Source organism: Nannobrachium achirus, assembly GCF_963921795.1.
Source record: "Nannobrachium achirus genome assembly, chromosome: 17".
Lineage (NCBI taxonomy): Eukaryota > Metazoa > Chordata > Actinopteri > Myctophiformes > Myctophidae > Nannobrachium > Nannobrachium achirus.
In genome coordinates, this window is record NC_137824.1 from 55,787,054 (window position 1) to 55,908,949 (window position 121,896).

The following is a 121,896-nucleotide window of genomic DNA, read 5'->3' on the forward strand; positions in this document are numbered from 1 at the left end:
AATAACTAGAAATACTGTTCCTAAGCAACTGTGTGGGCTCTAACAACATACTGGTCTCACCTTTCAGCGAGCCCACAATCGGCGTCACAAGGGGGGGAGGAGTGGGATTGAGTTACTAGTAGGGCCCAAGGTGGTGGAGGGGCCTTAATTATTTTATACTTAGCTATTGAAAAATAGCAGATCTACAAGCTCGCAGCGCGGCACCGAGTGCCGCGCTGCAAGCTTGTAGATCTGCTATTTTTGAAAAGTCTTGAAAATGTGTGCAAACCTTTTAACTCATTTTGTGCCCGCGATTTTCGGTCGCAATGATGTCCAGAGTGCCTCACGCAGGCTCCATCCGCTTGCACTCTCTTATTTTGAAGGCCAGAAGTGCCACAGCGTGATCACTTCCGGTCTGACGTCATCGGGTCGTGCGCCGGAATCGACCGTTGTTTACGTGGTGCCATGCTGGATTGCATCAGAGCGTTTATACATGTGTTATATAAGCGAGCATCTGCCTCCATCTTCGCTTCTAAAGTGTAGTTTTGAGATAATGGACATTAAAGATGAGATCCCCCGTCCACCTCAATGTTATGGGATGACTATTGTGTGCTCGTGGAGCCGTGATGATGACAAATCAGCGCGGATTTTCGTCTCCGGACATCCGGCCATTCTACTCGGTAATGTACTCAACGTTACAGTAATTTATTACTTTTTGCGCGACATCACGCATTCGGCACTGTAAGTACTCTAGTACTTATTGCGTGACATCACGCAAATGGCACTAGATGAGTTAATATATGTATTTTTTAAGCGAACATTTGTAACTCAAATTTTGCTTCTGGGGGGGTCCCTGGAACTAAATATTTTGAGATGGGGGTCCGTGGCCAAATACATATCATTTTGGGGGTCCTTCACATGAAAAGGTTTGAGCTCCACTGACATCGAAACATAGATTTTTCAAAAAACCTCAGAAGGATTTGAAATATTCAAAGATTTTCATGATTTTTCAAAAATAGCAGATCTACAAGCTCGCAGCGCGGCACTCGGTGCCGCGCTGTGAGCTTGTATATCTGCTATTTTTCAATAGTTAAAGCACAGGGGCCCCGCAGTGAATCCTTGTACCCAGGGCCCAGAATTTGGTGCGACACCCCTGAGCCCACGTGTTGTTGTTGATATTTATATCAGGTCGCACTTGTTGGTGGGGATGTCACCAAGAACGCTGCTCCTCATTGGCTAAGGCAGTGGTTCTCAACCTGTGGGTCGGGAACCCCAAGGGGGTCCCCAAATGATTTTGGGAGGGTCCCCAGATGATTTAACTTAATGCGCAACGTTGTTTTCTCACTCAACAGTAAACAAACCAACATAAAGTTTAAGTGTATAGAGGGTATCTGCACATTTCTAAAGTGACAATTTAAGGACTTTTTAATAATAACTCTAAAATGACAAATTAAACATTGGCCAAACTGTCAAATATTAAAGGCAGAAATTGTGAAAATAGCTGATCTACATGCTCACATGCGTTGCGAGGCCTTGTGAGCATGTAGATCTGCTATTTTCACAATAGAACCGTGTTATACAAAATGTAATGTCTCAACTCGTAGTGCTCGTCTGGGTGGGGGGGGGGGTCCCAAATTAAAATATGATTATTTTGGGGGTCCCGGCCTGAAAAGGTTGAGAACCACTGGCCTAAGGGTCGGTCATTTGTTTGAGGAGAATAAACTTGACCTATACAGTTTTGGTATAACATACTGGTCTCGTCTTTCAGCGAGCCCACAATAACTAGAACTGCACTCTGTCAAGGTGCCAACTTGCGCCTCACGCTCAAGCGGGCCACACATGGCCTACTTGTGCGCAAGCGGAGCGCGCCACGAGGTGTGCCCTGCTGGCCTCAAGTCCTTAATGTCTTCACCCGTTAATGAAGACATTACCAAGAGCGCTCTTATATACCAAACTCTGCTGACATCATCACCAGGAATGCTGGTACCTCATTGGCTGTAGGTGTCACCTACATACATACACTCCCAGAATCCCAGCCGTTTCAGGGCTTCAAAATACCCCAGTCACCTACTGTACATACCTACCCAGCTGATTACAGTACTTGCACAGTCTGCTTGTGCAAGTAATTACCTATTACATCAGTTTCAGCTTAACCCAGCTGAGTGCTGCCCACAACAAGGAGCACTCATGGACACAACGATGCTGGAGCTGGGATCGTACCTGGGACCTCCGGAGTCCTAGGCAGGCTCAGTAGAGTGCATCTCTCCACTCCGACATGTCTCCTTTCCGACATGTCTCCATTCCGACACTAACCCTATCTCTAACCCTAACCCTAAACCACTCCGACAATAAGAAGTCAATTTCGGAGTGGCGACATGTCGGAATGGAGAGAGCCTCCCGGCTCAGTAACCATTCAGCTATGGCCGCCCCATACAGCATGAAGAAACATACTGTAAGTAATTCCCAAAAGCCAGAAATCTTATCCACTAGCCTAAAGGGGAATCCCGGCCAGGGCAGATATTAGGTTTTTTGTTGGTCTTCAGGCAGAGGCTCTGAGCTACTCTGCTCTTAGAGCCTTCCATCCACTGGGAAACCTGATCGGGTCACAGCACCAGGGGCGTCACACCAAATTCTGGGCCCTGGGTACAAGGATTCACTGCGGGCCCCCCATGAATGTTAACTATTGAAAAATAGCAGATATACAAGCTCACAGCGCGGCACCGAGTGCCGCGCTGTGAGCTTGTAGATCTGCTATTTTTTGAAAAATCGTGGAAATGTGTGCAAGAAACCTATGTCAAGGACCCCCAAGATGATGTGTATTTGGCCACGGACCCCGATCTCAAAATAATTAGTTCCAGGGACCCCCAGAAGCAAAATTTTAGCTAGAAATGTTCGCTTAAAAAATACTTATATTCAAAGATTTTCACACATTTTCACAACTTTTCAAAAATAGCAGATCTACAAGCTCGCAGCGCGGCACTCGGTGCCGCGCTGTGAGCTTGTATATCTGCTATTTTTCAATAGATAAAGTTATTAGGGCCCCTCCACCTTGGGCCCCAGTAACTCGGTCCCACTTTCCTACCCCTTGTGACGCCCCTGCACAGCACCAATGTGACCTCTGTCTCCTCTCTGCGGAATAACATAACACTCTTGGAGCTCAGGGTGGTGGTAACAGGGAGCAGGTTTATGCTGCATTAATATTAATAGAAATCACACCTAGTGTGAAGTGAGCTGTGCTATTTATGAGTTAATTGCTGGCTCACATTAGTTGTCCCATGACACTTTTTGGCACCCTATTTCTTCCACATTTTTTAGAGCTACAGATTTTGTTCAAACTTCAACTTGTTCAGCTTTACACATTTATGTGTGCTTGTATTTTTCTCGATACAAACTTTTTGAGATTTTTTGAAAAAACAGTGGTGGTGCGAGCTTGAGGATTGGTTAAGCTTTCCCCCCCATACAGTATACTGACCATGTCCAACAAAAACAGTCACACATACTGCCTCCAAAATCATTGGTCATGCAAACTCTGACATGAACGACAAAGCCATGCACTGATCACCCTGTATGTTGAGTTGTATGCTGCTGTTCCTGTTTCTGTGTTGAACCAGCTGTGAAACAAAATATCCCGCTGGGACAAAACATTCTAATGAGTGGGGTTTTCTTTTTAGTCTAAAAACATTTAAAACACGCTTCAACCCAGTAAACACCAGACGTCATTTAGACCTATGGTTATGATTAGCCCTCATTTGAACCGTCTATCGTCAGTCTGTCTATAGACCGATTGTAGCTGATTACATTTAATCCATTATTCCATACTTGTTGATTAAAAAAACAGCTTTAATATCCACACCTGGTTTTCAAATATTGGACTAAAGTAATTTTAAGAGCCAATTTCACTATATAGTCTAGTATAGTTGTAGCCGTCATCTGAACGCTTCCATTTAAACGATATATCACCGTTTGGGACAAACGTGTGTTAGACCATCTTTTTTTTTTTAATACATTTTTATCAAGTTGTTCATTATCGGATGCTAACAGTATCTCCCGGTTCTACCTTAATAGTTGTAGTTTAACTTTTTCTCTGCCATTTTAAACATAGCTGTAGTAAGCAGCTGCCAAATTGTCCTTACCTTTTAACGTGGGCACGCGCACGCATCGTGCACAATCTGTGCGCGACTCATCTAGTAGACGTGTAGACTCGGTGACAAGCTTTCGAATACAAAAAACCCCATTGAAAAAGACATATCCATTGCCACGCTGTATCTCTGCTTATCAGCCAGTGTTTACATGAAAAAGCATTGAAAAAAGCCAACTGTGCGCTATGGTAACACGTGGACACGTTCGCGCACAAAACGCACGATATGTGCGGGGATCATAATCCAGGCGTGTAGAGACTGGATCAAAGTTTCCAAACGCAAGAATCCGATTGAAAAACGAGCGTTCCATCGCCCAGTAGCTTCCACTTCTGTTACACAGTAAACCAATGGAGGCGGGACTATGGCCCAGGCTCAGACTGGATACGGAAAGCTGGATCCGGTCCAGACCGGAAATGACCGGATACAGTTAGGGGGGCGGGCCTAAAGAGCCAGAATCAGCGAAAATCTGCGCTAATACTTTTAATCCTTTCATAATGATTAAAGCTAATTAAACTTTGCGGGCTCTACGGGCATGGCAGCGTGGTACAGCGGGAAATCTACGGTCTCTACGGGGATCGCGAGGTATGAGTTAATTGCATCCACTGAGCAGTTTTCTGGCCATATTTGCACATCTTTTAGCCGATTAAAAGACGTGCTGGGCAATACCTTTGAAAAATTCTAAAAGTGTAATAAATAATGGCATAATGCCGTGGTGCTGCTCATGACAGCATACTATTACTTCTCTGAGTTACATAATTCATTCTGACACCAACAGACACAAACACACAATACTGCATGTCTCCCTGGCCACATCCCCACCCCACCATACGATAATGATTAAATAAAATCGTTATATAGCTATGCATCAATATAAAGTTAGTTTGTGTTGTCAAAATGCACCGACCTAAAAGGAACAGCGGGAGGCGATATGTCAACTACTAATAGCTGCTGGAACACAAAGAAGTTATACGTTGTTGCCGTGGTCCAGCGGTAACGCACAGGTCTCGTGTACAGAAGTTCCCGAGTACGAACCCCGTCAACTCCCTGTGTCAAATAATAGCATGCAAGAATGCAAGACAAATACGGTCAGCTGCGGGTGGTTCAGGAAGCATACGGCTCTCAGAACCATAGAATAGTAATTTTAAACCCTGCTGGCTGCCATCATTTTCACTACTTTCGGCGGCCGCCAACGGTGAAATGTAGCCGTTTATATGACGGTGATACAATGTCTCGTCTATGTATAGCCGTTGAAAAAACTTTAAAATTTAAACTCGTCACAGACCGGATCTAGCTAGACGTCCGGTTACGTCGAAGACGTGATTTGAACGTTCAAATCACCCCAAATTGCTTAGTGGGAAGGACCTTTAATACAATGTTCTTTGAATAAATCACACCCAGTGTGAAGTGAGTGGTGCTATTTATGAGTCAATGTCATTTAGCATCCCGCAAAGCTTGGCCAATGTGACCCTGTGTGTACAACAAACTTTGGACAAACAGACAAAGTCAGATGTTGGAGTTTAAAACACTCCAAACACCGCTCAAAAAAACAAAAAAAACAAAACAAAAAAACAACATCATAAAATATGTCCTTTCAGAAACAACTACCTACAGTGTAGGCCTAGCCTACATTACTATTATTATTATGGCATGTCTCCTCGCAGAGATTTGCAATTGTTATTGACTTCCATTATAAAATCTATGTAAAAAAATGATAAGATAGGCCTATGGAAAAAAGAAATCTACTTACTTGGCCTATTATTACAATATAATAACAACAGAATTATACTTTACAAATAAATAGTAAATGAGTAATAACACTGGATTTAATGAAGTAAAGAAAAAGAGCGTAGATTAGAAATAAGTTAAAGTAGAGCTAGAACCACAAACATTAGTGGTTAGATGTACTTCTGAGTTGGGCACTGATCAGTCTAGCAGTTTGTGAGATTTAGTCTGGACACATACAACACAAACTCTCTCTCTCTCTCTCTCTCTCTCTCTCTCTCTCTCTCTCTCTCTCTCTCTCTCTCTCTCTCCTATAGAAGGCAGGACCTCTTGGAGAGCCATGCCACAAAAATGAGGTAACATTTTCCAAAAGGTATAATGATTATTACAACATAATGCGAACAAAAATGTGTTCCAGACAGATACACAGACGGACTCACAGACCCTGTTATAGGCAGCTTAGCCTCTTTCAGAGCCAAGATATAAAGATACACACCCTTTTAGAGCGATGCTAACCACTCCTATTTCTGGCTGTGTGTGTGGGTCCCTATGTCCGTATGAGCACGGAACTCCATGTATGGAGATAACTATTGTCACGGACAGAACGGTCCATACAAGGAGATATGCACGTGTGTCGTGTAGCAATTTTTTCGTATCTATTGGTAACTATGTCCCCATTTTGACTTCAGATATGCTCTAAAAGTATGAAGATGTATTTCAATTCATCTATGAAGGTCTCTTTAGTTTGTAAGCACTGTCATGTCACTGAGCATTTGGACAGAATAGTGGCATGGCTTCATTGCGACCGTCAGGTCGCAGTTACTATCAAAACCTCCACCGGCTGTCAGTCAGTCTGTCTGTCAGTCTGTCCGTCACGTCACACTTTTGCCCTACTCATATCTCCGCCACCGTTGCCCCTATCCATGCCAAACTTTGCACACACACTCGTTGGCTGTCAAACCACAACTTCCACCCATCATTTCTCACCATGAGGCCGATCTTTGCAAAACACATTTTGGGACACTGCTCCTACAGATTTTGGCCTAAAATCACACTAAAATCTAAAATCATGTCATCAACATGGATCTGTCCCATTTCACATATTCCCTCCTGATTGGCTAAGATTGCCTTCTAAAGTTTGTGTATGCGACCTGAAGGTCGCTTATCTCCCGATTTAGGGAGTCTGAAGATGTATTTCAATTCATCTATGAAGGTCCCTTTAGTTTTTAAGCGCTGTCATGTCACTGAGCATTTGGACAGAATGGTGGCATGGCTTCATAAATATAGATATATCATGATGTCCTATTAACTTTCCTCTTTAGTATCCAGATTTCCTCAGATCGTCGATCATTTCAAACGTCTTCTTGTTGAAATTCCCTCCATGGACACCTTCGTTCCCCATGACCATGACCAAAACTCTCTTTCCTTTGCCTATGGAAATGTTGTATGTCGGCTCTCCATGTTCACTCTTTGTCCTGAGGTCCATTGTCCAGTCGGCGTCTGTGCAGAGGCTGTCCCTGATGACGGAGCATCTCTTACATCCTAAGGTCAGCCCGTTGGTCAAGAAACGCGTCCGATCGCTTCCCACTATGATGGCAATCTCTTCAGGTGTTATCCTGGAAAAGATGCCGCCCTCATGCGACGCCCAGACATATCTGGCATCCGTGTACCCAACAATGGCAGCGTCCTGGCAGCAGCCATCCTCCATCAGGACGTCCACATAGGCTTTCCAGGAGGACATACTTATTTGTGAATTTGGCTAAAAGGCGAAGGTTCGCTGAATAAGTCACAGGTGTTTGCAAGCAACTGAGAGTTGTCGGCGAGCTGTTGTATTGACGTTAGGAACTCCAGCAGATCAACAGATTTTCATTCAGAAGTGGTTTTAACGTGAAGGTGGGACATATATGCTCACATGACACATGACATATGACATCATATGACATACGCACAAAGGGGCTTTCATTGAGGCATCTCGGCAGCAACACTGAATTAAAAGGTCTTAACGTGAATGTGTAACATAAATGCGCAGATGAGATATTAGTCATTTTTGAGCGGTACTCCTGGACGGAGATAAGCTCCAACATCTGGCTTTGTCTGTCTGTATGCACGCCCCGGGTCACATTCGCCAAGCTTCGCGGGACGCTTAATGAAACTAGAAATGCAGTTCCTGCAGAAACTGCGTGGGCTCGCTGAAGACACGCACAAAGTATATTATGTACTGAAAATGTACACATCCCCAACAGACCTTTGATTCGGCTCAAAGGAAAAGGTCCATTGAACTCAAAGGACTTTTGGGGTTACAGAAAAAACACACTGAATGAACTGCTAATATGTGCTGCAAAAATGTGACCATTAACTCATTTCCTGCGATCCCCGTCGAAACCGGAGATTTCCCGCTGTACCACTCTGCGATGCCCGAGGAGCCCGAAGATTTAATTAGCTTTAATCATTATGAAACGATTAAAAGTATGGTCGCTGATTATAGCCGATTCTGTATCCGGTCGTATTTCCCGTTTGGACCGGATCTAGGTTTCCATATCCGGTCTGACGTCCAATCGCAGCTCCGAACGCATAGCTTTTCATTGTAAACAAGTGAGCTGACTGCACGGCCATAGAATGGTATTTTTTCACGAAGGTTTTTTTTATTTTGTAGCCGTTTGATTCTTTTACCCGCCTGGCATATGATCTGCGCACATATCGTCTGCTATGTGCGCGAACGTGTCCACGTGTTACCATAGCGCACAGCTGGCTGTCTCCAATGTTTTTTCATGTAAACACTGGCGGATAAGCAGGGATACAGCCTCGCAACGGATATGTCTATTTCAATGGGGGGTTTTTTTATTCGAAAGCTGTCACCAAGTCTACACGTCTACTAGATGAGTCGCGCACAGATCGTGCACGATGCGTGCCGCGTGCCCACGTTAAAAGGTAAGGACAATTTGGCAGGAAAACAGTTCAGCCTATGTTTAAAATAGCAGCAAATGAGTTAATATGGGGCTAGAAATAAACTAGACTGTACTCTGTAACTTGCAACTTGCATCTTGTGCACTTGTGGCCATACAGTATGACCTACTTGTGGCCATACAGTATGACCTACTTGTGGCCATACAGTATGACCTACTTGTGGCCATACAGTATGACCTACTTGTGGCCATACAGTATGACCTACTTGTGGCCATACAGTATGACCTACTTGTGGCCATACAGTATGACCTACTTGTGGCCATACAGTATGACCTACTTGTGGCCATACAGTATGGCCTACTTGTGGCCATACAGTATGACCTACTTGTGGCCATACAGTATGACCTACTTGTGGCCATACAGTATGACCTACTTGTGGCCATAAAGTATGACCTACTTGTGGCCATACAGTATGACCTACTTGTGCGCCAGCAGAGGTGCCAACCTGCGCTGTGTTATTTATATCAGTTCGCACTTGTTGGTGGTGATGTCACAGCAAGCTTAATCAATCCTCAAGCTCGCACCACTCGTCCACTGATCTCAATCGACTATGGGGGTTTACAGAAAAGGTTACAGAAATAGTCCAGTAATTTTAGGCCAAAATTAGGCTAAACCTAAAACAAATAGCAATAGTAGCAAACTCAACTGATTTTGTATCCTCAATATGTCCTTAGTGAGAGAAAAAAAGTCCCAAGGAATCCCATCAGGGGAAAGTTTTGAAAACGACCTACCTACCTTCACTTACTATACACTACACTAGTATAAAGGAAAAAATGACTCCCAAAAAATCTGCTTTAAGTGGGATGTGAGGGGTCAAACTAGGGGTTTTTAATTATTCTGAATTCATTGCAAGCATTTGTTTTGCACGAAAAACATTCCTTGGGCAAGAAATGGCCCCTCAAAACGATGGTTTAGTGATGAGTCATCAATTTTCACAGTCTTTTGGGGTCCGTTTTTAGCCCAAGGAATGTTTTTCATGCAAAACAAATGCTTGCAATGGATTCAGAATAATTAAAAAACCCTAGTTTGACCCCTCACATCCCACTTAAAGCAGATTTTTTGGGAGTAATTTTTTCCTTTATAGTGTGTAGTGTATAGTAAGTGAAGGTAGGTAGGTCGTTTTCAAAACTTTCCCCTGATGGTATTCCTTGGGACTTTTTTTCCCTCACTAAGGACATAATGAGGATACAGAATCAGTTGAGTTTGCTACTATTGCAATTCTTTTTAGTTTTTTTCATATAATGACTGGACTAAAAAGGTCCATTGAACTCAATGGACTTTGGGGGGTTTGGGTTTACAAAAAGGATTACAGGAAAAGGCCCAGGGCCATTAAACTTATGCAAAACTTTATGGTATTGTTACTACTATTTATATTAAAATATCGAAAATAGCAGAGGTTGTCTATTTTCGGTGCGTGATACCACACTGAACTAAGCATAATCAAGTCAATACTGGAGATTTGGTGTTAACGGCATGGATTCCTACACAGAGAGGGCAATTCTTTCAACATAAGATGCTGCATTCAAGTTCAGGAGAGTTCGGACAAGGCAATTCTCTTGAATGCTGCCTTCAGGCATGGCATGGAAAGAGGACATTTGCATTTCTTTTACCGTAGTGAAAACTGCATTCATGGTCTGGAGAGGGCACTTTTTTTTACAGACGAGTAAAATGGCAGGGGCTCAAGCCCCCTTTGATATCTGTGTGTGCACGTGCCTGGCCCCTAGCTCAGTCCTCGTTGACCCAAATCAAACACCCCCTACACTAGGCACAGCTGGCTCCTGACCTAAACCAACAAAAATGGCATCAAGTGCAAACTCCAACAGCCCCACAGACTGGCATGAACAGAAGGAGGGCAGAAGGACGGTGGCCCATTAGAACCAGCCAGGGTCATCACCCTGCTGGAAGAAGTGCATAAAGCCAGCTATGCAGTAATGACTCATTCCTTATGTGTATATGCATCTGCTGTCACTGAGAAATAGCGTGGGATCAGTAGCATTTCGGGTTCATGATCCGGTCGGGAATGGAAACCATGGACATAGAAAGGTAGACGCCTCCTACGGCTCTGGGCTGGGCATATGCATCGGGAGACCAAGGGGATCCGTGTGCATCGCTTCCATGTGCGTCACACATACGGACATTGGTAGGCCAATCAGAGGCAGGTGGGGGCTAGGGCTGTCACAATTATTACATAATCGTCTAATCGTGATTTTTTTTTACATAATCGTGATTATTTTTCATAATCGTCATAATCGTTTCCATGTTGAAAAATGTTCATATATTTAAAAAAAGGTCAAACATAGTGGAAAAAGCAGATCTACAAGACGCGTTGTGAGCTTGTAGATCGGCTATTTCCACTATCAATGTACTTTTTTAAGTATAAAGTTGTCAAATATGTCAGTAATTTCTTTGTATATTTAGGTTATGTGTCATATCTGCCATGTGCAACTTAAAAGCCTAAAAGCCAAACAGAAATGTAATTGTCAACGACAAAAACACAATTAAATCGTTAATCGCAATTATTTGAGTGACAAATAATCGTCATGTGAAATGTCATAATCGTGACAGCCCTAGTGGGGGCGGGTCTTTACGTACGCAGCCTGTAAGAACCGCTGAGCCGCGCATCGGAACTGGCTCTGTGGAATTGAATTGTAGTCCTTGGATAAGTCCGAGAAATCACGCGCTGTGATTGGCCAGTAGTCACTTTGACTGGCAGCTATCCCTTGGTTTTTCCAGGAAGTCCGGACTACAATTGTTGCACGTCACGCCAATGAACTGCAGAGGCGAACGAGGCATCTAGCTTTTTATATCTGTGATGGAAACAACCCACGTCATGTTGAAGTCCTCTGACGGACTACATTTTGGCCGGAACTATCAAACCGGAAACAGAACTCTGAAATGTTAAAAGATTGTTTAAATTGGTAAAATGGTTTCGTTTCTTTTGGTATAATAATCGTTTTGCATGTAGATCTTCTATTTGACAAGCGAGAATAAACGAATTGATTCGCATTATTACGGACATAACCTTACGTCATGTTGTAGTTTGTTGTAGTCTGCAGGTGGCCGGTCTTCCTGTTTCTGGTTTAGGTCACTGCCTGGACCATTACTGGGCTTTCCTCCAAGGTGGAAAGTCTGGTGAGGCGAGGTTAGTGATAAAGGAGAGGAGTGGAGGTGAGGTGAGGAGAATGGAGCAGAACATGCATGTACAGAACAGAACGTGGCACTAATTAGCATGGAGGGCACACTGACAAAGAGTGAGAAGTTAGAAAAGCAAAACAGCCAATTCCACCTTGGTAGCACGGTTGGTAGCAATGCAAAGGCAGAGGAAAGAGGCCTTGACCAGGTACGTGCACATATAGACATCAAAGGGGGCTTGAGCCCCTGCCCTTTTATCCGTCTGTAAAAAGTGCCCTCTCCAGACCATGAATGCAGTTTTTACAATGGTGAAAGAAATGCAAATGCCCCCTTTTCCATGCCATACCTGAAGGCAGCATTCAAGAGAATTGCCTTGTCCAAACTCTCCTGAACTTGAATGCAGCATCTTATGTTGAAAGAATTGCCCTCTCTGTGAAGAAATCCATGCCGTTACGCCACATCTCCAGTATTGACTTGATTGTGCTGATTATTCAGTGTGGTACCGAAAATAGCCGACGCGTTGTGAGCTTGGAGGCCTGCTATTTTCGATATTTTCACTAAAGGGCCCTTTAAAATTTCAGCCCCTGCCTCTCTAATATTCTCTGCACGTCCCTGGCCTTGACTATTATAACAATGATGCATGTCACATCCGTAATGAAACACAGTACACTGGGCTCAATCTTGCCCAGATAACAGCAACAGATATGAACAAGAGCAGTCCTTGGACACAGGAAGCATCAGGAAATGATGTGACTGTGAGAAACCCAAAGGGGTACAGATAGGGACGTGCTGGGCACCTGATTCAGCCCGGGAAAAAGAGTTGGAGAGGCCCTCATTTTTTTATTTGAGTTATATTTCGTCGTTGTCGGGTGGAAACCTTGTATGTTCAAAACTGTTTGTTTTGTATTTATCATTTTAAAAATGATTTAAGCTAGTGAAAACAGCCGATCTACAAGCACACAACGCCTCGCACCTCGAGGCGTTGTGTGCTTGTAGATCGGCTGTTTTCACTACTTTTGTGCAACGGGCTTGTCTGATGAAGCAGGGCTTTGCTTTGCGAAAAAATGTATACATTTGAAACTTGGAGATACAAGATTTCTGCCCGACAGTGACGATTTACTTTGTTGGCCGCCCAGCCCCCGAAATGGAACGACATTTTTTTATTTTTTTATTTTTTCTAATGGCCGGCCTGGACCGGCCGGGAATGAACCGGCCGTTCGGGAGTTGTCCCGCTTTTCCCAATGGCCAGCACGTCCCTGGGTACAGAGTATACCGAGGCAGAGAGGATGAGCAATGACTGCCGCGGGGGCACAACACAACACAGCTAACAACTCCTCAATTTTTTTAGATATGGACCCTTGGGAAGACAGAGAGAAGGGGAACAAACGCCTTAAGATTTTAGGCTAGAACAAGGGGCGGATAAAACTAAAAGACCTTTGTCAGATATGATATAAGTGGTCTCATGGTGATGTAAAGGGCTCAACAACGAAGAGCTATGGGCAGCCACTAAGCAGCTCTAGCTTTTAAGGCCAGTGTAACGTTAGGGGGCTTTTATAAAGTAACTCCAAAAGATAACCCCGAAAAGTCAGTGATGACACATGCATTTCTATTATTGACAGCAGGAATTACTTTCACAGAACTACTGGGGCGCGTAGCGTTGTTCCGACACGTATTACTCCGACACTGCATTTGTCCGACTCTCCCCATTACTGACTTTTCTCTAACCCTAAACGCACGCGTAAGAAACTAGCCAGGTAGTTGAAGTAATGAGATGTCAAGACTGACGTATTCCTCTCAGACTACTGCTTTGTGCAACGTGTTCTGAGCTTGTAGATCTGCTATTTTTGACCAAGAGATTTTGTGCAAACAAAAAAAGACCGCACAAAGTACGTACAGGGAAACTCAGGTCAAGTATAGAGGGTCTACATGGTTAGACTAGAAGCAGTGCTCTTCCGAGCACAGGTCTCCACCAGGCCGTGCGTCCTGGTGGTGCTACTGTATAATAGGCCAATGTAAAAAGGGTGGCATATGTTCTTCACCTTAGATCTTTCATGGCAATCGGACGCTGCATGCATGATTTCAAGCATTGTGTTCCAAAAATACAAACGTTGTAATATTACAACCGTGGGCCTTAGAGGGTTAAAAAGGTAGCATTTGTTCCTTGACCTAGTGGGAATATGTGTGGCAAATGTCACGGTAATCGCAAGCTGCGTTGATGATTTGAGGCATTTTGTTCAAAAACGGAGCAATCCTGCAAACTTTGGAAGCTAATATTAGCCAATCAGGATGGAATATGAAATATCAGACGGATCGGACTTGATCACATGACTATAGAGATACTGTGTACCGATTTGCATGATTTTTGGATAAAATCTCAAGGAGTAATATCCAAAAATGTGTTTTACATAAGTCGGCCCAAAGGTGGCGCTATAAAAGGCTGATGTGAAAAATGCAGGGCAAAGGTTTATCCTTAGCCTCTAGGGAGTGCGCTTACAAAGTTTGAAACTGATCGGTGGAGTTATAGGTAAAACCACAAATCGGGCTGTTATAGCGCCACCATGAGGCTGATTAAAAAAAATTAAGTGGCATTTCTTCCTCGGCCTAGTGGGAACGTGTGTGCGCGATTTCATGATAATTGCACTTTGCGTTTGTGATTTGAGGCATTTTGTTCAAAACGTCTCAATCCCACAAACTTTGGAAGCCAATCTTAGCCAATCAGGATGGAATATGCAAAATCGGACAGATCCGTGTCGATCACATGACTGTCGAGATATTGCCTACCGATTTGTAGGATTTTTGGACAAAATCTGTAAGAGTAGTGCACAGAAATGTGTTTAGCAAACATCGGCCACTAGTTGGCGCTAGAAAAGGCCCATTTGAAAAATTTAGGGCAGAGGTTCTAGATTGGCATCCAGGGAATGTGTGTGCTCACTTTGGCAGCGACCGGGCCAACGGCGACTGAGATCTGGCGCTCACAAACTGCGAGGACGCACGGACGCAAGGACGGACGGACGGACGCACGGACGGAGAGGAAAACATACTCTCCCCCATGCCTTCGGCTGGTGGAGACAACTAGAAGCAGTGCTCTTCCGAGCACAGGTCTCCACCAGGCCACACAAATCGGCCTGTTATAGCGCCACCATGAGGCTGATTTAAAAAATGTGGGGCAGAGGTTCTGAATTAGCATCCAGGGAGTGTGTGTGCTCAGTTTGGCAGCGATCGGGCCAACGGCGCCGGAGATTAGCTGGTAACAACCAGGCCACACAAATCGGCCTGTTATAGCGCCACCATGAGGCTGATTTGAAAAATGTGGGGCAGAGGTTCTAGATTGGCATCCAGGGAGTGTGTGTGCTCAGTTTGGCAGCGATCGGGCCAACGGTGACTGAGATTAGCTGCTCACAAACTGCGAGGACGCACAGACGCACGCACGGACGGACGGACGGACGCACGCACGGCCGGACGGACGGACGGACGGACGGACGGAGGGGAAAACATACTCTCCCTCAGCCTTCGGCTGGTGGAGACAATAAAGACAATATAGATATAGGGCAGGCACAGAGTAGCACCATGAGGACCAGGTCCACCAACTAGGGGGCAGTGGGCACTGACAGGACTACGTTCCTGATAAGATCTAGGTATTTTTGGTGTGGGAGGAAACAGGAGTACTCACACACACACAGAGAACATGCAAACTGTACAGAGAAAGGACCCAGTGGGATTTGAACCGAGGACCTTCTTCCTGTCCTGTGAGACAACAGTACCAACCCTTCCACCCAGTGGAGTAGCACTTGGTATGCCCAGGCAGTCACTCATCCAAATAAAAATGACTCCGACCCTGCTAAGCCTACAAGATCAAATTAGATTGGGCGTGTTCAGGTTAGGGGTCATTTCCACATTTTGAGTACTACTCACGTTAAATTATTGTATTGAATATTCAAGTACTCACAAAAAGAAAATCTAACACAAGAATAGGATCCGAAATGAACACCCACGATATAATGTAAATTATATTGCTGCCAAAGTTCATATTGCCTGCTGTGCAATCACCAAAACGTTGCTGTTTTGGTGTAAATAAGTATTCTTTTTAGGTGTAGCCTACTTGATAGATATGAATTATGATACATAATTGTATGATTTGTGTATGAGGCTCATATGACCATATAAGGTTATATTATGACCTACTGTTTGAACTTACAGTATAGGAGACCATGTTTTGGCCGTACTGTAAATTCAGGCTAGTGGATTACAGGTCATGGCAACTTTGGTTGCCCTGACTACGAAATCATGTTTTGGTTATACTGTATGTCACTAGTGGAAAGTTACCAACGCTACGTGTCTCTGTCTTCTTGTTATGATCTGGGAACGAATCAATGAGTCCCACGATCTTACTGTCATATACTGTATTCTTTATATACTGTATGTTAACTTCCATCTTGGGAAGAGAGAATTACCAAGCTGCCACTAGGATGGTATGCTCACTGTTTTGTCTCCTTGTCTGCTCTCTCCAAAATACAGCAATTTATTGATAGTCCTTTGGCTTGACTCTGTCTTATTTTGGTTATGGATTTATCCATATTTATTTAAGTTATTAATTATGTTTATTCCATTCATTTGATTACACACTGAACGAATAATGACATCCAAATGGACTATACTCTAGTACCCACCATGCCCATCCCGCATTCAGTATGGCCGTATTCTCAGCTCACTAGCATAGCTCATAAAAAATATATTGAGCCGTGTTCCACAATACTCAGCACAATATTAAGCATTTATTTTCTCAGAAGTACAAGGTTTCCTTTTCTTTATTTTTTCTGGGGCAGTGGAGCCTTTCTCAGTCCTCTGTCTTGGTTGATGAATTATTGACCTTTCCTTAATCCAGCAGCCTCTCTGGCGTGCAAAGTACAGAGCTTCAATATCCTGGAACAACAAAATTGCCAAACCCATAAAGATGGAAAATAAATTAAAATAAGGAAAATGAAACTTACAAAGAGCCACAGAAGAGGTCTATACTTTTCGCAATAAGTGAAGCTATAGTTCGACTAAAGTTGTACTGCAAAGCATATTGCAGTTTTGGTCTCAACAAATGAAAACACAATCTCTCTCTTGGACAATCAGTTACACCAAGGGTCTTCAACAGGGGGTCCTCAGAGTTACTACAGGGGGTCCTCCAAATATTAGTGTGATAGAATCTTTTTTTTCCTCCTTTTTTCTTTTAACCACTTGAACCCTAGCGTCCACATTGTGAGAACTTTAGCCAAAAATAGCCGATCTACAAGCTCACAACGCCTCGCACTGCAAGGCGTTGTGAGCTTGTAGATCGGCTATTTTCGGCAAAGAGGTTTGGTCAGTGGCGGTCCCAGGCTATATGGCACCCTGGGCGAACCAGCAGTGACGAGAGGAGTCAAGCATATACTGTATACATAGGAAGTAGAATAGGAGAAAAAAGAAGCAGTATAGGATATTATGAATGGGTGAAGTATGAACATGATTAGCCTACATGCAAAAATGAGTCTGCATGCAATCAGAACTTTGGCTAGTTAGCTAAAGTATGGAAAACAAGGGTTGGCTATAATTATCTGAGAATATATCTACTGTATAACAGGCAAGATCATATAGGCTATATGAGAATGGCATAACAGGTCATGTCACTAGTTTGTGCTTGAACAGAACGTGAGAGTTTATGAAAAGAGCAGACCAAGTACAGAGTAAAAGTACAAATGTATTTCAGGAGACGATCACTTGGGTTAAGATATACTTTATTGACCAGAATGAAGGCAGAAAGCAAGCATCACACAGCATGGCATATTGAGCACCCTACTATAGAGACAGCATAGAATCTAAGCCTATATCTAAGCGCATAGTATTGGCAGCCTACCTTAGCTCTACTATAAGACAGCATAGAATCTATAGCCTAAGTTAGCATGGTTTGGCATGGGGTTCTGCCTCGGGCCATGGCTCGCTGAACCCACGATCCTCATGTTACCATGAGCATCGAGGGCATAATTTAATTACAGCGAGCCCTGGCCCGATACCCCCCGAGGGGGATCTAAGGCAGAACCTGAAGGTGGCGCTGGGGTGGTGGCGGGGCAGTGCTATGCAACAAGACTGAGTCCCACCATCTGACTTCCCTAAGAACTATGGGTAAGGGGGAGGGGCAGGACCTAGTGACCCACCCCCCTCCGCGCGCGCGCTCCCTTGGGACCGCCCCCTGAACTAGCTTTGATCCTTACGAATCGTCGCACTATTAGGTAATGACGGCTCAAGTGGTTAAATATCTGAAAACACAAATTGACATGAATCCAAAATACACTGATGATTGGACTGTCAAACGATGAAACTATATAGAATCTATGAAAAGGTTGTGGGGGTCCCTAGCTTCATCCCTCTCTCAACTAAGGGAACGTTGAAGACCCTGGCCTGAGTTACACTCAAGGCTCAAACAAAACCCAGTTGTGATGCATAAGTGAAATGCCAACGTTACACAGAACTGTTAAAGCTGCCAGTACCAGATACAAGACACTTAACAGTCTTGTCAGCCTGCATGGCTGGTCTCGGCGACCCCAAGATGATTATCCGCAGCTCTTCAACTGCTTTGCTGTTAAGGCTGAGGTAACTGATGACCCAGTTTCTCACGCTCTTGAAACTGATAGGATTATAGCACCAATCCAACAAGCCCCACCCGCCCAGAGTACAAAACTTGCCAAAACTTTTTGTACAGCTTTCAAAACTATCTCACTCACCTGGAGAATCAGTTGGAGAGGAAACTAATGACTGTCATGATGATGAATAATTAATTCACTTCTCTTTCAACTGTCACACAGATGTCTGTTAGCAGGGGAGAGAGAGAGCCCACCATGGTGCCATGCCTGCTTCTATGCTAGGGACTCAGGGAGCGAAAATAACCTACATTCTAGGAAGTGCCTGACACAACAACAACAATTATGAAGAAACTAAGAGAAATACTTATAGAAAGTTTATTCTAGGAAACAAAGAAATGATTTCAAGTAAAATGAGAGGACATATATATCGTCGTTGTTGGGTGGAAACCTTGTATGTCCAAGGCCATTGGTTTTGTATTTATAATGATAATGATAAATAAAGTAACACATCACACTAATAGGCAAGTCAATGGAACTGTAGGTCTGGCTAATTCTTAGATACCTATTTCCTCTCACTAGGGAAAGTCAGTATTTTCAGCCCAACCCAGCTGATTCGCTGCCCACAAGTGCCACAAGGAGCACGTGAGCAATTAGGGGTTAAGAGTCTTGCTCAGGGATACACATCGACATTGTTACCCTGGCCTGGAATCAAACCAGGGACAACCAGGGGCTCTGGTTCACCAGGCGGGCTCCCTAACCATTCAGCTATGCCGCCCCTAATTAATTTCAACATGCTGTGAGATAGCAGTGACTTTGTTTCAACAGGATATATTTGCTGTGTTACATAATATTAAGTGCCTATATGCACACTATATGTATATAGGATAGATCTAGACCCCAAATTGATATATATTTGCCCGTGGACACCCATCAGAAATTATAGAAAAACGTCCAAACATTTTATATTTTTCAGACAATTTAAAAAATAGCAGATGTACACGCTTTTGAGCTTGAAGATCTGATATTTTGGGGCGGATACAGCACGGATACGTGCACTCGCCCATGTGCGCGACCTCGTGAGGTTGCTTCTCGCCCTTAGGGCGTCTTACTTGTTTCTTTAGGCCTATGCTTCTGTTACTTGTTTTCATTCCTTGAACCGGGTTCCTTAAACTGCGATTGATGCATTGCTTTGATAGTTGTTTTGTTGCTGTTGTTTTTCAGGTTTTCTTTTGTTTTTCTTTCTTTTTTCTCAACATGTTTTGATGTAGTCCTGTTTAGTAAAGATTTGGATATCGTTCCTGAGCACACAGCACAGGAGGACTGAAGATGCCAAATGTTTTCTTGTCGCGATTGGGTCGGTTAGGCAAATTAGCCCATTGTGACACAGTTAATGGTGTGTTCCTTCTTGTTTCACACGTCTGACTACTTAATATACAGATGCTGATGCTGTGATTTAATAGCCCCGAGAAGACAGTGTGTTCCGATGTGACCCCAAAAAAGTGTTTTTTTTCCCCTCCCTTCAAAGTAACAAGCTAAATAACGATGATAATTCTACTGTCCAGGAAGGATGACAAATAATAATGCAAAATGAATGCTTTTGTTATTTTCGACAGCTTTTCTGATAAGCTGTCACTAGAGACATGGAGACATGTTTTTAGTTAGCCTTAAAAGAAAAAAGGTAATACATTCCCAGAAAGAGATCACATATTGTCACTTTCGGGCAGAAACCTTGTATCTCCAAGTTTCAAATTTGTACTTTTGTTCACCAAGTAGGCCTAATACAAGGCTGTCGCACAAAAGTAGTGAAAACAGCCGATCTACAAGCACACACGTTTGTAGATCTGCTATTTTCACTAGATTAGTTCATTTTTAAAATTATAAATACAAAACGAACGGCCTTGGACATACAAGGTTTCCACCCAACAACGACGATATATATGTCCTCGGCTTCCAATCACTTTACCACCAAGTATAATTTCCTCCTTCCTGGATAAATAGATCTGCGGTGACATTGATGCATGTGCATGATGTAGACAACTTAATATATTCACATTACACACTGTCACATTGTATAAGGACAACAGGGGCTCAGAGATACGGTGAATGCAGAGGGACAGTAGACATGGCCAAGGGACATACATAACTCTGGTACTTAGGCACAGTTGATGATTATGTCTTCAGAACTGTATGGAACTGTATGGAACAGACAGCCAAGTGGAGGAGGTGGGGATGCATTGCTTGGGGTCTGTAGGCTAGTAATAAGAGACAAAGATTAGGGCTACTCAATTATCATCAATCATCACATGGCCTATAAACATGATCACATATATATATACTCTGTGTGTGTGTGTGTGTGTGTGTGTGTGTGTGTGTGTGTGTGTGTGTGTGTACAGTACTGTGTGTGTGGATATATATATATATATTAGGGGTGTAACGATACATTTTAACAACATTACGATACACATCACGATACATGGTTGACGATAAGATACATGGACAATATTGGTTCATTCATGGCGATACGATTCAATGATTTAAAATCGATATAGTAACTATTTAGCAAAGAATTTAAATCTGTGTGAAACGTGTCAATGTTTTTAAGGGAAAATCGATTATTATGGATGTAAATAAGTAAACACTGTGATTATAGACATTATATTTCAACACATATGAACAAACCTGCACCTTGACATGAACATAGAGATTAAACACATTTATCGATAGACCAAGAGTAGCTATATGGAATGGAAAGTAATTAAACCACTCTTAAATTTTTCCTCTTAAAATTTGCTAAATACAAGGCACAAATACTTAGTTTCAATACAATCAATTATTTGCACTACAAAACAATTCGATACCGATCATCTGCATTATAAAACGATACCGATACGATACAATGCCAAAACGGTACGATATTTGCTTTTGCATATCGATATAGTAGATCATTGCAAATTAAAACAGATTTTTCGATTCAGTTACTATATCGTTACACCCCTAATATATATATATATATATATATATATATATATATATATATATATATATATTGTGAAACCAAACAAGCCAGAGACACTTTTAAAGGCATTTATTGATGAAATACACACTTAAGTTTTGACAAAAGCTTCCGTAGTATTGTATGTAAGAAATTCCAGCCCCCCGTTCTTAGACCCAAACTCCTTGACTTAAAATGTGGCAATGGAAACCATTTTGTATCACGTGTGCAATAAATAATAATACGATAAAAAAGAGGCATGGAGAAGGAAACCTGCATAAGTGTTAACCCAAACAATAGTAAATTATGTCACAGGAATAAAAATAAAAAAAAAGAGAGAGAGATAGAGACAAACAAGACCAAAATAAAAATCCAGTCATTTGATATTTCGGGTGCATTAGTGTGTGTTCTGAGTTTTCCTGGACGACCTCAGGACCAGAAGGCATTTGGTGACCTGAGGAATAGACTGGAAACAAAAAAAGACTAATAAAAAGATCACTGGAGTTCAACCTGGAACCATCTGAGAAATGTATATTGCACATTTTCTTTGCAAATACAATGAACCACATTGCCAGATTTACAAGTATTTACTTTTTGCCAGACTGTGACCAAAAAACAAAAAAAAAAAAAAAAAACATACCTATTTTGGATTGGTTATTCGTATAGACTGAGCATTGTTACTCGCAGTAACAAAACAAAGAGAAAAGAAAAACAAATCCAACTCTCAAATTCATAATTTAAGCCTTAAAGTGATCCCTGACTAATACGACAAATATGCCTTAATACATTATAATTGTCCTTAATAATTTTATTTCTTCTAGAAATAGCTAATCTTTCACTCAATAGGGGAAATGCCCGTCGCAAGTTGATGATGTCATAAATGTCAAGTGTGATCTATCCCTATGGAATTTATGGCATGCATGTGAAAATAAAAACAAACTTAATACTTCCTATGGTTAATATGAGCATCAAATCAATATTTCAAATGTGTTTGTGTTTTGTTTTTTTGCACATGCATGCCATAAAAATGACACATGACATTTATGACATCATCAACTTGCGACAGGCATTTCCCCTACTGAGTGAAAGATTAGCTATTTCTAGAAGAAATAAAATATTTAGGGTGTTACAATTTTACATTGTAGTTATAGAGGACAATTATAATGTATTAAGACATATTTGTCGTATTAGTCAGGGATCACTTTAACAGTTAAAGCATGACTCCGGTATGTATTCACCAAAGAAACAGGAGAAGGGGACAAAATGTTTTCTGAAGAGAAATTATACAAATTCATGAGCACAGGAGAGCAAAATCTCTTAAGAAAAATGCATCAACAAATAAGCTACTGCAGGAGTCATTATTTACAGCATAAATAAATAACAATAATACAAAATTGGACAGATTTACTGATGACATCTGCTATGGCTCATGAGGGCATGCCACGGTGAAGAGTTGGTGGCTGTGGGCTGATTCCACCATATCATAAGGAAATTACTAGAATCAGCAATCTCCGCTATTTTGATCACACATCAATGGGGAAAATCACAAGAGACTAACTGAAAGGGCTTTGGTGATAGTTACAAGGTCATGAAAGTTTGACTCAGAACATGAAAACACAGTCCAAAGTATCGTTTCTTTTTTTTTCTTTTTGCATTTCTGCTGTATGCTGTGGTGTTAGCCCCCAACGTGTGCGCGCGCGCACGCACGCACGCACGCACGCACGCACGCACGCGCGCGCGCGCGCGCGCGCACGCACACACACACACACACACACACACACACACACACACACACACACACACACAAACTACTTTCAGACAGCATTTAAGCCAGTCTGCACTGGGTGTGTGTGTCTGACTGACCCAGCAGCCATTCACATTCACTCCATCTCATTCATTTTGACTGGCTGTGAGATTACTAAGCTTTACTGAGGACCTGGAAAGGAGGGAGGAGGGAGAGAATGAGGGAGGCAAATGAGGAGGAACAGGAGAGCTGAACAGCAAAAAAAAAAGAAAAGAAAAAAGCTATCACATTCTCACATTCTCAGAACGGTAACATTACCACCAATAGCAAAGCCATTTTAAGTTCCTGCGAGTCGTTTCGCTGCCATCTTGAACGAGCAATAAAACAAACATCGCTGCCTTCAGAGGATAGCCTTTCCAAATGACTCACAGAGAAAATAGATGGTTTTCCCTGTCTTCACAATACGTGTGCTCAGTCCACTTAAACCCTGTGCAACCATCTAGAACCAAAATCTCACATGGTTCACCAATTCCAGCTCCTGTCCGCCTGCCAGGGATGTTAGTGGGCGATAACAAACGGCTCTGACAGGTGTTCCTAGGTCAGGTCAGTGAAAGCGAGGTGTACAAAGAGGCGAGGCTTTTTGACAGGCGCTGTGGTCTGCATCTGTGACTGGAAATCTTTTTTTTTTTTTTTTTTTAAGCCTAGACATCGAAACCCTGTCTGGAGCCAGGCAGAATCAGGGGCTTGCCATAAGCCTCTTACAGCTTCGGCTGCCGAGCGCATCAGGCACTGATGTCTCAATGTCAGGTCTGATAAAAGCATGAACAATCGACCCCTTCTCCTGAACCATCAGGTGGAATATAATTTAGTTGGCCGCGTTTCGCTTAATTATACACACACACAGTCACCCACACACTTCACTCAGAGGAGGTTATGTGAAAGTCTAGCATCCCTTTCGGGTTGGTGGAGGAAATGGGGATGGGGTTTAACTGTGGAAAACATTTGAAACATCACCACTACCGGCCCCAATTCTGGGCCCACCACTTTGCCAAGCCAATCGATTGCCAGAGAGGAGCCGGAATCCAGTTTTGGGAATTGCAAACATTCTGCTGAAGGACATTGTGGGTCAAATAAGAGAAGTCTGGAATAAGCGGGCGTCTTTGAGGTGGGGCATCGTGAATAGCACACACGATTTCTCTACACCATTACTTTTTCTTTTGGTTTTCAGTTCAACCACATCATGGTCCATCGTACATTATTTGACATTCCCTCTGTTGTCCCTGCTGGAGCACGCATTCAATTTCTGGGAAATTCAAAAACAGACAAATCAAAAAAAGAGCAAAAAAAAAAAGTAAAGTAAAACAGCAAGAATTAAATTAACAAACAAGAGGTATAGCATATCGTCGTTGTCGGGTGGAAACCTTGTATGTCCAAAACCGTTTGTTTTGTATTTATCATTTTTAAAATGATTTAAACTAGTGAAAACAGCCAATCTACAAGCACACAACGCCCCGCACTGCAAGGTGTTTTGTGCTTGCAGATCGGCTGTTTTCACTACTTTCGTGCAACGGCCTTTTGTGATGAAGCAGTGCTTCACTTTGCGAAATAATTTACAAATTTGAAACTTGGAGATACAAGGTTTCTGCCCGACAGTGACGATATGACCAAGAGGCCATGCTGAATTTAAATGCTGTGATCTCCAATATTTTCAAGAAGTCAGAGGAACGACAGGTTAGCACCATAAAAAGCACCGTAGGTAGAAGGTACTAGGGAGACAAAAAAAAACAACCTCCAACTTTCACTGTGGCAAAGCCCCCCAAAAACATCCTGCCCCTTTTTCCTCGTGCCCCGAGTTTGTTTTAAGAAATCACAGGGTTCTTTGAACAGGACTCACAGAATACAAAAAACGGTTAAAGTGAAAGAAAATAAAAGAAATGGAGATGAAAATAATCTACCCTTTGTTCCAATGGCAGCCCCTCTCTTACAGCACAAAGCAGAATGCACTGCATAGAACAGAAAGTATTTGCAGTTTTTTTCTTCTTTTTGTTTTCTTGATTATGTGTAGTAGCACCTTTGGGACATTATTCAGCTAAAATCAAAAAGATCATGTACATGTACATAAGGCTTGTATTGAAATATGTATGCTTACATAGGAACTGAGAGGTGACAACACTTAAAATGACAAGGATTTTGGGTGTCCTAAGCTAAGGTCAAAAGGCATGTTTAGGTAGATTTGGAGTGGTTGAGTGACAGGATTTTATTTTATCGTCTAAATCAGGCTTTTGTGACCTACCCCGGACAGATTTTAAGTTGCTTGATTCGGTATTTAGATATTTAATATTCACGCCCCCTTCCTATACAAACCCATTGTAACTTCTAACTCCATTTTAACCACGAGAGATTAATTGAAAACACCCGTTCTTTTTTCTGCTGACTCCGAGTCCTGACATCCTCCTAATACGTGAGCTGGCCGTGTTTCTTTTTATACATTTTTTCATTTATTTTTAATAATCTTTTATTGTATTTTTTTTTTTTACTTTTTCCCCAAAAAATATTAAAATAAATTAATGAAAAAGGTTATTGAAAAAAACACGGCCAGCTCACGTATTAGGAGGGTAGTATGATTCACCAGAAAAAAAGAACAAAAAGAACGGGTGATTTCAATGAATCTATCATGGTTAAAATAGAGTTTGAAGTTACAGTGGGGTTTGTGGAAGTGTCTGATAAAATGAAATATTAAATATCTAAATACTGAATCAAGCAACTTATAATCTGTCCAGGGTGTTCACAAAAGCCTCATTAGACGATAAAATTACCAAAAGTTATTTTGAAAGTGAAATATCCCTTTAAAACACAACTCAGACTTGGGCCAGTTGGACATTTTAAATACTTGTGTTTTGTTTTACTTGGATGTCGGTGGGTATACATTAATACACTGGACCACACAATACCTGCAAAGATGTATGCATGATCACACACTTGTGACACAATGTTCTGTCCTGATCCAGCAAACCCTGCCCCATCTGACACTCAGAGTAGCCTACACCCAGTAAGACTCCCTAATCGGGAGATAAGCGACCGTCAGGTCGCAGTGTGATTTGAGAGCAAAATGTGTAGGAGTAGTGTCCAAAGAAGTGTTAGAAAAAAATCGTCCTGATGGTGGCGCTATATGGGAGAGATCCATGTTGACATGAGTGTAGACATACTGTGTACCGATATGCGTGATTTTAGGGCAAAATCTGTAGGAGAAGTGTCCAAAATGTGTTTGAAAAAAATCTTCCTGATGGTGGCGCTATATGGGAGAGATGCATGTTGAAGACATGAGTGTAGACCAAGTGTGTACTGATTTGCGTGATTTTAGGTCAAAATGTGTAGGAGCAGTGTCCAAAAATGTGTTTTGCAAGAATCGGCCTCATGGTGGCGCTAGAAAAGGGTCATGTGAGAATTGAAAATTTGGCATGGATCGGGGCAACGGTTGCGGAGATATGAGCAGGGCAAAAGTGTGACGTGTGACAGACTGACTGACAGACGGACAGCTGGTCGAGGTTTTGATAGTAACTGCGACCTGACGGTCGCAATAAAACACTAATAAAACCCAAAGGACCATTTGCAAATACAGTCTGACCAAAAATATAATTTGTTTTGGTTGAGCTGTATGAAACAGGACATTTAATATGCAGATCATAGGACCGTCATTGCAGGGTTCCTACTTCTTAATTTCAAAATCATATTCCTTTTCAAAAGCCTTTCGATTGGTGAACAAAATGAATATTCATGCTTACAATGGCTGGGTATATGACTGTCAAGGAGCCAAACAAGCACAAGATTATGCTTCATAATCAATGTCATGAAAATATGTAAAATTGTGGTTTACAAAAGAAATTCAAATAAAAAGGCATCCATGTGTATGAGAACTCGACAGCAAGACATTTCATACTTTTTATGTGCAATTTTTAAACTTTTCATAATCTGGAGAGCTTCAAATCCCATTTTTTTTTGTTTTATATACTTTTCCCACCCTTTCAAAATCTGTGTAGGAACCCTGTATTTGGACACTGCATACGCCTTGTGTGTGTAGTAGATACAAGGAACAATGCAAAGGGTGAAAAAAAGAAACCAACTCTTAGAAGTCAAACTCTTTAGAGGATAAGTCAGTGAGGTAATGCTCCTTGAGGTCTGAAATGGCGTTCTGGGGTCCAGTCGTGAGTAAGATAAAACAAATCAGTGGTTTGCACTGAACACTAAGGTGACCCATTAAGAATTAAGACTATGTTGTCCCACAACCCATCGGTTGCACAGTAAAAGACAGGATGCTGCTAAAGAACATTCTGCACCAAGATTAATAAACATACATTTATAAGCACCAGAATGACCAAACAGTAGTCATCGATTTTTGTCAAAATGCTCAGAAGAAAGAATAAAGTATATCCCTGTGTGGTACCTGAATTTGCGACTAATTCTCAAGACTTGTCAATCAGTGTCTCGAAAAGGTGAACCGTATTGTAGGCTACACTTGCTCTTCGGCTTTTATGGCGAGTCGGTTGCTGCCTTATAAAAAAAAAGATAATTATACCTTGCATACAGGTACAGTAAGTCAAGATGTTTTTTAAAACATCCAAACCTTTTAAAAAGCCAGACTGGAGGAGCTGCATTTTATCGAAGGAGCATGATAACATCTGTTGCTGGGTGTACTATGCCCTACTTGGAGCTGTGAGCACACATCATGGGTGTAATTACTGGCTTAACGATGCACCAGGGCAGGTGCTGTAAAAACTGAAGAAACTCAAGGACGGATATTAAGGACTGGATGGTGCAAATCTTAATTAGATTAAAATCAATATGCAAATGACCGTTCCCTCTCTCTGCCCTCTGTTGCTGCTGCATATTTCATTGTACGTCTCGCCATCGTATTTTGGAGTTCTGTGTTGCGCAATAGGCTCTATGCATATACGCCATTTTGTTCTAGTTCCGGGCCTCTTTCGACTTCCTTCACAGGTGTTACCGATGATACTAATGAAGGGTCTGTTCCATTCTGGTCAAACAGAGTCGGGGTGCTGATATTGTGCATGTTGGCTCACTGGAAACAACTCTGCTACACCAATGGTTTTCAAAGTGTCTTTGAGTGGATTCCAAATGTCCCCATACAGGTGTGTAACTCTGAGAGTGTACAAATGGAAGCAAATGGACCCGCAAGGGACCATTTGATTCCATTTGTTGATTCCATTTGTATAGAGTTATGGGGGTCCTTGAAATTAAAGAACCACTGTACAATAAATCAAACAGTGCCTTAATTGGTATCAGTAACACCTGTGAAGGAAGTCGAAAGAGGCCCAGAAGTAGAACAAAATGGCGTATATGCATAGAGCCTATTCTTGAGATTCTGCTCGACTGCTAGACAATCATAACAAAAATATATATATAATAATGGTAAACGATATTCCACGGAAGGCAGGTGAGATGAGCAACATGGGTGGGAAACAGGGACGTGCTGGGCCCCTGATTCAGCCCGGGAAAAAGAGTTGGAGAGGCCCTCATTGCACGCTATAGAGAGAGATATCTCTCTATAGCGCTGCTGCTACTCAAAGATTTGCCATTTCAGATCATGACAAGTGACAAGCCAGTGGGCCAATTACATGAGTTATATTTCGTCGTTGTCGGGTGGAAACCTTGTATGTCCAAAACCATTTTAAAAATGATTTAAACTAGTGAAAACAGCCGATCTACAAGCACACAACGCCTCGCACCGCGAGGCGTTGTGTGCTTGTAGATCTGCTGTTTTCACTACTTTTGTGCAACGGCCTTGTATGATGAAGCAGGGCTTTGCTTTGCAAAAAAAAATATAAATTTGAAACTTCGAGCCCGACAGTGACGATTTACTTTGTTGGCCGCCCAGCCCCAAAAATGGAACGAAGGCCGACATTTTATTTTTATTTCTTTCCTAATGGCCGGCCTGGACCAGGCCGGGAATGAACCGGCCGTTCGGGAGTTGTCCCGCTTTTCCCAATGGCCAGCACGTCCCTGGATGAGCAACATGGGTGGGAAAGGTTTGACGTATTCGGTTTCCCTCGACTGTCATAACGTCTTGTTATAATGCTGACACAGCAATGCAACATACTTAGCCTCCACATATATTTATACCTATAAGTGGCAGAGGATATGATATATTTGCTTTTGTGTCTTTCTCTGACAACATAAAGATGCATTTATACATTTTGATACCGTTAGCGAGTCTGTCTTTAAAATCCTAATTATACTGTATCACCTCCGTGACAATACATGTTAGCCATACCTATAGATATTTAGCACTTCTGGGATCCATCTTTTTTTTAACAGTCTAAAGTCTCTCTCTCTCTTTCTTCAATCTCTCGTAATGACATTTTATGTACAATATTGATAATATAGAACATAAATTACTACACATTTTTTTTAGGCTATTCACAATCAACAATCATCAGGAAACCCAATAATAGCAAAGGGGAACAAAAAAAAAGAAAAAACAGCACAGTTTGATAAACAGCTTAAAAAAACAATATCTTGTTTTAGAACATTTTATATACTTTCTGTGCTCCTGAAATGACTTTAAAATCCCTCCCCCCTCCCAAAAAAATAAAAATGAATGTTTATTAAAAAAAAAATTCGTCAGGAGGTTGGAGTCTGTCAAAAAAATTAAAAAATAAGTGATGGAAAAAGAAAAGATGGTCACATAACCCCCCTCCCCCGACATCTTGTTCGCGTGTAAACAGAGCACCAGTAGTGTCTTGATTCCAAGGGTCTCTTCTGTACAAAAGTATAAATATATGCTCTCTCTCTCCATTTTGTGTTCTTTTTTTCACATATCTAGGATGTAGTTCCAAAAACCCACCAGTGTGTTGCAGTATCTGTGCTGGAGGTTGCTGTTTTGTTGTTTGTTTCTTTGTGTTTAGTTGTACGCATGTCTCTCTCATTGCTGGCTTGTGTGGACTTTTGCGGTGAGTGTTTGCTTGGTGTACGTTGGCTGGTTGGGTGGGTTGATCGTCTCTGCATAAATTAGAAAAAGGCTTTCTGCACGGTCCACAGAGCAACAGGGCCACTGAACCAACCATCGCCTGTCCCTTCAGACTACAGCAGATCCATCTTCGGTCTGTAGTGGAGCAGGAGGGGAGATTTCTGAAACAAGACGCCAAACAGGAACTCAATGCCAGAGCCAACGTCAGCAAGTTCTTAATAATGTTGGTCATTATATTTAGTTTAAAGGAGTAGTTCACCCCCAAAATGACTTTTTTTCTATTGATTACTCATGACATGGAGACTAGAGTTCAATAATATTTTTTGTTTTTTGTCGCATTCCTAAGACAAAATTGTGATAACAATAAATTTACCCCCATCCGGAATCAATGGGGGTAAATTTACTCGAATCAAATTTTTGTCTTAGGAATGTGACAAAAACCAAAAAATATTATTGAACTCTACTCTCCATGGCATGAGTAATCAATAGAAAAAAAAAGTCTTTAAATTGCAGGTATCCATCTGAACTATGGTTTTGGAAAATGTATCTAATAAAAAAAAAAAAAAAGAAAGTCTTGGATTACACAGAATAAAACCAGCAGTACTCTGTATCACCAAGACGTGTGTTCACCGATGTTCAAACGATCATGAAACAAAAGAGGAAGAATTTCTGCAATTAAACCCGCCTCATTATGTGCATACAGGGGCCCTGATTGGTGCCCCACAACTTCGGGGGCAGGGAAATCCAATAACAACTGAGTTAGTAAATGTTGTACTACCTGTGTAAGAAGGTGGACCCCGGTTTGAATCTCGGTTAGGACAAGGAAAGTTACAAGGTGACATTTAAGTCAAAGTTCTTAAAGTGATAGTTCACCTATTTTTTACATAAAGCTGTGTGAAATACTTGCCATTAAAATAGTGGTTACACATGTATTAATTCATTACCAGAGTCCCGTGGTCAGAGTTCTGGTCAGTTTTAGATGAATATAAAGTAGTTCCGGTGATTTGGCAGGGGCTCATGGCCCAATCATTAAAAATAGATGAATCCACAAAACTAGCATCATTTGTATGATGTTGACCTATTTCTACCAAATAGACCAACTTTCGTTCAACTTTGACCCCTCTGTCACATGGTACTATTTTTTGTGTCCAGTATCACTACGCCGCTGCAACGTATTTCCCCAAAACAAGGTGCTTTGCAGTCAGCTGATCAGAACGAAACCTCGCTCTATATGGTAGAAATAGGCCAACAATAAAAATGACGCTAGTTTTGTGGATTAATCTATTTTCAATGATTGGGCCACGCCAAATGGCCCCCACCCCATTGGAACTACTTAATATTCATCTAAAACTGACCAGAACTCTGACCACGGGACTCTGGTAATCAATTAATACATTTTTTACCACTGTTTTAATGGCAAGTATTTCACACAGCTTTATGTAAAAAATAGGTGAACTATCACTTTAATGTTACTCTCGCACACCAACTTTAATTCCTGAACTGCTAGCACAACAAGCAAAGTCTTAGACATGCTGAAATCGCAATGTGATGAAGACAAAATGAGGGTATAAGTTATTCTTATTTTGGTGTCAATCAATCAATCAGAAATGTAACAAAGGAGGTAAATGATGAATTCTCTTGGAATATGTTTGACCACACTGGACAGTACAGAGAATGAGAAGACAGATGACATGCAACACAAACTATGAGACATATTAATCACTTAAACTGTCCCATAGCAGTGAGGGACTCCGGTCAAACAGTAAAGGGTTTAAGTGGTTAACATAAGTCTTCACATTGTGGGCCTTTGTAAGCCAAAGCTAACAGGTATCTATCTCCTGGTGTTACCAATTTTATGACATGCCCAAAATAGGGCCACCGGTTGAAAGTAGTGAAACTGTCTCAATAAAGTCATGAATTGAAATCACATTTGTTATTTTGTATGAATTTCTATTTCGTATTCAATTGGCCCACCTGGTGCCCCCCCCATGGCCCTAGGGCTGTCACAATTATTACATAATCGTCTAATCGTGATTATTTGACATCACAATTATTTTGTCATAAACGTCATAATCGTGAATGTTGAAAAATGTCAGAAATAGTGGAAATAGCAGATCTACAAGCTCACAACGCGTCGCATCGCGACGCGTTGTGAGCTTGTAGATCGGCTATTTCCACTATCAATGTTCTTTTTTAAGTATAAAGTTGTCAAATATGTCAGTAATTTCTTTGTATATTTAGGTTATGTGTCATATCTACCATGTGCAACTTCAAAGCCTAAAAGCCAAACAGAAATGTAATTGTCAATGACAAAAACACAATTAAATCGTTAATCGCAATTATTTGAGAGAAAATTAATCGTCATGTAAAATGTCATAATCGTGACAGCCCTACATGGCCCCCAGTTCAAAAACCTGTGTCCTACAGTTAAGTTACCTTAAATCTCCATCTCGTGACAACGACAAATTTCAAAGTGTGGTCCTTTCCTAGGATTTCCTCGTTGCATAAAATGTCCAGCTGTGAAGAGAAGACGGTTGGGATGGTGATTTCAAAGCAGCTTAATGTGAAGGGGGTCTCAGCTGTATGAAGGAGGACATAGAAACCCTCCTGTTCCTCTGTGAGGTTTGCTGAGCAGCAGCGTGAGGTGAGGTAACGGTGGTTCTCAAATTGTTTCACACCGGGACCACAAACTCCACCAAGCATTCCCAATCATTTTAGTTACGGTGACGCAACGCTCTGCTATGTGCAAATGGGAGCAGGGAATCCATGTCATGAGTGTGTTGGAGGGGCAACAGTCTGGGGATATCTTCAGAAATAAGTGTCAAATCCTGGAATAAATTTCCTTACCAAAAAATGTCTTCACCAATGTGTTTGTTAAAGGTGTCTAGTAACACACCTCACAAAGACTGAAATTCAGTTTCCCTAGGAGAATCCAAGACATCTGCTGAAAGTTGGGGTCCCATTAAATTAACTATACAGGATAAAACATAGTATAAGTTAGTGGGACCCCAACTTTCAGCATCTGTAACGGATTCTCCTAGGGAAACTGAATTTCAGTCTTTGTGAGATAAAAGGTCTACCTACGTTTTTGGATTTCTACATTAGTTCTATGCATTTGATGTATTGATGTTGATGTACTACCTTGTGCTGTCATTCCGTATTTGTAAATCGCTCTGGATTAATAAGAACATCTACTAAATGCCTAAATTGTAAAATTGTGGTTCTTGTGCATGGATATGGCTCAGGAGCTTGACAAATGATTATCTATTCTAGACACAGAGTCTTCATTCTTCTGAATATTATGGTGGTTGCTGTGCAGGTCCCTGCACTACAATACATAGTTTTTCGCTGAGACTGACAAATATCTAAAGAGCCGCCTCACAAAAGCAATGCTGTGGTGTTTGTGGTGGATTTGGCCATGACCCCAAATACCTGTATGTGAGTCTCAAAGAACAAAGTTGAGACCCAGTATACACAAAGCAAATGACCCAATATGCCAGTGTTAAAGCTACAATCCGGGAGTTATTTGAATTAATGAAACGTTTGAACCATGTTAAAACCCATTTAGTGCCCTTTACTTTGAAGGGATGAAGGGGCACAGAGTGCTTGTACTTCCTCCCATAGGCGTACGCTCTTATTTTGAAAAGCCGGGGTGAAAATGCATAGATTTTTGGTCACTTTACTTTTTTCAACCTTAACCCATATGTAGTTTAGAAACTGTCCGTAATGGTGGCCGGGCCGATAGCGGAAAACCATCTTTGGTGCGCTATTTTGCCATGAAAAATGCCAGCCTTGGGATCAAAATGTATTTTTTGGAGATAATTTGGCTTCTTTGTTGCAAGATCATGGGATTTTCACTTTGCGTGCACGTCAACGTGCGTTGTAAACAGACCGCCGCCATTACCGATGCGCAAAAGGACAGCCCAGACCCCACGGTAGGGAGAAAGAACTTTACTGTATTTATAGTATATATATCCTGGGTATACACGGGATAGGCACTTTATGCAGCCTTTTATTTTGCCCGAGTATACCCGGGATAGGCACTGAGTTAATATCAATATAAAGAGCATGCAGTGGGTGGTGGTAGTTTCCCTAATCTTCCATCGAGAAATGTTGACTCTGGCGTCGGGCAGGACACAATACTTAGTCGACAATGTCAATAAAGTTATATGAAGCAGACAGCGCACCCTAGGAGACGATTCACAGATTGTAGCTTTAACCCATTTCAGGCCTGGAAAGCATCTGTGTCACTTTAGATTGTCATTTTACCATTATTTTATACTTTAGCTATTCAGAAATATTAGATATACAAGCTCATAGCGGGGCACCGAGTGCCACGCTATGAGCTTGTAGCTCTGCCATTTTGGAAAAATCATTAAAATGTGTGCAAATCTTAGTTTGAATATATACAAACTTGTGTAACTCAAATCTTTGCTTCTGGGGGGTCCCTGGAACAACGTATTTGTGTTTGTCGCGGCCAAAACACATATCATTTTGGGGGTCCTTGACATGTAAAAGTTTGAGAACCACTGATCATAGAAGGATACGTTTTTCCAAAACCTTCGAAGGATTTAGAAGACATTTGTAGAATTGGCCTCTGGAGCTCCGTCTATGGGATCTAAACATTATCAATGCCACACTTCGTTTGTCATCCCGGTCCTTTAGCTGTGATCCACATGGGTTTACAATGAGCATGTAGGAGCTCAATGTCTGGCACAAGGTCACCTGGCTGCTGAGCAACACTGGCTTTGGCAAGGATTAAATGATAGGGACTGAAAGAGACAGGCAGAGAGACGGACCGGGAGGAAAACATCCACAGCAGCACCTGCTGGTGAGTTGTGGTCACAGCACCCAGCCTCTCAGTACTGACACAGCATGGAGCAGTCAAGGGTTGTATGAAAAAAAAACTTTAGATAGTACTCTCCAATTACATGATTACCATCAGCTTGATATAAGATTTTGGGTCTCACTACTCTCTCTCTCATTGTAATGAGTAGTCACATGAAATCAGTCATGTCAATGTGATACCCACTATGGGTTAGGGCATTCACGAATAGTAATTTTTAGTATTCGAAGTATTCAACCTCAAAGTATTCGAATAGTCGAATATTCAACAGGACTGGCCAAACTGCGGCCGGGGTTTTGGTGGTTGGTCTGGGTTGGTAGGCATTTCAAACCTAGAGGGTGTCCCATCTGTGGGACGTTCACACAGCAATCATTTCCGAACATTGCATTTCTTTTCTTTGTCTCTCTTTCTCCAGCTTTTGACTTAATCTGTTAAGACGGGGCCACATGAACGTGCAGCTTCTGTCAGCCTGGCCGAGATCACAAGTGTCTGCAGCAGGGAGAAAATGGCACCACGGTATTTGACAAAGAATGCAGCGTTTTGTTGGGAGCCGACGACTGTGATGGAGACCACCCACTCATCTTCGTGACAGATGGCAAAAATGAGAGCGTGAGATAAAATAGAACGACGAGCGATTAGTCAGGCAGTACTAAAAATGAATCCATCAAACGATCCCCCGTGGCCACCCGCCTCGACCGATGTGAAAAGCTCGACAAAGGCGTGACAGAAGGAATGGGAAAAAAAGGACTTATAGGGAGTACAGACTAATAACGAATGTGTCCGCGACCCGCAGATGGGTCCCGAACCAGTGTTTGGGAACCAGTGAAACTGTACCTCGTTAAACGATGTCAGGTTGAGCTTTTTGGCGATGAACTTCTTGAGGTGGAGGACGGTGGCCTGTGCCGAGCAGCGGATCCACTTGCGCTTCAGACCTCGGAGTTTACTGCTGTTGCACTCCAAACAGATGCTGACCTGTTGAAGAGGAACACACACACAGAACGCAGACGGTGAATATCATTTTGTGTCAAACATTCAGCCTAGAAACTTATCCACTTACTGTTTCACCCAGTGTCAATTATCTAATGTAATCCTGGGCGCTACACTCCCTCTGCCAACCTGGCGAGACAACGGACTGACCTCATGCTTCCTTCAATGCATGAGGAGTCCAAGTCGCTTCTTGTCACCTGACAGGGGCGAGTTTCTCCGGTTGGACGTTGCGCGTGGAAGGAACACATTATTCCAACCAGTTCCTTTCCCCTCAATCAGGCGCCCCGGCTGGCCAGGGGGAGTCATCATAGAGATCAGGATTACGGCATGTTTTTTGTGAGGGTATCAACCCTAGGGGACACAGGGAGAACATGGAATCCCCACACAATGTGCTATTTCTAAGCGTAAAAGTAAAGGATAGGAGGCTTTCATGTTGAATGCATGGTGCCATCAACCCCATGGCAATAGATGGGAATACAGTAGCAGCTATTGTCAAAGCCTCCCGGGATGCATTTAATGCAGCATTTCCGAATCAATTCTTCTTCAATATTCCTCCTAATACTGTACATTAATCTAGATATGCACCAGCAGTGCCAAAAAGGCTTTGCGTGAATGAACGGATGTATCCACATATTTTTCAAGCATTCCAGAACTCAGTTGTACCAAAAGAACAGGCCCAATCTACACCTCATTCATTCCCAAAGGACTGCCATTTGCCCTACCAAAAGCCTATCTCCCTCCGACAACAAAACACATTCTGCTGTGTGCCGTATCATGCAATGCACCTCTTACTGAGCCTCTGGCTGTATTTGGCTGTATTGTTATTCTCAAAGAATAGAGTATGGCTCTCTTTCAGGAGACCGACCGCAACACCCGTGACTGTGTCACTGCATGCAGAGGGTACCGTGCCGCTACATGCGTTTGTTTATCCCCAAGAGTATATGGTCTCGGCAGGCCATTGTTGCAGGAGCCAGAATGCATAAAGGCTTCTTGCTGCCCGACCCCCCCCCCCCCCCCCCCCCACACACACACACACACACACACACACACACACACACACACACACAAGAGATGGTCACCCAGGTAAAGTGGCTCATCACTGTGTTTTGGAGGGACATTTGGATTAGAACGCGATGGGTTGTTTCCCCTTTCCTTTCCTGCCCACCCCCACGGCTAGGGATGGAGCCCTAAACAAGGGTAGCTCGATAACCCGATAACAGATTTATTGAGTACCCGGTATCAATAAGCTTTGGGCTTATCAAGCTTGTTATTGAGCATAGCGGCCCATGATGTCATGTTTAAACAATCAAGACAAGAGGCGATCAAGAAATGATTACAGTACTATCCATAATATAAAGCCATTTAACACTTATTGCTCACTAATGAATGATTGTTTTAATGATTTAATGATATTTGTTACTTTTGTCAATTATCATCTTCATAGATGGTGGTCAGCAACAAACTCGCAACAACTGGCCAATAAAATAACATGTCAGTTATGTTCTGAATTTGTCGTCTCACATCTTTCCACAAAATATTAGAAAACGCTCAATAGTGGGCTCGATAAAAGCCTGGCTCAATAAGCAGAATCGATAAGGTGCTCATTATCAATAAAAATTAACGAGCTCCATCCCACCTGCCATTAATCAAAGTGTATAGTATAGTCCTATAAAATCATAATGTGAACTTAAAGCCAGGGTGGCGAGCAGTGTGAGCTCACAGCAGTTCCGACAGACAGCACACGTTGGGGTATTCCCATTACGTTGTGAGCTTCTAGTTCTGCCATTTTCACTAGTTTGGGTCCCGGGCAAACATCTAATTTCTCTTTTGGGTCTTGAGTTAAAAGGTTTGGGAACCACTGCCGGAGAGGATATGTACCCTAGACATTGAACTGTGGACCCATTATAAAAGTCGCTCGCTCACGCTCAACTAAAAAACTGCTCGCGCTCCACTCCGCTCGTATGCTCTGTATTTTAATCAGAAAAGAGACATACAGATAGGGATGTACATATAAACATGGAAAGTTATTTATACGTATATATGTAACACCAGGGATTCGAACTCGGGTCTCCCACGTGAAAGTCCAACATCTTAACCATTGATCCAAAGGGATATCCCCATGGACCGAGGGAGATAATAGCAGCAGCTTTAAACAACTTTCATGCAAACACAGAGTTGGTTATCAAGCATGGACAACAAAGTACTCACTGAAGATTATTTTATTGTTGTCATTTTTATCAAACGTTCATGGACAGCAATAACCTCATGTATTTAGTGGTTTAAACTTTAAGGGGTTGTCTGTGTAGGACAAGAAAAGCCTAAGACTAAACTGTATTATCGTCTTCTTTCAATTAAAGTCTCCTCTAAAATAATCCATGCCCAGCAAGGGACTTGTGGCCCAGCCCCGAAAGCAAAGGGAATTACGGTATTAGCCAACCTGACCATGTTCTGTGGAGTAGATTCACTGTTATGGCCTCAGGTCAGTGTTAGAATAATATGCCTCTTAGGAGAACAAGTCCTTTATTCCTTCCACTATCAGGCTATTAGACGCTGACAGTAGGCAAAGTCATTTAAAGTGATTCTTATATTCCCTAAAACTACATACACAAGTAAGACGCCTCAGGGCGACACGCGACAAGTGTCACAGTGATGTGGACATCAGGGATCAGGGACCTGATGAAGACCCGCTAGGGTCGAAACGTTGTTTCTCCTCAATAAAATTGTCGCTGGAGCTACAGAACAGTGTGCGGACTTCCCTTCTTCCTATGGTGTGTATTTTTGGTTCAGCACCTGAAACTTTTTTTTGGAGATGTGCGTGCTTCCCTCTCTGCTCTGACATCAGGGATGCTGACATCAGGGATAGCCATATATGGGCATAACATGGATTTGTTCCCCTTGCAGCTGGCATCAAAGGAATCTCCATATCTCCATATATTGGGCATAAAAGGGATTTGTTCCCCCTGGCATCACAGGGATCTCTCTCTAACAGGGCATCGTTAATATTGATGACATCAGGGAACTCCATATATGGGCATAAAAGGGATTCTGTAAGTGTGACATCACAGTGAAGCCTGATCAGTCTACCAGAGCCTTTGGTTTTAGACAGACAACAAACCATGGGACGTTTCAGACAGACACCACAGGAGTGATCCTTGGCTTTACGGGGGAGCGTCTGATCCACCCAACCATGGCCTCCGTCTCTGTCCTCACCTTATCCCCCTATTTAGCATTTCAATCCCCCCCTCCCTTTCTGTATCTTTCTAGCTGAATTCACTTCATCTCCTCTGTCCTTCAATAACAGTTCTTCATGCTTTTCTGGCCTCTCCACACATCCTTGTTCTTGTCAGTGTTGATTTTGTCGACTAAAACTATTACGAAAAATGGTTGTCGACTGCGTTTTTTTTTCACTGACGAAAGCTAAATAAAAACGAAATAAAAACTAAGCTGTGATGACTAAAACTAAGACTAAATACATTGACAATTTCGTCAACAAAATAAAAACTAGACTAAACTGTTGGGCAGGGACTGGTGGAGAAGAGAGTCATTTCATGTTTGGTTGTTCTCCAGTGTTGCGTGCTGAAAATAGCCGATCTATAAGCTCACAACACGTCGCAACGCGAGGCGTTGTGAGCATGTTGATCGGCTATTTTCACAATAGAACCGTGTTATACAAAATGTAATGCCTCAACCCTTAGCGCTCGTCAGGGTGGGGGGGGGGGGTCCCCAGTTAAAATATGATTATTTTGGGGGTCGCGGCCAGAAAAGGTTTGAGGACCACTGCTCAGGATGACACCTAGGCCTACTCACCCCGCCTGGAGCTGCATGGTGCGCAGGCCTAGATGTCACCAGCGAAGTCTTCGCTCCCAATTTTTCCAAAAAACTCTCGCCTCATTGTGCCTGGCCCTCTTACCTTTTCCATTCTATTACCCCCACCCCACCGTGATATTTGACAGCCATTTCCCCAAGATTTTTTCCTGTATTCTGCTCACACACACCGACTCTGCAGTCGTTAGGCATTCTGAGTGCGTTCAGCCAGGTATGACAGGGGCGTCAATTGGGTATGGCAGGGGTATGCACTGCAGCTGCCATACCCTGGGTCCAGGGGGGAAAATAAAAGTTACTTTTAAATATAAATCCATGAATGTCTCTTTGTCTATCTGTGCTGGTTATTATGTGTTGTTCAATTACAGTAAAATAACTACAAATGCAAAATTTTACAAAATGGTCAATTAAACATGGTATTGTAATTATATTCTCCACACTTGTAGTATCTCCATCTTGACAAAATGTTATATTCCCAGGTTCCGCAGGTCAGCTGCACAGGTGCAATTCATTATTGTTAATTGTGACACCTTTTATTTACTAACATGCCAAGTTTATCTGCACTGTCTTGAACAACTGTTCCAGGCTGCCATAATATCCAGCCCAAGAAACCGTAGAAACGGGGGGAAAAAATAAAATGTACTTAAATGTATAAATAAATGTATCATGCCAAAATAATCATGCCTGTTGCTAAGTTATGGCAACATGAAGGCGCGTGTGTAAGACACCAGTCATGTTGGGGCGCCCGCTGGCCTGGTGGTCAAGGCGCGTACCATATACTAGGCTATGATGCCTGCTGGCGTCGCCGGTTCGATTCCCGATCCGGACGACCTTTGCCACATGTCATTCCCCATCTCTCTCCCCATTTCCTGTCAGTCTACTATCCTTTCAAATAAAGGCATAAAGGCATAAAAGCCCAAAAACAAAATCTAAAAAAAAAAAAAAAAAAAAAGTCATGTTGCCATACCTTAGCTTTTTTCTGAACCGACACCACTGCGTTCAGCAAACCATGGCTGAATGTCACGGCGGCACTACCTGCACGCCCCCCCCCCCCCCCCCCTCTCTCACTGGAGCCCTCCAGCCATTCACAGTTGAATGTCAGCGCGGCACACCCTTCGCCCCCTGCAGTCCCTCACTGCAACACCCCCCCCCCCTCCTCCCCTCTGCCTGCCTAGAGAACCGAGGTGTAAAAAGCGTAGGGAGGGCGCTGACTGGCGTGTCGTGACAATGATTTTAGCTGGTGTCTTGAGACATCCAAGAAGTCCTGCACTGGTAAACAGTATTTCTGCAGCTTGGCTCCGCTTCAGAATGTGACTCACAGACAGTGTTTGTGATTGTGACTGTGCGCGTGGCGATAATAAGCCCACTCGCCCCCCTGCATTATTGATATCGTTTTGCAGTGCGAGAATGTGCCAGAATACTAATGAAATCAAGAAAATGCCATCTGCATTTTAAAAGGAGTCGGCTGTATGGCTGCTGTGGTGGTGACAGCCGGGGAGAATACGTGTGCGGCAATCATACATCCACGGCACACAGGAGACCGTAAGATGATGATTTTTATTCAAGAGACCTCATTAACTATCATAAAAGGACCTCTGTGAAATGCAATTTGCCAACTATTATGCCTACGTTTTTGGAGCTGTGTGGAACACAAGCTCCCCTATACGTGGCCGTGTGTGTAGGTATGTGGGTGGGTATGTGGGTGGGTGGGTGGGTCTGTATGTAGCCTGTATGTAGTAACCCTGGGTGACCAGAGAGGTGCTGTTGAGTCTAGCCTGCCCTGAGCATCAACTGCAATACACACACACACACACACACACACACACACACACACACACACACACACACACACACACACACACACACACACACACACACACACACACACACACACACACACACACACACACACACACACACACAGCTCCACTTCGAACAGAGGTTCGATTTTTTTCCTTCTTTTGAATAAATCCACAACTTAACAGGATTTAAAGGTATTTCTGCTTAAAATGTATTTTGATGAATGAAAGGAGAGGGTTAAGAGAGGGAATGACAACACTGATGGTCTATGTCATACATGGGCAACTGGCGGCCCGGGGGCCACATGTGGCCCCCAACTTCACTTAATGTGACCCTCAGGTTAACTCATTCTGGGCGATCCCCGTAGAAACCGTAGATTTCCCGCTGTACCGCGGTGCCATGCCTGTCCATCCCGGAAGTTTAATTAGCTTTAATCATTATGAAAGGATTAAAAGTATTATCGCAGATTTTCTCTGATTCTGGCTCTTTAGGCCCGCCCCCCTAACTGTATCCGGTCATTTCCGGTCTGGACCGGATCTAGCTTTCCGTATCCGGTCTGAGCCTGGGCCATAGTCCCGCCTCCGTTGGTTTACAGTGTAACAGAAGAGAAAGCTACTCGGCGATGGAACACTCGTTTTTCAATCGGATTTTTGCGTTTGGAAACTTTGATCCAGTCTCTACACGCCTGGATTATGATCCCCGCACATATCGTGCGTTTTGTGCGCGAACGTGTCCACTTGTTACCATAGCGCACAGTTGGCTTTTTTCAATGTTTTTTCATGTAAACACTGGCGGATAAGCAGGGATACAGCGTGGCAACGGATATGTCTATTTCAATGGGGTTTTTTTTATTCGAAAGCTTGTCACCGAGTCTACAGTCTACTTAGTAGGGTCTCAAACCAAGGTTCTGTGACCATCCTCTGGCAAGGATGTTTTGATGATTGATTTGACCTCTATGGACCCTTTATAAAAGATTTAGCTCCCAGGTCCCTCGCAAAAATCCCAGGCTTTTTTGCTAGAAGCCGCTAGAGTTGGTGTCCCATTAACTTTACATTACAGGGAAAAAAAGCAAAAAATGTATCTGTTTTAAATAACATATGAGGGGTCAAACTAGGGGTTTCTCATGATTCTGAATCCATTAGAAGCATCTGTTTTGCACAAAAAACATTCCTTGGGCTAAAAAACGGCCCACAAGACTATGGTTTAGTGATGAAAAGTGATGAGTCATCACTTTTCACACTTCTGTGGGGGCCGTTTTAGCCCAATGAATGTTTTTTATGCAAAACAGATGTTTGCAATGGATTTAGAATCATGAAAACCCCCTAGTTTGACCCCTCATATGTTACTTAAAGCAGATACATTTTTTGCTTTTTTTCCCTGTAATGTAAAGTTAATGGGACACCAACTCTAGCGGCTTCTAGCAAAAAAGCCTGGGATTTTTGCGAGGGACCTGGGAGCTAAATCCTTTATAAAGGGTCCATAGAGGTCAAATCAATCATCAAAACATCCTTGCCAGAGGATGGTCACAGAACCTTGGTTTGAGACCCTACTAACTAGATGAGTCGCGCACAGATTGTGCACGATGCGTGCGCGTGCCCACGTTAAAAGGTAAGGACAATTTGGCAGCTGCTTACTACAGCTATGTTTAAAATGGCAGCAAAATTGTTAATACCGGAATACTGATATTATATTGATTATTTGTTACAATTCCAAACATGACCTGCTTTAATTCCGTCAGTATATATTAGTAGCTTAATGACTAGTAGTATTAAAATGTATTTGTTTATGTCCAATGTATTTGTATTTAGGTTCATAAAGTTAACAAGAGTATATAACTAAATGCGTTTGAAATTAAATCAAAATGTTACATTTCAGGATTCCGATTAAGAAATAACAAAAAATAATTCAGGATTCCAATTCAAAAGAAGCAAAAATAGCCGATCTACAAGCTCAAAACGCATCGCAGCGCGATGCGTTTTGAGCTTGTAGATCTGCTATTTTTTGCTTCTATTGTATACAATACTAGAATAACAAATGTGGCCCTCTGGAGTGAAGGTGGAAATATAGTGGCCCTCACCATCATCAAAACTGCCCACCCCTGGTCTATGTGATTGTAACTGGTTGAGGTATCCCCGGATATCTGTCCAATTTGGTGGTCAGAGATCTTGCTAAAGATCAACACTGCTCGTGCTCAGCTCCACTATCTCCCTGTACTCCTTACATTTTTCCAGATGGTTCATTAGTAAAGAACCCAGTCTTAACAGCCACACATGCTCCTCCGACCTGTTCTGGGATCATAATGCAACCAGAGCATAGTGGCCTATACATGGTCTCCTTCTTAGCTTTCATACCGTCTGTCTAAATGCAGGGGAAAAAAACCTAATAAAACTGTCTTATATGATCCTTGCATTGATGCATTCAGTTTTTTTATAACAGATATATAATATATTTATTATATATAATATTAACCCTTTCAGTGCCCAGAATCACCACTAGAGGGCGCCCAATGGCCATAGAATCCACCATAGACATACACTGTATATGCACAAGCCCTGCGCAGCCATGATGCGCCTGAACACTTTCCTTTGTGCATGAACAGGAACAGAATGAAGTTAGCTTGAAGTTAGCTATTGGCTACCAAGCATTTTAGAAGCCCTATTTTCGTCGATTTAGCCGTGATTAAACCTTGCACACCTCATGGATATGCATGGAACAGAGAAAATGAGCTCTAAAGATCCTGGATTGCATTGGAGTGGATGGCAAATATCGGCGGCGCGACGCTCTCGCGGGCCGTGTAAATAGACGGCCGGCGGCCCGGCTCGAAAAAAAAAAAAATAAAATAAAATAAAATCCCGAACTAGTTTGGGATTGGCACTATAAGAGTTCCACTTTACCCACCACTTCACCCATCTTCATATCATTGGTCCTCACTGCCACTCATTATAAGATGACACTAATGTCTGTCTACTGGTTCTCTTTCTCGGAGGAGAACAGGTCTATCTTAATGATGATCCTTCATCTAAAAAGATACAAGCCTCGGCATTGCCCATACGCCGAGTGCTTTGACTGGGGGCGGTCCACAGGGCCACAGCGACGTGACCTGTCAATCTCAAAGACACCTGACTTCTTATTTTGATGGTTATTATTCTTTTATTTTTTTCAAATTGATGCAATTTAATTTAGAGGTAAATATTTACTGCAACAAAGGGGAACCACTTGGCATTTGGCTTATTCCTCCTTTTACCCTCGAGTGCCTGGATCGCCTCTTTCTCTTTTTTATGCCTTGATCCCGTTGATCCAAGAGCACCATCTACTCCTTGTTACTATTTTAATCTCCGGTGAGCACCTGGTTTTCTTGTTCTTTTTTTCTGGGGGACCACTATGTTTGTAATGTGACATGTCTAACCCAATGGAAATATCGCAGGGACTTTGCCGGACTAAACGTCACAACAGTATTGTATGCGGGCGGGAGGGAGCAGTCCGTCAGAAATTAAACCATTGCGGGGGGGCAGGCGGGAATGGTCAGAAATGCAGCAGGGGTGGACGGGAGAAGGACTAAGAAAACACCTTAGTGTGGTTGTATTTTAGTCAAGCGGCCACAAGTCAATTTATTGATATAATCGTTCACTTTGTGATACAAGCACCAAATTTGGCATGAACAATGCCTAGGACCTACTTGTTCAGAAAAGCAAGTTAGCCACTCAATTAAAAACAAATAGGGTTGGGGTCCATTGACTTTCTATACAGTAAAATAATACAAAAACATTAATCTGCTTCAGATAGCATGTGAGGGGTCAAACTAGGGGTTTTTCATGGTGCTGAATCCATTGTAAGCATCTGTTTTGCACAAAAAACATTCCTTGGGCTAGAAAGGCCACCACAACACTATGGTTTAGTGATGAGTCATCACTTTTCACCGTGGTTTTCACGCTTTTGTGGGGGCCTTTCTAGCCCAAGGAATGTTTTTCGTGCAAAACAAATGCTTGCATTGGATTCAGGCTCATGAAAAACCCCTAGTTTGACCCCTCACTTGCTATTTAAAGCAGATTTATTTTGTTGTATTATTTTACTGTATAGAAAGTCAACCCCAACCCTATTTGTTTTTAATTGAGTGGCTAACTTGCTTTTTGGAAAAAGTAGGTCCAGAGGAAACTTTGTGCAAAATTTGGTGCTTGTATCACAAAGTGAACAATTATCTCTGTAGCCGCCGGGCTATTTTGGTGAAACAGCAGAAGAGGAAATGACAAGCGGCCATGCGGAGATGACTTCCTGCCTGACAGGAGATGATTGGTACCTGTTCGTCACTACGGTGATAGAGATGAAGTGGTACCTGTTCGTCACTACGGTGATAGAGATGAAGTGGTACCTGTTCGTCACTACGGTGATAGAGATGAAGTGGTACCTGTTCGTCACTACGGTGATAGAGATGAAGTGGTACCTGTTCGTCACTACGGTGATAGACAGGAGATGAAGTGGTACCTGTTCGTCACTACGGTGATAGAGATGAAGTGGTACCTGTTCGTCACTACGGTGATAGAGATGAAGTGGTACCTGTTCGTCACTACGGTGATAGACAGGAGATGAAGTGGTACCTGTTCGTCACTACGGTGATAGACAGGAGATGAAGTGGTACCTGTTCGTCACTACGGTGATAGACAGGAGATGAAGTGGTACCTGTTCGTCACTACGGTGATAGACAGGAGATGAAGTGGTACCTGTTCGTCACTACGGTGATAGACAGGAGATGAAGTGGTACCTGTTCGTCACTACGGTGATAGAGATGAAGTGGTACCTGTTCGTCACTACGGTGATAGTCGTTGTCCTCTTCAGGTTTCTCTTCCCCCGTGTTCTCCTTACTCGCTGGATCTTCCGATTTTGCATCACCTGTTTGGAAAGAGTTGCATTTAGTACCATAGAAAGATTGGAAAGAGTTGCATTTAGTACCATAGAAAGATTGGAAAGAGTTGCATTTAGTACCATAGAAAGATTGGAAAGAGTTGCATTTAGTACCATAGAAAGCTTGGTGTTATTCATCCACATCTTTCATCCAAAGATCCATAAACACACAAATACAATTCGCACAAATTATGCAACATTTATTTGCCCATCGAGTACATCTTGAATTTCATTGGAATAACATCGTAATGCCTCAATTTACTATTCAACTTCTAGCACAGAGGTCTTCAACAGGGGGTCCGGGACCCCTAGGGGGTTTTTATATTAACCATTTGCCATAAATAGCAGATCTACAAGCTGGCGTTGTGAGCTTGTAGATCGGCTATTTTCGGCAAAGAGGTCTGGTGTAGAGGGGAAAAAAGAGCAGACTAAGTACAGAGTGAAAGGTCAAGTTTATTAAGTATTGACGGTTCAAGTGGTTAAATATCTGAAAACACAAATTGACATGAATCCAAAAGACACTGATGATTGTGCTGTCAAACGATGAAACTATATGGAATCTATGAAAAGGTTGTGGGGGTCCCTGCTTCATCTCTCCCTCAACCAAGGGGTCCTTGCCCTGAAAAAGTTGAAGACCCCCGTTCTAGCATATTAGCAATGATCTGCGTGCAATTACCACTGTCAATACAGGTGAGTACCATCCACGACTCCACTCTTAACACTCATTAAAGGTGTATTCAGTAATAATGAAAGTGGCCGGGGGTCATCTTGTCACAGCGTGGAAATGTTTAGTTTTTTATAGATTTTCTACACCATTATAATGTTCTCGTTTTGATCATTAGACCCAATCACTGAATATCGGTAGGCCTACGTCTCCAGCTTCAGGATATGTATGATACTGATTTACTACGAGACTGTGGCATTTTATGAGTTCAGTAGTTTACAATCTAGGCATTTAGCAGACGTTCTTAATTCAGAGTGACTGTCGTACTCAAAACTTTTATTTTGACTATCATAACTAAACATCATAACATAACTACGGCCATACTCTACTCTGATTGGTCGAGGACTGGCTGGCCACCTCTGAAAACAGAATCTAGCTATGCTCGCAACACGGGCCATGGTGGAAGTCCTTATATGGTCAGCACACATTCTAGTGAGGAGAATGAATGGAAAATGTACCAATTATATTTTTATTTGAATGAAATACAATCACTGAATATACCTTTAACTTAAGTCTGGTGGCTTGAGCTCCATTGACAGCCACAGTGGCTCCAAACGCCCAGGCACAAAACAATACTAGTAACCAGGGTGCCTGGGGAAAAGGCCATAATTGATTCCCTTTAGTATGTAAAAGGCTGTCACCTGCTCAGCCATGCCATCTGGCAGGGACGTGCAGAGAATGTTAGAGAGGCAGGGGCTGACATTTCTAAAAGGGCATTTTGGGGAAAATATCGAAAATAGCAGACCTCTAAGCTCACAACGCGTCGTGTCAGATGCTGCATTCAATCAAGTTCAGGAGAGTTTGGACAAGGCAACTCTCTTGAAAGCTGCCTTCAGGTATGTTATGAAAAGGGGGGGCATGTGCATTTCTTTCAACATCGTGAAAACTACATTCATGGTCTGGAGAGGGCACTTTTTACAGAGGGATAAAAGGGCAGGGGCTCAAGCCCCCTTTGATGTCTATGTGTGCCCATTTATTGTAATTCGGTGTCTCGGGCAGCGTTGATTTCGTCGACTAAAACTATGGCGAAAAATGTTCGTCGACTCCCTTTTTCACTGACAAAAACGTAATGGAAACTAAGCTATGATGACTAAAACTAAGACTAAATATAATGTCAATTTCGTCGTCACATGTTTGGCCTCAATCTTATCAAGCCAAAGAAGGAGGGGAAAAAAACGGTCATTCTCCGTATTGATATATGTTAATTAAAAAAAATCTAATTGTGCCTTTCAACAAAAAGATGAATACAAATAAATGCAGTTTATTGTATGCCATTGCTCGTACGAGGCATGGCAAAGCAAGGGGCATTTCATGAACAAAGACAATTACATGCACACAAAATGCGAAAGAAAGAAATAAAATTAAATAATAATGGTCAAAGTGCAATAGCAATCTTAATCTTAATCAAAGTTATTTTCACTGCTAAATTGCTACATTGATCTTGGATCCTCAAAATGTCTAATTAAATGAGAGTGGTTCTTCTCACTCTGTGGATAAGCATAGTATTACAACATTTTACAGTTATCCCTCCTTTCTTGCATTGTATCATCAATAGACCAATGCTCATTACCAAGGATGTCTTTATGGGATTTGTGTTTCCAAAACTGAGAAACTGATCCAAGGCATTTACTGCAATCTATCTATCCATTCACCCATTCTTCAATCCTTCCTTCCCTGACCATAAAGCAATTTCACACAACGGATACTACTTATTAACATTGAGCTAGATCCAAAACTCTTCTTATTAGGCCTTTACCCGATCGGCCATAGGATAAAAAACAACGAGATAACATTTCTGGATCTTGGGTTCCTACAAGCCAAAAGGGTTATCGCCCTTTCATGGAAAAAGACAGGGAAACCTAGCATCACTCAGTGGTTTAAGGAACTGTCTTTGTGCCTTCCATTAGAAAGAATCACATACACTCTCAAAAACAAACAAGAGCTATTTGAGAATATATGGGGAAACTTTATCCAGTATGTCAAGGGCAATGATCTCTCTTATTTAATGGAGGAACCAGGTGTGGGGTAGCTGCATTTCCTCTGCAGTCATTTGTCCGGCCATAAGGCATAGGACTCTGGGTGTAAATAGTGTAAATAGTACATGTGCTCTTTATATACTAATTATTTAATACTCTTATGTGTCGTGTTAGTGTCAGGTTTTTTGTGGGTTTTCCTTTTCTATGTATGTTGTTGTATTTTCTTTTTTGCTTGTTTCATCTGTATGTAGTATATTATTGTCCTGTACATGTTGTTTTGTATGTCTCTTTAAAAAATGAAAAACAAAAATATTGTTTAAAAAAAATAAAATAAAGCAATTTCACGAGGCGCAATGAGGGACAGGGCCTGAATCATCTCCAGAGTAAAAGCCCTCTGATTGCTGATAAGAGATGGTGCACCGATGGTGACTCATCAACCTTCATCCAAACCCCAAGAGTCTCATTGACTCCAAATAGACGCACAAACCCTTAAGTCTATTTCAAGCAGTGCTATTTGGAAAACGGGATGACTGCTCTTCAATGCAGACTTGAAACATGGCTGGCCACGACCGTCTGTTGTAGAGGTATGAGGTTTCTCAGTCCCTTTGTTTCAGCATGTCTACTGAAATGTTTAATCATTCATAAAGCTGGCTAAGTATTTCTCTCCATCAGTCATACACAAAGACACACAAATACACCAAGATGCAAATGTGAAAGCTTGTAATTGTATTGTATGACAGCAAGGGTAAACAAGCTTGGCCTCTTTTTGAAGGAACAGCATAAGGTAATAGGATGATTACTTGTGTATGGTGAATTTAAAAACTATTATTCCAGGGGCTTTCCTCTTGTGGAGGTTTTTCTCCCATGATGAGCCACCATGTCTTATAAAGTGTAGCGTTTGGTGATAGAAAATCAATTATAGGTTTGGTTCAAGTCATTTTATCACAGATCCGCGCGCGCGCGCGCACACACACACACACACACACACACACACACACACACACACACACGAATGGAACACAAAGGCTTACTCAAAATACACAGATTTTCTTCAGAACGATATTCAAAGTAAGTCTCTACTCTCTGGTCTACACCAGAATATTATGGTGGGATTATTGAATGAAATGTAGATGGAAAGGTTTGCTCTCCAATATGACAGTGCCAACTTGTCATGGTAGCCTGTATGACCTTAATGATGCTAATAATTAAGTAACATCATTAATATTGACATGTGCATTACTTGAAACCAAGTCTTTGGGTGATTTAACTGCTACATCTTGCAAAGATTTTGACCTTTGAGAGATATGTGCACTGTGTGTGCAGTATAATTAAATTCAATCAATACAAATGTTTTAGAGGAAAATCTATTAGAGGAACATTTTTATTGTATAAAAGAGGTCAGCCTTACTGAAAATAATTGTCTATTTTCGAGTGCTTTCACGTTGCACAGAATATGGGGAAGAACCATGTCTGGTAAGTGACTTGTGAAACCCTTATTGGATTGTTCCAGCCGTGCACGCGCGCACCGCACGCACGCACGCACGCACACACTTGCACAATGACTTTCTGAAGTAGCTCTATATTTAAATTGAAGAGTAAACACGCCTCACTGTGTGTGTGTGTGTGTGTGTGAGTGTGTGTGTGTGTGTGTGTGTGTGTGTGTGTGTGTGTGTGTGTGTGTGTGTGTGTGTGTGTGTGTGTGTGTGTGTGTGTGTGTGTGTGTGTGTGTGTGTGTGTGTGTGTGTGTGTTGCGATGACAGAGAGGGAGAGAGAGAGCAGACTCATGTCACCCCATTCTTCTGAGCTTAGCTCTGAGGAAATCAGAGAGCACTTACTGCGGATATGCTGCTAGCTACGTTAATGTCAGAGGGCTTTCTTTGTTTTCCTTCAAGTCAGGCTCAAGTTGTCAATTATTCAGACAGAGAGCAAGCCCAAAAGTAACAAGCTGTGAGTGTGAAGTCAATGACATCTCAGTGCACGGCTTATATAAAAACTAAACGGATAGATTCACATCATGAAACTAACTCGTAGTAACTTCCGTCAGGGATTCTAGAAGTTCTTACTTTTCTAATAGGCTCTGTGTGTTTCCAGATACACGTTTACTGTTAATTTGACCATAGCTTCATTTGATTGCCTCTGCAGCAAAGTTGAACGGGATCTTTTTCTAAACTCAGATTTTCGGATATCCGCATAGAAAAAATACCTAGGCCCACACGTCAAAAATATCTAGGTCTAAAAAAATCAATACCTACACAGATCCACAGAGAACCTGATATTTTTGTAAGTCTTCACTCGTTTATCTGGTTTCAAAAAGATCTGGTTTAGCGGCCAAAATCTCCAGCTTCGTGTGGCTGCAAGCCCCAATCGCACAAAGAAAGGTCCAGATTCAGATCGATCCAGATTCGTGTAGCCTAGGCCTGAATCAGAATTTTCTGAAAAGATTAACACTGGCGTACACTCCATGAAGATGCGGGGTATTTCTGCTGAGAAGCTGAGCCGCCTGCCGGTGACAAGGCGATGGGACAGTGGGACAAGAGCGGTTCCACTTCCATTTGTGCCTTAATTGGGGCTTGGTAAGTGGGTGATTAGGCCTGCCAGTGTGACAGGCCCTCTGGGTGCACGTTTACAGCAGCCCCAGGCAGCCATCAGGGTTGGAGGCACACAGTCAGACTGAGACTCAAGAGTGGCAAAATTGACTGTTGCTTAAGCCAATTAGGCCGGATACGCATTATTACGCAATATTTTATGCTTTAACTATTAAAAAATAGCAGATATACAAGCTCACAGCGCGGCACCGATTTTGTAGATCTGCTATTTTTGAAGTCTTTGAATATTTTTGACCCGATTCTAAAAGTGTCTTCTAAATCCTTCTAAGGTTCTTTTGAGGCTGTTTCTGTCAGTTGTTCTCAAAATGTTTCATGCCAAGGACACCCCAAATTACTTGTTTTTGGCCATGGACCCCCCCATATCAAAATATTGTATCAGGGACCCCCAAAAGCAAATATTTGAGTTACAAATGTTAGCTTTTAAAAAGATATATTCAAAGACTTGCAAAAGAAAATCACTATTTTTCAAAAATAGCAGTTCTTCAAGCTCGCAGCGCAGCACCGAGCTTGTATATCTGCTTTTCAATAGTTAAAGCATTCAATAATTCTAGGCCTAAAAGGCTTAACCACTTTCAACCTGGTGTCCCTACTTTGGGCATGTCAATGTAGGTGAAAAGACGTATATGAAATGTCAAAGTCATCTAGAATAGCTGATCTACAAGCTCGAAACATTGCGACGTGTTCGTGAGCCTGGTGATCGGCTATTTTCGGCGCGGGAAACCGCCACACGGCTTAGTATAAATGAAGCATGACTGCGGCACAAACCCTGCGGGGCGAGTTCATTAACGATGTGCGCGAGGCAGATCGTACCGTTGCGTTGGTCTAGGTGGGTCTTCATGTTACACAGCTCTCCCTTGATGTCTCCAGGCACTTCCATCCCTAGCTTCTGGTAGAAGTCTCTCTGCTTCTTCATCTCCGCTGAGAGAGAAAGATGGGGGTGGCAGAGAGAGAGAGAGAGAGAGAGAGAAGTGAGATGGGGAGGAAGGGAGAGCGTTGGTCAGAGTCAGGGAGTGGGAGACAGACTCAGGGGAGAATAAAGGCCAATTTATGCACCATTAATTGCTGATCTACAATATCACAACATGTGCCCTGTGAGCTTGCCTTGTACATATGCCATTTTCAGTGTGCGAAGATTGAAGGCATTTTAACATTTAAAGCTGTGAACGTCTAGGTGCATTAACATGTGTGAACATCATTTTTTCTTATTAGATTGTAGATCAAGCCCATGCACCCATGAAATGTATTCACATACTTTTCATGCAGAGTGCAGACCTACATCAGACATTAGAATGTTGCACAGAAATGAAAATAAAACCGAAATAGAATAAAACAAGACAAGTAGTAATGGAAAGCTTTGTCAAGACAAACAGGCCAAAGTTTGAAGATTACCAAATTTCCTCTCATGATCTCCTTGGTAACTTACCCTCTTGAAGTCCCGGTACCAACTTGTAGACGATATCTTGCATCGTCCGATCATGGCTAAAAAGAAAATAATAAAAAGAAAACGTTGGGCATTAGTTTAGATTTGAATAAAAACTTTACTGTCTGTGTGTGCAGAACTTCAGGTGAATAATTGGATATTCAGGCAGAGGTTATTAGGACTGAATATACCAAAATAAATAATAATAAAATGTAAACAACCCAACAAAAATCTGACTCATGCCCAAGAAAAACAGTATTTGCAGTGATCCGAGAGGGGACATTGTCTTCCCTGCATTTGACCCATCCAATTAGGAGCAGTGTGCTGCTCCTAATGAGCACACAGGAAACTATTTGGGGTTCAGGGTCTTGCTCATGGACACCGTAAAGCTTGGGATCAAACCGGGGACCTTCTCCATTCCCAGACAACCGATCTACCTCCCGAGCCTCTCTGTTGATAAGTGGTACAAATTACCCAGGGCAGATTGTTTTTATAGTGGCAGTGAATGGGGGGAGGGGGTATTTTCATTGCCTCATTATTGCTATTTAAAGTACCAAAGGAAAAACATCTAGGTGATATTAATAAAAAAAGGGAAGACAAAGGTACAGTAGTTACATTGCAAAACAGGGGGTTTCCCCCGAAAATATATGTTTTGATTAGTTTAATCCCAGTGGGACAGAAATACCAGGCCAGACTGTTTTTATATTGGAAATGAATGGGGAAAAAAATATTTTTCATAGCCTCATTACAGCTATATTAAGTACCAAAAAAAACACATCTACGTGATATTAATAAAAAGGGAAGAAAAAAGTACAGTAGTTACATAGCAAAACAGTAGTTTTCCCCCGAAAATATATGTTTTAATTAATTTAATCCTCTGGATCAGGCAGAGGAGAGAAATAGAAAGAGAAGGCGCAGTGCATCTTGGGTAGGAAGATGACAGCTAGCCTATTAGTTCTATTACATAATAGGCTGGCTTTCGTAATTCTGCCCATTTAAAATATATGTACCCAATCGAAACACTTAGTTACATTGATAAGGTCCATGTGAACTAGTCTGTTGAAGCTTATTCATTATAATGATCGAAATCGCTATGGTCGCGCGTCGCCGTACTGCACGCTGGCCGTGCTCCGCAGTGCGCACCGTTCTGAAAGACTGAAGCAACATTCTCCCACTGCACAACACCACCCCCGATAGCAAAAAGTGGATGATTTTTTTCTGGTTGGCCAGTCAGGGAGTCTCAGGGACCAATCAGAAGGCTGACAAACGGTGAATTCTGTGTCGAGTTAATAGCACGACAGGCCTAAGGCGGCATATTAAATATACCTATCTTATGCTTTTTAATAGGGCCCCACAGTGCGGATTAATATTGACAAATGTGAAGATTGACTACGGGGCACCTAGAATCTTTCACTTGAAAATAATTATGTTGCTGTAACTAATGCATAGCAGGGGTCTCTGTAGATGTCTCCTATCCTACATCTACCCTTCTTTAGTAATGTGACAACCATTGTGCAAGCCTCAGAGGAGCAAGTATGCAAGAAGAAGAAGAAAAAAAGAACAGAAAGACATCTTTATAATGGCCGCATGCATAACTACAGCAGGATTTTCAAAGGAATTCCTTTTAAGGATGGAGTATCACCACAGCAACAACGGAGACCTTATATGACTTTGATTGTTACAAGGGAGGCCAATACCTGTATTCTGTACTGCAGACTAGCGCTGTCACCTGAGCTCAGGAATTACATTCACATTTTGGTCTTACACAACTTTTGATCAAATTCAATCATTAATACAAATATTTTGCATAGTCAGTATCATTATAACTAAAAGTTGGCGCTCAATTCCGTACGTCAAGAACATTGATTGACTGATTGATTGAATACTTTATTAGTCAGAAATGTAAACGGCACAGCGTACAGAAATAAATTTAGGCTTAAAGGATTAGCCTAAAATTAGCCTAGGATCTTGTTTCCATTGTATTCAATTAATCTACATAGCAAATTAACACACAAGTAATACATCTCATCGACAAATACCAAACTACGGTGGGTGTAGGAGAAAAAGGGAGGACAAATAACGCCTGCAGTGAATGACAGCTCCTTTCGACGGGAATTGTGGTCTTCTGAAAGATGTTTTTTCGGGCCAGTTTTGAAAGAAACCAGAAGATTCACATCCTTTAATGGATGGATGACGTCAGGACATTCTACCTTGTGGTTGGCAGAGTAGTAGAATGAGAATTGTCCTATGCTTGTCCTAATTTGGGGAAGTCTTAAGCTTGGTTCTTAGTGAGGTGTTGGAGAACCAAGAGGTGCAAGCATTAGGGTTGGGTATCGTCGGCGATACTTTTAATGGTATCGATTCACTGGCGTCGATATTATCGAGTATCAGTTCATGTAAAAATGAACGATACCTTGTTTCGATACTTTTGAATGCACCCCTTGCCGGTTGCATCTGTAACAGTTGGGCTACTGAAAGTTTAATGACTGCTTTAGTAGGCTACACTCGTTACTGTGAAAATAGCCGAGAATAGCCTATAATGTTTATTATTATGATAATGATCCAACGTCTATAAAATAGCCCATAGAAAAAGGCAAATAATAATTATAATAATAATAATAAATAAAAAGTATCAAAAATGGTATCGAAAAAGGTATCGTATCGATTCCCAGGTATAAAAAAAGGCATCGTATCGATTAAAAGGTGAACGATACCCATCCCTAGCAAGCATAATCAAAAACTTTCTTGACTGCTTTTTATTTATTTATTTATTATTTATTTAGTGTCTGACAACATTCAAGTAGAACAGTGGTTCTCAAACCTCGGGGCATTAAATTTAGTTTGACTCGTTTCGACAGAGAAATGTTGTGAACATAGCCGATCTAAAAGCTCACAACGCTCTGAACAGCTATTTTCACCTTTTTTGGGGGCTCAGTACGAGTCCCATTCCACAGCTGACAGCTACAGTATGACCCCCCAACCAACCATGCCTCCGGTAGATGCCGAGAGTGGGGAGTTTGTTGCATAGTCACATGAGCAAGAACCCTGGCTCAGAGAGCCACCTCCCCCCAATGGAAGACAGAGAGACACTGGAAAGCCGTCCAGCAGAGAAAAGAACACGCACATGCAGTACAGGGGCGTCACACCAAATTCTGGGCCCTGGGTACAAGGATTCACTGCGGGCCCCCCATGAATGTTAACTATTGAAAAATAGCAAATATACAAGCTCACAGCACGGCACCGAGTGCCGCGCTGCGAGCTTGTAGATCTGCTATTTTGGAAAAATCGTGAAAATGTGTGCAAGAAACTTATGTTTCTATGTCAGTGGTGCTCAAACGTTTTCATGTGAAGGACCCCCCAAGATGATATGTATTTGGCCACAGCTTGACCCCCCCATCTCAAAATATTTAGTTCCAGGGACCCCTCCCCGGAAGCAAAATTTGAGTTACAAATGTTCGCTTAAAAATACATATTCAAAGATGTGCGCACATTTTTACGACTTTTCAAAAATAGCAGATCTACAAGCTCGCAGCGCGGCACTCGGTGCCGCGCTGTGAGCTTGTATATCTGCTATTTTTCAATAGCTAAAGTCACTATAGGACCCCTCCACCTTGGGCCCTGGTAACTCAGTCCCACTTTCCTACCCCTTGTGACGCCCCTGCATGCAGTACAGTGCTTTTTCTCTGTCCTCCAGCAAAGGTCATCTTGACTGAGGCCAGATTTAGCTCCCCCCATCTCTCACTCACTCACACACTCACTTGTGAGAGGAGAGAGCACGCTTTTCCAGTGCTGCTTGCTGTCCACTAGATCAGGGGTCTTCAACGGGGGGTCCGGGACCCCTAGGGGGTCCTCAGAGTTACTACAGGGGGTCCTCCAAATCTTTGTGTGATAGAAACTTTTTTCTCCTTTTTTTATATTAACCACTTGAACCCTAGCATCCATATTCTGAGAACTTTGGCCAAAAATAGCAGATCTACAAGCTCACAACGCCTCGCACTGCGAGGCGGTGTGAGCTTGTAGATCGGCTATTTTTGGCATAGAGGTTTGGTGTAGAGGAGAAAAAGAGCAGACCAAGTACAGAGTGGAAGGTCAAGTTTATTAGGTAATGACGCTCAAGTGGTTAAATATCTGAAAACACAAATTGACATGAATCCAAAATACACTGATGATCGTGCTGTCAAACGATGAAACTATTATGGAATCTATGAACAGGTTGTGGGGGTCCCTCCCTGCTTCATCTCTCCCTCAACTAAGGGGTCCTTGGCCTGAAAACATTGAAGACCCCTGCACTAGATGGAGAGACAGTGACCCCTGCTTGCCAGTGCCTCTGCTGCACTGAATAAGCAGAAAACACTGTTGCCTAGTGTTTTTCTAGTTGGCATTCAGCTTGGGGGACAAGGCAGCATATATTACTTGTCAACACACTGGCTGGCAACAGCAACTACTGCATTTTTCCATCAGTAATTACCACATGTACACACAGTAAACTTGATGTTAATGTAACTCAGAGAGTGTCAAAATGCCATTGTCTGCGAATGCGGCGTTAATCCATTTAGGCCTGAACACATTATGACGCAATATTTTATGCTTTAAATATAAAAAAAATAGATATACAAGCTCACAGCGCGGCACCGAGTGCCGCGCTGCAAGCTTGTAGATCTGCTATTTTTGAAAAATCGTGAAAATTCGAATTTTGACCCGATTCTATAAGTGTCTTTTGAATCCTTCTAGGATTTTTGGAAAAAACCTATGTTTCTATGTCAGCAATCTGGCCAGCCATCGTCAACTAAAAGGTCCTTTTCACTTCAACTGGAGCTCAGTTAGTCTGTTCTTGAGAGACTACTATGTCAGTGGTTCTCAAACCTTTTCATGTGAAGGACCCCCAAAATGATATGTATTTGGCCACGGACCCCCATTTCAAAATATTTAGTTCCAGGGACCACCCATGAAGCAAAATTTGAGTTACAAACGTTCGCTTTGAAAATACATTTATTCAAACATTTTCACACATTTTCAGGACTTTTTTTCAAAAATAGCAGATCTACAAGCTCGCAGCGCGGCACCTGGTTAAAGCATTCAATAATTCTAGGCCCTAAATGGGTTTTAAATAAACCCAGAGGATTTTCCTGTGTGCTACTGGTGGCCAAGGATCTCATCCTGACAGAAACGTGCTTGTGTTTCTCTTATCCTGCTCTTCCTGTCAGTATCCGTGCGGTCCTGTCACAATAATGAAAACCCAATACAAAGAAGAAGAAGAAGTGACCTGCCCTCTCTTCCTGTGCTCAAAATACTTGCGGCTATATTGCCATAACCTGAATAAGCCAATGCACTTGAAAGACCAGTAAGACTCCCAAAATCGGGAGATAAGCGACCGTCAGCTCGCATACACAAACTTTAGAAGGCAGGAGGGAATATAGGGACAGATCCATGTAGATGACATGACTAGAGATTCTGTTTACCGCTTTGCGTGATTTTAGGGCAAAATCAGTTGGAGCAGTGTCCAAAAATGTGTCTTGCAAGAATCGGCGTCATGGTGGCGCTAGAAGAGGGCCATGTGAGAAATGAACCGGGTTGCCACCAGCTGCTCATATCTTTTTTCGGAATGAAAATCCGACTTACGGGTGAGGAGGAAAGTGTGTTTTTATGTATAATGCATTCTAACCAGAATCACAAGGCAGACCCAGAATGGACCGTGCACTTCCACGTTTTCGTTCAGTCACATGATCTGCCACTGGAGGCAAGCGTTTAGGTTCCGTACGGAACACTTGTTTGTTAAATCGGCAAAAATAATGTATTTTGAGTTGTTTTATAACAAAAATAGCCTATTCTCGTCTACCTTTTCAATCTACCTCTGTGGCTTTGAAAGAGTTAATGTGGCCCACAGGTTAATATCGGAATAGTGATATTTTATTGATTTCAGCTGTTGCAATTCTAAACATGCAAACATAACCCGCTTTAATTACTTCAGTCTATACTAGAGCTTAATGACAGGTACTAGTCTGTCCAATGTATTTGTATTTAAGTTCATAAAGTTAAGAACATAGAAATGCATTTGAAAATAAATAAAAATGCAAATTTTCAAGATACAAATAAAAAAAATAGCTAAAAAAACTATTCCAATTCAAAAATAGAAGATCTACAAGCTCAAAATGTGTCACACTGTGACGCGTTTTGAGCTTGTAGATAGGCTACTTTTGCTATGTTTGACTGTATATACAATGTGGCCCTCTGGAGTGAGTGTGACAATATAGTGGCCCTCTCCATTATCAAAATTGCCAACCCCTGTGCTATGCCGACACCATGAAACAAGACTTCGGAGCATCCTTTGGAGTCTTTGGGTGCGTTTATATGCACAAATGCATTCCACTTATATTCGGAATGACAGCAAATTCAAAATAGAAATGCTCATATAAACGTTTAGGAATGGCCATTCCGGTCTGACCGGAATGAATTTTTATTCTGGTCTGAAGGGGTGGTATATGCCGTTTCAATCGGGATACATTTGTCATATAAACGCTCCATTCTGAATGAACTGCTGTCTGGAATAAATGAAGTATGTTGCACTGAGTACCCCCCTCCCCCCCCCCCACACACACCCCACCCTTCTCCGACCTGAAGTATACTGAAGTATACATGCCCACAGTTCTATTCCGAATTAATCCTTTGGTCATGTAAACGACTGTGGAATGAGGGATACTTATATTCAGGTCCCATGTAAACGTTTGGGTATGAAGCTCTATTCAGAATAAGTTCATTCTGAATGCCATTCTGAATGAGCATATTAACGCACCAACTGTGTGTCCCTGGTCCAGAGCCTTAGCCAGTTCTCTCTAATGCCCTGCCTGGAACTCACCTCACATCATAGACAAAGAATTCCACTGCCCTGCGTGGGCTCCGACTTTAGTCAAAATAAAATAAACTACTTCACTACACACCTAAACAAAATAAAATAAACTACTTCACTACACACCTAAACAAAAGGTAGTTTTGTTGTTGTTGAAAGTCTATTCTTCTGGGTGGGAAGCCTCTCAGCACCCCACCTTCTCTGTAAAATACACTTTTGGGCAGAAAGTAATAATACCAGTAAGACTCCCTAATCGGGAGATAAGCGACCGTCAGGTGACATGTATACACAAAGAGGGCTGTAAGTGCCATTGGTTCCTGGGTGTAGGGGGACGTGTAGACATAGTGTGTACCGATTTGTGTGATTTTAGGGCAAAATCTGTAGGAGCAATGTCCAAAAATGTGTTTTGCAAGAATCGGCCTCATGGTGGCGCTAGAAGAGGGGCATGTGAGAAATGAGGGGTGGCGTCTCCGCGTTGCCTTGGCGGACGAATAGGTACCGGCCCCGGCTCTCCCGGACGCTCCTAGCCCGAGTTACGGCATTTTATGTGAGCTGCAGTGGAGGGGGTCCTCCACTGGGGGCGCCACCACTTTTGCATCCATTCTGGAGCACCAGGAGTCGGTGGTCCCCGGGAATTCCCCGTGAGCAGGCCCGTTGGGGTGGTCATTTGGTAATTTTTGCACATTTGGTCATTTTTTACATCTGGGGGTCCCCCAGGGACCTGGGGGTCCCTGAGGAGCTCCGGGGGTCCTTGGAGGTTGTAGTTTGGTAGGCAAGGAGCGTGTGTGCAAAATTTGGCATGGATCGGGGCAACGGTTGCGGAGATATGAGCAGGGCAAGAGTGTGACGTGTGAGGTGTGACAGACAGAGGGACTGACACTACTTACAGTTTGTGGAGGTTTTGATAGTAAGTGCGACCTGACGGTCGCAAAAACCGCCGCCGGACGGAAATTATTTTGTTGACTCCACGGTGCCCTCTACAGATAGGGTCAATGGTAATATATTGATGAGATCTGTTGAGGGCACTGTGAAGTAGACAGACAATTTCCATCTGCCAGACATTTTATTTTCTGCCCAAACAGGGTATTTTACAGAGAAGGTGGGGTGCTGAGAGTATTCCCAAATGGGAGAATAGACTTTCAACAACACAAAACAGACTTTGTTTCGATGAGTAGTGAAGTAGTTTTGTTTATTTTTTACTAAAGTCAGAGCCCTCGCAGGGCAGTGGAATTATTTTCTATGATCTGGGGGCGAGTTCGTGGCAAGGCGTTAGAGAGAAGGTAAGATGTCCTTGGTTCGAACTCCCTTTGGTCCGACCACCATAACCTCAGTAAAACTATGCCTAAACCTAACCTCAGTAAAACTATGCCTAAACCTAACCTCAGTAAAACTATGCCTAAACCTAACCCTAACCCTAAACCCTAAGTCGGACTATTGAGGTCGAGCCATGGGGCAGTCCCCAGAGAGAACTTGCTAACGCTCTGTACCAGGATTAAGGCTCTTTTCCACCGGCAGCGATAACGATGACGATAACGATTTTAAAAAGTGGGTTTTCAATTAAAGTGGATCGGCAGCATCCACCCAACACCGATAAAGACAACGATAGCCGACAACTACATCGTTAGGATCAACAACGATGTGGTTAAGATCACAGTGATATGGAATGGTTCTCTGACAAACAGCTCGAGGTGTGCTCTGCGCGAGCGGCTGTTAATTTGCGCCTCTTCACATTGATGTCCGATAACTTTATCGGACATCAATGTGAAGGCATAATTATCGCTGTGATATTTTATGGCTATCGTCATCGTTATCGCTGCCGGTGGAAAAGGGCCTTTAGACTCCAAGGCACAAACTCTCAACTTCCCTTGAGGAGCAGATGCATCTATCTATCTGTCATAAACATTTAGCTTTCGGATCATTTGACATTCTGTCTTCTTCACTTGCGAGGCTTTGATCTAATTGTCAGCGAAATGAAGATGGCAGAGTGGAATAACAGCTGTGTAAATTGTTAATGCATTTCAAAATGGGAGTATTTCCCACCTAAACAGCGATGCCGCAGACACTGGTGTTATATATATGCAAAATGCATCACTAGTACTTGCTGAAATACTAAAATATCTAAAAACACATATTGAACACAAAAAAAAACGATTGTGTTGATCGTGTCCCAAACAACAATAAAATAAGATCAGGTTGTACCAGAGGTGAAGTGGCCCTTTAAGTATTTGCAGACTTTGGCTTATGCACTGTGCACACAGTATATCAGATGGAAATGTAGCATTTACACAATGTCCCCAGACCCCACTTTCAGAACCACAGCTTTAAACTGATTTGTATCGCAGGGTTACAACTTAATGTTGAACATAAGCAAACAACACCGCTATCTCACAGCCAATATATTAGGCAGTGAGTGCTATTCAACCACACAAAACCTAGTGTCCCTATTCTGGAGTCTGGACATGGCAAACATTTGGTGAAACCAGGTAAACATACTGTAGATATTGTGATGAGGGGAGATAGGAGAGTAGAACTAGTACAAAGTCTTGGAGGAGTCCTGTGGGCTGTGGCATTTGAATAGTACTTGGTACAGTGATAATCAGCATGGCACGAAACTGTTAAGGCTTGTTCAAAGTGCCTGTACGTTAGGCTTTGTGTACGTCTGGGGTGAGATCTGTTTTTGTGGCCGCAGAGGAGCTGTTGTTGATGTTGGGTTGAGAAGAAGGATGAGAAGAAGGAGACAAGAGGGGGAGAGAGGGTGAGGCGCAGACAATGGTATGTCAGGCCATTAAATACAACGCGACACGACTTCAGATGGGGAGTTCTTTTTTTTATCATCCTACCAATGAGACGAATAGACCCTAAACAGCACCACGGGTACTTTAGAATGATGAAATCTCGCTTTTTCAACATCCCTAAGGGTTAGGTTTTAAGGTTAGGTTTAGGCATAGTTTTACTGAGGTTAGAGTTAGGTTTAGGCATAGTGGTTAACATTCACCAGGTTAACATTCGCCTGCGTCGAAAAGATGGGACGTGGAACAGATGCTATGTCGAAATGATAACACGCTCCCGTTTAGAATGCCTGTGGTTAAGGTGCCGGCTACACGGAGCTGGATATTTCTGAAGCTAGACATTTTTTTGTGCTGTTGGAGCTTGCAGCCACACGAAGCTGGATATTTCGGCTGTGAAACTGGATATTTTTTAAACCGGATAAATAAGTGGAGAGATTGAAAAATATCTGATTCACTGGATCTGTGTAGACAGGGAACCCGGATATCTCTGAAGACTTTACTGTGTGTGTGCTTGTCGTGTATCTTTGTCGTGTGGACCTAGATATTTCTCTATGTGGATATCTGAAAAACCAGGATATATGAAATATCCAGCTCCATGTGGACCTAGATATTTCTCTATGTGGATATCTGAAAAACCGGGATATATGAAAGATTCAGCTCCATGTGGACCTAGATATTTCTCTATGTGGATATCTGAAAAACCGGGATATATGAAAAATTCAGCTCCATGTGGACCTAGATATTTCTCTATGTGGATATCTGAAAAACCGGGATATATGAACAATTCAGCTCCATTTAGCCATGGCCTAAGTGTGCCAACACCAACTCTGTAACTGACCCAGTGCCAGTCACTATTATGCATGTGTTGGGGAAGTTTCTGACGAATCCACGACTCGGTTCAGACGATGCTCCGCGAGTCAGCGGAACGCCTCAGGTGTTGTTCTCCCCTCCGAGTAGAAATAAAATGAAGAAAGGTTTACTGCTATGCAAGTGGATTGTCTATTGGAGTGCATGGTTGATGCTCAACTGAGGCAGCAACAGGCCCCAAGGGCAGTAACTGGCTCCCTGCACACAACGAAGATGGAGATTGTGCGCGCGTGCGTGCGTGCATGCATTTATGCGTCTCTGTTTCTTTGTCAGTGTGTGTGTATGTGTCTGTGAGCATGTGCACGCTCACACGAATGATGCGGTTGCAAAGAAAGAGAGAGGTAACAAATAAGATGAACAGAAACTCAGATTGAGTGCCTTTGCGTGCGTGCGTGCGTGCGTGCGTGCGTGCGTGTGTGTGTGTGTGCGCGTGCGTGTGTGTGTGTGTGCGTGTGTGTGTGTGTGCGTGTGTGTGTGTGTGCGTGTGCGTGCGCTGCAGCGGCCCTTCACTCACCCGATATACTGCAGTGGATGACTCTGGTGAATAACAATCCTACACGTGGGGCACGTGTTGTTCTCCTCCAGATACTTCACTAGACAGCTCCTACAGACTGCACACACACACCGACACACACATTTGAATACTTTTATTTGGATCTACAACAACAATTAACATGCCAGATCCAAACATTTTTGAAGAGGGTTTCAAATGATGGCAAAACCAGACGCAGTATGCAGTATGTTTAACATACAGAATAATAATATGGATATGCACTGATTATACTCTATCTAAGAAAATGTCCACTCAAGGATAGACAAAGCATCGTCTCTTACAGATTTTTCTTTCAAAAAATAAGAGATACATTTATATCACAATGTACTGCAAAAGGGCTACGGTTTCGTTTTCCACATCCACATGGAATAATGCATAATCAGAGCATTCACATAATAATGTAGCAATGGAAGAATGGAGAAGGGAGGGAATATAAGAAATGGGACAGATCCTTGTTGATGACATGACTGATGTCTGATTGGACATTATATTGTCCAATCAGAAAAGGGACAGGAAAAAGTCCATTGAAGTCAATACATTATAAAAAGGTTATTGGGGCGATTAACGTCAACTTATCTCCGTTTCATTTCATGCATGGTCCTTTTCTCCCCCCTTATGGGTCACGTAACGAGACACTGAGGTGAAAATGTGAAAGCTGAAAAACACATTTTATGTGCATTTGAGGTCAGCTAGAGGTAACAGAGCCAGGGACGTGCTGGGCCCCTGATTCAGCCCGGAAAAAATAGTTGGAGAGGCCCTCATTAGCTGCTGCTACTCAAAGATTTGCCATTTCAGATCATGACAAGTGACAACCCAGTGGGCCAATTACATGAGTTATATTTTGTCGTTGTCGGGTGGAAACCTTGTATGTCCAAAACAGTTTGTTTTGTATTTATCATTTTAAAAATGATTTAAACTAGTGAAAACAGACGATCTACAAGCACACAACGCCTCGCACCGCGAGGCGTTGTGTGTTTGTAGATCTGCTGTTTTCACTACTTTTGTGCAACTGCCTTGTCTGATGAAGCAGGGCTTTGCTTTGCGAAAAAATGTATAAATTTGAAACTTGGAGATACGAGGTTTCTCTCCGACAGTGACGATTTACTTTGTTGGCCGCCCAACTCCCAAAATGGAATGAAGGCCGACATTTTATTTTAAATTTTGTCCTAATGGCTGGCCGGGAGTTGTCCCGCTTTTCCCAATGGCCAGCACGTCCCTGAACGGAGCACAGGAGGCAGGACGGTCCCAGAGCCCAGCTTCAGCATTATTTTAAGCTCTGCACACACACAGGCAGTGGTTCAGGGGTAAAGCAGCCTCTGTGGAACCAGAGGGTTCCGAGTACGAACCTTGGCTTTAGCCTTGGCTAAAAGGCACACACTCTGAACCGTTCTGGGGATATTGTGTACCGGTATGTCTTTTTTTCCTGTTGTCTTTACTAGTGTCAAGTAAAGTTTTACTTAACATGTGGTACAGAACCATATTTTAAAGGAAAAGGTAAAGCATCTTTTTTGGTGGATTGTTATATAGTTATATATTTGAACTGGAAATCACTGCTTCGGTAACTGGGGAAAAAAACCATGATGATTCCAACTGGGACATATTATTCATATTAAATAGATGATCTGCTTATTCACTGTGGGTGTGCAACTACCCTTAAAACATGCTTTTATTTCTGGCTGAGTCGAACCAGGAGACAGGAGACGTAGTGTTCACAGATCTACCTTAACCTCAAATGAGAAAGACTTCAGTTCATACGTTTAACCTCAAATGAGAAAGATGGAGCTCAGGCAACCACAACATGATATGAATGTTTCTGTTTTGTCTCTTTTCTAACACGCTGTGGATCAAAGCTATCCACTGGGCTCTCCATTAATGCCCTACGAAGCCAGAGTGCAGTAACTACGCACAAAATCATTACTGATAAATGGGTTCAAAAGTGTTTCAACCGGTCAGCAGTGTTGATTTCGTCATCTAAAACTATGACCAAAAATGTTTGTCGACTGTGTTTTTTTCACTGACGAAAACTAAATAAAAACTAAATAAAAACTAAGCTGTGATGACTAAAACTAAGACTAAATATATTGACTATTTCGTCAACAAAATAAAAACTAGACTAAAACGTTAGGGAGGGACTAGTGGAGAAGAGAGTCATTTTATGTTTGGTTGCTCTCAGGTGTTGCAGCGCGACGCGTTGTGAGCTTGTTGATCTGCTATTTTCAGCACACAATCAAGTGTAAAATCAGTCATTACGATGTCATCAAGGCCTGCCAAAATACATTTTAGTTGACTAAATCAACAGTGGATTTAGTCGACTAAAATCTTATGATAATTAGTCGACTAAAATTAGACTAAAACTAAAACTGTTGGGGTGACTAAATTATGACTAAAACTAAAAGACATTTTATTCAAAAGACTATGACTAAAACTAAATCAAAATTTGCTGTCAAAAACAACACTGCCGGTCAGCCAAATGAGATAAAGATATATAAGTGATATTACACTGATTCTATAGGTCTGTCATCCAGAGTAGGCCAGCAAGTCCCCCAACTGTGGTACGATGGCTCCCTCTTGTGAACAGATGAGGTACTACCATTGTCGGTGTAACAATGTATTATGATGGTAAATATTCATTGTATACTTTATGTAAATAACCTAATTATTATAATTCAATATTTTGTATTATATTGAACCTTTTCAGCATTTGTCTGACACTCAAGAGTAACTTGTAATGACTTCAAGTAAAAGGGATATTTCACTTACAAACATGTTGTGGGGTCATTTTAATGTCTACTCTGGCTTTTGTGAAGACCCTAGACAGTTTTTGAAGTTGCTTGATTCAGTATTTAGATGGGGGGGTGAAAATAATTTAATACAATAAAAAAATACTATGAAATGAATGAAAAAAGTAATAAAAAAACACAGCCGCCTCACATATTAGAAGGACAATATCAGTCATCAGAACCAAGGATGTGTGTTTTCGATTAATCTAGGTCAGGGGTTCCCAAACTTTTTTGTCTCAGGGCACCCCATAAATATTTTTTTAATCCGAGGCACCCCTAGACTATAATTTTCACTCCCAGCACCTTGAATTTATAGCATATCGTTGTTGTCGGGTGGAAACCTTGTATGTCCAAAACCGTTTGTTTTGTATTTATCATCTATAAAATGTACTATTAAAACTAGTAAAAACAGCAGATCTACAAGCAAAGTAGATCGGCTGTTTTCACTAGTTTTATGTGATGGTCTTGTATGATGAGGCAGGGCAAAAGACGTACACATTTGAAACATGGAGATACGAGGTTTCTGCCCGACAGTGACGATATTTTAGTGATTATGTTGCGAGGAAAACGTTGAGATAATAGCCATTTTGGTTAGAACTTAAATAACGTTATACTTCAGGTTTAAGATTATACTAAATAATATTTTTTCAAGTGTCCAAATAAATTCCAAATATTATCAAATTATCTCGCGGCACCCCTGGACTGCCGTCGCGGCACCCCAGGGTGCCCCGTCACCCACTTTGAAAAGCCCTGATCTAGGTATCATTGTTAAAATGGAGTTTGAAGTTACAATATAGCAAGTGTCTGATAAAAATTAACATCAAATATCTAAACACTAAATCAATCAAACTGTCTGAGTAGACATCAAAATGACCCCAAACATGTCTGAAAGTGAATTATCTCTTTAACTGTCGAAGAGGATTCATTTAGTTCATGGCCATAGCAAAGAACCATCGTCGGTAAGAAGAAATAAATAAATAAATAAAATGTCAATTAGCAGCCAGTAGGCCACATTAAGCAGTTTTGTTTACTCACCATTAGGGCTGTCACAATTATTACATAATCGTCTAATCGCAATTATTTTACATAATCGTGATTATTTTTCATAATTGTCATAATCGTTTCCATGTTGAAATATGTTCATATATATTTTTTTAAGTAAAAAATAGTGGAAATAGCAGATCTACAAGCTCACAACGCGGCGACGCGTTGTGAGCTTGTAGATCGGCTATTTCCACTATCGATGTTCTTTTTTTAAGTATAAAGTTGTCAAATATGTCAGTAATTTCTTTGTAGGTTATGTGTCATATCTGCCATGTGCAACTTCAAAGCCTAAAAGCCAAACAGAAATGTCATTGTCAACGACAAAGACACAATTAAATCGTTAATCGCAATTATTTGAGTGACAAATAATCGGCGTGTAAAATGTCATAATCGTGACAGCTCTACTCGCCATTTGATTACAACACCAAGAGTTCACCTGCCAAGCAGGCGATGCGGTGATGTAATGAAAGTGGTTAACACCCTCGAAGCCAACACATACTGTAGGTATCAGCTAAGTGTGGAACTTTTCGACTGCAGCTTTAGCACCACACTACACGACACTAGACCACACCACACCACACCGCACCACATAAAAATATTGACATTTTCCATTACACAAAAGTACCCCTATCGTTAAGAAACAAATTGACCCTTTTAACTGTGATTATAAAACAATATCAAGTTGTATTACAACTATCCTAATTATAATACAATGTAGTGGATTATAACTGTTATTATAATACAGTATAAAGTATCAATATATTACTATGGTAACTATAATAGATTATAATAGTGGTTATAACACAATATAATCTATTATCATGTATTATAACTACCCGTATATCCTGGTGGTCTAAATGAAAAGTCAGTGAGTGATCAGTCATTGTGTGTTTGGCCCTGTTTGGCCTAGCTCAGACCTACTCTAGATTGGATACTTTTTTGGTACCACATTTAGTACCACTTTCACACCACTCTACCCAAGTCCATGTAGTGGAAAACCTGGCACAAGTGGGCGGTGTGGAGTGGTGCGGTGTTGGGCCATGTCAGTGGAATTATTATAATTATTGGTCTCTCGACAAGAAAGTAAGACATTTTTAGAGAATGGGAAAAGGGTGGAAGCAGAGGTGCATGGAGATGTTACTAGGTACTTACAGGTGTGTAAGCACTCTGTGACAGTAGTGGCATCGATCAGGTACCCCTCACACAGGCTACACGTGATGTGGGCGTTGATGTCCCACAACTTTATCTTTCGGGTCAGCATTTCGGGGTTCTATGGGGAGAAATGGAGGAGAAACATCAAACATGATTAAATGTAGGCCTAAGTTACAAAAAGAGACACAGTAACTGCTGTACTAGATAAATACGATAAGGTAAGGAATTGTATTGTCACAAATTGTTGTTTAGTGCAGTGGTTCTCAACCTGTGGGTCGGGACCCCCAGGGGGGTCCCCAGATGATTAACTTGAGTTTTCTCTCTCAACAGTAAACAAACCAACATAAAGTTTAAGTGTATAGAGGGTATCTAAACACTTCTAAAGAGACAATTTAAGGACTTTTTAATACCTCTAAAATGACAAATAAAAGATTGGACAAAATGTCAAATATTAGAGGCAGAAATTGTGAAAATAGGCGCTCTACATGCTCACAACACCTCGCATATTATTATTATATTATATTATATTATATTATATTGGGGGTCGCAGCCTGAAAAGGTTGAGAACCACTGGTTTAGTGCATCCAAAAACCAAATAGCAGCAATGGTAGCAACAAAGGAATACAGATACAGCAGTCAGTTGTCAAATAGAAACACCCATAACACATACAATAATAAATCTTAACATAAGGGGAGACTACAAGAAAGCATAAACTGGATAAGATAAGCCCATATTGCACTTGGCATCATAAACAAAGAGAACAGCGTCTGTGTATGTTAGTATAGCTTAGTCTCTATCAGGCATGGAATTTCGACATTTTAGGGGCAAGGCCACTTGGCCTTTGGTATTGTCCATTTTTTGAGGGCACAAAGGCCAAATGCCAGGGCAGGAAGGCCATCAAATAAAACAAGATTTTAGGCCATTGAAAGGATTTGTTGAATGTAAGGATAATTTAAGGGTTCTTTAAATCAAAATCACTGGATTGGTTTAAAGGTGGGGCCTCTGGAGTTAAGATTTCAGAATCTCAACAAAAGACACTGGTGTCTACATGACAAGAAAGAGACTGTTGTCTACTATCTACATATTGGCAAGAAAAAAACAAAGGAGAAAGTTGAAAATAGCAGATCTACAATCTCACTTGTAGATCAGCTATTTTCAAATAGCTATGGCTGAAGTGGTTAATGTTGTATGCTTTTCCAAAGTAAGTACTTAAGTTTTCAAATAATTGTAGTTGAGACAATATTTGCCTCTGAGATGTAGTGAAGTAGTAGTACAATTATTGAAAATTGGAAATACTCCAGGTCAGTATAAGGCCGAAGTCGTGCCATGTGCTCAAATGGCCATCTGGCTATTGAGCAAGCAAGCGATCTAACAACGAAATCTCGCGACAATCTGTCCTGGCCGACTAGCACTAACCCCAAGTCCTACTCCTAACCCTCTGTCTGCATCCAGTGATATGCCAACTAGCACTAACCCCAAGTCCTACTCCTAACCCTCTGTCTGCATCCAGTGATATGCTATACAATCTGTCCTGGCCAACTAGCACTAACCCCAAGTCCTACTCCTAACCCTCTGTCTGCATCCAATGATATGCCAACTAGCACTAACCCTAAGTCCTACTCCTAACCCTCGGTCTTCATCCAGTGACATGCCACTGATAAAAGAGGAACAACGAATGAAAATCTGTAGAACAGTAGGTTCTCTTGTTTTGCTTCACCAGGCATCTGCAAATACAAGAGGTGAGCAAGCGTTGTTTTCACACTCTGCCAAGGGACAGAAGTAGTGAGTCATGCTTCAAAGCATGAACATGAGGATGTTGAAAGCATTGCAAACTGTGCATGCATGTGAGGGTGTGTGAGGGTGTGTGTGTGTGTGTGTGTGTGTGTGTGTGTGTGTGTGTGTGTGTGTGTGTGTGTGTGTGTGTGTGTGTGTGTGTGTGTGTGTGTGTGTGTGTGTGTGTGTGTGTGTGTGTGTGTGTGTGTGTGTGTGTAGTGTATGACTGAGTCAAGTGAAATATTCTTTCTTATTTGTCATTCAGCCATATAAATACAGATATGATAAGGAGTTTCTCCCGGTTCAGTGTATACAACAACAAAACAGTAATGACTGCGTGTTGCATCGGCTTAACTCGACTCAACTCTGCTCTTCTTTGTCGGTTTTCCCTAAGTACCTGGTACTTTTTGGGGTATCAAACGAGAACTAGTGATACCAAAAGGTGACGTGAAAACAGTGCAGACTACAGATTGTTCAGAGAGAATCGTCACTTCTTATGTCATTGTGTCACGACGGACTCAAATCCATGGACCCGCAATACGGCCTGGAATCTTGCAAATAATGTTATGTATGTTAAGAAGGACAGTCATATTTGTATCCTTTTGTAGTTGTATTTTATATGGTTTGTAGGGATGACTCCTGAATGTCACATGATTTATGGGCGATTTATGCTTAGTTACTTTAAGTACCGGTGTCGTACACCGATTTACAAGCTCAAAACAAGTCGCAGCAGGACACGTTGTAGAGGTAAATGGGTACATTTGTTGTGAGATAAGACTGATTTGATTTGTTATAAGCCTTATCCTTTCTGTATCTTAAAGTAAAGGACTGCACTTATTATATGTGTATATATAGTACAAAGCAGACTTTTCTTTTTCTTTTTTTTTTTTCTATTGGGCTTTCCTGACTGTGGTAGTGGTACTGAGTGAACGGCTGAGGCTTCCTGTAATGTGAAAACCAAGATGTGGTGCTTTTTGACAACTTCAGCATGTCAGAGAAAGACACGAGTGGCAAAGGAGACACCACCCTCTTTAGTTTGATGCATTCATCGTACGCTTTAATGTGTTTTACCTTAAGGTGACTGAACATATTTGTAGTGTTGCCCGTCTTTCATACAAGTCTTACACCACGGGTGTTTGTTCACATGTATAATTCTGCCTGTAACTGACCAATTTCCACATGAAAGTCGCTACGTGTCCTCTTTTTGGAACTAATTTGGTTCCACTTGCATCTTTTGTAACCTCAGCCAAACAAACTTCACTAACATCTCTCACACATCCCCGTCTCTAGCTATCACACATGCACTCCTCCTTCTCTCCCTCTCACCCCCTCTCTCTCTAAGTCACAGACAGACAGACACACCTCTTTCATGGTGTAGTAGCTGTTGTACTTGTTATTTTGCACTTATTTGTGAAAATTGATTGAAACAAGAGTACCCAAGATCAAATGTTTTACAAGCCATATCATATTATCATCCGTTCTTGAAAGCGTCTGTGAGGACCTCTCTCAAGCCCTTTGCACACAGGACAGTTGTGTTTTTTTCATTTGCTGCATGAATAAAACACATTGGATTTGGTGTGCAATGCTGTGCGGAATCGGCGCTGCTGATCCCAAAAGGTGTCATGAAAGGAGTGATGAGTTTTTTACCGCATGCGACAAGACGCACAAATCGAACTGGGTTCGATCGAGAAAAAAAACGCACGGCCGCAGCCACTCATCGCACGGCTAATTCGGATCCAGGTCGTAGAGAATCATTGTTTTCTTTTAAAAAAATGAAATTGTCCGCTTTATCCGTGCGGATAAACGCGCCTGTGTGCAAAGACCTTTAGCTGGTCGGCACATTCTCTGAGTACAGTACACATACTACACAGCCTGGGATGTGTTAGCCTTGCAGGGACTTATGCTGGAGAGCATCGTCCTCATGCCATCAGTGAGCAGACAGAGTGCATGTTTGCCAAGGAGAGGGGTTGTGATCTCAGTCCTGGAGAATGCGACATCACCAATACATTTACTGAAGTAGCTATTCACAGTAAGTCCATATTCTTCGAATTCAATGTGTTGATTGTAGGTGGCTGGCTGGCTGACTGCTTGATTGCAGTGCTTTCGTTTGTAATCCACTGATCAACTCATCTAGTTCATGTATTACCTCCTTTGAGTACTGTATTTAGAGTGAGTGAGTGAGTGAGTGAGTGCCTGGCTGACTGACTGATTTACTGACTGTTAGTTGGGCTGACCTGCCTGCTAGCAGAGATGGGCGAAAACACACACAAAAAAACTTGGTCAGTATCAGTACTTGGTCAAATACTGACCAGGATAGTGTCATGGTAACAGTATCCTGTAAGTATTTCACTGTATTTGTATTTCAAATACTTTATGTATTTTTGCCCATCTCTGCTGCTAGCTCGACAGACCGACTTACCAGCCATGCTAACTTTATTGTGCAAATGTGTGTGCCTGACTCTCTGCCTAATGCTGCGTTCAGATGGGCTCAGGCAAGCGGTAGACGGCAAACCGGAAGTCATTTTAGTGGACGGGAGTAGAACGGCAAACGGTACAGTAGTCCGGCAGTCGAAACCGGTGACGGTAAACGGCAGACGTGCCGTTCAAAGTTAAATTAATTTATCTTTTTACCGTGGTACAGGACGGAATCTGGAACCGGATGTTACGTAGCTCCATCTCACGGGACAAATTCGAGCAGAGCGCCAACACACACAGAACACACATCAGCCAGCAGTAGCAGAGAGAGCAGCATGGAGCCACCTCAACCACCGCAGCGCGCGTTTTCATTTTGCGCGAGCGCTTTAAATAATTAATTAATGTTGCCGTACCGTTCCGTCGGGCATATTTTGTTCTACCTTGCCGTACCGTCCAGCAGGTGGTGCCGTTTGCCGTCTACCGCTTGCCTGAGCCCATCTGAACGCAGCATTAGTCCATTGTCTTGTTTCGTCCCTAGTTCCATCATGTGTTTTTGAGTGACTGACTAACTAAGTTTAACTTGACTCCAGCTTAACATACTGTAACTCCACTAATGGCTTGTCTTATCCACAGTGATACCATGTTCTTTTAACTGGATGATCTATTCTAGATGAACTAAAGGACTAAACTGAGTGTCTTACCCCTAGTGCCGCCATGTGATGTCCGTAGATGGGGTGGCACAGCCACCGCCTGTTGCTGTAGTTGTGCGGCCAGGGGTGTTAGCTCCGCATCATGAACAGCCTCCCATCTGAGCCTAAACAGGAGAGAATGGTCATACTCATTAGTGAAGAAACAACACAGAAAACAAAAAGTACCCTCATTGGAGCCTACTTGTAGCAAGGTTACAGGCAGCATAACACACAAAGTCTGTTTTTTTCGCTTTCTTTCACATGAAAATCAACAAACAAGACAACAGAATGACTTGGGGCATGCTTGTAATTCCTGCATTCGGTAGTTCACAAGCCAACCAAACTTCGAGTGATGGCTGGTTACTTTCCAAAGTAGCTTTAAGGGCAGGCAAACCACAGCTGAAATGCACAAGCATTTAATTGGGGATCAATTTCTCACCATGGGTACTGGTGGATTGGTGACATTTAACAAGATGGCAATGGAATAAAATGATAGTCACAGCCAAGACCGGAGAACCTGTTTTCTTGGAGAGCAAATACTTTCCTTTTAGAAATGAAGCAAACGTTAAATTCTTCAAAGTAAAGATAATATACAGGTAGTAGTAGTATGCTTTAAAAAGAAGAACAGCCTATATTGAAGTTGGGTAACACATTGTGAGCCTATTCCAGTGCACAAACCTGTATTGTCACCTATCAAAGGTACTCAGTTAAAAGGGTTCAATAGTATAAGCAGATGTTTGTATACCAATGCATCGTGAATTCTGAAGGCTCGTTCATACTCCAGAAAAGGTGAAGAGCAGTTCACCGCTGTGTAGTTTTCTAAAGTCTCACTGCACCCTCACTTCACCCTAGTATGACTATAGAAAACTACACCGTGGTGTTCTCTGGAGTATGAACGAGCCTTTACAGACCAGCACAATTCATCGAGTATATGTCACGCCTAGAGTCCCATTTATTGTACTACCAGATGTGTGGGGTCCGTTATCTTGACTTAAAGGAGTAGTTCACCCCCAAAATGACTTTTTTTCTATTGATTAGTCACGCCATCCGGAACGAATGTGGGTAAATTTATCGTTATCACATTTTTGTCTTAGGAATGCGACAAAAAACTAAAAAATATTATTGAACTCTAGTCTCCATGGTGTGACTAATCAATAGAAGAAAATTCATTTTGGGGGTGAACTACTCCTTTAAATGCCATTTTATGCCTTACATAAAGCAACATTTAATTACATTTGCGTATGAAATGTTACAGATGTGTTAATATTTAAAGCTTTGTTATGCAGATAAAGTTTGGCCTTGCCAAGAAAATATTTCCACAGTTCAACACACTAGAACGAGGCCCTAGTAGAATTGAAAGAGCAACACAACTTTGGGTACAACCGCTCCTAAAATGCCAACCAAACTGTTATTTCCCCATCCAACCAGCCAACGGTTTAGTCATATCATTATAGAAGTGATTCACAGGCTAATTGCAGAAACCCAACCCCTACGCTGTCACGATGTGCCGAGGAACGCCAAAATAACCCACTGCTTAAACAGCCTACAGACAGATGGGCAGACACACAGACACTGACACAAGGTACACACAACATTAAGCGGGGACGTGCTGGGCCCCTGATTCAGCCCGGGAAAAAGAGTTGGAGAGGCCCTCATTGCAGCGCTATAGAGAGAGATCTCTCTCTATAGCGCTGCTGCTACTCAAAGATTTGCCATTTCAGATCATGACAAGTGACAAGCCAGTGGGCCAATTACTGTACTTGAGTTATATTTCGTCGTTGTCGGGTGGAAACCTTGTATGTCCAAAACCGTTTGTTTTGTATTTATCATTTTAAAAAGGATTTAAACTAGTGAAAACAGATGATCTACAAGCACACAATGCCTCGCGGTGCGAGGCGTTGTGTGCTTGTAGATCGGCTGTTTTCACTACTTTTGTGCAACGGCCTTGATTAACACAAACTCTGCCATCAAAATACCCCTTTGTACCCCTTCTCTGCCATGCCCGTAGAACCCGTAAATGTAATAAAAATTAATTAAAAAACATTTTTTTATCGAAGCGCAACTAAAATAGGCCGGAACTAATGCTCCGTGATCGGTTTCTACACGGACACATTATTGAGCGGACTGGACAACTTTAACATTGGAGTCCCTGAACCGGAAGCGGAAGTCCGTCCTCTATTTTGGCCCGTTAACTTTCTGTCTGAACTCCGCGGCTTACAGATGGAGAACTTATTGATCAATTGAAAAAGTTTCAACGGATTCGAGAAGCTGATGGAATACGCGAACACACGATGCATAGCAGTGTCCGATCACGCACGATGGGAACTGGACGAGCGCCCACGTTAACAGGTAGGAGAAGCCGGCAGTGAAAGACAGAGAAATTAACGGGCTTTACGGCCGTAAACTACGAATGAGTTAAGCAGGGCTTTGCTTTGCGAAATAAATTATACATTTGAAACTTGGAGATACTAGGTTTCTGCCCGACAGTGACGATTTACTTTGTTGGCCGCCCAGCCCCCCAAAATGGAACGAAGGCTGATTTTTTTTTTTTTTTTTGGACCGTCCGGGAATGAACTGGCCGTTCGGGAGTTGTCCCGCTTTTCCCAATGGCCAGCACGTCCCTGACATTAAGACAGGAGGAGGAGGTCATGAACAGATGCTATATACGCACAGATACTGTGTTGACACAAACACATTCAAGCCAAACAAGAATTGACACACAGTCAATATAAAATCTGGTGGATTGGTGTGTTGAAGTTACTGTTGGTGTTCTTTCTCATGTATATTTCATAATATTCTAACTTACTGTAGGCTATATGTCCAAATGATGATGTTTTTTTTTACCACATAACATCATGACTTCACAATGTCAGGTATCTTAGGAAAAGGCAACGTAGGCCTATATCATTTTGTTATCACATAAGAGCGACGCACTAGTTACATGCAGTTTCTCATATTTAACTACTTTGACACCTGATCTACCTACACTACAGTCCAGTTGGTGGCGGTAATGCACCTTTAAGGTTACACCAACCACCAATAAACCCCAAAGAAAAGAAGAAGCAGCAACCATGTGACACCAAGACAGCCTATGGGCAATAGGTCGTGTAAAGGTAGCGCACTCACACACAGGAAAGAAAGAAATCTGTTACCAGATTTAAAAACACAAGCCTGCCCTACACAAAAAGTCATCTTTTAAACTGCACTGTGTCTTTTTTCAAGTGTACCAATGTTTCTGTCTTTCTGTCTACTCATCAGACTGTGAAATAAGCCCGGTTAGCCTACAGAAATAAGCAGTGAGCAGATGGCTAGGCTATAGACTGCCTACCGCAGCCTTATTTATTCAAAGATTCGGAGTGGAACAGCACACATATTATGGCTACGTGACAAAAAGAAGAAGGAAAAAAAAAAGGCTAATCTTGTCTAATTCTTCAATATAAGTTACAGTTACCTCACAATACCACTCTCCATCACATTCTCAATTAAAAAACTAGAAATGTGCAACTCTGGGAAATTACAAGTGTGGTTGCACTGATGCAAGTTGTGAGGAATCCACTTGGAATTTAATTCAGTCTTACAATTTATGTTATACATTGTGACTGGTGTCATGTGAAGCATGACAACGGTGACAACAGTGAAGCATGAACAAAAGCTTCACTTTTAGTGAAGTATCTTAACTTCCCATTCTCTCAATAAGGTAGTAATACAGTATGTTCTTGCTTCTTTAAGAATCCATTAGAAAGGCTATTCAAAGATCTTTGCCAGGGGGTCACCTCAATCCAGATCTGATGAGGGTAGGGCTGTCACAATTATTACATAATCGTCTAATCGTGATTATTTTACATTAACGCAATTATTTTGTCATAATCGTGAATGTTGAAAAATGTCAGAAATAGTGGAAATAGCAGATCTACAAGCTCACAAGCTTGTAGATCGGCTATTTCCACTATCAATGTTATTTTTTAAGTAGTAAGTTGTCAAATATGTCAGTAATTTATTTGTATATTTAGGTTCTTATGTGTCATATCTACCATGTGCAACTTCAAAGCCTAAAAGCCAAACAGAAATGTAATTATCAACGACAAATACACAATTAAATCGTTAATCGCCAATTATTTGAGTGACAATTAATCGTCATGTAAAATGTCATATCGTGACAGCCCTAGATGAGGGGTCCCCAAATGATTAGCTTAAAAGGTCAAGTCCGGACTAAAATAACATACATTACAGCCTTTTTCCCCAACTTAGATTGATCCCAAATGACTGGACATGGGGTCTATGCAGATTTGCGCTTGTCCCCCATAGCACAGAGTGGAGCCAAATAGGCAAGGTTTGTTTTTAATGAATCTGTTATTAGTCGTCATTACACAACACACGCAGGCATGTATTGGTTGTCCCACGCGAGTCACCACAGTCTCGTATATCATATTTTGGGGTGAGCATTTGGGAGAGAGGGCGAGATCATTTAGCGACCTACAACCGGGTTGCAACGTGGTCGGTAGTTTTCAGCGACCGGGTCGCTAAATCGTCCGACCGGGCCGGTAAATCACCGCAACCGTGCCGCTAAAGCGTCCGACCGGGTCGCTAAATCACCGACCGTGCCGCTAAAGCGAGCGACTGGGTCGCTAAATCGAACGACCGGGATGCTAAATCCACGGACCGGGTCGCTAAATGCACCAACCGGGACGCAAAATCCACGGACCGGGTCGCTAAATCCACCAACCGGGACGCTAAATCCACGACTGGGTAGGTAAATCCACCGACCGGTGGTCGCTTATCCACCAACCATCGGGCTACTAACCCTAACCCTAACCCTAAACCTAACCTCAGTAACCTTACCTCAGTAAGGCTAACCTGCCGACGCAACCTCCCGACTGGGTCGCTAAATCACCGACCGTGCCGCTAAAGCGACCGCCCGGGTCGCTAAATCGACCGACCAGGGCGCAAAATCTTCCGACCGGGTCGCTAGATGTACCAACCGAGTCGCTAAATCTATCGACCTAAAACTGCAGGCAGGTCGGTAGATTTAGCGACCGGGTCGGTCGATTTAGCGCCGCGGTCGGTGATTTACCGGGCCGGTCGGTTGATTTAGCGACCCGGTCGGTTGATTTAGCGACCCGGTCGCTGAAAACTACCGACCACGTTGTGACCCGGTTGTAGGTCGCTAAATGATCTCGCTCTTACTGGCATTTGGCACAACTGCCCATAGACAGAAAGGTTGACGCCTCCTCTCGTTCTAGGGCAGGGGTTTTCAAACTTTTTTGACTCAGTCAGGGCACCCCTGTAAATAACTCTTTCATCTACGGCACCCCTGAATTACACTGTTACATTTTAGAATCTTACATCATATTGGAGAAATATCCGTTTCCATCAGAACTGACTGAAAACCACTTGAACCCCAGCATGCCTATTCTGGGGAAGGTTCACCAAAAATAGCCGATCTACAAGATCACAAGGCGCCTTGTGAACTTGTAGATCGGCTATTTTTGTGACACCTTGTGAGCTTGTAGATCGGCTATTTTTGTGACGCCTTGTGAGCTTGTAGATCGGCTATTTTTGGTGAAGAGAGTTGTTGTAGATGGAAAAAGGAATTCATCAAGTACAGTGCAAATCAGGTCTGTTTCAGTGAAGTGATATTGATGTACAGTAGTGATATTGATGAATTCCAAATATTATCAAATTATCTCGCGGCACCCCTGGACTGGGATCACGGCAGAACTTTGAAAACCCCTGTTCTAGGGCATCTGTATGGCGGCATTCTGGCTAGCCATCGTCACCAAAGGGACCGCCCACTTGTCCCTTTTCAGAAGCGTAGCAACTCTGAGGCTGTCTCGAGAGATTAGTATCGCGGGGCAGGAGCAATAACTCTATGGGCAGGCGGGCCAAGCTTCTGCGTGTGCGTCACAGAAGTGGTCTCGCGTGTCCAGACTGTTGCCTACGTGATTTGGTCAAATGCTCCCAGCATACAGTCTGGCAGACGGAAATAGAAACGATGAGTGCGAGATGAAGCGGAAGTGAAGCCCCCACGTCACTTCCGTTTCAGTCTCACATCACACATATTTATCATTATATAAATAAAAATCATCTAAGCATGTTTAGCTTGATGCTTAGCAGAAATGACATTTTAAAATATATTTTTTTGAACGTTAATGCCCGTTTTCGATACTCGCCGTTCGGGAGCTGCTGTTCCAGACTCTATATAGCATTCAGAGATTGTGGAATAGTTGTCTGGCTACGCGAGACTACAGAAGTGGTGATCTAGGTAGGCCAATCAGAGTGGGTCTTCCTCCAAAATAAGAACGCTATGTGGACCACCAACTTTTAATACATTCTCAAGTATTTTGGGTTGAGTCAATAATGGACATGTATTTAAACTTTAAAGCCTCACTCATTTATGAATACATTTGAATTTTGTCCAATCTGTATGGTAGAGTATGTTAATGATGATACAATATAGCTTAAATAATTGGGGAGGTTGTATTTTGTCTGCTGCTCTTCTATTGAGACATTGAGACTCAGGATCTGACATGAATTGTGATGGTCATGATTGCAACCGAAGGTCGCGGTTTACCATGAGAAATGTCACAGCTTGTCTCCGTCTATCTGTCTGTGTCAGTCAGTACACATTTTATGTATACCCACAGTCTATGGGTTGGTTCCCTTGTCACTGTGACATGATTGACATCACAGGTGACATCACAGGTGATATCACAGGTGACCAATTATTTTCTGTCTGTGTTCTGAAGTTTTTTGAAGACATTGTTTGGTACAAGGGATTGTTTGGTACAAGGGGACAGAACAGAGAACCCACATAATAGAAATCACACCCAGTGTGAAGTTAGCTGTGCCTATCTTCACTTCATTAAACATGAAATGACATGAAACTTAATTTCATTAAACATCCCGCAAAGCTTGGCCAATGCCAAGCTCTGCGGGACGGACAGACAGACGGACAGACAGACGGACAGACAGACGGACATTATACTAAGCCAGATGTAGTAAAAAAATCACACCCGTGTGAACTGAGCGGTTGTTCCCCCCCCCCCCCCCCCCTTCCCCCCTGTGTGTGTGTGTGTGTGTGTGTGTGTGTGTGTGTGTGTGTGTGTGTGTGTGTGTGTGTGTGTGCCTGGTCTGGCCTGGCCTGAACAACAGCGCCCCTCCCTTAACATGTGTGGTCAGAAAAGGTTACTGCAGGCTACAGACAGACAGACAGACAGACAGACACGCAGACAGACAGACCCACACACACGGCCACGTATAGGAGCGTTGTGACCACCGCTCAAAAAGTGAGATCTCATGATATTAGGCCCTTTTAATAACTTTTCAGGGGTCAGTAATGGTACTTTTCAGTACTCTTAGATAACACAGCTAACAGAAACCAGAGCGTATGACAACAGAACATGGTCTGAGTGGGTGGCTGGCTTGATGTGTGACCATTTGGATGAGAGGGTCACTGCAGGGCCCCTACTTGACCCCAATAAATCAGAACTGAATAGGCACATCACGTGTCTGTTCACATTAGTACTGTTTTAAGCCCAGCCTGTCAAGTGTGCTACATGGTGGCTCTAGATCTGTGGTGCAGACACACCCTGGAGACTCAAGCCAACCATGACCAGATCTCCTCTAAAATGGTAAATTTATATAGCGCCTTTATCCAAGGCGCTTTACAGAGATATGTGTGTGTGAATGGGTGAATGTAATGCACATTCACCCATTCACACACACATTCACACACCGATGGTGGAGGAAACTATGCATGGCACCAACCTGCTGATCAGGAGCAACTAGGGGTTCAGAGTCTTGCTCAAGGACTCTTCGGCACCAACTCTGGGGGAGCCCGGGATCGAACCCTTCGGGTTCTAAGACGGCCACTCTACCCCTGAGCCACTGCCGCACCTCTCTCTTACTTTCTTTCTCTCAAACACACACACATCGTACAGCAACATGAGCAGATACACATTAGAAAACAATTACTTCTGCCACAAAAGTTCTTCCGTCTTAAAAATAAAAAAATAAACATTTTAATTTATGGGTAGACTGCTGCACACAGACAGACATTGACAGACACACCCCACACATTAATAAGACAGGAGGAAGCCTAAATGTGCACATTAACAACGTGCACAGTCTATTACCATGATAGATTGCGGACAGTCATGAGGTGAACTGAGAAGTTGATGAATACTTCGATGCGCACACACGGGCAGTCGCGCACGCACACGCACACACACACACACACACAGTGTGTCAGAGAGTGTGTTGGACTGTTGGCCAGGCTGTCTGTGGGTAGTGGAGTGTTTGGCCAGCGTATAAACTGGCTGCCAGCTGGAGCAGGGGACACTGGGGGCTTGTGTTAGAGGACACGGTCAGGACGGGAGGACTCTGCTTGTTGTGGGAGCTCTGGACACACTTAAGCCCTTTGCACACAGGCGCGTTTATCCGCATGGATAAAACGGACAATTTCATTTTTTTTAAAATAAAACAATGATTCTCTATGACCTCATGCACACCGGATCCGAATTAGCCGTGCGACGAGTGGCTGCGGTCGTGCGGTTTTTTCCCGATCGAACCCAGTTCGATTTGTGCGTCTTGTCGCATGCGGTAAAAAACTCATCACTCCTTTTATGACTCCTTTTGGGATCCGCAGCGCCGATTCCGCACAGCATTGCACACCAAATCCAATGCGTTTTATTCATGCAGCAAACGAAAAAAATGCAACTGTCCTGTGTGCAAAGGGCTTTAAAGACACACAAATGCACTGATCCCACTGCCAGCAGACACACACACATACCTAGGGCTGTCACGATTATGACATTTTACATGTAATGACGATTAATGTCACTCAAATAATTGCGACTAACGATTTAATTGTGTTTTTGTCGTTGACAATTACATTTCTGTTTGGCTTTTAGGCTTTGAAGTTGCACATGGCAATCATGACACATAACTTAAATATACAAATAACATAGTTCATAACTTTTTACTTAAAAAAAGAACATTGATAGTGGAAATAGCCGATCTACAAGCTCACAATGCGTCACATCGTGACGCGTTGTGAGCTTGAAGATCTGCTATTTCCACTACTTTTTCAAAGTGTTTTGTAACTATATTAACATTTCTCAACATGGAAACGATTATGACGATTATGCAAAATAATTGTGATTACCTCACATAATTGCGATTAGACGATTGTGTCATAATTGTGACAGCATTACACACACATACCCACACCAAGATGCATGCGTCCAGTCCACCCGGATATGCACACACACTTATTGTTCCCTTTCGTGTTTGCTTGGACTGCTTGGCAGTATGATTCAGTGGCAGGGGAATACGTCAGACAGAAGAAGTGCTTGTTTTTAACTGAAGCACAATCCTCTGCACTCACAACTAGCTACAATATTGGAATATGTCATTAATATACCTTAGAAGAGTTGTGTGGAAATAGAAAAAAAGTTCCCCCCCTTCTGTGTTGCCTAGAACTGGAGGATTGATTTCAGGGTTTGTAATGTAAAGTACAACGGTGTGATGTCATCACATTGTACTTTGCAATACAAACCCCAAAATGTGTTTTCGAACGACAACGCACCAAGTGCACCGAATAAACAAACGACAAGATGGCACACCAGTGCGTTGAGTGTGCATTTTCGAATGCACCCATTATGTCCCTGGGACTCATCTGAAAGACCACCCTTGGGTCCCAGGACCCATTACATTGAAAACCTAGCAACATCACTGCAATGTACAGACTATACTCTTTTTGATATTATACTGTACAGACTGATGGTTCTCTATACTACTGTATGATCCAAGATTACCAGTAAGACTCCCTAATCAGGAGATAAGCGACCATCAGGTCGCTTACACAAACTTTAGAAGGCAATCATAGCCAATCAATGAGGAGGGAAATGGGACAGATCCATGTTGATGACATGACTTTAGAGATACTGAGGGCCATATGAGAAATGCCATCCAAGGAGTGCGTGTGCAAAGTTTGGCATGGATAGGGCAACGGTGCCGGAGATAAGAGCAGGGGCAAAAGTGTGACGTGACGTGACGGACAGAGGGACAGTCGGTGGAGCTTTTCATAATAACTTGCGACCTGACGGTCGCAACTATTTATCTATGCATTATGCTTGTGTTTACCTTGCTTACTGTAAATTGCTCTGGATTTAGAGTGTCTGCTAAATGCCTAAATTGTAAATTGAAAATTGTAATAAAAATTAATAAAATAGTGCTGTACATATCTCTCTAAATGGCCTGTCCAGGCGAGTGTGTTGTGGGCTCATTGTTGAACTTTGGAGGGTAATAAACAGAAAGGTGGGGCTTGAAAAACTTGATCAAAATCACTTGAGTCATGGGTCATTGGTCACAGCCATGCGTTTTAAAATGACGAATTGTGTTAACGTTTGTGGCATCCGCACCGCCACTGCTGCGTCCCAGGCCTATCTCCTACATCCTAGCTCCTACAGGAAGTAGAATTCGGTCTGCCATTTTTCCCTCGTGTCAAGTCTCTTATGCCTGCTCGAAGAACAGGAGGCATCATAGGAAACCGTAATGCTTCCTACCAGGAAGTGTTTGCAAGCTGAACAGCATGACGTGTGATGATCCCGCCCTTCTAGCTGACAGGGAGGCCAGAACGATTTCCCCCCCGGAGCTGAGCTGAGGCCACGCCCAACGCGGAAGTGCTTCTCTCGCTTTGGCGTTTTGGCAAAGTATAGTTATTGACCATGGCGGAGGCACGCCGTCTCAGGCGTCCTTGATCCATGTGAGACACCACCGAGTGAGCAGCAGCGAGTGAGTCGCTGTGTCGAGTGTGGCGAAGGTCGCATGAGCCGACTCAGCGCCGGCCCGTTACCGAGTTATGTGCTGTTATGGACGGAATAGTAAATATTGACCAGGGGGGACTTCTCCCAATCACAGCGCGTCCTTTGCTGCACAAGCTCCTCCCCCTATCTCCTCAGCTCCGGGAGGAATAGCACACTCGCGACAGGGAGCCCCTACAAAGGAGTTGGCCTATCACCTGTTAAGATGTCATCAGAAATGGACGTCGCACGACACTTCAGTAGGGCTGACCCAAAAAATTCGAATATTCGAAGCTTCGTTCGAAGGCACGGTATTCGAATTTGAAAAATAAATTCGAATAATCGGCCGCGGCCGTTTGTCCTTTGGGGGGGCCGCGTGCCTTAGCTTGCATGCGCCTCGCTCCACTCTAGCGTGATAGCGTCACCCCCTTCTCACACACGTGTTAACATTAATAACAAGCCAACAGCAAAAAGAGCATGCATGAAGCCATCAGAATGGTCGATGATGAAGAAAAAAAAGAAAAGACAGCGCGCTGTCACATATACACCGACATGCGTTTGGCACCGAAATGTGTGACACCAATGTCTGAGTAACATCACCCAATGCAACTATGCGATGCAGTCACACATTTCGTTATCAAACCATTGTCGGTGTAACATGATCCATGCATGCGTTTGCTGTCTTCCACTCGCTGACAGACACACAACTCAACGCAAGGAAACAAACAGCGAAAATTGGATTTTACAAAACGGACCCCGTCAGCGTCCATCCCGTTTTAAAGAGGAAAAAAGAGCTTAAAACCCAACTTGCTAGGGTTACGTTGTCGTGGTGTTGATGAAGTTTATATCGGATCTGCTGCAAGCTCAATAGTCGCGCCCGCATAGAGTAGGCTACGTTGTCTGAGCCTGACCATCAGCTTTCGGTTGATGAGTGTGGAACTTTAATTCAGACACAGTGCAGTGCAATTATTTACTATAAAATCTACTATTACATTAGCGTGTACAACACCTTGGGACTTGGGAGTTAATCTGTTTGTTATATAGGGCTCGAGTCGCGCTGCAGTGTTTGCTGTTGCAGCCGCGCTTTGTTACATTACTGACGTGATGTGATTATGTCAATCCTACTTGTCCTGCAAAAACACCTTTCTTTAATGTAGAAAACATTCGTATCTTCTTCTTCCTCGTTGTATTGTTGTACTATTTAATGAAAATAAGGAGCATTATTATGAGGAAAAAACTGGTGTGTTTTCCCTTTTAAAATTGTGTAACAGCCATGCGTTTTAAAATGACGAATTGTGTTAACGTTTGTGGCATCCGCACCGCCACTGCTGCGTCCCAGGCCTATCTCCTACATCCTAGCTCCTACAGGAAGTAGAATTCGGTCTGCCATTTTTCCCTCGTGTCAAGTCTCTTATGCCTGCTCGAAGAACAGGAGGCATCATAGGAAACCGTAATGCTTCCTACCAGGAAGTGTTTGCAAGCTGAACAGCATGACGTGTGATGATCCCGCCCTTCTAGCTGACAGGGAGGCCAGAACGATTTCCCCCCCGGAGCTGAGCTGAGGCCACGCCCAACGCGGAAGTGCTTCTCTCGCTTTGGCGTTTTGGCAAAGTATAGTTATTGACCATGGCGGAGGCACGCCGTCTCAGGCGTCCTTGATCCATGTGAGACACCACCGAGTGAGCAGCAGCGAGTGAGTCGCTGTGTCGAGTGTGGCGAAGGTCGCATGAGCCGACTCAGCGCCGGCCCGTTACCGAGTTATGTGCTGTTATGGACGGAATAGTAAATATTGACCAGGGGGGACTTCTCCCAATCACAGCGCGTCCTTTGCTGCACAAGCTCCTCCCCCTATCTCCTCAGCTCCGGGAGGAATAGCACACTCGCGACAGGGAGCCCCTACAAAGGAGTTGGCCTATCACCTGTTAAGATGTCATCAGAAATGGACGTCGCACGACACTTCAGTAGGGCTGACCCAAAAAATTCGAATATTCGAAGCTTCGTTCGAAGGCACGGTATTCGAATTTGAAAAATAAATTCGAATAATCGGCCGCGGCCGTTTGTCCTTTGGGGGGGCCGCGTGCCTTAGCTTGCATGCGCCTCGCTCCACTCTAGCGTGATAGCGTCACCCCCTTCTCACACACGTGTTAACATTAATAACAAGCCAACAGCAAAAAGAGCATGCATGAAGCCATCAGAATGGTCGATGATGAAGAAAAAAAAGAAAAGACAGCGCGCTGTCACATATACACCGACATGCGTTTGGCACCGAAATGTGTGACACCAATGTCTGAGTAACATCACCCAATGCAACTATGCGATGCAGTCACACATTTCGTTATCAAACCATTGTCGGTGTAACATGATCCATGCATGCGTTTGCTGTCTTCCACTCGCTGACAGACACACAACTCAACGCAAGGAAACAAACAGCGAAAATTGGATTTTACAAAACGGACCCCGTCAGCGTCCATCCCGTTTTAAAGAGGAAAAAAGAGCTTAAAACCCAACTTGCTAGGGTTACGTTGTCGTGGTGTTGATGAAGTTTATATCGGATCTGCTGCAAGCTCAATAGTCGCGCCCGCATAGAGTAGGCTACGTTGTCTGAGCCTGACCATCAGCTTTCGGTTGATGAGTGTGGAACTTTAATTCAGACACAGTGCAGTGCAATTATTTACTATAAAATCTACTATTACATTAGCGTGTACAACACCTTGGGACTTGGGAGTTAATCTGTTTGTTATATAGGGCTCGAGTCGCGCTGCAGTGTTTGCTGTTGCAGCCGCGCTTTGTTACATTACTGACGTGATGTGATTATGTCAATCCTACTTGTCCTGCAAAAACACCTTTCTTTAATGTAGAAAACATTCGTATCTTCTTCTTCCTCGTTGTATTGTTGTACTATTTAATGAAAATAAGGAGCATTATTATGAGGAAAAAACTGGTGTGTTTTCCCTTTTAAAATTGTGTAAATCGTGCATTTTTAAACACATTTCCTTAACGGTTATCACTTATGTAACCGATAAACTTTTGCTCCCTACCACCCCCCCCCCCCCCCCCCCCGGTCGCCGTCATCGAAGCTTCGAAGTTCGAAAGAAAGCTTCGATTAAGCTTCGATTATGAAAAAAGTAATCGAAGGTCAGCCCTACACTTCAGAGGAATTGACGTCCCACTTCTCTAAACAAATGGGCAGCCAGGGTCATAGCTGCACCAGCAGTGATTAATATTCCCAGCCTCAGCCTAGTTATATGGGTTGCAGAGAGAAGACCATGAACGGATTATAGACCGGAGCCAATGGGGCCAGCACCCAGGGGCCCTACACTACCATGGCCCCCTGGGTTCCTGGATTCCCTAGAAAAGAATCATTTCTCTGTTTTAAAGCCATAACTTCCTAGTTTACATTAAAAATGGTGTAGTCAGTGGAAATCTCATGGACCTCCCACTGTATAAGCATGTATAAAGTTAGTATGGAGCCCTAACAATATGCATAAAGGTTGTGTTGAGGCTTCTTTCTAATGTTGCTTTTCCATAGCGTAGTGTTGGCTCCACACACCATGGCTCTTAAGGGTCTCAAACCAAGGTTCTGTGACCATCCTCTGGTAAGGATGTTTTGATGATGGATTTGACCTCTATGGACCCTTTATAAAAGATTTAGCTCCCAGGTCCCTCGCAAAAACCCCAGGCTTTTTTGCTAGAAGCCGCTAGAGTTGGTGTCCCATTAACTTTACATTACAGGGAAAAAAAGCAAAAAATTAATCTGCTTTAAGTAACATATGAGGGGTCAAACTAGGGGTTTTTCATGATTCTGAATCCATTGCAAGCATCTGTTTTGCACAAAAACATTCCTTGGGCTAAAAAACGGCCCCACAAGACTATGGTTTAGTGATGAAAAGTAATGAGTCATCACTTTTCACACCTTCGTGGGGGCCGTTTTAGCCCAATGAATGTTTTTGATGCAAAACAGATGTTTGCAATGGATTTAGAATCATGAAAAAACCCTAGTTTGACCCCTCATATGTTACTAAAAGCAGATTAATTTTTTGCTTTTTTTCCCTGTAATGTAAAGTTAATGGGACACCAACTCTAGCGGCTTCTAGCAAAAAAGCCTGGGATTTTAGCGAGGGACCTGGGAGCTAAATCTTTTATAAAGGGTCCATAGAGGATCCATCATCAAAACATCCTTGCCAGAGGATGGTCACAGAACCTTGGTTTGAGACCCTACTATCTACTCTCCTTTTTTGCCTTTCCATTAGGCCAAACTGGTACTTGAAGGTACTTTTGAAGTAGCCTGGCGTTGCTCATACTAATTCCTCACTGCGTATCGGATATTAGTCTGGACTCGCGGGCAGACTTTTCATTTCCAAGGGGTGGGTTAAAAAAATGGCTCTGGACATGATTGGTTAGACCAGAATTGGTCTGGTCTAACCAATCATGTCCAGATCCCTGGGCCCTGATTGGTTCTCCCAAATTTTGGGGGAGAGGAAATGGATTCACAATTGAGCGGGGCCAGACCCATATTCGCCAAGGGCTAGTTTTTTTTTGCCCAGGCGGATTGGTCTGGTTCCAGGCTACTTTTGAAGGACCTCTAAACGTGATATTGAGAAACTGCTCATTGGTTGTCAGCTTATAGAGACTAGATGTAATGTAAAAAAAACAATAATAAAATAAATATAATAATAATAGCTTGAATTTAAATAGCACAATTCATGAACCCCAAGTAGGACACATTACATCAAAAGATAATGAACCACCAGCAAACAAACAAAACCACAAACAACACAGGAGACTAGAGCACTTTATATAGATAACTTTAAAGGACCTACACCATGAATTTTCACTTTTTCTATTTTAAAACCTTTTTTTGGGGTCCCACTGGCACCTTCTATCCTCACAAAGTCCTATTTCTGTACATTGTGTCTTTCTCTGGTTTTGGGAAGACAGAGATGAAAAGCTTTCCACGGGTTCTCAGAACAGTGCTGTTCTGAGAGTTGACGCATGTGACGTCACACGCGTTTCCCTTTTTTTTTTTCAGTCAAAAAAAAAATTTTTTCTTCAAAAATTTTCTTCAAAATTTTTTTTTCCAAAAATGTTTTTTTTCAAAAAAATTTTTTCAAAAACTGTCAAAAAGTCAAAAATTTTAAAACTTTTTTTTTCAAAAACTTTTTTTTTCAAAAAACTTTTTTTTCAAAAACTTTTTTTTTTCAAAACACTTTTTTTTCAAAAACCTTTTTTTTTTTAAACTTTTTTTTTTCTGGAAAAACCCCACTAGATGCGCCCCTGAGCAAACAAAGGCCGTTTTGGTATTGCAGCTGGAGAGCCTCATTATAGTAGAGCTAGAACAAACAAAAATAATGGTCAGATTGTTTGTTGAGGGTTAAAACCTGTCTAATTAGACTCAATTTTGAGCATATATTTATACAAAAAATATAGTTTTAAAAGCATGGTGTAGGCCCTTTAAGGGCTCTGAGCCCTCATCAGCCTGAGACAGTGGTTCTCAACCGGGGGGGGGCTGCCAAATCATTTGGAGGGGTCGCCAGATACTTGCTGATGCTGAATGTGCAAAATAAAATAAAACAATATCTGAATTAAAGAGTAAATGAATAAATATAACATTTTCTCAGTTAATGTTTCAGTAACGGAGGAAGAGAGAGAGTGAGCGATTATGATGGCTTCGCACAGCAGGCAAGATTCACTTTCACCAAACTTTGTGTGTGTGTGTGTGTGTGTGTGTGTGTGTGTGTGTGTGTGTGTGTGTGTGTGTGTGTGTGTGTGTGTGTGTGTGTGTTTGGGACAAAAGTACAAAAGTACAAAAGTATCGAGCACACAATTGACAGGTGCTTTGCAATTGGCACAGGGTAATTAATCACACCACCTGCCAATTTGTGCTTCCCAAAGGAATTTTTATTATATTCAGTCAGTCCTGCACTCATTCCGGGGCACCCCGCCCCGACTGAACGTCGTCCGTGTGAAGCTTGTGGAAAAGTAGAGATATTTGAGTAAACAGTAAACACACTTTTTAGGCCAGAACTTTCAAAAGGATACGAATTATGAAACTAGAGGACAATATCTGGCTCCAAGTCATGGGAATGAATTATTATTGGGCGAGTACACATTAGCGCGCAGCACTTTTTTGCCACAGAGATTATCTGTTCACCACCCGTGGCCGTGGGTAGGACGCTAGGACCGATCTATGGCTGTGTATTTTGAATATACATTAAGTGTTATATGTCACAGACATTCTAGGGCTAACAGCTCACCTGCTGCAGAAGACTCATTCTTTGGGGCCCAAAAGAATGTTGGCTGTTATCATTTCAGCCATGGACATTAAACATTGCACTGTTCAGGTTGTTAGTGCAGGGCACTGCAGGCCATACTGTTGAAGCTCAGTCAGTGTATAACTAACTACTATAGTATGGTAAACTAACGTAACTTCACATGCAGCAACTTATTTTCGGTAGAGCAATGACGGCATGTTTATGTGTTTAGGTTGTTTTCACCTCTCCCTTCTCTGGTCCATAGCGTAAGAGGGAGTTCTAACATGCAGAAGGTTCTGTAGTAGTCACACATCTCCACTCAAAGGCTTAACGCAGTTTTCATTCCCATTGAACAAAGTATTTTCTTTTTGGGCAGGGGCATTTCCCTCTCTGTCTTTCCTATTTGATGCTGCAGCCTCGCTCATTCCACACACACACGCACGCACGCAACGCACGCACGCACGCACTCGACGCGACGCGAGTGCGCACCCCCAGGGTCCTAATGCCCTTCGAATACAGCACACACAGGCAGCAGGCAGACGGATGTATTTATGTAGTGGTGTCAACAATAATCGATTCAGCGATGCATCGCGATTCGGCCGTGCACGATTCTGAATCAATGCAGCAACGTGACATAATCGATTATTATAGCCGTTTTATACAGGGGTTGACACTGGCTGCCTGTGGCAGGTAAATAGTTCAGGTGGAGTTTGCTTTTTACCGGGAAACTGAGCGTTTGAGAGGGTGAACGTGGCTAACGCGCTCTGTCCCTCTTCTGTCTCCTTCCGTCACACACACACACACACACACACACACACACACACACACACACACACACACACACACACACACACACACACACACACACACACACACACACACACACACACACACACACACACACACACACACACACACACACACACACACACACACACACACACACACACACACACACGCAGTAGCTCTTATGAGCTCCAGAGAAACTACCAGCTCTCAAAGTGTTGTTTCAATTTCAGCTCATTCTAGCTTCTTTCCAAGTAATAAAAACTTTGCGACTATTTACAGGCTGGCGTATGCGTGAGATGATCACGGCTGCATGCTTCCCACCCGTGATATATATATAAAAGAAAAAAACGTTATTATTTCTCATTGAACCGTACAGCCTTGGTGTTACTGATAACAGATATATATTCCCAGGAGCCTTCTCGCAGTACATGTCCCATGGACCTGCGGTTGGGAACCCCTGCACCAGAGCATGGGAAAGCAATACCGTGCTGCAGAGAATGAAGTCTGTCAACCATTCAAAACAATCGTCAAAAAGTCACAGGAACGCCCCCAATGTCATTTCGGCCATCCACAAGTAAATCTTGCTTGGGCTACCATGCTGAATCTGCCGATATCCCAGTAAAACTAACATCAGAGATGTCATTCATTACAATCATCCAACACAATGCAGACTACCACATCAAGGCATGGAAGGTGAGTTTTCCATCCCGACTGACACTATGCAGGACATGACAAAAGATCGATGCTCTGACTGTCATATACTGTATGTGATAAATGTAATCCATGAGAGACTTGTGTTGTGGCTGTGATGAAATGTGAGGCATCCACAGGACAATACTTTGCCCATCGACTGGATGAAGTATTGAATGTGGTGCTTGACTTCATGTGCAAGGCAATTCCACTGATGATGGAGCCTCTTCTAGCATGCAAGGCCAATAAAGGCTTCTCTGCCCTACGCTCTGCAAAGTTCCCTAATCAAGTGCATGTTTAAACCTGGTTTTGGCTGACACAGCAGAGAGTGTCTTGGCAGGTGGGTGACTTTTTAAATATTTTTAAAAACATTCCTGCGATCTTACCAGAGAGAGGAGAGGATGAACATAATAAACTATGGCTTCAGCCTATACCTTTTTGGTCAGAAATGTGGTTTATTTTTCTTTATAGACTAGTTTTCTTTGCATTACCCATGAAATATTTGTATACCACAAAACCGACTGAAATAAATTAAACTAAAACATTTGAGAGAAGCTAGAGCAAGGACCCACGGCAGAGACCCCTCACTCCAATTCGGGGGACAAACCCTAGTAGCACCGTGAAAAGGGCATTTTGAGTTTTTGCCAGAGGCTGTGAAACAACCGAAGGCTGATGAATAGACGGGAAGGAAAAGTGACGTTTGCGCAACCTTTTGATGATTGGCCAATTAACAGCATGTGACCTCGATTTTAAGTTCAGACTATGGGATCTGTTGTCATGGTTACAGCTCCTGCAGGCTATGGCATCTCTAGCGGCTGGCTACACCAACTTGGCTTACACACACGCACGCACGCACACACTAGGCCTGTGACGATTCACTTTTTCCCGATTCGATTTCGATTCATAGGGTGACGATTCGATTATATCACGATTATTGCGTTTTCCTGCGATTTGCGATTCGAATAACGATTATTTCGATTTTTCCCCAAAAAGTACAGCTTTTTCATATTTTAAAACAATTCTAAACAGTATAAAACATTAAAAGTTGAATCATATACTTCAAATCAATGCAGCCAAATAAAGTCAGTCAATCTTTCTGACATTTATTTCAGCCAAAGTGCCAGTGGTACAACATTACAACAACATGTTCCTGGTCAAGATGCCAGAAAACACAGAACACAACAGTCATAAAAAAAGAAAAAAAGAAATTGTGCTGCAGGCCTACAGCACTGTGCTAGCTTTAGCCATAACATGACATCCTCATGACCTAAAACTGTTCCTTTAGGACCTGATTTTTTTTTTTTATAAATAAATACAATCGGGAAAAATCGCCGGCATTAACATCACAATAATATAGTAAATCGATTTTTTTGCACAGGCCTAGCACACACACACACACACACACACACACACACACACACACACACACACACACACACACACACACACACACACACACACACACACACACACACACACACACACACACACACACACACACACACACACACACACACACACACACAGTAGTGACAACAGCAGAACATATACAGACGCTGAAAACTTATAGCCTAAAGGACTTTCATTTAGGGCCCGTTTCCACACACACTGCATGTGTTCTCTGAGTGGGAGGGCGCTTTGGATATAGATAGATAAATTTATTATCCAGCTTGGGAAATTCAGTAATATCATCTCCATAGCACTAGCAGCATATTGACACGTCCACTGTTCCAATCCAATCCCCACTGTGTTATTAGCACACATAGCTCCTTAGATCAGAGGTCTTCAACAGGGGGTCCGCGGAGGTACTTCAGGGGGTCTGCGAAATTGTTGCTTGATTAAACAATAAAAAAATATATATATTTTTTTTCAAAAAATTCAATTTTTTTGCCATTTTCAACATTCATGTTAAAAGAATTAATCATGATTCTATCCATTTTGAATAGCTTGAATACATGATTACTATGCAATTGACAGTTGTTGATATTATTGACATTGGTTCTCAGTTAATAATTAGTATGTTTAGAAATGGTAGTGTTATGGCCACCCTGCTCGCTATAAATTGTACATGTTTAAAATAAAAGAATATGTCGTAGCCCCGACCCCCCAACCAACAAGGTGGTAGGGGGTCCCTGCTCCATCTCCCCATCAGTTTGGGGGTCCCCGGCCTGAAAACGTTGAAGACCCCTGCCTTAGATGAAACAGTATAAACATCAACTTATCATGGTTTTGGCTTGTGGGTGGCAATGGTTCCACTGGTCTGGTTGTAAATGACCGGGTTGTCCACACAAGCAATCGACAACGATTAAATCACTATCCAAAGCTAAACTTTTGTATAACGAGCGTAGAGGATTCAATGAGGAGCTTCTGATGTATGAAACCATAATTTCTCTACTCTGCTCAGGTGCAGTCTATCTACTAGAAATTGATTTAGCACCAAAACACAAATTCTCCAAATAAAAGTCTAATGCTACTAAAAGGTTCAAAAAGAATAGATATGCCTCCCTATAAGTAATTTTCTATCAGGCCTGTGTTTGTAGTCCAGTGTAGCCCAAAACAGCGCATGACAGGCAGCACAGCCAGGCTTTAAGCTGCGTAACCCAAAGGTCATGAATAAAACATATAAATCAAACTGCATCAGTATCTGTGCGTCCATCCAAGAGCAATGTCACCCAGCTCGTTCGCTTTTATCTGACACTGACAATTATTATTATCTTCCAAACTGTGGTCCTGCCCAGGCAGATAGAACGGGCACTACACAACCTGGCAAAAGGAGAATTAATCAAACTAGCCCTTACCCGTTCAAAGATATGAGCTCCGAAATGATGTGCAGTGTGTGGGTTATGGGATGTACACTGTGCACACAGTATATGAGGGATGGAAAGTAACTTTAACTGGTGCTTGCATGCTAATATGTAGGAGCATCAATGTAAGAAATACCCGTTCCATTTAACGGCTACAGAGATACTGTGTACCGATCTGCATGATTTTTGGACAACATCTGTAACAGGGCACCCCCCCCCCCCCGTGTGTGTGTGTGTGTGTGTGTGTGTGTGTGTGTGTGTGTGGGTTTGTGTGTGATTGTGCATGGCCTGAACAACAGCGCCCCTCCCTTAACATGTGTGGTCACAAAAGGTACTGTAGGCTAAATAGATATAGATACACCATAAAAATGCTAATATACAGCATACGATTTGTGAAAGTGACAAACGGGCTTCACAGTTATGTCAGGTGTGTTCATATGCTGATGGTGATGCGATTTCAGATCAACTCCAGCCACCGAGGAGAAACGCTGTTTCATACAGACAGACAGACACTCACTCACTCACTCAGACAGACATTCGCAAAATTATAGTATAGATGAGTACACAGCCTGCAGTCAGACCCAAGCAAGCAGCACAGAACACACTGGAAAGAACCCCAAATGGTCGGTTACAAGACAAAAGGAGATAAGCTTCGAAGGCTCTGACAGAATCTGTCTAGACATGTTGTTCTCTCCCTCTCTCTCTAACTTCCCATTCTACTGAAAACTGTTAGAGTTCACACAATTGATTGGAGCACGATATACTTAATTTTTTCAAGGTTCAAAAGATATTGCTTCAGGATTTTGCCGGCTATAATAACAAATGTCCATGGTCTTGGTGACACACTGGCATATTAACCCCTAATATGATGTTTCTAAAGGCTAGTTCATGACAAGGCTGGGTGTGCTTGCTATTGAGCTCTCTTGGCGCCATAGCAGGACCATCAAGCCAACACTGTGTATTTACACTAGGCGCCCATCATTGTCACTATTCTCACCAATAAACCACTGGAGACTCCATACATTGAACATCCATCCTCTACATCAGCCTCATCGTTACAATAGTTTCGTACTCACTGCTTCATGATAGCACCACTGAAAATGACTAAGACTCTAACTCTAATTACAATTCTCGAACAGTCTGCAGTGTTTTCACATCACCTTGATATCACTCAATGGAAGCGTTACCAAAAAAGGTACTTGCACTATATCCACAACATTTTGAAGAAACTAAAAGGAGAGAAGAGTTGAATCAAACCTGTACATGTATTTTTTCATCATCACATTTAGGGCTGATAATTTCTAGTTTAACTTTGTTCAGTATTTGAATAATAGAGAAGCACAGTGTTTTATATATAGCCAACCTACGTACCATGGGCAACCGGGCCTTCCGCTTGGCCGCCCCGAACGGTCACACTCATGTCACAGCACACTGACTCAGCCATAAGCAGTAAACTGACTCAGCCATAAGCAGTAAGACTCCCTAATCGGGAGATAAAAGCGTCCGTCAGGTCACATGTAGACGTACTGTGTACTGCTTTGCGTGATTTTAGGGCAAAATCTGTAGGAGCAGTATCCAAAAATGTGTTTTGCAAGAATCTGCCTCATGGTGGCGCTAGAAGAGGGCTATGTGAGACATGGGGGGTGGAGGTTGTGGTTTGGCAGCCAAGGAGTGTGTGTGCAAAGTTTGGCATGGATAGGGGCAACGGTGGCGGAGATATGAGTAGGACTGACCTAGGCCTGTCCTCTAAAAATCGACGAATCGACGCGTCGTTTTAAGCCCCCGGAATCGACGCCAATTGTTTGAGTCGAGCCGTCAAAAATATATAATTTTTTTTATCACACCAGTATACTGTGGTGCGGTATGAGAGCGCTGGACTGTGACTGTCATGTAATTCTTATTGAGTCCATACTTCCTACTACTAGACTTAAAAATAAAATCAGTTCACGTGACTTGAAAGTTGCCTTGATCATATAACAGGGAGCTCTTATTTTGAAGTTAACCGCTTGGAAAGGAAATGCGTCGACGAGTTGTTATTCTACTTGAGAGCTGGCAAAAGAAGCAGCAGACGAGCAGAGCCAGCGCGATGCGCTTTCACTTTCACTGCCGTGGGTGTGTGGTGGTTGGACTCAGGCTGAGGAATAGCGACGGGCGAACTGTTTTCTTTTTATTATCTCGCACCAGATCGGCAACATAGCTCTTTTGATACAGCAGCGGTGCTCTGAGAAAATACAACTTGTGGAAATAATACACGACATGCTGTCAAAGAGATGCATTATTCTCTCCTCCGTTGTTCTACTCTGCTCCACAATTCACAATTACGCACGGCAAATTACGCACGGCTGGACGCAATCTTATCGTCATTAATGTCCAGTGTCCACCGCTATCATGTCTCAATATGCACGGTAGTTCATGGATCTAATTCACTTTAAAGGCTTAAAACATATTGCTGTTTTATTGTATTACGTTGACGTGGTTTAAAAGCTTAAAGCACCACTTTTTTTTTCTTTTTTTTTTTACATAAACGATTCGTCGACGCGTCAGATTAACCCCCGCGACTCGAATCGACTTGATAAATCCTGCGTCGAGGACAGCCCTAGACTGACCTAAGGTATAAAGATATCTCCATATATGGCCATATCTTTAGACAAATACAGAACCTCTAGTCTAGTATATATATCAATGAATTGATGAGACATTTTTAATTGTAATTGATTAGCCCATCTACAACATCACAATGTGTAACATCATGATTCAATGTGAGCTTGTAGATCTGCTATATATATATATATATATATATATATATATATATATATATATATATATATATATATATATATTATGTCTTTGAAAGTTTTTCCTAAAATAATATGCCCAAAATAGGCATGTCAGGTTCAAAGTGGTTTTCAAAAAATAATAGTATTAATGACATAATAATACATTATTATTATGTAATTATTATTATGATTATGTAGTGATAGTAGTGACAGGCCTACACATGGACTTTCGCACCACCTTTAGGCCAACAGTTCCACTTTGCACAGAAGATATCTCAATATTCCTGCTCCTCAGAGGATGACCCCTAATCCCTTGTGTGACCTCATGGACTTGACATGTCAGCTTTGCACAAGATAGATAGATAGATACCTTTATTATCCCAAGGGGGAAATTCAGTTGTCCAGTTGTAGCATAGCAGTATACAGTATTTACAAAGTTACAGAGAAGTAAGACAAAAGATAGATAAGAGTAAAAGAAAAAAAAAGAGCAGTACAGTACCAATAAAGAAAAGGTGCATCAAGGGGGCGAATAATATATAAGTATATATACATAAAGTGACTTACAAAAAGAGACCGTAACAGTCAATGCTAGTTAGTGCAACAAGTATCTCACTGGAAAATCATCATATTCTAATCGGCAGATTGATGGTGAACCCAACTGACCACTCTTACGCCAAAAGCCTTTTATTGAGAAGGTAGGCTAATGCTCCATGGATGGCAACTATGGTCAGTACAAACAACTTTGGTTTAGTTGGACGGGACGATACGCGATATTATCGTTTATCGTGTTAAAAAAACACTCACGATAATCGTATCGTGGAGATTTAATTTAACGTGATATCGTCCTCCGTCATGCACTGGGATCAATTCACCTTTTATTTGCCGAGCTGCATAATATCCGGAACCACTTAAACCCTAGTCTTTTTTTCACACTTTATCAAATGTCTTTGCCAATATAGCCGATCTTCAAACTCACAACGTGTCGCAACGCGACTTGTAGATCTGCTATTTTTTGCCGAATGTTCCACCCCGGCATAATGGATTTTGATTATCGCGATATCGTAAATCGCGATTTCTTTTGTCACAATAATCGTGATGTGAAAATGTCATATGTCCCATCCCTAGTTAGGAGCAGCACAGCCTCCAGGGTAGCCTGACACTCAGCCTGAATTGACATTTCGTTTCACTTCATTATTCAGTCTGAACTCGCTTCCCCCCAGGGCGATTGCAGGGATGGGCGTTGCCAAAAAGAGGCAGTCTTCAGCGATTGGTTCACCGACCAAAACACATGACTGGCTGGCTAGTGGCTAGCCTGTTGCTTGCTAGTGCTACTTGCTAACCAAAGAAACAGTCAGAATAGGAGCACTACGAACTAGTAATCAAACACAACATAACATGCCTGCTACTGGTGTTTCACAATTTTAGCGCAATTTACCGCATTTTAGCGCGACACGATGCGCGGTACGGTACGGCGGCGGTGCTGGTGTACTTGGAAACACACATGAGTTCTGGGAAACCCCCACCCACGCTGATCACAAGACGCTGATTCACGACGCTGATTCGCCGATCGGATTTTCAACCGAGGCAGGCCTCCTCAATGAGAGCGATTCTAGACCTGAAACCAAAAAATTAAAGTGGTGTGGCTAGCGATTCAGGGTCTGGAACTAGGCTACCTCCAGGGGTCACTTGATGGGCTTTTAGACTAAATCTTATTCATTTGCAATTCTATATTCTATTACCACTTCAATCATGCAATCAATGGCAAACATGTATTGCTGCAGCAGTGAGCTCCATGTGTTTCCATTCGCCTGGGAGTACCAGGGACATTGAGACGAGCACGAGGGGCCCCAGAGCACACAGACAATGAGTGGAGAAAAGTGTCAATGCGGTTTTAAACAATCCTGCTTTATTTGAAGTGGGACTAGCCTACATGACAGGGACCTTGGCCAAAAGGAACATTATAATGAGCTTCACTTCCAGTTCCAGCCCCAGCTGGTGTAAGGCTGGGTAATATATAGATTTTTCTCCTGGCATGAGTGGCATCCACATCTGCATTTAGTATTTTAATTGACTAACCATCTGAATTTCAATACAATTGCTCAGTGTGGACAGCCAAATATTCTCCTGCAAAAATATGAGCGTGAACGGGTTGTTTCATATAGTTTATGGCCATAAAACAATTTACAAGACTCAAGCAGCCCCTCTATAATGCTTGCTTATAGGGCTGTCACGATAATGACATTTTACATGACGATACATTTTCTCTCAAATAATTGCGATTAACGATTTAATTGTGTTTTTGTCGTTGACAATTACATTTCTGTTTGGCTTTTAGGCTTTGAAGTTGCACATGGTAGATATTACACATAACCTAAATATACAACGAAATTACTGACATATTTGACAACTTTATACTTAAAAAAGAACATTGTTAGATGCGACGCATTGTGAGCTTGTAGATCTGCTATTTCCACTATTTTTTACTTTAAAAAAACGTATGAACATTTTTCAACTTGGAAACGATTATGACGATTATGAAAAATAATCGCGATTATGTCAAATAATTGCAATTAGACGATTATGTAATAATTGTGACAGCCCTACTTGCTTATCATGTACCTCAGGAGGAAAGCCCTATGAAACACCCACAGAAGCCACTGAGCTGTAAATGCAGCAACACTAATTCATGGTAGTATGACTATAGGTTGCCTGGTGGTTGATCATGTCCCTAACATGCATGTCTTTGTTGTGGAAAGTACAGCGTACTGAGCATTTACAGGAAACCAGTGTTTGACTCTGAGAATGTACAAAATGTTTAACCAAATGCCAGGTCCATTTGGTCATTACATTTCGGAAGTACAAAAAATAAACAGATTAGTAGATTTTACTGTGAAGGCTTCACTTGGTATATTTGGAGAACCATTGAAAAACAATGTTATCCACTTGAGAAAATTACATCTGCGATCGACTAACAAGACACGGCTGTAGTTCAACATTACTATCATCTTGACTGTATTCAGTATGCAAAGTGTACTTTTGTACAAACTAGTCCTTACCCGTTCAAAGATATGAGCTCCGAAATGATGTGCAGTGTGTGGGTTATGGGGTGTGCACTGTGCACACAGTATATGAGGGATGGAAAGTAACTTTCTGGTGCTTGCATGATAATATGTAGGAGCATCAATGTAAGAAAGACCTGTTTCGTTTAAAGGCTACAGAGATACTGTGTACCGATCTACATGACAACATCTGAAAGAGGGCCAGCCAACACCCCCCCCCCCCCCCCACCCACCCACCCACACACACCCCCCCCTCCCCCCACACACACACACACACACACACACGCGCACACACACACACAGAGCTGGTTAAACATGTTGCCCCATGCTAGATGCAGAATAGATATGCCTCATGCTAGATGCAGAATAGATAGTAGTTACACCATAAAATGCTAATATACAGCATATGATTTGTGAAAGTGACAAACGGGCTTCACAGTTATGTCAGGTGTGTTCATATGCTAATGGTGATGCGATTTCAGATCAATTGCTCCAGCCACTGAGGACAGACAGACACTCAGACAGACAGACAGACAGACAGACAGACAGACAGACATTCGCAAAATTATAGTATAGATTAATGTATTTAGTCTGATTTTTTTTTGTTAATCATGACTTTCTTTGTACAATGATTGGGATTTAGATTAGTGTTATTCTGCGTTGAAAAACAACGCACCGGGTTCATCCAATATGTTTGTGGTGTCCATGTCAAATCGAATAACACTAGTAAGACGCCTCAGGGCGACAAGCGAGGGCGAGGTCGCACCATGCCATGGCCGTCTGGTCAGTGTGTATATCGGACCAGTTACCCATATATGGAGAACCATGTACTCTATATGGAGATATGCTGTGAGACCCCAAACATGTGAAAATCCTATGACGTCTATCACATCTGACACCCGGTACATACAACGAATCCCTTTTATGCCCATACATGGAGATCCCTGTCTGAACCAGCCACACAGATATGGGCTGTCTTCCTCCATATATGGGCAAATACATGGGCATAAAATGGATTCGGTTCAAAATGTACTTGAGTAAAAGTACAAAAATAGCAGATCAACAAGCTCGTGACACGTTATGAGCTTGTAGATCGGCGATTTTCAAGAAGCCTAGGTATAAAATAGGGCTAAAGTGGTTATGTACGTTTTATAACATTATATTATAATTTATACCCGCAAAGTAACTAGTTACTAAAGTTTTCAAATAAATGTAGTGGAGTAAAAGTACAATATTTGGATCTGAGATGTAGTGGAGTAGAAGTAAAAGTATTGAAAATTGGAAATAATCCAATAAAGTAAAAGTACCTCAAAGTACAGTACTTAAAATATACTTAGTTACTTCACACTTCGCTTTTTAGGCGTCCTACTCCTGATTCCAGGTCCTCTGCTAATGGAAACACAAACGATAACAATTCATACTCTGTCATGGAACAGCGTGGTGCAGCCTCATTTGGTTTAGCCTGGGTACCAGCCTGCTACGCTACCTTCTGTGGATGTGTTTTGTCTCAGTCTGGCAAGCCCTCCAGTTGACTCGTATTTCCGAACGTCACCTGTTACGTAGGCGACGTCGTTGCTGATTGGATGTTGGTCCAATGAATCAGAGTAGGGTTAGGGTAGCTAAACCATCAGCCAGCCAATACACACTGGTGTATTTGTCCCACCCCGCACCACAGACCAATCGGAAGTGTTTCCACTCGTTTTCTATGTCCCGCCTACCTTGGAGATAGCCTGGCCAGACTGAGAAGCGAAGTGACAAAACCAATCCACAGAACGTAGCATAGCAGGTTGGTACCCAGCCTACATTTTGTTGTGGAAAAGAGCATTTGGGGAAAACAAAACAACAACAAAAGTTCCCTTTTTCGCAGGGCTCTATACTACTAGATACCATAGTTTTTCCCTCTACAATGTAGAATGCCAAGTCTACATCAAATCTCTTCGCCTTAAACAATCTAAAGGTTTACAGTGAGTGCGTTGTAAATGTGACGGTATGCGACACATTGTGAGCTTATAGATCGGCTATTTTCAGCGAATGTTCACCCCAGAATAGGCTCGTCACGCTAGTTCTAGTAGTTATATTATATCTTACATCAAGGTCGGAGATTTGATGATGACATTTCTAGGTCACACTGACTAGATCTACATGCTAAAAACCCAGTGCAATGCGGCACAGTGACTGACAGATTGTAGATCTGTTCATTTTGGCAAGCGACACAGCTTTGTACCAGAGAGAAACGGAGAAGAATGTCCCAGTTTTTCCCAGCCTGACTCTGTGCACCAGTGAATGAATTAAATGACATAACTCTCAACATGACGACATGGGAACAGTTCATGAACTCATGCATTGGAGAAAAGAAATCATTAACCGAATTAACCGACAGCTAAATTACGTCTGCGAGAGGTTCTAAATGTCGGTTTCAATACACTTTCGGTTGATTGTAGGTTGATTTATAAGAGTGTATTTAGTCTTAAACTTTAGCACGATTCCTAGGAGTGATTCTGAGATCATAATGTGATTAAGGATGATAAATACGAGCTCAGATATCAAGTCACAGTGAGTGTAATGGCATTTGCTTGCAGCGCCTTGTTTGACAGCGGTTCAACAGCCTGTGCAAACATACCAAATTTGATTTTGTTTGAACTATACTGCCAGCTTAAGTGCCACGTTCAGGGTGGAACACCTTGACAAGGACATCACTAAGATATTAGGAACTAACATTTTGTCGCTGTTGGGCAGAAACCTTGTACCTCTAGATTTCAACTTTTTATGTTTTTCTTAAGCGATATTATACAAGAGGGTGTGCTTTATCGTGATTATCAGCCCGCCAGCCTTGCTGCAGAACGAGCCGACAGGCGAGTTCCGTAGGCAGGGCTTAACACTTTCCATGCCAGGGCCAAAATGGCCCCAAGGTAGCTGTGCCAGGATTTTGTATGTTTTTCTTTACTATGTGTAAAAGCCATAGCACTGGGTTCATTTGTTAGATTATTGTTATTATTGTCATTATTATATTTTTGATTATTTGGTATATTTGGCACTATTGAGTTGTATTAGTTTATTAGTTAATTGATAATTGGAATGATTTGGACACCAAGGGCACGCCTCTCCCCAGGCCTGGCTGATCACTGATTATGCTGCAAGGGCATAAGTAGGCCTGTTGTTGGGGAGATGGTATGCACCTGGGTGGACAAAATGGTTTCTACCAGAGCCAAAGAGAACAATACCAGTCCAGGCCAGGGAAAAAGCTGTTTGTACTAATGCACTGTCGATATGAAGTCAAGTAAACTATGCAAACCAAGTTCAACCTGTGGACAATGTTCTTCTTAATGCCTGCGTATAGCCAAGTCTGGGTGCATCAGTGAGTTTTGATTGAGTTTATTTGGAGCTGACAAAACTGCACTTACAAAGTAGAAACCATTGTCCTAACGAACTGGAGATCGTGGACAAGAGGAGAGGACTCAAGGAATATTAAACAACTCGGTGACACTATAGGAGTGTGATCACTGTGCTTTGCAACAAAGACACAAATGCAGCTTGGTATGTGTACAAACACTGAATAGAGCTGTATAGGAAAACAGCATAACTATTTTGAGCTATTTTATTATTCGTGTTTTGTCAATGCTGAACTTTTATTGGTGACACGTAATTGCTGCATTGTCGTCCGTTATTATTGTTTTGTATTGTCACTGCCGGACTTTTATCAGTGACACATGACTGTTGTTGAGCCACTGCCACAACAGTTTATTTTTGATCGTTTGTTTTGCACTGGATCCCATGAGCTGCACCGCACTTTAAGTTAAGTGGGTACGATGTCAGACTGGTGGTCAGACCCAGACGATGACCCTCCAGAGCTCAGTCCAGAAGTAATTGACGAAATCGTGAAAAGATACTTCGCTAACATTCAGGACGACACACCACCTGCTTCTGCAAATGGAGGTGAAGTTCCAAACCAGATACAGGGTCTGGGGGAGTGCACAGGAAGTTTTGCCACAAATGTTGTGGTGGAAGAAAAGATTGCTCCAGTAGAGGACAACGGAGAGACTTCGCAGGGAGAGGAGGCAGGTGTCTTGGAGGATGGTGAGACATGGCATGGAGAGGAGGTGAATGTCTCAGAGTCCGGGCCGAAGAACCCCCAGGCTCTGGAAAACAGTATGCAGCTGAAAGAGATCAATCTGGAACAGCTGACCAACCCTGTAGAAGAGGACAAAGACGATGGTGAGATGGCTGTGGAGAAAGGGGGCTCCTCGGCTGTAGGCTATGTCCCATCCGAAACCGAAGAGGACGACGGTGAGATGACTGTGGAGACAGGTGGCTCCTCGTCTGACGACGTCACACCTGACCATGAAGATGGATATGGACAGGTGTCCAAAAAAGAGAAAGGCCGCCATCGCAGGAACCGACAGAAAAAGAACACAAAGCAGCGTGCCCAGGAGAAGAGTGAAGATGTGGAGCAGAAGCAGAAGTGGAAAGACAAGGAGAAAGATGATGTGCCAGAAGAAAGGGGCATACACTTGCCTTCCTTTCTGTGGTGGCTTGAGGGCTATGTCAAGCCTTTAGCAGACTGGTGAAAGACCTGAGCCACCCCTGCTGACTAGATGGAACTTTTTACCTTTTTCTCTTCTCCAGCTATCTCTTTTTTCTTTCTTTTACAGTGAAAAGAAGATTCATTCAAGATTAATTACTCTACACATACTACATACCTTGATTAATGTTTTCTTGTTTATGGCTTCTTATACTTGTTTGTTGTAATTGGTCATATAATTCCCAATTGGGGGGGAGTGTAAAAGCCATAGCACTGGGTTCATTTGTTAGATTATTGTTATTATTGTCATTATTATATTTTTGATTATTTGGTATATTTGGCACTATTGAGTTGTATTAGTTTATTAGTTAATTGATAATTGGAATGATTTGGACACCAAGGGCACGCCTCTCCCCAGGCCTGGCTGATCACTGATTATGCTGCAAGGGCATAAGTAGGCCTGTTGTTGGGGAGATGGTATGCACCTGGGTGGACAAAATGGTTTCTACCAGAGCCAAAGAGAACAATACCAGTCCAGGCCAGGGAAAAAGCTGTTTGTACTAATGCACTGTCGATATGAAGTCAAGTAAACTATGCAAACCAAGTTCAACCTGTGGACAATGTTCTTCTTAATGCCTGCGTATAGCCAAGTCTGGGTGCATCAGTGAGTTTTGATTGAGTTTATTTGGAGCTGACAAAACTGCACTTACACTATGCAATGAAAAAAAATGATTTTTTTTTTTAGATTCCCACAGAAACAGACACAGTTGTTGATTCAGTGGCAAAAATAATTTTGTCAATCAGACAAATGGTTCCAGAGATAGAGCTGAATGAATCAAAAAAAGTGTCCATCCACTAGAATGGACACACATTTTCTCAATCAGCTAAACGAGGGAGCCAACACACAAACAGAGAAAAGCATCTCTCTGATCTCAGGTCATTTTGACATCTTTAAAAAAATATATTCTCGTCAAAAGCCGCCATTGGCACTGACGGCGATTCAATGATTCTCGTCAATCTACCTCAGTGGCATGGAAAGAGTTAAGTGCCGATAATCATGGTAAATAGCTACGGTATTTCAACCAATCAGATTGCCTCGTCGTAACTACAAATTGTACGACAAAGAAGCCGTTAAGTGACATTATACAAGAGTGTCAAGCGAAAAACAAAATCGACAAGCTCGCAACGCGTTGTGAGCTTGTAGCTATTTTCACTATTTCTGAAGGTTTGTGTTCCATTTCCTGAAATACGCTTTTGGACATACAAGTTTTCCACCCGACAGTGACGATTTCATATTAGCTTAAAGATGATACACCATGAAATTTCACTTTTCCTATTTTAAAACCTTTTTTTGGGGTCCCACTAGCACCTTCTATACTCACAAAGTCCCATTTCAGACCGTTGTGTCTTTCTCTGGTTTTGAGAAGGCGAAGGTTAAAAGTATCCCACGGGTTCTCAAAACAGGCTGTCCAGATTTGCTGCCGATTGTGACGTCATCTGCCGATTGTGACGTCATCATAAAAAAAAATCTAAAAAAAGTTTTTTTTCAAAAAAAATGTTTTTCAAAAAGATTTTGTGGGGGGGTGGCGCAGTTCAGGCCAAAGGTGGTACTGCAGCTGAAATGCTCTGAGAGCCATTCAAAAATGAGAGAGGCTCTCTATTCAGGAGTGGTAATTTAGCCTCAAACCTTTTGAAAAACATTGTTGGGACATAAACAATATGACATAAATACTTTTTAAATGCATGGTGTATCACCTTTAAGAAAACATTCCCCCGATCAGTTCAGTGCAGTTCAGTGCAACACCTCTCCATTGAAAGACTGCTTCTATCCATTGCAAGCTGGTTTGTCATGTTCTAATCTTACCGAATACCAATACACGTTTATTATCATTATTAAATGACATTGATTTTGATTCCTATAAGGAATTTGAAATGGCAACTAGTTAACCTTCACTCTTGACTGTCACCCACTTCATAAAAGACCTCAATGACTCAATGCCTTATTGATTCTGAATTCCACCTGTCATCAAGGCAAAATGTCACTCCTCCACCACAGCTAGTGAGGGCCCAAGTAGTGTGGCCCCTTGCAAAGCCTCTTGGCCTAATGACCTCCTGGGTTATGCCACATCAGTGACCCAGGGAGGGGGGAGCAGATAGACCCAGAGGCCCAGGACCCTGACCCCTCTTTAACACCTATAGTACTGGTGGATACTCTGGTACAGGGAAGGTCGCTAGAGGTCATTTCACTTTAAAATGGTTACAGCAGAGCGATAACGGGAGGGCTTCATGGATGGAGGAGGGAAGAGAAAGGCGCTGGGGAAGCATGTATAATCCGGAGTGTTCATTTAACTCTGAGAGTGTGCAAATGGGTTCCGTTACAGCAGTGGTCCTCAACCTTTTCAGGCCGCGACCCCCAAAATAATCATGTTTTAACTTGGGACCCCCCCCCACCCTGACGAGCACTAAGAGTTGAGGCATTACATTTTGTATATCACAGTTCTATTGTGAAAATAGCAGATCTACATGCTCACAACGCCTCGCATTTGAGGCATTACATTTTGTATATCACGGTTCTATTGTGAAAATAGCAGATCTACATGCTCACAACGCCTCGCATTGCGAGGCGTTGTGAGCATGTAGATCTGCTATTTTCACAATTTCTGCCTCTAATAGTTGACAATTTGGCCAATTTTTTATTTGTCATTTTAGAGGTATTAAAAAGTCCTTAGATTGTCATTTTAGAAATGTGCAGATAACCTCTCTACACTCAAACTTTATGTTGGTTTGTTTACTGTTCTCAACCTGTGGGTCGGGACCCCAAGGGGGGTCCCCAAATTCTTTTTGGGGGTCCCCAGATGGTTAACTTCATGTGCAATATTGTTTTCTCAATACCCCCTGGTGAATGTTAAGAAAACAATATTGCACATGAAGTTAACCATCTGGGGACCCCCAAAAAGAATTTGGGGACCCCCCTTGGGGTCCCGACCCACAGGTTGAGAACCACTGCGTTACAGACTCTCAGTCTCAGTGTACACTGAGGATTAGTTATTCTGTGTAGTGAGGGGACACGGGAGGAGAGACGAGGGGCAGTGTTGGTGAAAGAAGAAGAGAGACCCTTGCTAAACAGAAATGGGACACACAAGGTCTAAGTATAACAAGACCGTGACGGCTGACACTGCACCTCTGGAAAGGCCATTTTAAACATATTTCATTTATATTGCCTATTCCCTGAAAGAGATATGTGAGGGAAGGCCCTGTGGTAAGCAAAATCAGTGAGTTTCAACCTTTAATCCGCCCATTAGATTTAGAAATATGCTTTGGCCTTAGGGTGGCGCAAGGGGAAAGAAAGGCCAAGGGGTCACCAAAATCAGTAGGGGTCGTCCTCTGGGGACTACGGATCACAGGGAGAGTGTTTTTTGCAGGTCGTTCAGTCCGAGTGTATCACAAAAGCAACTCGGTTAAGGCAGCGGAAGCTTGTGATTGGCTGCGCAGAGGTGATGAAAGTCGGGGGGATGGAGCTACACCTAAATCTAAACCTAACCTTAACCCTAATCCGCCTAACCTAAGTAAAACTAACGCTGGTGAATGCTAACCTGGTGAAATGCTAACCTGCAGAGTCAGACGCTGGTGAATGCTAACCTGGTGAATGTTAAACTGGTCGGACCAACGGTGCTTAACCCAGTTGCTTTTTTGATACACTCGGACTGAAAGACCTGAAAAAAACAACACTCTCCCATGGATCGCAAGCGTAAATGAAGGGGAGGCCTAGCAGAATAGGTAAAGTTAAGGTTCAACCCCGGCTCACCCAGTGTACATTATGTGTATATTGTCAAGAGAGCCTTGAGACTCCACAGCCCCCCCGTGCCGCCATGACAATAAAAGCTATCTCCCCTCCCCATCCTTTCCACAGCAAATTCGATGTCAATCCAGTTAATTAGTGTGGTATAGGCAAGTAAGACAACAACACACTATTGTATTCGGTCAGACAATGTTTTGCCAGCAAAGTGATCGTGCTTTTTGTAAACTTTTGCACAAACGTCAAAGTGAAGCTTTTGGTCATGCTTCACACACTGTCACAATATATAACATAAATGGCAAGACGGAATTGATTGGGAGTGGGAATCAATAGGGAATCAATTTGTCGAGCTTCACATGACAGTTAGCTTACTGTAGAATATAGTCACGTCAGCAAACGTCAGCAACCACACTTGTAGGGCTGTCACAATTATTACATAATTGTCTAATCGTGATTATTTGACATTATCGCAATTATTTTGTCATAATCGTCATAATCGTGAATGTTTAAAAATGTCAGAAATAGTGGAAATAGCAGATCTACAAGCTCACAACGCGTCGCATTGCGACGCGTTGTTAGCTTGTAGATCGGCTATTTCCACTATCAATGTTATTTTTTAAGTAGTAAGTTGTCAAATATGTCAGTAATTTCTTTGTATATTTAGGTTATGTGTCATATCTACCATATGCAACTTCAAAGCCTAAAAGCCAAACAGAAATGTAATTATCAACGACAAATACACAATTAAATTGTTAATCGCCAATTATTTGAGTGACAATTAATCGTCATGTAAAATGTCATATCGTGACAGCCCTACACACTTGTGATTTCCAATTGCATCTTTTCTAGTTCTATATTGACCACAGCCACGTCACTATATAACCCAGGGTTTCCTGCAGCACTTTACAGGCCAGGCGCCCCGCCCGGCCTGAAAACCCCCCCGCCCCCCCAAGGGTATTAAAAAAAAAAAAAAAAAAAAAAAAAAAAAAATTCAAAAATGTTTTTTCTTCTCCAAAAATTTTTTTGGACCTCCAACAATGTACTAGGCATGATCGCGATCGCGAAATTGCATGTTTAACCCCCATACCAACCCTATCTTTCAAACATGGCAGCCATGTTTGTTTACATTTGAAGAAAACATAAGGGCTGGTATCTCCTGAATGCAGGAAATACTCAAGTAAAGTGCAAATACCTGAAAATCTCCTTTGTACAGTATAAGTACAGTACTTAAGTAAATCTACTTAGTTACTTTACACCAATGTTTCTTTTTTTTTACTGTGCTGTAGACTTCTATTTATATGGCACGAGTGCTGGTTGATTAACCTGGGGGAAAAAAACAAGTTACACTGTCCTGTGAAAAACGTAGTTATTCAATGTTGAATAAATGTGAATGATAGCATGTAGTTGTGTTTTCCGTCATCATGGGCACATTCATGTGTTTTTTATAGGGCAAAAATAAGAATTAATATAAAAAATTGAGATCCCCCCCTGGTCAAGACTTTTTCCTGCAGGAAACCCTGTAACCATAAACAAAAACGATACGTCCATATATACAGTATAGGCATGTGTCACTACAACGACTTATACATAACCATAAACAAACTCGATAGTCGATACGCCCATATACAGTATAACGAGAGCCACAGATCGGACCACTATGCCCATTATGTGCATAATATGCACATAATAAATATATCAAACTTAGCAAAACTTAGGACTTGGTGGATTTCAGCCTGAATTCTAGTAGCTTTCAAGTTTTGTGTGGGTCCAAAGTGCCATACTTCAGAATACCTGCTGCTAAGAGGAACAAGATTGCTAAGAACAAGACTGTCAGAATAAGATTTATTCTGGCTGACTTAATCCTCTCTTATAGTCTTATGTCATTGGACGGGCTGGGCACCTATTCCATGAAGTGTTCCCAATCCTTTATATACTTAATCCGGTGACTTGGGCTTTTTAGGAATGCAAATCAGCACTATTACAACTATCGATTGCTCTGTGAAAAGAGAAAATAAAATGTCTGAGACTCAATTACAATAAATGCTGGCGGGTCAAAACATAGTTACAAGGATGCATTATGGGAGAAAAGCCCCTTTAATCTCAAACAGTGGCCTGGACTTAAGCCCAACAGGAGGACGTTAAGAGGTGAGACCAACATGAAGCCAGAGGTGGCCCTTATTATCCTATTTAATAGTGCAAGTTGGGCAGCAGTACAAGACGAGCAATGTAATTAATTAAACATTTGGCCCTCGAACATTCATTTACCAATAAGCTTCGTGGGATCATTAAACGTGACGGTAAGTAACATTCTCTGCTTTATTACTGATCACCAGAAGTACCTGCCAATTTGGCCACTTTTCATCTCTCACGATGAAGTGCTCAAAGAACAGACAACACTAAATAAAAAGCTACAGTGTAATAATAATCTCTAGTTAGTTGATCAACTCAATATATTGTGACACAGGGCTGGACCATGGACTTATTCAAATGTAGCTCTGCGTAACATAAAAACAATCCCTTTAACATTTTCCATTACTATAATATACAGTATATATACAGTCATTGTGTTGCATATTAACAATCCGTCTCTGTGCTCATCTCCCCAATAAGTCAAGCAAGGCCGGCTCCATTTCTTTGTGACATACGTGAATTAATGACATTTCACAAAGTGAGTATTGGTTATTTTTATCTCTACTTATGTAGGCCTGCATCAATTCACCTGTATGCCTGAATCTTCTTTGACATCTGTTATTTCCCCTGCAGAATAATAATTACAGTATTTATTAAACAACGGAGCTGTACAAACAGGTACCACCCCCTCGGGCACTGCCCATAAGTCCTACATTGGTTACTAGGTTAGGGTTAGAATTCAACAGGTTTGCATTCACCAGTATCGGAATAATGGGATGTCGCCGGACCAATGCCATGGCACCCCTACCCCCCTCCCCTCAGCTGGTTTTGTCAACCAGCTGATTGAGAGAGAGTTTGTATTCATACATGCTAAACTAAAGTACAAGACACATCAGGATGTGTCTTGTAGTTCGTTTGTAGAGGAGTACAAACAATACTCCATGAGGCCTCGGCTTAACATAGCAACACTTGGGTGATTTGCAGAAAAGGAGAACCATGGTGATGTGCCCAGTTATTCACTGTTCTTCACTCCTGTCTGGCACAGCCCTCTTCACTAGAGCTGGCCCAGTGGACAAGTGTGCCTGGAGTATACCCAACAACCATCAATTAAACATCCCTCTATCCAGCCAGCCAGACACCACTTCAGGATTCAAGTAAGCCCGTCTAAAAACCTATGGTACGACAGCACGGAGTTAATTTGGCAATGAGACAGCCAGGCCACCTGCCTGCCGATCATGTGCATAATAACTATATAGCTTTATTGTGAGCCTAATTCTCCCTGGGGCCAAACTAGGCCATCAAAACCCAGAACGTGCCACAATGGATCTGAGAATCAGACTCGCTGAATTTCCTTTGTTCTCTGATGTGCTCCAACTGTGTGTGCGAGGTGAGAGTGAATGTGGATGTATGTTTGATGTGTGTGTGTGTGTGTGTGTGTGTGTGTGTGTGTGTGTGTGTGTGTGTGTGTGTGTACAAGTCCAGCCGCTTCATTTTACAACAACCTGTTGAGAGCCAGTTAATTCTAGAAGATGTTGACAGTTAAAAGAGCAACACATGTAAAAAGCCAGAAATCACATTACAAGCTAGCCCTAGAATGGCTTTGATGTTACATATATTGTACACATGTATTCCAAATGCACAGCCATAGATCGCTTCTATGCCTGCTTGGCGTAGCAGACTGATCTTGGCGGCTTTAAATGTTGTCGCACTGTCTGCGTGAGTACCCAATAATGGATTCCTGCGACTTGGAGTCAGATATTGTCCTCTAGCTTCATATCCATTTAAAAGTTCACATAAGATGACAGGTGCGTTGTGATTGCTGTGGGTAATTAGTCCCAACTGCAAATCGTGTGCCCCATATACGTATATGTGTGCTCCCCAAAGGAAGTTTTCATTTGTTCATTCTAGCTCTAGCATTCATTTCGGGCCCCATCGCCGTTTTGAGCGTTGTGACCGTTGTCTGTGTGCACTGCAGCTCGTGGCAAAGTAAACACACATTCTCAGCTAGGACTTTCAAATGGATATGAAACTAGAGGACAATATCTGACACCAAGTCGCAGGAATTCATTATTATGAGTGGAAACACAGTAGGGCAACTTTTAATGCTGCGAAGATCAGTATTTGGAGCACAAATGAATGTAATATCACAGCAGTTATAGGGCTAGTTACATGCAAGGTCAAGAAGAGCAGGCATGGACCATCCTTTTTACAGATAGCTACTGCAACCTGGCAAACAGATTCGTATTTTGTTTCAATGGAGTGTTTGAGTGTCACAATTATTGTCAGAAGAATGTCTTGAGGAGTGTGATTAAGCTTACAAATTGACAGTTACATTTACAAACATATTTACATATCATGCCACTGAGATGGATTCATGTTGTCGCACACTGTGTCGTCACTGATAAAAAGAAATCCTTGAAGCGTTAATTCGTCTTTACTTAGCCAACATGTCAAAAGGACTAGGCCTACATAGTCAAAAAATCACACCCAATGTGAAGTGAGCGGTGGCCGTGCTTGCATAACGTCTTCAGACTATGATATAGGTCTAGGATGTAATTGGTGATGTAATACAGGCCACACACACACACACACACACACACACACACACACACACACACACACACACACACACACACACACACACACACACACACACACACACACACACACACACACACACACACACATTGCTATGGCAAAACGCTAAGGAAAAGGTGGCTGCTATGGCAAAACGCTGAGGAAAAGGTGGCTACAGACACACGCACAGCCACTCTATGGAGCGGTTTACCACCGCTCAAAAAGTTAATCTGCACTGTACAAATAGATAATAGGTCTTATATAAATAATGAAGAAAGTAGTGCATGCACATCCATGGCCCAGGTGCCAGAGAAGCAGAATCATCAAGAAGGACATATAGAGTCTGCACACTGGTTAAGCTCCATAAGTTTATTGCTGGTCAACGTTTCGATCTCAATAGATCTTGATGTCCTGATGAAGATCTATTGAGATTGTAACGTTGACCAGCAATAAACATATGGAGCTTAACCAGTGTGCAGACTCTATGTCATTTTCATATAAATAATGACAACGACAACTGTGTAATAAATAGTGGTGCAGGATACTGGATAGTCCTTGTACACCAATTACATTCTTAGGAATAAACTTAACAGAATATCCTGACCATGATTGTGTCAAAGGCAAAGCCTTCGTGTATTTAAATGTGACATTACTGTGACTAGCTCCTTTCGGAACCACTCACTCCACGGCTATGCCGCTCCGAGATGTGGTTCCTTCCTACTCAATTCAATTCAATTCAATTCAAAGGAGCTTTATTGGCATGAGAAAACATACGTTTACATTGCCAAAGCAAGTATCACTGCATGCCCAAATGAGGTTTCTCCGGGGGTAGTTCGCCAGGTTATCAACCGCTCTTACCGTCACTAAAAATCCAAAAAGCAATGGTCCTATACCCGTCTCTTGCATCTCTACTTTTTTTGTGCGGAAACGGTAATCCAAGCGTTGTGTTGAAACAATACTTTAAACACGCTCGTTTTGTCAGCCCGGTCTGTGTTTTTTTGTCAGCCTGTTGCCATTTCTCTGGCTTCCGTAACATTTCACTGGGAAAACATGGAGCTGGCTGACAAAACGAGCGTGTTTAAAGTATTGTTTCAACACAATGCTTGGATTACCCTTTCCGCTAAAAAAGTAAAGATGCAAGAGACGGGTATAGGACCATTGCTTTTTGGATACAACGCTTGGTGACGGTAAGAGCGGTTGATAACCTGGCGAACTACCCCGGAGAAACCTCATTTGGGCATGCAGTGAGTACCACATCTCAGAGCGGCATAGCCGTGGAGTGAGTGGTTTCCGAAAGGAGCTATACTGTGACCAGAAGGTGAGGACAGAAAAAGGCAACTTTTTATCTGTAGATCAAAAGGTCATTTGACTGGTCAAAGACTTGACTGAAATTCTGAAAAGTAATCCTAAGATTCTAAGATAACCAACCCTACTAGAAACTTGGAGATGCACCTTTAACATTCATTTATTGAAGTAGGCCTAAAGGAAAGACAGAGTTTGACCACAATAGAAACAAGACCCCAGTACCTTTTTGTAGTATCCTTTTAGCCTAAATGTCTGACTGTGACTAATAAACTATTCAATCAATCAATCAATCAATCAAAACACAGTCACACAGCCAGGTCTATAGTTATATGGAACACAACACGAATTTTCAACAGCATCCCACAGAAGAGTATAAATAAACTGATCAAACAATATTAAGTAACACACCAATAAAAAGGTCATTTTCCACACTATGTATTTAACCCACTGACAGTAAAGATCAGACCACACACGCGTCCATTTCTAATAGGAGATAATTAAACAGATGTCATTTATTATCCCTGTCCTTTGTATGCGTTATTATCATCTTGTGAACAGGCTACTACCCTAAACATTCTGGATCCTGCAGTAGGTCGAGCCCTGGCAGTTTTAAAGGGACGCATAATTTCGACAATCAACACCTTGGCGTAGAATGTTCGCACGGGCTGTGGACTGTGTGTGAGACTGTGAGTGCATGTGATACCTAGTGCTAAACCAAAGAAATGCCCCTTGTACACGACAAGCCGCACATCCATAGACAGCTGATATGATATGATCCAGTAGTCGTCTGGAGCGAGCGGCGGCGGCAACACGTTTTTTTTTTTTTAGGATACCGGGGGTTGACTAAGGTAACGGTCCACGTGATCTTTCAATGTAGTTCACTCGACCTTAACGCTAGAACACAACAGAACGGAGGGGGACGGGATCCTGCAGACACACACTCAAAGTTGCATGTTCCCACTTCCCAGTTGGTGTCTTGAGTTTGATCTGCGAAGCCAGAACGCTGACATCAAAAGTTGATGCTGTCTGTGCATCATCAGACAAGACAGTGTCGTTTGGAAACGTGTGAGTCAGTCGAGGCCAAATCAACATTCAACAATACGAACGGCTTTTTGAGCTAACCTTTCTTCGTGAGAATGCCGTGTCTTTAGACTCTTAACGGACAGTTAACCTTATGGGATAGTGTGTGGATATACTTGTTGGTTGCTCTCTTCGCCTGCCTGCCTGCCTTCCTTCCCCCCAAAGCCCCACAATGTCACAGCTCACTGCGGTCTAAAGCGAGAGAGAGGGGCGACATCATCACCATCCACCCTAAAAATGCATCAACTTTCCCTTGTCCTCTCTCTTGATTCGACCAGAACCCCCACCATGATCCAAACCCCCTCTTCTTGAACTTGGGACAGCTCGTGGAAGAAGAGGTTCACACTTATTGAGGGGTGGACCGGGCTTTTTTCTTTTCTCCTCAAGAACATTCCAGGCTATATGGGAGAGAATCGGTCCTCCAGTGGCTCTTGGTAGAACCACCACCACCATTATTTATGACAAGACGAGGCTAGAGGAGCGTTCCTAGGAACGCGTCCCCCCGGCCGGGTACGTGAACGGCGAGCACACATGCAGCCAGGCTCTTACAATGCACTTTCTTTCCCCCTTCCAAATAAAAAGATTCCCGGTGTGCAAACTGCTGCTAGGGCCCGGCATAGCCGCCATACACCACACACACACACACAGCACAGAACAACACGTCTAGCATGCACCCTCTCTCTCTCTACCACCAAGCGGAAAAGACACGCTGCATACATGGAAGAACAATACGGCTCGTGACGGTAAAAACACCGACGGATACCGTAAAGGCAGAGGCACGCCGAGTAGCCTTTCGAGTTTAAAACGAAACTAACCTGTTTGTGTTACGGTACAGTCCACTGGATGTTGGGCTTGAATCCGAGTTAAATCCACTACCAGTAAAACAAAGAGGCGAAAATCTACGGCCGATGCCGAAACAGGCCGAAACAACACTCTCTGGGAGCCGTGCTGCTGGGCATGCGCAGAGTCGGGGACGGGGAGGCAGGGGAGGGGAGGGGCAAGGGGGGTGATGGCAACTCATTTGCAACATTGTATCTACTGAGAATGTGACTGTCCCATTCATTCATTTTGGTTGGAAAAAAAGAATGAATGAATATGACAGTATAGTATGTACTATGTAGATACAATGTTGCAAATTAGTACTCTTCCACACCCACTTGCCTACATGAATGACTCCTTTGTTTTTGTGTTGTAGCCTATGAGTATGAGTTGTAATAAGGGACCCCAATTTAAACAAGCCCAAAAGCTTTCTTGTGGTATTTATCCCTTTAATTGACTGTGTATCAGTGAACCGTAGCCTACTGTCCTGTACCTTATGCAGCACACTTATAATAAAGTATGTAATCAATCAAAAAACTGGGAGAGATGGAAAATTCAACAAGATAGATCAAATGTAATTTGTATTGTTAAGTACAACATAAGTAGGCCTACAGTCAAAACACCCAGTCTAAAAGGAACACCAAAAAAGTCCTTGCGGTCTTGTTTACTTTGGGGTCCAATTGGTATATTCAATTCAATAACATATAAAGTAACATAAAAAAACATTCAATATCATCACAAGTATAAAACAAGTATAAAACACTATAGGCTACAGTTACAGGGGAGAACCACCCAAAGGGGTGGGTCGGGCCCCATTTGTGGGTCCAGGACCAGTTTTTACTCATGACTCATGACTTGAGTAAAAATACAAAATTATTTTCCTACATAAAAAAAGAAAAGAAATGTCGGTCCCCGAATTGTTTTGAGGGGACCCCAGATTATTTAATCAGCTTAATATGCGACATATGGAATGTTTTTTCACTCAACAGTAAACACCCCAACATACAGTATAATTGTGTATAGCCTACATGGTATCTGCACATTTCTAAAGTTAAAATTTAAGCATGCACTTTTAAGACATTTTTTAATACCAAATTGACCCAAAAAGTTACCAAGTCAAACTAAATGTAATGCATACAAGTACTTGTCAGAGTGGGGGATCCCCAGTTCAAATATGATTATTTTGGGGGGGTCGCAGCCTGAAAAGTTTCGGAAACCCTTGGCTTGCTCTAAACCAGTGCCAGTGGTTAAAACAAAGTGGGGTGCAGGGACCCTCAGGGTTCCTTCAGGGGGTTCCCAATGTACCCTTATACATTTTATAGGTCTGTTAAGAGTCATTCCCACCGGGCAAGATAAAGACAATTGAAGTGGATGGGAGTGGATGGTAGCGTCCAGTGTGGACACTTCCATCCACTTCAACTTCTTTTTGCCCTGTGGGATTGACACAGGGCAGGACTTCATGAGTGTAGACTGCCGAGGTTGGGGCTCCTACTGAAGTCCAGCACCATCTCCACAGACTTTAGAGCAGTGGTTTTCACACTTTTTAATTTCAAGACAAGGACCCCCATAACTCTGGTAGTGTTAAGAGAAGAGAAGTCGATTCAGATTCATGAAACGTTCTCAAAAGGCAGAATTGTTTGTAACTATGTTCTTATGATGATGAATCCCAATCCTAACTTGAAGGCATGCGCCAGTTAATCCTATTATCATAGGGAGACAGACATCCCACCAGGGACGTGCTGGGCACCTGATTCAGCCCGGGAAAAAGAGTTGGAGAGGCCCTCATTGCGCGCTATAGAGAGAGATCTCTCTCTATAGCGCTGCTGCTACTCAAAGATTTGCCATTTCAGATCATGACAAGTGACAAGCCAGTGGGCCAATTACTGTACATGAGTTATATTTCGTCGTTGTCGGGTGGAAACCTTGTACGTCCAAAACCGTTTTTTTTTGTATTTATCATTTTAAAAATGATTTAAACTAGTGAAAACAGCCGATCTACAAGCATACAACGCCTCGCACCACGCGGCATTGTGTGCTTGTAGATCTGCTGTTTTCACTACTTTTGTGTAACAGCCTTATATGATGAAGCAGGGCTTTGCTTTGCGAAAAAAATTATAAATTTGAAACTTGGAGATACGAGGTTTCTGCCCGACAGTGACGATTTACTTCGTTGGCCGCCCAGCCCCCAAAATGGAACGAAGGCTGTCATTTTATTTTTTATTTTTTTCCTAATGGTCCAGGCCGGGAATGAACCGGCCGTTTGGGAGTTGTCCCGCTTTTCCCAATGGCCAGCACGTCCCTGAATCCCACCTATCACCATATATGGCATGACTGTATGGCCCTGCCTGACAGTGCCTGCAGTCACACCTGCGTGTGATTTCTGTTCACACACAGAAATAACTGAGAGAATGAAGTCAAGCTTAGAAGGAACATGAGGGTATGGGGCTTGGGTTTCAACTCAAACACACTCAGACAACCCAAACAGGTCTGTTCGGGGTGGTGGTTAAACCGTTAAACTTTATTTTGCTGTGGACCCCCTGGAACTCCATCAACGACCCCTGGGGGGGTCCCCAGATTACACTTTGAGAACCACTGCTCTAAAGATATCATAACAAATATAATTTAAATCCTATATAATAATTATATAATTGAAGAAAACAGAAGAAAGGGTTATTTTGCACATTTTGAAACATATCAGCACTCAAATGTGCCTATAAGAGTGCTCTTGTAGTGCTCTTGTAGTTTCTGTTATTACCTAAGAACAAATCACAGCAAAGGAAACTGGTGAATGAATGTCAGAGTCTTTGTGAAAACTGCCCATGTCCTAAGAAGACATTTCTTCTTATAAGAATGGCTGGTGAATGAGGCCCAGACCCCAGGTGGGAAGAGAACATCACCTCCATCACTAAGACCCATGGGTGTTCTTCCTGCAGCGGAAAATGTAGAACCATCAACTGCTCCTTCAACTACTCCATCCATATGTAGAGATCTACATGTATGGACGGAGTAGTTGATCCTCACCACATATGGTTTGCTGCCTCCACTGCCAAGGACAAGGTTGAAGGTTGCGGCTTGCCATCTCTCCATGATCTAAGATCCCTTCTCAATCGAGTCACCAAAGATTTCCAGGTGCCCGCCCGGTAGATCAAGACTAAAAAAAAAAATCACACCTAGTGTGAAGTGATCGAGCGGTGCTATTTACAGTATGAGTTAATTTCATCATGCATCCCACTAGCCAATCACAGGTTGTCCTGAAAAGCTTGGCCAATGGGACCCTGGCGTACAACAAACTTTGAGCCAGGACATTTTTTTACACGTTTTTCTGGGACTACTATGTACAACACCCTCCCCATGTTGTGTTGCTGTCTGCCTGTCTATAGTTAAAATGCGGCACCAGGTCAAATTCTTTACCAAATAAATTTGGCAAAATAAATATTTTGATTCTTAGATTTTACCTGCAGTGACCATTTACAGTATAGTGAGTATAGTGCTGCTAAGCTGAGATGAAAATCATGGAAGCGTTCTTTGTTGACTACTTGACTTCAAGATAAAGTAGGCCTAATACTCGAGCAGAAAGCAGTATGAAAATAGTAGTGACAGCTATTATTCATTATCCGTCCATATTGTGTTACAATTAGGTAAAAAATAAACCTTAGAAACCCGTTAAAACAACAGGATAAACTGTACAAAACCCGAAATTTGTGTCTTGCACCCCCTGCTAGAAGAGGCAGCACCATCGCCTCTGCCCGGTGGGAATGTCGCTTTAGAAAGGTTAAGGTCAAATGTGAAAATGTGCAACAGAGAGGGAGTAGTTCTTAGCCATTTTAATATCCCCCCCAGGACTGTGACGGCCACAGGGTGTGTGGTGAAAGTGTGAAATCTGTGAATATTTGAAGTTGACAGAAACTCACAGAAAACTCTGTCTGTCTGTCTGTCTGTCTGTCTGTCTGTGTGTGTCTGTCTGTGTGTGTGTCTGTCTGTCTGTCAGACACACACACACCAATAAATCAGCTGTTTAGTTCTGGTTGGTATATGTAACCAACAGCTCTAGGCCGTCTTCATGACCTCAAAGATCATTCCCATCCGACCAGTCGGACCACAACCCAAACCCAACAGAGGGGTGTGGAGAAAACTTGTAGCGCCCGGCAAAACACCCGTCAATCTCCTGGAGGTTCCCAAGATCAGTGCCTGGGGTGATACCGGGGCCTTTTCTTTTCCTGCCCCCAACCCTGAGCATGTAATGCACTCCCCA

General features: G+C 42.5%; 2 protein-coding genes across 2 annotated transcripts; both read right to left on the bottom strand.

The window, feature by feature from the left end:
* Positions 1-7,158: 7,158 nt before the first annotated feature.
* LOC308302561 (profilin-2-like) lies at positions 7,159-7,581 on the bottom strand (the record flags this gene model as incomplete). Its single annotated transcript, XM_080746818.1, has 1 exon — positions 7,159-7,581. The coding sequence occupies one exon, from the start codon at positions 7,579-7,581 to the stop codon at positions 7,159-7,161; it is 423 nt and encodes a 140-aa protein (XP_080602944.1).
* A 22,603-nt stretch (positions 7,582-30,184) lies between these two features.
* pcgf3 (polycomb group ring finger 3) lies at positions 30,185-117,756 on the bottom strand. The gene is made up of 10 exons (XM_080745954.1): positions 117,641-117,756; positions 74,256-74,368; positions 69,366-69,483; positions 64,351-64,447; positions 53,340-53,395; positions 52,727-52,834; positions 46,507-46,598; positions 35,940-36,077; positions 32,696-32,776; positions 30,185-30,420 (listed from the first exon to the last, which is right to left on the bottom strand). The coding sequence occupies exons 2-10, from the start codon at positions 74,268-74,270 to the stop codon at positions 30,373-30,375; spliced, it is 753 nt and encodes a 250-aa protein (XP_080602080.1). The 5' UTR covers positions 74,271-74,368; positions 117,641-117,756; the 3' UTR covers positions 30,185-30,372.
* Positions 117,757-121,896: the final 4,140 nt, after the last annotated feature.

Excerpts from the sequence above, each read along its gene's own strand:
- pcgf3 (XM_080745954.1), bottom strand. Across the intron at positions 36,078-46,506 it reads ATCACCGTAGTGACGAACAG|GTCAGCATCTGTTTGGAGTG; the intron begins GTACCACTTCAT and ends CCTCTTCAACAG. Across the intron at positions 32,777-35,939 it reads ACCTGACATCGTTTAACGAG|CTGGACATTTTATGCAACGA; the intron begins GTACAGTTTCAC and ends TTCTCTTCACAG.